Source organism: Pleurodeles waltl, chromosome 1_1, assembly GCF_031143425.1.
Source record: "Pleurodeles waltl isolate 20211129_DDA chromosome 1_1, aPleWal1.hap1.20221129, whole genome shotgun sequence".
NCBI classification, from domain to species: domain Eukaryota; kingdom Metazoa; phylum Chordata; class Amphibia; order Caudata; family Salamandridae; genus Pleurodeles; species Pleurodeles waltl.
Genome location: NC_090436.1, coordinates 451,109,265 through 451,253,443, shown reverse-complemented (window position 1 = coordinate 451,253,443; position 144,179 = coordinate 451,109,265).

Below are 144,179 nucleotides of genomic sequence, written 5' to 3'. Positions count from 1 at the left end.
GTAAAATAGTGGTAAAAATAGATAATACTAATGCTCTATTTTGTGGTAGTGTGGTCGAGCAGTAGGCTTATCCAAGGAGTAGTGTTAAGCATTTGTTGTACATACACATAGACAATAAATGAGGTACACACACTCAGAGACAAATCCAGCCAATAGGTTTTGTTATAGAAAAATATATTTTCTTAGTTTATTTTAAGAACCACAGGTTCAAATTTAACATGTAATATCTTGTTTGAAAGGTATTGCAGGTAAGTACATTAGGAACTTTGAATCATTTCAATTGCATGTATACTTTTCAAGTTATTGACAAATAGCTATTTCAAAAGTGGACACAGTGCAATTTTCACAGTTCCTGGGGGAGGTAAGTTTTTGTTAGTTTTACCAGGTAAGTAAGACACTTACAGGGTTCAGTTCTTGGTCCAAGGTAGCCCACCGTTGGGGGTTCAGAGCAACCCCAAAGTCACCACACCAGCAGCTCAGGGCCGGTCAGGTGCAGAGTTCAAAGTGGTGCCCAAAACGCATAGGCTAGAATGGAGAGAAGGGGGTGCCCCGGTTCCGGTCTGCTTGCAGGTAAGTACCCGCGTCTTCGGAGGGCAGACCAGGGGGGTTTTGTAGGGCACCGGGGGGGACACAAGCCCACACAGAAATTTCACCCTCAGCAGCGCAAGGGCGGCCGGGTGCAGTGTAGAAACAAGCGTCGGGTTCGCAATGTTAGTCAATGAGAGATCAAGGGATCTCTTCAGCGCTGCAGGCAGGCAAGGGGGGGCTTCCTCGGGGAAACCTCCACTTGGGCAAGGGAGAGGGACTCCTGGGGGTCACTTCTGCAGTGAAAGTTCGGTCCTTCAGGTCCTGGGGGCTGCGGGTGCAGGGTCTTTTCCAGGCGTCGGGACTTAGGTTTCAGAGAGTCGCGGTCAGGGGAAGCCTCGGGATTCCCTCTGCAGGCGGCGCTGTGGGGGCTCAGGGGGGACAGGTTTTGGTACTCACAGTCGTAGAGTAGTCCGGGGGTCCTCCCTGAGGTGTTGGTTCTCCACCAGCCGAGTCGGGGTCGCCGGGTGCAGTGTTGCAAGTCTCACGCTTCTTGCGGGGAGTTGCAGGGTTCTTTAAAGCTGCTTCTTGAAACAAAGTTGCAGTCTTTTTGGAGCAGGTCCGCTGTCCTCAGGAGTTTCTTGTCGTCGTCGAAGCAGGGCAGTCCTCAGAGGATTCAGAGGTCGCTGGTCCCTTTGGAAGGCGTCCCTGGAGCAGAGTTCTTTGGAAGGCAGGAGACAGGCCGGTGAGTTTCTGGAGCCAAGGCAGTTGTTGTCTTCTGGTCTTCCTCTGCAGGGGTTTTCAGCTAGGCAGTCCTTCTTCTTGTTGTTTGCAGGAATCTCATTTTCTAGGGTTCAGGGTAGCCCTTAAATACTAAATTTAAGGGCGTGTTTAGGTCTGGGGGGTTAGTAGCCAATGGCTACTAGCCCTGAGGGTGGGTACACCCTCTTTGTGCCTCCTCCCAAGGGGAGGGGGTCACAATCCTAACCCTATTGGGGGAATCCTCCATCTGCAAGATGGAGGATTTCTAAAAGTTAGAGTCACCTCAGCTCAGGACACCTTAGGGGCTGTCCTGACTGGCCAGTGACTCCTCCTTGTTGCTTTCTTTGTTCCCTCCAGCCTTGCCGCCAAAAGTGGGGGCCGTGGCCGGAGGGGGCGGGCAACTCCACTAAGCTGGAGTGCCCTGCTGGGCTGTGACAAAGGGGTGAGCCTTTGAGGCTCACCGCCAGGTGTTACAGCTCCTGCCTGGGGGAGGTGTTAGCATCTCCACCCAGTGCAGGCTTTGTTACTGGCCTCAGAGTGACAAAGGCACTCTCCCCATGGGGCCAGCAACATGTCTCTAGTGTGGCAGGCTGCTGGAACTAGTCAGCCTACACAGACAGTCGGTTAAGTTTCAGGGGGCACCTCTAAGGTGCCCTCTGGGGTGTATTTTGCAATAAAATGTACACTGGCATCAGTGTGCATTTATTGTGCTGAGAAGTTTGATACCAAACTTCCCAATTTTCAGTGTAGCCATTATGGTGCTGTGGAGTTCGTGTTTGACAAACTCCCAGACCATATACTCTTATGGCTACCCTGCACTTACAATGTCTAAGGTTTTGTTTAGACACTGTAGGGGTACCATGCTCATGCACTGGTACCCTCACCTATGGTATAGTGCACCCTGCCTTAGGGCTGTAAGGCCTGCTAGAGGGGTGACTGACCTATACTTGCATAGGCAGTGAGAGGCTGGCATGGCACCCTGAGGGGAGTGCCATGTCGACTTACTCGTTTTGTTCTCACTAGCACACACAAGCTGGTAAGCAGTGTGTCTGTGCTGAGTGAGAGGTCTCCAGGGTGGCATAAGACATGCTGCAGCCCTTAGAGACCTTCCTTGGCATCAGGGCCCTTGGTACTAGAAGTACCAGTTACAAGGGACTTATCTGGATGCCAGGGTCTGCCAATTGTGGATACAAAAGTACAGGTTTGGGAAAGAACACTGGTGCTGGGGCCTGGTTAGCAGGCCTCAGCACACTTTCAATTGTAAACATAGCATCAGCAAAGGCAAAAAGTCAGGGGGCAACCATGCCAAGGAGGCATTTCCTTACACATGGTTTCCGTGGTTTTTGTACCATCACGAAAACCATGCCGGTAGGCACTATTAGTGGCAGGAAATCCCTTCCCTGGCACTAATAGGGGCCTCCCCCGCCATCCACCCCTTCCCCAGAGTCCTCCCCCGCCCTCCCCTACCTGCTCCTGCCCCCGCACATATCCACACCCACACGCCCACCCATATACACACATGCACACACGTATACCCACCTCCACCCACGCTTGCACACATACATACCCACACACCACAACACACACCAACAGACCTTGTCACACACATGCATCCACAACACACAACACTCACAATCACTCATTTACTCATGCATCCAATGCGACTCACACCCGCATGCACGCATCCCAAAACAAACGCACACACCCCCACATACAGACAACACCTCCCACCCCCCTCTTCTGTAAGAGGACCCGACTTACCTGCTTGCAGGGGGTCCTCTGGCTGAAGACGGTCCACAGCACTGCTGTCAGCAGCAGAGTCCGCCAGCAAAACACCACCAGGCCGTATCATTGCTCATGATACGGTTGGCGGTGTTTTGCTGGTGTGGCAGTGCTGCTGTCAGCAGCGCCGCCTTACCACCGTCCGCAGCCATGACCGGCAGCGGTGTTCCACCAGATTTCTGATACGCATTGCCGGCTGGTAGCCACGGCGGAGGTATGTTGGCAGCCATCGCCATGGCTGCAGGCGGTCAATACCGCCAATGTTGTATTGAGGGACATAGTCCCGACACTTTCTCTTCCCACCTCTCTACTTCCCTTTCTTTATCTCACATAACATCGTCTCTCATTTGCTCACCAATTTTTCCCCATCTTTGATACTCTGCTATCTCATCCTCACTTTCTTCAAGCTCACCACCAATGTCGGACAGGGCTCTCGAGCAGTCTGGCACTGTCATTGCGAAAGGAGAAGTGTGTGAACTGTTTGGTTGGTACTGTCACAGCTCATGCAACCACACAAGAACGACCCCAAACACTGGCCCTTCCAAGCTGACCCATCTGGCAGTGCCAGGATGCAAGAATGCCCGGAAGCCTGGTCCAATACTGCTCACCATAAACACACTATGTTTCCTTGTACATTAATACATTCTAGTTTCACCTTTTTTTCATACCCTTCTGTCAAAATTATGTCTTCTTCATATGCCTCTCTTTCTCTCCCATTGTTTCTTACAAACATTTCACTTTTTCACTCTCTTCCTTACACAGTCACACAATCAAGGATAGCTCTGTTGTTTTATGCTTCCAATCACCATGCTGAATTATCATTTTAGAAAAGTATGCTAGTGAAAACAAAGCTGTTTTCATCAAATAGGCAGTATCTATTTAGAGGTTCAGCTGATGAGGTCAGAAGCGAAAATTCTATGCAGGATTGTTGACTTAAATCAATTCTGTGATTACTTTAAAATGAAACATGGATATTTAGTTGTAAAAATGTAAGCAAAATGACGGTTTGTGGTCAATTACAAATCACAATCATCTGTGTTGCTTCTTTGGTTTTCAACATTTTTGAAGTAACCATAAACTATTAAATCATCTTTTTGGGGCAATCCAGACACAGCTTAAGTAACTGTACTCTAGACAGGCACACAGGTGCCAACCTCTTCAAAACCATTTTGAATGTGCTTTTACCATTCGATGAGCAATCCCAATCTCAGTGTTGCACATGTCCAAAATGTCGAGGGCAGCCACTTCCCTTCTTGTTTTGTCTACAGTCTGTAAACAAGAATTGACTAATACAATAGGTCTGTGTTTAATGTGCTATTGCATGCAGTGTCAGTGCATCTGAGTGAGATACACACCAAGAAGCCAGCAGAAGCAAATACGGCTATGGTTGTGAGGTAGTCCCTCGTGCAGATCCATGTAAGCACTAGAGTCGAGGAAGAAGGATACATTCAACACTATTAAGTGACAAATAAATAATCTGCAGAGCTGAGGCAATATGTAATTGACAATAGGCCTCATTACGAGTTTGCTGTCGGACCAGCAGACCGCCATAGTGGCGGTCACACATACCGCTGTATTATGAGTAGCATAGGCATAACTGCCAAATGTCAGCACAAAAACAGACCCGCCAGGACTCTGGAGGGGGGAAATAGGCTGTCCGACCAATGGCACCGCCAGCCCATCAACCAACCACCGACCGTATTACAAGTAAAAAGTCCCAATGGCATTCCTCCCATGGCTGTCTACCAAAGGTCATCCAAAGCGCTGTGATTGGCTGTTACCACAGTAATACACTACACCACATTGGATGCATTTTAAAACAACACAGCTGACACACATTCACACGCTTGACACATCTGCCAAGCACACTATAAAACAAACCTATTTGCACACCACAATCCTTTCCATCTACAACACCACACCCCAGAAAAATCCCCGTTTCACAGATGACGATTTAAGAGTCATGATGGATGAAATCATTAGAGTAAAGCCACAATTATTCAGAGCCTAAGTCCAGCAAACTACTATTTCAAGGAAGATGGAAATGTGGCAAAGGATAGTCGACAGAGTGAATTATATAGGCACCTCTCTGTGCACAAGGGACGACATCAGGAAGAAGTGGAATGACCTCAGGTGGAAGGTCCTTTCCATTGCATCCAGGCACCAGCTTGCGGTCCTGAAGACTGGCGATTGTCCCCCACCTCCTCCCCTATAGCTCACATCATGAGAGGAAAAGGTCTTGGCCATCCTGCATCCTGAAGGCTTGACAGGAATAGCTGGGGGGTATAGTCAGGTAAGTCACAACATAAAAGACATGTCACCTAAATGTATCTTCATGCATGCACACTGATCTCCGTTAGCCACCTTCACTGTCCCAACACTCACCAGCCCAGTCATTACCTGTCCAAAGACCACCGTCTGCCATCTCACATGAGAACTAGACTCACCTGGGGGAACCACATCTCTGTATACTATGTGTAGCACAGGGAATGACAGCTCCACAATTTCCAGCAGGCACTGTTCTGCTATTACAAACCCTAGAACGGTGTACCACACTCAAAATTACATTGTTCTGCAAATCCCTAGTGAACGGTTCTCACCTGAGAGGAGGGTAACTGTACAGTGTGTGGGAGAAGGAAAGACACTTACAGGAATGCCAGGTCCAGGGGGCAATAGTTTTATTACCCCCCTCAGGCAACACAGTGTACCCAGGAACAAAACACTCTTCTCCCTCTACTCACCCATGGAAATGTTCTCACTTGAAAGGGGGACAACTGTACAGTGTGTGGGAGTAGGACAGGCACTGACAGGAATGCCAAGGCCAGGGTAAAATGGTAGTGTTTACCTCCAGCCAACACAGTGTACCCAGATACAAAACACCCTTCTCCCTCTCCTCGCACATGGAATTTTACTCACTTGAGAGGAGAACAGCTCTACAGTGTGTGGGAGTAGGACAGGCACTGACAGAAATGCCAAGGCCAGGGGCCAATAGTACTGTTACCCCTCCCCTCCTGCCAACACAGTGTACCCAGATACAAAACACCCTTCTCCCTCTACTCTCCCATGGAACTGTACTCACCTGAGAGGCCAACTGTACAGTGAATGTGATACAGATAGTGAAATAGCTAGCTTACATAGGAGAATCCCTTTCTCTCACTCCAAGCAACAGTCCGCTGTATACCTGCCAAAATAACATTTCTTCAGGATTCACACATGAAGTGCACAAACCTGGGGGAATTACATTGAACAACTGCATGTAGTACAGGGAGGGAGTCACATGACTGCTAATGCCAGGAGGCTCTGTCTATCCAATCCAATGACCCAGCCCACTCTGCACATGTTCAAATATCCTTGTTGGTATACTTGCATTGGAAGTCTACTCATCTCAGAGGATTAACAATGTAAACTGAGTTGTGTTTTGAGTAAAGTCACTGTAAATCCCAGGTGGGCTAGTTCGTGCAATCTCAAACACCATGCCAGTGTCCATATAACATTGTGCCACTGTCCATGAACAGACAGATTTAAGACCCCACGATGTGTCATCTGAATGGCATTGGCAGCAGTCAAATCCACAATGCACTGACCACAGGATGACAACTGTTGCATGTCATCCAAGGTTCTGCCACTGCCTGCATAACAGACAACTAGGTCTCAAGATGACCCCAACAACATATTGCCCAGCCATTGTTTGACCTACAATGCTGGCAAGATATGAGTCCATGACCATCACTCCAACAGCCACAAAATCCAGTCTGAGGCTAGTTCACTGAAATGGAATTGGCATGCAACTCCAATGCCAGGGCAATACTAATTATAATATGTGTACCTGTCACATAAGGAAAATCAGCAAATCCAATGTGAACATGGTTCTAGCCCAATGGCACAGTCAACTATTTGAGGTAGATGTCACAAAAAGCATTGTATCTCTCCCATCAACAGGTCGAGCAGCGACAGCAAATACCAAATCCACTGAAGAGACTGCCACTACCCCCATGGATGAAGCCTTCAGTGCTAATACAGGTTTATTTATTTTATTAGTTCATAAAAACAATACAATGCTCCATCTTCATAAAATCGCACAAAACATTATTAACACAGTGAATAATGGGAGACATGATCAGTGCAATGAACAAGTTAACCCCTCTTAGCTCCAATTACAAATATAAAACCTGATTAAAAGCATATTAAAACCATAACTATGAGGTTAACCATACTACCTCCTTCAGACCTATATGTCTCCCATTAAGCTGTTTTCAGGTATAGGAAAGATAGTTAAGCTCATAGCAATATGTGTTTAACTCCCCCAGCATTGTACATGTCTGCTAAAATTTGTAGGAGGGGCACCTGGCTTTAGTTAAAAAAAATTACGGTCCAATACTTGGCTTTCATAGCTTACGGTTAAGGTGCAATTCAGACCAAGAAGAACGTAGCCTTTCTTCTAACCTATTTCTAGTGATTAGTTAGGTGTTGAATGTTTACCTCTTAACTATGGAATGTGCTCTAAATAGTTCATCACTTACCGAAATCCCTACGTTTTTTGAGGGGCAATTAGGGAAATGAAAGTTTCCAGACATTGGACGAGCCTAATGTTCAATATTGCTTTTCTTGGATTGCGTGCCTCAAATAGGGCTTGTCTACAGGTCCTGATCCCTAATTCATTGAATTCTTTCTTCAGCATTTGTCTTCTTTGAATAGCCAAAGCTGGGCAAATACAGACCACGTGCCCTAGGGTTTCCACTGCAAAATGACATAGGCGGCATTCCTGGTTATCTCTTTGTGACACCTTCTTCCATTTTGTCACGTGGTCTAGCATTGGCATATCGCCCATCCATGGCCTTCGAAAGCGTTGCTTAATTTTCAATGAGTAGGGAGCATTCAATAATGGTGATTCTTTGAGTGCTTTATATGAGTTAAGAGCCAACCAACCGTGGGACTTTTTAGCCAGTTCCTCCCTTTCTTCTAGCCAGCTGTATAGTTTACTTGATTAGTTCACTGCTTTCTTAAATGCTGGACTAGAGAGCGACTGATTCCATACATCAACTAGGTGCAAGTGTTTTAGGCTTCTTTCCAAATTTTTTATAGTTACTATTGCCCCTTTGAAAATTAATTTCCTGCCATACTAAATTAGCGAGCGTCCGTTTTGGGGAGTGACGCATTTCGTGACATGATTTGATGAAAGCCACAGGTCGAGCCAATGACTGCTTTACAAGCATAAGTTCCAGTTTCCAGTCTAACCTGGGCCGCCAATGCCAATCCAGGTAACCAGAAAAAACGCTTGTAAGCCTTTACCAAGAGTTTATCCAGAAGAGCTTTCTCCATCCCCCTCATTATTTCTGTTCCAAATGCGAGTGTTGGAAGTAGTTTTGCTCTCATTACAGCTGCCAATGGATACAAAGTGTGTCCATTAATGGTATTTGCAAGGGTTCCAAAGGCATAAATAAGAGCTTGTGCCTTGTTTTTTAACATTTCTCTTTGGCACACATAATTGCCTCTTGCATCTATCATGATTCCAAAGTACCTGTATGAGGCTACTTCCTCTATAACCTTTCCATTCAGATGCCATTTACGTTGGTAAGAGGGTGTGCGGTTGAGGGCAATCATTTTCGTTTTACTTTGGTTTATTTATAATTCATTTATTCTTGCATACCCTTCTAGGTTGTACAGCAGGTTTTTGCATACCAATTCTGGTGTTTCTAAGCAGAATCAAGTCATCTGCATATATAATTGATGACCGCCAAACATGGAAGAATGGGAAGACTAGTTATTTAGGGGCATATTTATACTCCGTTTGCGCCGGAATTGCGTAGTTTTTTTTTACGCAATTCCGACGCAAAACTAACTCCATATTTATACTTTGGCGTTAGACGCGTCTAGCGCCAAAGTCCATGGAGTTTGCGTCATTTTTTAGCGTGGACACCTACTTTGCGTTAATGAGATGCAAGGTAGGCGTTCACGTCTAAAAAATTTACTCCGAGGCATGTGTGCCGTATTTACACTCCCGGGCAAAATTCATGCCCGGGAGTGGGCGGGTCAAAAAAAATGACGTACGGCCGCTTTTGCGCCGTTTTTTAGCGCCTGGAAAAGCCAGGCGTTAAGGGACCAGTGGGCTCTGAAGGAGCCCAGAGGTGCCCTCCCATGCCCCCAGGGACACCCCCTGTCACCCTTGCCCACCCCAGGAGGACACCCAAGGCTGGAGGGACCCATCCCAGGGACATTAAGGTAAGTTCAGGTAAGTCATTTTTTTTTTTTTTTTTTTTGTGGCATAGGGGGGCCTGATTTGTGCCCCCCTACATGCCACTATGCCCAATGACCATGCCCAGGGGACAGAAGTCCCCTGGGCATGGCCATTGGGCAAGGGGGCATGACTCCTGTCTTTGCTAAGACAGGAGTCATTTCTATGGGGGTTGGGAGTTGAAAAAAATGGCGCAAATCGGGTTGAGGCGAAAAATTTGCCTCAACCTGACTTGCCCCATTTTTTGACGCCCAAGCCCCATATCCCCCTACGCCGGCGCTGCCTGGTGTACGTCGTTTTTTTCCACGCACACCAGGCAGCGCCGGCGGCTAACGCCGGCTAACGTCATTGATTAAATACGGCGCCCGCATGGCGCTTCAGAATGGCGTTAGTTGGCGCTAATTTTTTTGACGCAAAACTGCGTTAGCGCAGTTTTGCGTCAAAAAGTATAAATATGGCCCTTAGCATTGTAGAGAGGTCTGTTATATAGAGATTAAAAAAGAATTGGTGCCAAAACACAGCCTTGTTTTAAACCAACTGTTGTTCTAACTGCCCTTGATAGTTACAGACCATCCCCAAGTTTAACCTTCACCCATGTATCAGAATAAAGCAGTCTATAATCATTTAAAATGGTTAATGGCAGCCCCCATTGCTTTAGTTTTGCCCGCAGTTTGCAGCGGGGTACACAGTCAAATGCAGCTTTAAAGTCAACAAAACAAAAGTATGTGGGTGTCCCTGTTGCCTTTGCTCTGTTAATGATCAGTCCCAGTGCCATAAGGTTCGTTAAAGTACCCTGGTTCTTAAGAAATCCATTTTGATTTATGGAAAGAGTGCTGATATTTGTGACCCATGGCTCTAAGTGCTGCAACAAACATACAGAAAAGTACATAAGGTCTTCATCTAAGTGGGCAATTAATCTATAGTCACTTGGAGAGGCGGCCTTCTCTCCCTTGTATACGGGATGGATTATTGAACCCTTCCAACTTACCGGAGCAATTCTGGTTAAAAGAACATGGTTGAACATTGCAGCCAGGAAATCTGCCCATCTTTTTGTTGCTTGTTTGAACAGTGCTTGTGGTAGACTGTTGGGCCCAGGTATGCAGTCAGTTTTTGACCACCCGATGATCTTTATTATCTCTGACACTGTGATCACCAGGGTATTCAAGATGTTCGGTTCTTGAGTGTCCGTCTCCCACTGAGCTTGCATGGCTCTTCTGGTGGGTATCACCCTGAAATGTGACTTTAGTTGGCTAACCCAGGCTTCCTCTGTTATGTTAGCATTATGTGCTGCTTTTCGACCCTTTTCAATGGAGTGAATCAGTTTCCAGAAACGTTTTGAGTCTGATGATTTTGACGTGTGATGCAGCTTCGCCCATAGCGTTCCTGCTGAAGTTTTTTAAAGGACCATATTTCCTTTTTTAGGAGCTTCCTTTACTCTCAAAGGGCACTCAATAATGTTCAGTTTTCAGGAAATTTGTGCCATTGCCTCAGCAGTCTACCTACCTCTGCTTTGCTTCTATAAACTGGCTGTGGGATATGTATGCGATTGCGATGTATCAGTTGAGCTCCCTTTGTAGCCTTTTCCAAGAGACCTGGGCTTGTAAGATCCTTAACGAAGTCCTCCCAAACCATTGTCAGATTTGTGCGGTCCATAACCATGGATTCTAGTCTGGACAGAGCCTCTTCTGCTTGACTTTTGATGAAGTTAGATCACTATTTCAGTCGCTTGAGATTTTCAGTGCTGATCTCCCCTTTAAGGCATACTGCTTTCTCTGGCTTATGCACTTTGGATCGTATCCTAATTACCTGCGGTTTATGATCAATCTCCACACGGTCCAGAATTCTAAAATCGATCACAAACTTGTACAGTGAGGGATTAACCAGTGTGTAATCTAGATATGATAACTTTTTTCCGGAGGCTCTTATCCGTGCTGGCGGGGTATTGGCTGGGTTACAACCATTTAGCGTGAGTAGGCCAACAGATTCACAGATCTTTATTAATTTCTCTCCAATCTTTTCTTTCTTTATACTCACTGGAATGGGTTGTCTTGGCACCGCTGCTACTGTTGGTATAGGTTCCTGGCTTGGGTCATGGAATAAGTTGAGGTTGAAGTCACCCAAAATTAACCAATATGCCGGAAGTATTATCCTTTTTATGTCAACCAGGTGCTTTATCAAGTTATTAACTTCAGCTGATTTATTTTTTGATTGATGTATATTTTGATTAAAATCAGTGGTTCACGTTCGTCTAGTCAAATCAGTTGGAGTGGTAGATCTTCCTCATTAAGTTCTGATGTCTTGGCGAGGATACTTGTACTGACATAGATCACTTAGCCCCCCTTTGCCCTTCCAGATCTGCTGGTTTTCACTGTTGGTCTGATAAATTCTGTGTATCCAATTAGGGGTATGGACACTTGGGCCCAGGATTCCTGCATCATTATGATATCACAAGAAACAAAAAATTTGATTATTGGTGGATCTTCCACTTTTGCCTGCAGATCTCCTATATTCCATGAATAAATGCTCAATACCTCTTGTGAGAACTGTTGAGTTGCTATTCATCTTTTACTGTCTGTACCTGAGGATAGTACCGAAGGTAACCAACTCCAGTTGGGCAGGGGGTCCTGTTGTGTTACTTGTTTCCTACGCGCCTCCTCTTTCCATATTTGAACTCTTGAAGGGGACTGAGCTATGGACCTTTCAATTGCCTTTCCTTCGATGCCTTCACTTAAATTAGATGTGCCTTGTACCCTACGCAAAACTGATCATGCCCCTTTGGCCTTGTTTGACACGTGGTTTTCTAATAATGGATACGGATATCTTTCCCCTTGGTATGTGACCACTTCAGTGCCCCAGGCTCTCAGGTGCTCCCTCCTTTTATAGGATTTGCTTGGGAAGATCAGGGGCTGAAAAGAAATCCAGCATTGGATCTGTGTGCTGATTACCTCTTGCTTGGATTAATTTTATAGCAGCAATATCTTCTGAGGACAAGTGTTTGAGATCTGGGAGGTCTTTTATAAGTCTTAAGATGGTAGAACGACTCAGCACATCTAAAGGGGATCTTGAGACAAGTTCTGGGATCCAAAGCAACTGATGATCCTGCTCCTGACTGCTAGTGATTTGTTGATTTGCCAAGTTTAACTGCTGCATGGGGTAGTGTTCACTTCTCGTAATTCGTTCATTAATTAGGGTTGGCGTGCTTGCCCCTTCTATAATACAGTTCTTATAAACTACGTTCTGCTGAGGCCCAATGGGACTTACACTTTTATCCAAGGGACCATTGGTTAGTGTGGGTAGTCGATGTTCTAGCTGAGTCCATGGAGTCATGGGAGTGTCTTCTGAGTTGAGAGCATTCTTTGCTGCTGCATTTGAGTTGGAACAGGAGTACTGTCTAGTTTTTGCCTTCCTCTTGTGGCCTTGCCTTCCTTTCTTGGTTTTACAGGGGTGGTCACATTGGCCTTTATAATGTTTGGATGGAAAGACCAAGCCGACTTCCTGCCCTTTCTCACACGTTTTCTCTCTCTCTTTGTCAATTTCAGGGCTGTAGGATTCTCATGATTTCCGGGATTATCTTCAACTAATGAGTATGCTGCCGCTTCTGAAGCCTCAGTGATTGATTTGACAGTGGCATAGTTTTCTGCAGGATCCCTTCTGTCTGCTGAAACCAAAGGTGGGGCTATTTGGGAGATATGAGGACTGCCCTCTGCTTTCTTTGTGAGGAGAACGGATGTCAGCATATTAGATATCAAATTGACATATGTGCATTATTCTTTCTGGGCGGTACAGACTTCGTTTAGTATTCCTTCCAGAGTTATCGGCAATTGGGATAATCTGTCTACTACCTCTTTGCATGAGCAGATGGTAAAATCATTAAGTTGTTTGGCTTGAGCCCTTGTTTTCAGAGCATTTAGTTTTTCCAGTTTTCCATCTATTCCGGAGACAAATACCCCCAATGTATTTAACAGGTCTACCTGGATATCCACTTATTTGGAGTGAAATTGGAGCACCGTTACTTTTGCCTGCATTGAGTTCAGAATTGCGGCCCACTGGTTACCACCAGTGATTGTATATTATCCCTGTGATCAACCCTTTGGTCTCCCACTGTGGCTTTCGCGTTGGATCTTTCTGTCTGTGGTACATTCCCTAGCTCTGCACTCCTGTTTGAGTCGACTGGTCTTGTCTTCAAAAGATCCTTCTCTCTGTTTTCAGATCTGTTAATTGGGTAGAGTTTAGGGCTGGAGCTCTTTGGGCAGTCTGATGGATTCTCTTGTTCCAGGATTTCAGCAGTTGCTACCATCTCTGAGTTGGGAATAGATAGGTTGCCCAGGCTAGACTTGATTTAAGGATTTTCGAGATTTGGACAATTATTTTTCTCAATCTTTGGTTGTTTAGAGGTTTCGTGGGATCCTAATGTAGGGTTCAGTTCCACGGGTACACAGCTGAAACGCTTCCGTTCAGTAGCTGTTTTTCCATGATCAATATTGTTGGTGATAGGGGAAATGGTGACGGCAGCTCTTCTCGGGTCTCATTCTTCTTTCCAGGCCCCTTTGGTTAAAGGACCTGAGCGAGTGATGAACTACCCCCCGAAGCTTGTTGATTTGAGGCCAATGAGTCCCTCCTATTCTCGCCATTGCTTGAGACAGAGTAATAGTTGGTTATCTTGTGGTAGTTTGATTGGACTGCATACTTTGGTTCCTCCTCCTGGGGAGTATCGTTTATCAACTGATCTGTCTCTCTTGTATTCGTCTTTCCCAAACTATTATTTTGCACGGCTGGGCTCCTGCTAGTTGTATTGATTGTACTCCGAGCCCAATGGGGGCTGGGGCGCTCTGAAACACTACTCACCCTCCTTTTTGTGGCCACCTTCTCAGGGGCCAGTTCTCTTTTCCTTTTTCTCTTGGTTAGATTGGAAATATTACTTCATGCTTTACCTGAACTCATTCTCCTTTTTCTTAATTCAACTGGATGAGCAAAACAGGCAACAATGGACAATGGAGACAAAAGACAATGGGCAGTATAATCCACTTTAAGGCCTTCAGCTGTGCACTTGTGCTGTACTTCTATTTGTGCTTTTGTTCCATTCAAGTTTATATTCCAACTTATTAATAATTATTTATTATCTTTGTTGATTATATTTAATTATATTTGTGGTGAGCATGTCCTTGTATCCCAAGGGGTTAAGGTGAGAGCGGGATCAGGAATGCAAGCGGGGCTCACTAGCCGTCCCACAAGTTGCAACCGGGCATAGCCCGACCACTTCTGCGGGGGGGGGGTGCTGCAGCTCGCACTTAGTGATAGCTGACTACACCTGTTGTGCTCGCTTTACCGGACTGTGCTTCAGTGAACCCAGATACCTGGTGCCAGTGCTGATGCGGTGCTGGTTCAGGCGCTGATGCTGGTGCCGGTGAATGCAGGTAATCATAACCAGTGGCTGCCCTGACAGCCGACTGCTATCCATGTTTTTTTCCCAGCCCTTCGCACGTCCGCAACTCCGTACCTAATGTGCCTTCTGTGCCTCCAGACCTCCAGGCCTCCTGCCCACAATAGCCTCCCGAATGACAAGCCTTCATATGGCTGCACCTCTCCTGCGAACCTCTCCCACAGACTGCGGCCACCCCCTCCACACAGACCTCCAAGACAAACACTGCGTGGGTTAGGAGGGAGGAAGGGCAACCAGGAGGGGGTGCCCCTGGCCAGGACACTATCACCCAGGTCTTTGGAGCCTACCAACATTCCCAAGGCGTGATGGGCCAGGTACTACCCGAACGCAGGGAAAACAAGGAGATGCAGAGGGACTTCCATCGGGAAATGTGTGAACAGTGGGAGGACCACAATACCAACATGGCCTCCCTAAAAGGGGTGCTAAGGGACATAAACACTACCCTCAGCTGGGATCGACAACAACACTCCACCCCTCCCTTTGACTCATCTACACCAGGCCCTTCATCGGTGTCTGTTACTGGAAGGGAGTAAATGCCATGTGAAGCACCTGTCTCAGATACCCCTGCCTCTGTAGTTACAGAACCCCACGCAACTTGGGACGTCCACTCAAGACTCCAGGAGCTGCGGATAGAAAGACGCCAACCACTGCCAGCAAGTGACCACTTCCTGATGTCACTCCTTTGTGTGTAACAGATTCACTCTGTTGACTGTTCCCTAACCACTTTCCATTTTCCATGGTAGTAGGACACTGGACTTTGGACTTCAAGTGTAGTGGCCTCTACTCCATTGACTGCATACACTATGACTGATCCCTTCACCTTACTTCTTGTTTTACAGTGCCACTATTATTTTATGTATATGTAAATAAACACACCTATCACTAAAACACTGCCTACAACCTCTTCTTTTAGCTTTCTGAAACGTCGAATGTTAATTACATGTGAAGCGCATGAGTAAGACCTAAGAAGGTAATGGAAGGAGGGAGATGTCTCAGGAAGTGTCATGCTGAGGATGACTAGCAATACAATGTCACAAGTGTCTGATCATACAAAATGTTTAATTGCAGAGTACTGCACATAGACTGTTAAAATGTCTGAACAGTCATAGGTCTGAGCCATATTGAGTCAGGCAAGATATCCCAAATGTACCGTCCCCCAGACCACACAGGAAAGGGCTTTGCCAGATCTTGTCCCGTAGATTAGGCTAACAGAGTAGTGGATGGTCTCACCAGCTTGAGCCTTATCACATACCAAAACAAGGTCTGCCAACTTAACATACGCCATGGCACAGACAGAGGGCATTAGAACATTCCCTGACCCTGGGTCCTTCCCTAGGTCCTTCCGATTATAATGAGCAAGCATCTGGTGGAATGTCACACACCTGTGTCAGTGTTGTGACACAGACACATTGGCCTGCAATGAGGAAATACATCAACAGCCACAAAAAGATCTCACAGGATCAATGTCAACACATTGGAAGGTACAATGCATGGATTGCACAGGATCACATGTTGCAAGGTTACATGATCACACACATAAGGCCACTGGACAAATGTACTGTGTATTACAGATCCCTACTCACCCACTTACCAGGCTGCTTGGGCAGAGGACTCACACATCTGTGACCATCATTACCTGGATCAATCCATGTCCACTTCACATGTCAACCAGCAACAGCTACCTGCCAATGACACAACTCTGAAATGCCCACATGAGGATGCATGGTGGGGGACGTGGCCAAGGACCCGGAGATGGCGCACACCTGAATTTCTCGCTCCGGAGGGGCCGGCGAGAGAGAGTTCGAAAGCGCGCCTTCTCCGGGCTGATCGGGGTCCAGGTTGTGGGGCGAAGCCGGCGGAAGGGGTCGAGCGTGAGTGGGCCCCCGCGGCGACCCCAGAGAGTGCCGGAGTCAGCCAGTAGGAGAGATTGGTGACCGGAGGCCTGAGCACGCGGCCGAAGCCGCGGCCTTGCGTGGGGCCGCGATCCGAAGCGGCGTGAGGGCAGACGGCTCGGAGCGACGGGGGACTTCCTGGGAGCCCGGATGAGGTCGCGCCCAGTCGGGGTGCGGCGAAGCGGCGCTCCTGGAGGCGGGCGGCCCCTGGAGAATACGGGGGCCGGCCCGCGATCGGAGCTGTGGCCCGCGCTGGGCTGCGGGCCTTAGAAGAGCGGGGGATGCCGGGGGAGTCTTCCTGCTGTGGCGGAGATGCCGATTGGGGCCCGGTGGCCCAACTGAAGACGCGCTCTGTTGGGTGGTGAAGTGGCGTTGCTCTAGGACTCGGGCGAGGCCCCAGAAAGGATCAGGGACGGAGCAAGGCCATGAGAGAGAGAGTGATGGAGCAAAGCGACGCCGAGGTGACAGGGTGACCCGGGGGCAAGCCGCAAGGCCGCTTAACTTGAGGTGGGGCTCTGGGCCCTGACACACACCTAAGAAGCGGAGTGAACAGGGGACAACGGGCCCTGGCGTGAACCCCGGTAGACACTGGCGAGATTGCAGCGGGACAGGTGGTCCGCTTGAGTTGGGTGCCGGAGAGGGGAGGCCCCGGACTGCGCCGACCCGAGACCCCTGGGTGCTGACTTGGAGTCCGGGGCAGGAGGATCCAGCTGACAGGATCAAGCCAGCGACGCAAAAGGATCAATTGGTGGAGCTGGTGAGTGGTGGATCGCGCCCGGGGGGTGAGCGGTGGGTGGAATGCCCAGTAGATGGAATTGCGGACTCCCCCGGGCGCCCTGGAGCGCCGGAGACCCCTAAACGAGCAGGACTGAGCATAGAAGTGTCTTTGGTGCAACTTGGGAAGCAAGTGGGAGGCAAATCGGAGCCTCGTAGAAGAGTGACAGTTGTGAGCCTACGACGGACTAAAGGGCCCGGAGCTTGAGAGGCTAGCGGCTAAACAGAGAGTGTCAGCGCGGAGCCCCTGGCGCCACGGCCCAAAAACAGTGGGTCCTGATGGAGTGCTGGGATCCCGCGGAGGACCAACCGGGAACGGGGGTGAGGCCTATGGTGAATGGAGAGTGACGCCTCGGTGAGGAACTATAGAAACTGCTGGGGCAAGGCCCGCCGCTGGTCTGATGTCCCCCAAGTGCTGCCACAAGAACAGAACCATGGACACTGCGGCTCTGGCTGAGAGCGGGGAACCGGACCCGCAGGGCCACACGCAGGTCAAAGTCCAGGATACTTTAGATAAAATACTCAGGGCGATTGAGGACACAAAAACAACGTTGCAGCTTGAGATCAGCCAGGTCGCGGTTGAGGTGAGCCTACTGAGAGCGGACCACCATAAACTGGTAGACAGAGTCAAAGAGACAGAAACCGCATTGGCGGACATTGCACCAAAACAGAAAGATCTGGCGGCTGAAGTGACCTCCCTGGTCGACAGAGTGACGCGCCTCGAAAAGAGAGCTGAAGATGCGGAGGGAAGGAACAGAAGGAACAATGTACGAGTGGTGGGCCTCCCGGAGGGGGCCGAGGGGGCGAACATTGTTGAATTTCTGGAGAAGTGGTTCAGTACGACAGTGGCGCCCGGACGCCTGACTCCTTTCTACACGCTGGAGCGGGTGCAACGGGTACCGGCGAGACCCCTTGCTCCGGGTAGGCCCCCCGGGCCGTGATAGCTAAACTCTTACACTACAGAGACAGGGACACCCTCCTGCAAAGGGCCAGGGAATCGGGCCCATTTAAAGTCGCAAACGGGGAGGTGACACTATTCCCGGACTTCACCCTGGAGGTACAAAATAAGCGAACTTCGTTTCTGACAGTCAAAAGAGCCCTAGGGGAAGAAGGAATCCAGTACTCACTACTCTACCCAGCCAGATTTAGAGTGATGCTTGAAGGGAAGACAACGTTCCTCCAATCCCCTGAGGAGGCGTGGGAATGGCTGGAGTCACATAGCTCCCAGGCGGGAGGTTCCACAGGAGAGGGCCCGACTGGGGGTAGGGCTCGCCGGGCTCTGAAGGGAAGGAGGTCCAGAGACCGTAGATGACTGGCGCCTACACAAACACAGAAAGAGAAAGGCAGGAAGGAAGCACTGGAAGCAGTGGCACGCATGGGTGGAGAGGCATCCCCCCAGGAAGGTTCTGGGGATGAAACGGACGACACGCTGGTGTCCTCTGCGGAAGACCTGGAACATTCAGCCCGAGCCCCAAAGGTGACCCCACAAACGGCTGACGAACTTGGCTAGCCTGGGCCTGCGGAAGGCACCGGAGACAGGGCATGTCATGTGAAATAGCGGCCCCTCCGGACTTGGCCACCCCCCGGACCAGAACCTCGCCTATCTAACAAAATGGCGAGTACTGCTGATAAGAAGTTGAACAAGTTGCACTGTTGCGCAGTTTTCTGGGAAGCCAACAAGTTAAGAGGTGCCCTGGGAATCGGGAGTTGGGATACACAGTTACAAGTTAATATGGCAAAGTGGGTGGCGGAATTAGATTGTGGCAAAGGCATGAAAATGTGGAAAAACAACTCTGAGGCTTGGGAGTACCAGGGACAATGTCACCAGACTGATATTATGAAATGGCGGATTACAATATCTTGACCTGGAACGTTAGGGGGATGGGCACACCAGCTAAAAGGCACAAAATACTCTCCTATTTAAAGAGAAGGGGTGTACAGGTGGCATTACTGCAGGAAACTCACTTGGCGCCTGGGGAGGGAGAGAAGCTAAGACGCAGGTGGAGGGGGCAGGTGTTTGCATCGGAATACTCAGCCTACGCAAGAGGTGCATTAGTATGGATCAGAGCGGGGGTCCCCTTCACAATGACCTCTTCCAACATAGACCGAGAGGGAAGATTTGTGATATTAGAAGGGAGGCTACATGGTATACCGATAGTCTTAAGCTGCATTTATGCCCCCAACCAAGACCAGGTACCCTTCATGTCGAGCCTGTCGAGACACCTCACACGCCAATGCGCCGGAGAACTGTTAGTGGGGGGGATTTTAATGCAGTGCTAGACACAAATATGGACAGGTCCACCCCGCCTCTACAGGGGGCAGCGACAATTAAAACAGCCAAAAGGTTGAGCGAGTGGTTGGACACGTGGGGGTTGTCGGACGTCTGGCGAGTGCATCACCCAACTGCTAGAGATTACTCTTACTACTCGGGTCTCCACCGAGTGCACACCAGAATTGACAGGGTAGTCTGCACTGCAGGCCTGATAAATAATATGACACGCTCAGAATATTTAGCCCGCACCTTGTCTGACCACAATCCTTTGCTAATAACGATGAGGGTGTCGGAGGATAGACCCCCCATACCTTCATGGAGACTGTCTCCCTCAGCACTTGAGGACCAGGCGTACAGAGAGGCCCTACACGGTCACCTGGCAGAATATATTGAGACGAACAATGGGTCCACCCCCTCCAGGGCCTTGGAGTGGGAGGCACTCAAAGTGGTGACAAGGGGCTCTGTTTGGGGCAGTCGGTGGGGGTGAGGCGCACACTTGAAAAGGAACTGAACGCCCTGGAGAGGGATATGCATGAGGGGGAGTTGGGACAGGGGAAGACAGCTCAGGAGAATGAAGAATATAACCGTGCCCACAAGGAGCACTCCCGTATTGAAGAGCAGCTCCGGTGCCACGATAGGCAAAAATACTTAGCATCCCTGCAGGCGGAAGAGGGCAGATCGGGGAGACTGCTGGTATGGCTGGTCTGCCCAGGGGGACAGGGTGAGCCTATCACATGTGTGATAGATGGGGAGGGATCTTGCAGGCTCAGGCCAGGCCCCATAAATGACGCATTCAGGGAATACTATACGCAGTTGTACGGGAAACCCAACGAACTGCAGACGGAGTCCTTTGATAGGTACTTGCAGCAAATTCCACTACCAACACTGAGTGCAGAGGAGAGAGACAGCCTGGGGGGACCAGTATCGGTGGAGGAAGTAAACGAAGCAATAGCGCAGTTAGCACCTGGAAAGACCCCAGGAACAGACGGTCTCCCCATGGATTTTTATAAAAAATACAAGTCGCTGCTGGCTCCCCAACTGACAGGGATGTACGCGGAGGCACTGCAATATGGAGAGCTGCCGCGCACACTGCGGGAGGCTTTGGTGGTGCCGCTCCCCAAGACAAAAGACAGGGAAGCTTCGGTGACGGACTTTAGGCCCTTATCAATGCTAAACAGCGACTTCAAAATTCTTAGCAAGATCATGGCTGCTCGGCTGCTCCCCCTTATGACCAAGTTAGTGCACGCTGACCAGAACGGCTTTGTCCCCGGCCTTAGTACCTCCCAGAACCTGAGACGGGTCTTTACGATTTTGCACATGCCCAGGGGCCTGAGGCCGTCAGCGGGGGTCTTACTCACGGTGGACTTCGAGAAGGCCTTCGACTCTATCAGGTGGGACTATTTAAGGACTGTGATGCTCAAAATGGGGCTGGGGGAGGAGTGGGTGAAATGGGTGGACTTGTTGTACTCATCCCCACTAGCAAGAGTTAAGACCGGAAGGACGATTTCCAGTGCTTACCCAGTATACAGGGGAACTAGGCAGGGTTGCCCCTTATCCCCACTACTGTTTGCCCTGGCAATTGAGCCCCTGGCGTCGCAGCTGCGGTGTGAAGGCATGGTCAAGGGAATCGTTTGGGGTCCGACTGAGCATATTGTTTCTCTGTATGCAGATGATATACTTCTCTACCTGAGGGACGGGACAAGAGGACTCACGTGGGCACTGGGGATATTGGAAGACTTCGGGGGCCTATCTGGACTCCGACTTTATCGGAGGAAAACATATGTGTTCCCCGTGATGTTAGACAGCGCGCGCCCGATGCGTGCCCAGCTGATGTAAACTGGGCCCCGCGGACCTTCAGATAACTGGGCATACAAATATTTCACGAATTGAGCGACCTTAGGGACGGTAATCTTGGTAGGACACTCAGGTCCCTGCGCTCCTCGGTGGGGTTCTGGAGATCATTGAAACTAACAATCATGGCCAGAGTGGCGCTCTCAAAAATGATCATGCTTCCACGCCTCCTCTACTACTTTGCTAACTTACCACTACAGGTCCCCTCTGCGTGGTTCCGAGAGTTGAACGCCCTGCTCAGAGAGCTGATATGGGATGAGGGTCGCAGGAGAACGGCGCTCTCGACCATCTGCAGACCGACACATCTGGGGGGTCTGGGTGCCCCTGACTTCGAGGCTTATTACCTGGCATCCCAGTTACAATGGGTGGCCGGCTGGCTAGCGGGTAGGGGACGGCTGGACCTGGCTACCGCACACGGTGAAATAGACACAGCTCGGATAGCAGCAAATATGGCGGGCAGGAAGATTGCCCCCATAAGAGACAACATAGGGGGTCATTCTGACCCTGGCGGACATGGACCGCCAGGGCCAACGACCGCGGAAGCACCGCCAACAGGCTGGCGGTGCTTCCGGGGGCATTCTGACCACGGCGGTAAAGCCGCGGTCAGAAAAGGGAAGCTGGCGGTTTCCCGCCGGCTACCCGCTGCCCCAGGGAATCCTCCACGGCGGCGCTGCAAGCAGCGCCGCCATGGGGATTCCGACCCCCTTCCCGCCAGCCGGGTTCTGGCGGTTTGCACCGCCAGAACCTGGCTGGCGGGAACGGGTGTCGCCACTGGCATGGGCACTGCCGGGGCCCCCTAACAGGGCCCCACATAGATTTTCAGTGTCTGCGTGGCAGACACTGAAAATCGCGACGGGTGCAACTGCACCCGTCGCACCCCTTCCACTCCGCCGGCTCCATTCGGAGCCGGCATCCTTGTGGAAGGGGGTGTCCCACTGGGCGGGCGGGCGGCCTTCTGGAGGTCGCCCGCCAGCCCAGCGGGAAACTCAGAATGACCGCGGCGGTCATTTGACCGCGGTACGGTCTTCTGGCGGTTCCCGCCAGGCGGGCGGCTTCCGCCACCCACGGAGGTCAGAATGACCCCCATAATGTGCAATGTGGTGATGAAATGCTGGAAACAGTGCGAGAGGAGGACTGGGGTGGGGCCACCGTACTCTCCCGCTCTGCCACTGGCGGCCGTCGCTCTGGACCCGGGAGCGGGGGAGCGAGGGGGGCTGGGATTGGGACCATGGACGGGAGCAGGGATAGTGACTGTGGGGGGGCTATTCACGGAGGGGGTACTAAGGATCTTCGCTGATGTAGCGGGGGGGAGTACCGCAAGGACAATTTTTACTCTTCAGGAGGCTGGTGCACACCCTGAAGGATCATTGGGTCACGATCAACGCGGAACCCACTATTCACGGGGTGTTGCACCTCTTGTTGACAGCAGGAGAGGAACCTCACTTGATTGCAAAAATATACCGGGCTCAAATAGAGGCAGCTGTGGACCCCCTGCAATCCCTAAGAGAAAAATGGGTGAAGACAATTGGGCGGGATCTGTCCGAGTCAGAGTGGACCAGGGCACTAGCTTATCCTAGGATGATCTCACGCAACACGAGGCTGAGATATATCCAATACAACTACCTACACAGAACATACCTTACTCCTCAACGGCTGCACCGCATATATGGGGGGGTGCCCAGGACATGCCCCAGATGTGGGGACGGAGAGCCCGACTTTGATCATATGATGTGGGGATGCACAACACTCCAGAGGGGTTGGAACGCGATGATGGCAACCCTCACGGAGCTGTTCGGGACGGAGCTCCGGCCAACCCCCGCCATGTGTCTATTGGGCCTTAGAGCCGGCGTCAAATGGAGCAGGGTTGGGGGTCGTTTTCTTGACCTGTCCCTAGCCCTCTATAAAAGACTGATTACGAAGGGATGGAAGTCTCCCGCGCCCCCCTCTCTGACAGAGTGGAGAGGCGATGTCACAAGATGGTCCAGAGCTGAGCTGCAGGTCCTTAAGGCCGAGGAGGCCAGGGGAGTTCGCCAGACCCCCATCGCTTCGGAGTGGGAAAACCTAGTGACAAACTGGGATGACCTAACGAAGAGACCGATAGCACCTGAGGGGGTGGGATGAACTATCTGAAAAGGCCAACAGATATGCTGGTAGGGAAAGGTTCCTGAAACCATGATGGGAGGAACACCAGACGCCCCGCCAGCCTAGACGTGGGGAGGGAGAGTGCGGGGGGACAGGACACAATAACTTTTAAAAAAAATAGAGGAGGGAGGGGAACGGAATATAGGCCACTCATATATAACATGAAACGCCCTGACAGCCCTCCCTTTTGGAAATTAAGCAGATCCACCCACATAAGCCAATAAGTTTATTTACAGTTTGTAGAGGAGTTAAGTCTGTTATTAGGTCACAAATATAAAAAGTAACAAGGGGCACTGAAAGAACTGACACCATAAAAACGGATTGATTAAGAGCTGGAAACAATGATGTATAAATATTATATTATTACTGAAATGAACAGGTAATTGTGAAACACATTGCAAGCAAAGCAGAACAAAGATGCGGCTCAACTAGTAGAAATGTATAATAAGGACAAAATGTTACTGTAAATGGACCTACATATGTAAAACAGCAAACAGTTAATAAAAATATATTTGAAAAAAAATGAGGATGCATGGTGAAGACACCTGGAAGAAGGAATAAAACACAAGGAGTTCAGCCAGGTAAAGGCATACATATGACCCAATCATTTCAAAATGACAATGTAATGATACGGAGCCAAACAAAGCAGATCATCAAAGTAGTCACATGAGAAAGTCTGACTTAGTTAGAAAACCTTGCCTGTATGATTTAGCATGAGATACCCTACTCAACAATTCCTGACCCCTACAGTTACCCATATAGTAGCAGTTATCACGTACTTACACTCAAGTGAAGTAGTGATTAATAAGATCTGCCTGAATGTCTCCACCTTCATCCTCATCACTTTCATCCTCACTTGGAATTTCTAGAGGCTCACCCGGTGGCACTGCTAGCTCCCCCTCATCTGGAATATATGGGATATTTCACCTCAGGGCAATGTTGTGGAACATGCAGCAGGCCACAATGATCTTACACACTTTTCGAGGTGAATAGAGGAGGGCTCCACCATCCTTGTCCATACAACAAAATCTGGCTTTCAGGAGCCAAAAAGCAAGCTCCACAACATGCCATGTCCTTCCATGACCCTTGTTGAAGCTGACTTCCCCTTGCATAGTTGGGTTCAGCAACCATGGATGGTTTGGGTATGCAGTGTCACCTGTAAGGGAAGGAGACATATGTGCAACCATGAGTCCCAAGCATCGTCTCTCTAGCAGCAGACATAGCTTACAAACAAACAAGACATATGTGACCTGCCAAACCGCCAGGCCCTCTCTGGGTACAGTTGTGTAATCAGCTATGGAATAGTGCTGTTTGGCATGATGAAGGCATCCTGGACTGAATCTGTATAACAGGCACAGACCTGGGAAATGTAGAGGACCGCCAAAGAAACAACTTGGACATTGATGGAATGGAAGTTCTTCCTGTTCCAATAGACTTGTTCATTGCCATGTAGTGGAACCAAGGCTTCATGTGTACCATCAATGGCTCTCACCACATGTGGGATGTGTGCCAAACCATAGAAGTCAGCCTTCACATGGGTAAAATCCTCACATTGAGGAAAACGGATGTAGCTGTCCAGGTGTTTCAACATTGCTGAGAGTACATTCTTTAAGACCAGACTGAACATAGGCTGGGACATCCCAGCAGAGTGGACAGTATTCCATGGCCAGGAAATGTAACACTGCCAGGACTTGAGTGATGGGTGATATGCCGGGTGATATGCTATTTGGATGACAAATGGCAGGCATCAGATGTAGCTCCAGCTGACAACAAAGATCCACGATTGTCTGCCTATCTAGGTGGTATATCTGTGTGATGTGTCTGTCCTCTATTGCCTGAAGATCTGCCAGTGGACGGTGCACAGGAGGTTGTCTGATCCTTCCCCTCCCAGGGTAACTATGTAGGACAAAAGGAGAGTATAGCCAACATTCAGTGTACCCCTTGCAAGTTACATCACACATATCATAGACAAACAGTCACGTGGCATGTGAGTAGCAGAGGACATGCTACACAGTGCACATTACCACTTCCAATTACACAGTAGTAACACGTTTCCCCCTTGCATTTCCATGAATGTGTATACATCATCTGGACAGCAAGAATATGTGCATGTGACTTGCCACTAGGACTGTGAGTTAATGCCTCAAAACCAACATTGCCTAGGGGTAGGGGTTGGGGGCCTAAGCTCTTAATCATTTTGTCACATCTGCTTGGTATCATACCAAAATTATGTCTAATTCGATTGACCTACATGACAGGACAATGCCAGCACTCATATATCGGCTGAACAACATTTTCAGATTTGTGACTCATCTAAAACAGCTACAAATGGCATTGTATGCCTCTAAAATGGAGGCTGCCTGACCTACTCTACTGGACACTAGGAACCACCTGCGACCGTCGGCAGAAGTCATCATGACAGTAGACGGATGCTACCGCATTGGCCACAGCCATAGGTTACAGTTGTTGGAAGTGGCAGTAATAGGCCAATGGCTGGGTCCACGTGTGGCGACCGTCGCGTACGTGGCAGACGTGACCACCATGTTCTGCTAAATCCCTCACTTGACTCCTGAGACTGCTACCAGCAACACCTTCACTACCTGAGCCTCTGTGTACTGCCTCTGGGAGCAATCATGCCTTGTCCAACAGGTGATAGGGCCCCTGTTGTCTTCCCTCAGCCCAAGACACAGAAATGCTCTCACTCACCCAACCAACAGACCCCCACCCCACACAAGCATACCTCCCACAAGCATGCACCCAAGTCATCCACTAATACATGTCAGATAACCACTCCATCAACCTCCAAATCCCGACTCCTTCTGATGACCGCCCCGTGTGTCTAAAAAACCTTTCCTTTGTGTGCTAGACCTTAACCCTGTACCACATCCAGAAGGTTCCCATCTCTTCCCAAGACCATCCCTTCCACCTCCAAGGCCTCCACTGCCCCCGTGCCAAGATCCAGAATCCTTCCCCCACCAAGAAGAAGCCCACCCCTCCCAAAAAGGAGCCCCCCCAAGCCCAAACCCAACCCACCAAAACTCGATTCACCCCACCCCCAGATAATCCTTGAGGTACCTGTCTGTCCTCTTGATGCCCCTTACTGAGGAGGTTACGTGACAGTTAGGAGTCAAGCTTGGCAACAACATTGTGCCATTATTTTGACACCATATGGACTGGCCTTTGGCCTTGGACTTACAGCCCTTTGTTGAATAAACCCAACCAGTTGTTGGTTTGTTGGGTACATCTTTGTACTGCAATTCCTTTCCTAGCTTTCTGTTGTTCCTGAGTGGCTTTGGTTGTGTGCCTGTAGTTGTGTGCGTTTGTGCCTGCTTGCTGCTCCATGTGGTATTGTTTGCAGTATGTGAAATTATGTGCAGTGCCATTGTCCCGCAAGACAAGGATATCTATTGTGTGATGGGTATGGGTGTGTAGATGCAATGTTGGTGTCATGGCATTGTGTAGTGTTTGTTTTGGTAAGTATTTATTTTTGTGTTGTGCAATGTGGGCATGTATGGTGTTGGACTAGTTCCCCTGAAATGGCTTTTGCATACATGTGATGTGTTTCTAATTGTGATATGTTACTGCAGACATGGAGTGTGTCAAGTTGTGTTAGGTTGCTTTGCATTTGAGTGTGCATGTGTCAATTTAGGTGCATGTCCCTTGTTCGTGCCGAGGTATGTCCCATGGTGTAAGATTTGTATGTGCTTTGTAGACTTGCCTTTCCCCATTGGTAGCTGTGCATGACATTTGGTTTTGGTATTGTTTGTACCTGGGATCCATGTAGGGCCATTTCCTGTGCGCATGTTGTTTGAGGGCCCTGTTCAATGTGATGTGTCCCAGTGTAGCCTCCTCCCATGTATGCTCCTGACGCTCCCATCCCAACTAAGCAGGTATTGGTGTTTGAGTGCTCTTTGTCTCTTTTGTCTATTGTTCTCTCTGTGTTTTGTGCATACCATTGTGCTTCCATTGTGCTGTCTGTGTCCATTACAGGGTTGTTTCATGGTGGTTTTGTATGTGTTCCATACCGCATCGATTGATATGTGTGTTGTATCTGTGGACAGTTCCTGGCCAGTATTGGGTGTGAGTGTATGACTTGTATTTATAAATATACAGTAGTTCAGTTCTTGTTGCTGTGTGTGAGAAAGTTGTGTGGCCTTTAGTGTCCCTGTGCCTGATCTGTGTGGCCGTATGTATTTGAGCAGTGTTGCAGTGCAATGTGTGTGTGCTGACCAAAGTGTGCATATTGTGAGTGTGTGGCTGTTGATGTATGTTTGTGGGTGTGTGTTGTGTGACACGTGTAGCTGCTGCTTGTGAGGTCTCCCCTATGATATGTTTCCCAGTGCTACATGCTGTTTTCATTGATTAATTATACAAGTAGGTATGGGTACTTATGGTTGTTCTCTTCCACAGTGGCGTTGATTTCATTGTCTTTATATAAACAGGCTTGCCATTTTCGAAGGGCTCCATGGCGGTTGCGGAATTGTGAGGCTTCCTGCAAGTGGGTGCTTCCCTTAATACTGTCTGTTTCTGCCAGCTTGTACATGGTGGTTGGACCTCCATGGTCACATTGGCGGGGTAAAACCTCGTAATGGGTCAGGCGAAAACACAGGCTCCGCCGGCCTGTTTGTGCTTCCAGGTGGCCCTGGCGGTTTGTACTGCCTGGCGGTGCTTATGGACCGCTGGCAGTCTTCTGTTTCTTTGACCCCCCCAAACTTATAATACTGCAGTCTGCTCTGCAAGACTGCTGGTGGTCGGACCGCCAAAATGGCAGACCGCCAAACTCGTAACCAGCCCCAAAGTTTGAAGAAAATGGATGAGAGAGGCTGTTAAAGAAAGTCAATACCTGAAAGGCACACACCCAAAGCCCACTCTAGGTATATTGCTACCAGTAGGTCTGTCTCTATGCTGTTAAAACCAAACCTAAAACGTTTTTATGCTTGAACATACGAATAGCAACAATGCATCCATTCAGCAGTTTTAATTGAAATATTTTTCAAAGATTTTACATTGCTTGTGCCACAACACTCTGTCCGACAAGTAAGTAATTAGTTCATTAAGCTATATCCCAACGTTATACGTGTCAAACCAGTACATCAGATTTTTGCTCCATCTGTAATGTGGAGCTCAATGGAGGGTTTTAAAAAACTATAAACGCCTTTTCCTCTCCACCCACAAATTTGAAACCACAGGGAAATGGTGAAATATGCATTATTTAGTTTGGTCTTACTGCTGCTTTTGTTGAAACATGCTTTTGGTATTACTCTTTCTTCAAACAATGGGATGATGGATACACATTTTCCCTTGGCTTTAGATAGAAACCACAATATTGTCAGTAAAAATATTATTCTACAATGGGAGGAATAATGGAGGCAATCCAAAAATGAGAGATTGATGTTCACCATCTCAACGTGAATTAATAATGATATTAGAGAGAAAAATACCATTAGCAACAGAAACTCTTCTGGAGAGAATAAACTGAATACCATATTAAACTAAATGTACTGTATCTATGAAGATTCGTAAATAGGTTGTGGCATCGTGTTTTATTTATAACGTTCAAGTTAGTGAAAGAAAATGTTGAAAAGTGTATTTCAAATCAAATCCAGAAGAACAGTTTCAGTGCAGTGGGTTGGACGATAAAATCATATTTAGCTGAGCTAGAAATTCTATAGATAAATTTTAGAATACGATTTGCATTATTAAGCTTTATTGTTATTTTCCTATGACATCGAATATCTGTTGTGCTCAAACAATATTTGAGCAACACACTGCCAAGGTTACTCGATCTTTTGTTTATCATTATACACTACTTCTTGTACTTGCAGCCCGACACTTTCAGTATTACATTGTTTTTGTACTACCATTGCTTGTACAGCTGGAGTTGTCACAGACCCGAGGCCCCTTCAAGAAAATGAAAAGTATAGAAAAGACACATATGCATAAGAGTCTTTATAATACGCATATTAATACATATAATTGAGAAAGAACATTGTTTTTTAAATTACCAATAAATTGTGGAAGTTTGTTCAGGTATTTTTAGTTCATAGCAATCAATGTAACATGCATTCTGGAACGTCATTGATCAGTGGTTCTAAACCCGTGGTCCAGGGACTCCTTGGAGTCTTCAGGGTGCCCACCACTGTTTTACAAAATTAAATAATGTTAAAATGAATACATTAAAATGAATAAAGTATATACAAATAAAGAAGAGAAATTGAAAGTGTCAACTTTAGCAAATTTGACTGAGAATTAAATATTAAAATATTTGGGCATTTGTTTTGTGTATACATGTTTATGTATTTTTTATTATTGTTTTGAGGTTCAAATCATAAATATTGCTTAGGTTTGGGGGGGGGTGGCCCTGGATTTCAGTAATGATTCAGTGGGAGTCCATAGCAGTCAAAATGTTAAGTACGCTGCTTTAGATTATATTTTGTCCTTTGTGTAACTCTAAAAATACTGCACTATGCATGGGCACGGTATTAAAATATATCCTTTAAGAAATGTTAAGAAATGTGCACTTCCAAAATATCGAAAGAAATGATTTGCCACCTTAGGAATGTTAATGTTCAGGTAAGCTTCTTGAAGAACGTCGGGTGTCAATGGAGGGAGAGGTCTTTCAGGCAGGTGACATTTAGCCCTTGGAATGCTCTGACTCATGTTGTGCAGGCATTGGTAGGCCACCTCTCTTTCAGGAAGCTACTGAAAATGCACTTGTTCCAATCCACGGTTTGGATTAAGAGTTTAAGTGAGATGTTCTTGAGTTGTGGCAGCGTCAAAACACCTGCGGGCATTCCAACGCTTTATCAAATGTACTTTTCTTTCTTTCTTCTTAACGTAAACTGTACACGTGCGTACAATCGGGAGCTCCTCAGAGCAAATGCCATGTATTTGTACAATTGCTCTCAAAGTTATTACCTTTTCTTCATATTTACCAGCACCGAGAGTCCTCGGAATCATGGGATATCTCGCTGAAAAAAACTACAGACTAGCAGAAAACCCTGACCCCTTCAGTAACATTGATGCACACATCAATTTTTCATTGAAATAAAAATTGTTAAAAAAGACACCCTCAGAGACAGTGCCCTCCCTACCTTTCTGAGAGAGTTGGCAATAATGTTGATCCTACAAAAACTCCGACAAAACCTCATTTCCTTCCAAAGGTTCCACCGAACCTTGGATCCATGTAGCACTGCCCAAAATCTAAGAAATATTTCGATAATTACTAAGGCCACCCTAAATTTTATTTTTATTTTTGCCCAACGGTTTGTCCTTGACCTCACGTCCACCTCCAACGTCTAACAAGCCAGAGTAGAATTCCCTATTCAAAGCTGTTATTCCTACATCACTAATTCACTAACACGTTTAATAATCTGTGTTTCTTCTTCTCATCTAAAATCCTGATACACATAATTAGTATTTGCATGCAGAATCCCACTTCGGCCTCCATAAAATCCGCCGCCATAGGGAAAATTGTCTTCAGGAATAGTTTGTGGCTGGGAGTGGAAAGAGGCAGGATAAATACATGTATTGAGTCAATTTTGTTCCACAAATAACGCTTTTTGTGAAACGGCACTAACTGAATGTATCCTAAAATCCACACTGCAGGTAATTTTACCTCTCTAGTGAGATATTCCTAACGAGAAGGTCTTTACTTTGAAATAGTGTACCGCAAACCTTTAAGAGCTAACACTTTTTGACCATTGTTCAGATGCGAACCCAAAGCCTGGGGTTTCAAAAGGCGTTTCTTTTTTAATGAATCTATAGTTTTATGTCCCAGCCCACAGCATAATATAACATAACACCAAAGTGCATATGGGCGTTTGCGAGAAGTACATCTAAAATAAGCACCAAAAATAAAATCAGAATTCAAAGCATAATTTGCTTAGAACTGGACGAAGCTCCCAACTTACTACAGCCACTATGGCAGCTCCTGGCCTATCCAGCCAAACTTACCAGAACCCAAGTATCCTAGAGGGCTCCCTGCAGTGTGGCCTTAACACTGGCACCCACGCTGCAGACTGTGCTTATGCAGCAGCGCAGGAGTCAATGCAACAAACTCCATTCTGGCCTACGGTAGAGTGCGCGCTCTGCCTTGGAGCAGCCAGATCGTCTACACGCTCTGCGATTAGGACTAATTCTGGCATGAACCATGATGGTTGTTTTACAAAAGTTAGTCAACATCCTGAATAGTGATGCATGGACCTAGAAATCAAGCACGTATCTATCCATATGTCAAGGAGCTAGCTCTTACTTACCTTCAGATGAAGACCTTATGTAATATATTCCTGATACTAGTTCCTGATACTAAGACAGAACTGATACCAGGATTATTATGGTATGGTTGTATGTTAGAAATGGTTGCTCTTGGCCCTTGGTCCTTATTTGATAGGGCAAAAATGTATCAGAAAGAAGTTGCCCTTAGAAGAACTGTGCTTTTCTTGACCCCAGCCCATGACATATATGGAGCAGAAAATAACAAGAGAGTCCTGGCAAAACATCAAGTCCTTGTGAAACATGGCGACCTTTGTAACATACGTAAAATGAATACCAATAGATTGTTTCTACTTTCAGTGTCGTCTGGCATGGGATTTTAGACACGATTTTAGGTCTTAGATGAGAGCCTTCCTTTAATAACTCTGTGTGCATATTACTATATGTCCTCACAGGAATAGTAAAGAGAGTTGAAACAGCTTAATGTGGTGCTCCAGCAAAACCTTTTTTAGTTATAGAAAACGGCCAGAGTCAGAGAGAGGTTAAGTGTTACCCATCTCTTCCATGTACATGCATACAAAGGAGCAGCATCAATGATGAGAAGCCCTGGTTGAAAGTTGAACAAAGTGTGCCTCCCCTTTTTGTGCATCCTTATGGGGTCTTCTTAACAAGCAATCGTTATTTTATCTCCCAAGCAATACAAACAAGTCCTAAGTTATAGAAATCTCCACAAGAAGAAATTACTCACACCTTGCACCCAGTTATACCTTGAATATTTATTTTGTAGTTACATATGCAAGAGAGTGACTATAAGCTTTCCTCCTGGTGCTCCTCCCTCTATTGTTTAGTTATATGGATCTTACAATAGCCCAAGCATGCCAAAACCAGGGTTCATTGAAGTTCTCCGCAATCATCAGTTTGGGGAAGTCATAGAATTTGCCTGAGTACAGAGAACTGCAATTTGACTCAATTTACCAGAACATTAATTTAAAGCTCAAGAATGGGTTCAGTGTGAAGAATATGCCCTGGTTCCTTAGTTTATGCAATGTTTTAAGAGGTGTTCCAAAGGCTAGATGGGCTAGATGTAAGTTAATGTATTAAGATCTGCCATCCCTACACCAGAACCTCCCAATAATGCCTCATTTCTTCAACCTTTCTTCAGTTGCATAGGGGCAAGGTGGCACATTTGGTTCCATGTTTCTGTCTGGAGGGGACTGGTCTGGCAGTTAATGGTGGGTGGTTCCTATTGGAGCAGGACTAAGGATCTGATTTAGAAAATGGAGGGCAGGTGGCTATGCCGTCCACCATATTACAAGTGCGATTCGATATAATACACTTGTAATACAGCAGATGGGATATCTGTCGCATTTGTGTGGAGTAACCCATCCGCAGAACTCTAAATCAGTCCATATGTCTGATTTACATACGGTTGGTCTCTGTATAAAGTGGAATATTCAGCAAAAAATGATGAACTGGAACACAGTCTCAGTAGTTATCAGTACCTGAGTTTTATTGAGACTCTCCACCCACCTCTTTTTCATATTGTTGCCATGGCCAACCAACCACTCATAGGACTTGGTCAATGCCACAAACAAACTGGGCATATTCAGTAGACTGCTTTGCGGACAAATGCTTGAGATGCAAAACATTAATTTAAAGCCTCCTGTATTCAACCTGAACATCCATCTGATTGGAGGTCATCCCATTCCTAGTGTCCAACATCAGTCCCCTATGTAGTAGGGCTCCTTGCCTGCCATGTGCACATCCAAAAGTAATTTTTGGTGCAGGTGGGGCTTGATGCACAGCATGTTCTTTAATTACTTTCTTTTGCCCTGCAAAGGCCTGACTCAAAGCCCATCCTAAGTATAGAATATGGTTGGGATGGGAATGTCTCCCCCTTAATATACAATCTTGTTCCTCTGCCCAAGATGCTCAGTTGTGTTTACCTGGTACACTGACTTTTGATTTTGGCCCTGGTGTCACGGTAGTCTAGTTTGGGCTCAGAGGCCTATGCCTGCCTCTTGACATGAGTAAGGTTTTGGACCGGCCCTGTGACGTGGTGTGGCACCCCTAGTGTTCCCTCGACGCAGACTACTGTCCAAGTTATGGGTAGAGCGCTGGTGGTAGAGTACCATGTTTTGTGTATCTATAATAGTTTTGTCTGCGTTACTTAGAGTGCAGGCCTACATGCTTGTGTAAAGGTTAACTATTATGTGCTTTCCCAAATCCTAGCACTAACATCCCAAATGTATATTTTGCATAGTTGTATGTGTGGCCTGCATGGTACGTGCTCGGTGCGCTTGAGTGAGCCAGAGTAATGAAGGCCTTTGGAACCATTTGGATAGCCCAGGCATGACCTTTGCACAACATGGGGAGGATGTTAGTTTTGCATGCTGTGGGTGTATATCACTGATATTCCTGAAGTTGGAGGGAGGACGCCTTGTCACTGTAGTGAGGGAAGACAAGGCTATTATAGAAATTTAAATAAACCTTTTGCCTGTAAAGTAGCTGCTGATTAGTTTTCCTGAACACTGTCATTTGGAGATGTAGGGGAGATGGGTGGAAAGGCAGGCTGTGCTTTGCAAAGTGAAGCAGACCCTTCCAGTAAGGGCTTCTGTCTTTCCCTGATCACACTCTTAGTTTGGCTTAAGACAGCCAATTGCAGAAGCCTCACACTTCTTTGGACACTGTTGTGTGTTCCAGACTGGAAACTAACCTAGAGTGAGAGGTATCACTCTACACAAAGGCCAGTTCTCAACATGTATACAGTGGATACACATTTCCTATCTGATGTTGCTGTATGAAGGTAGAAGCCCAATACCCCACTTGTTGTTCCAGTCCCAAGTCCTCTAGGGGTAAGAAGGGAGTACTCAAAGGACTGCTGTGCAACCAGAGTTGCCGTCTGCCTAACAGCCAGCTTCCTAGTGATGGGGAGGCATCACCTAAGTCTGACCTCTTGCTGAAAGACCTGTAGCCCTGTCCTGAAGTGCCTGGAAGCTGCCTGCCTGCTGCGAGAGGAAAGAAGACTGCCAACCCTGCAGGAGAAGCACCTGTCCAGGGAGAGTGAGGTGCAGCATGTCCCAGGTTTCTATGGGACATCCAGACAAAGAATACTGAGGAAAGCAATCTGTACACCCTGATGTCTGTGGGCCTGAGTCTCTCAATGGCAGTTCCAGGCAAGAACCTTTACGACTCAGACTATGATCACAGTGGTCCGGTCAGAACTGTGATCATGAGCTGAAATCTGACCTGCACATAGTCATATTGTCAAAAGATCAGCCTGTGCATGGCTGCAATACCACGTAAATAGTGGCCTGTGCATGTCTGTGTTAACCATCAGAAGAGAGGCCTGAGCATGGCTGCTTTGCAAGCAGAATTTTGGTATCTGGCCACATTGAGCCCAGAGATTTGGCACAAGGGTCACCAAATTGAATCTGGAAAACTAGCCTGTATGGTGCTCAGCTGCTTGAATTGTGCAAAAGTCTTCATCTGTGGCTATCATTACTGTCTGCTCGATAACCACAGAAGATCACCAGGGACCACACTGAAGTGGGGCCGACAGGCTTGCATCTGCCAGGCAGGAACCCTAGCAGCTAATGCAGAGATAGCTGGCAGGGTTGCCAGTATCATGACACCTCCCAGAAGCAGGAGAAGGGCAAGATGTTGTGAAGTAAGCCAGACGGCTGCTCCAAATACTTATACACTACAGATGGTCAAAAGCTGTAAAAACGGAACATGAGAAACTGATCTCAAGCACGTTAGAAGAGAGATCTGCGACTGAGCAATAATCACGCTAATACGATATCTATAAGGGGCAAGGAACAGCCCACAGCAGAAGGAAGGATTGGGGGAAGATAGTGGATAGAGGTGCAGATCTGCCTAACTTCTGGTATTCTGATCATTATAAGTCATTTTATTTCTTGAAAGTTACGCACTGGGCTTTGCGTTCATTTATTGGACTGAAGCGTGATTGTTGAGCTTTGATTTTGAGCTACCCCACACTACCTTTCAGAGAAGCCTGCAACTGCCAGCCATCACTATCAATGAGAGTGAAGTACTGAAGGGGTTACAGTGGGCTCAGTTTGCATCGCCATTGTAGGATGGATCCTGTAACATAAAAGTCAAACAACTTCAAGCCCCACGGTTGAAGCCCAGAAGCAGCTGCTTACCCGTGGGCCCCCAAAAGGGGTCTGACTGTTAGGTATTGGAAACAATTGGCCAGCTTTCATTCAGCGAAAGCGGTCTGTAGTTGAGGCCTACAAAGGAAGGGCTTCAAACGTGTATGATACTTTTTAAAATATCTTTCCATGCAAAACAACAGAGTAAGGGTTTAAGAAAGGGCAATGCCTTGTGAATGCAGGGATCACTCATAAATTATTTGCATTTTGCCCGCGGGTGGTATGGAAATATCAGTTCTAATAGGAAGTCTTGTGTAGCCCAGTGCAAATATGTATGGATGAGACTGTTTCTATATGGTAATCATCAGGTTCCAGATACTTTGTTGGAACTTTGTGCGTAAATGGCAGTCATGTGGTCATTGGTCTGCATGAAAAGAATGGAGCAGACAACAAACCTTCGAAGCACATCACAGGGGACATTCACGTCTGAGAGAAAACAGAAGCCAGTTTCACCTGGTGTGAGCAATTTACTCTGGCCTTTAATGACTCCGGCTAATAAGGATGACTGTGGCTGGCAGAGGAAGTGATTTTGTCCATAATGCCGAAGGCCACAGACATGTTGAGAAGTTTCAGGACACGGTAATGGTTGTGGCTCTAATAATGATCAACTCCTCCCTTATTTCCATCGTAGACATATTCCTGACTAAGGGTCACTTAAAGGCACTATGTTGAATATGAGTGGAGAACTGCAAGGTCATCATTCCTTCAATAACTTTTCCATGCAATCGATGCTAGAGATTGGCCTAATGTTTAACAAGCTAACTGAAAAAGGTATCTGGATCTATGCTGATGTTTTATTTAAAGGGTTCTGAGTGCACTCCTGAGAGTTTGAGGTATCACCTTTTTCTGCTTTATGTTCACATGATTTTTCTTTAGAATACTCATTATATTTCCATGCCAACTTGGATAATTGTTTAATACACTCAATCGGGATGTAGATCTTTTGTAGCTTGTGTCCTATATACCCCTGCCCAATGTGCTGTATAGGGATGTTAGAGTGTCATAATATTAAGAGGCCTGCTTCCATGTCTGCCATTATGTGAGGCTCCTCACCTGGCAGCACAGTTTACATTTTTAAATATAATTTTATGACGTCACACAATTACAAATCAATTTCAAATACCCTTGAGTTAGTCCCCCTCCATGCTTTCTTGTCCAGTGTTTCGGATTCTTCGAGAGATGCTTCTTTTAAGTGAGTATCGACTGGTTGATTTTTGGGTAGTGTTAGTTGTTTTTGGTGTTTCAGCAGAGCTAGGTAGTAAGGACTTTGAAGGACTCCTTACTTAGAGAGCTAGTCATCACTTCCACTTAATGACACATATTACTACATTATAAAATTATAATTAATGTTTAATGTTTTCAACTATTAGCCATAACATGATAAATAACAGTGCATACCACTACATAGTACACATAAATACAAGTATAATTCCAATCAGCTGTTTAATAAAAGATTTAAAAACTGAAACATCCAATCCTAGGGACAAAAATTAATTCCACATCATTTCTCAGGATAAGCCAGGCAGTCCATATATTAGAAGCGGTTGAGAAAACAATAAAAATATAATCACTCCTGTAGCATAATGAGAAAGCATCCGAAGTATGTCTTAATTAACTGAATATTACTTTATTTCGGTCACAGTCAACCTTAAAAAGTTCAACATCATCCTAAAGTACAACAACTGGATAGATACAATAGATTTACACACAGACTTAGAAAAATATATAATATTTATCTGAATAAAATAAGATAAAATCGACAAAAAATGCCAATATGCAGAAGTTGAGATATCACTTTTTAAAGATTAAAAAATGTCTCAATCCTTAAGGTTCAGTGGTTGTATCCTTGTAACACACAGTACCTCAGAAGAGTCAAAAATAACAACGCACGGGGCCGCAGAGGAGAAGAAGTGTTGAAAAATAAGACGCTGCATCAGATTTTCCGGCACAGCACGATGATGCATCATTTCTTGCCATGCTGAAAGGTGATTTGTCGATTTCAGGACACACAACCTTGGTTCCTCACTGCGATGCAGGGATATTTTGACGCCCAGGAAAGATGCATTGAAAATCCTTAGCACGCTGGTAAGAAGGAGCAGGTGCTGCGTCGATTCGGTAGGCAATGTGGCACATTTTCAGCCAGGAGGCAGGCGCTACGTCAATTTCTGCCGGCATTGCATCGATTTTACAATGCACAGGGAGTTTCTTCTCTGCAGTGAAGGCTTTGTGGCCCTCAGATTTCAGAACAGCAGGCAAGCTCAATCCAAGCCCTTGGAGAGCACTTGTGGGGAAGGCAGAGTCTGTCCAGCAGTGTCAGAGGCCAGCAGACAGCAGGGCAACAAGCAGGGCAGCAGTCCTTCTTAGCAAAGCTGTCCAGATGAGTCCTTTAGGCAGCTAGGCAATCCCTCTCACAGAATCCAGGTGTAGATCGGGTAGTGTCTGATTCGGTGGGGTCAGAGACCCAGTATAGATACCCAAAATGCCTTTGAAGTGGGGGAAACTTCAAAGAGTGGATTTGAAGTGCAAAAGTTCCCCTTTCATCTTAGTCCAGTCTGCCAGGATGCCTGTGGGGGGTGGGTTATCAGTCCTTTGTGTGAGGGCAGGCCACTGGCCTTTGAAGTCTAAGAGAGAGCCCCTCCACCCTACGTGCCCAGGGAGACCCATTCAGTATGCCGATGAATGCAGATGTGACTAAGTGTCCTGTGTTTATGGCTGTCTGGATGGAATGCACAAGGGGAGCTGTCAACCTGCACAGACCAGATGTGGATTAGAGACAGCCTGTAATGCACAGATGGCTGTAAGTGCAGAGAAATGCCCAGTTTCTAAAAGTGGCATTTCTAAAATAGTAATGTTAAATCCAACTTCACCAGTAAGCAGGATTTTCTATCACCATTCTGGCCATACTAAAAATGACAGGGCTTCTCCTTCCAGATCAGAATCTACCACTTAAAAGTATATGAGGCCAGTACTAATGCTAGTCTATGAGAGGAGCAGGCTTCACAGTAGTGGAAAATGAATTTGGGAGTTTTTCACTACCAGGACATGTAAAACACTTATGTACATGTCCTGCCTTTTACTTGCATAGCATCCTACTCTATGGGTTACCTAGGGCCTACCTGAGGGGTGACTTACATGAAGAAAAAGGTGTGTTTAAGGCTTAGCAAGTAGTTTTAAATGCCAAGTCAAAGTGGCAGTTAAAATGCCCACACAGGCGTTGCAATGGCAGGCCTAAGACATGGTTAAGGGGCCACATATGTGGGTGGCACAATCAGTGCTGCAGGTTCACTAGTAGCATTTAATGTACAAGCCTCAGGCACATGTAGTGCACTTTACTAGGGAGTTACAGGTAAATTAAATATGCCAATTGGGTAGAGACCAATGTTACCATGTTTAGGGGAGAGAGCACATGCACTTTAGCAGTGGTAAAGTGTGCAGAGTCCTAAAATCAGCAAAAACAGTGTCTAATAAATGGAAGGAGTCAGGCAAAAAGTTGGAGGATGACCACCCTAAGGCTGTCAGGTCTAACAAAAGGGATTTGTGGAGTCAGGTCACCCTGCTAATTCCATCTGACCTGGGTGTACATTCCTGTATGTAGTTTAAAGAAGAGATGGAGAAGATTATGAGAGATCCCCATTTAAGCCAGTACTTCCCAAAGGGTGTGTCTCAGCACCAGGTCAAAGGCAGCCCTCATCTCCATAAATGCTACATACATATGGTCCTAGCTGATGGTTACATACTTCCAGCAGATGGTCATGGAGCAGAATATTTGATCAATTGTTCTTGTGTTCTTACGGAAACTTGCCTGAAGGTGCAACACTACCTGATTTTCTTCCTTTCACTCCAGCATATAAACTAGGACTTGCCTACCAAAGATTTTATGAGTGGTGTCAATTAGGCTAATTAGCCTATAGTTTGGAAGTGTGTTTTTAGGTACTTTTTGTGAATGGGCACATTAATAGAAACCTGCCATGATTCTGGAATTTGCTCCCCTTTAGCTACTGCAGTGCTAAACATATTCAGACATTGGATACACATAACTGACTCAGAGTGGAATGGGTCCACTGGTATACTGTCAGTGTCAGGGCCAGAGGCTCTTTCTCTTGTGCTATGTGAAAGTGCCACTTTGGTTTTCTCCAATGTGAATACAGCTGGATAGGTGCTAGGAGTACAGGAGGCAGTTATAGTACAAGGGGTCATAATACCCTTCTATAGACAAGACTTCAAATTAATGTTCTTCTGTATACAGAGGACAAATTGGTGTTAGCCTTCGCAATATATAGTGCTTCAAAATGGTAAATCCAAAGGTCAGATGGAACAAATACAGTAGGAGCAGTGGATCCGCAATTCTTGCCAGTTGCAATGATTTTCAAGAAGACTCTGTGATCTTGTTACTCTAGAGTCTCTAACTATTGAGTCCACTGCTCATTCTCCCACTGAGCCTTGGCATTAATCAAAATTTGCTTGAAGCCTTCCTGGCACATGTCTATCCAGTTGTAACCCCTCATTAATAGCCTTAATCAGTCTTCCTTTTGCATCCCTGAACTCTTTGGTGAACCAGGGACAACTGGTGGCACTTGCGTGTGGCTTCAGCAAGTGCTACCTAAAAAAATGTTTAAGTGCATCAAATATTTGAGTGCTTTTGTGGCTGAACTCTGAAGGGACCAAATTAGCATTGTAAGGACCAAAGTGGTCCACAAATAATTTATAAATTTTGACCTTGGTAATAATGTCATTATCAATATTTTTCCATTTGATATTCCTGCAGTTATTTTGTTATGGCTAGTGTAGTTAGAAAGATGTTAACATGAGACTCTGGTGGCTTGCAAAATAGGTTCAGACAGAAGTCTGTTGCAAGAGCATTGTGGTGGCTGTCCAATCGTGTGATGACTCTCATGTCTATCACATAGTCCCACAATCTTAAGTCAAGCAATATTTAGTCTAAATGGTTTGTATAGGACCCTGTATTGATTGTGGAAAACAAATGATGGTCAGACTTGGTATGTCTATTTGCAGCTGTCAGGCCATGGTCTAGGCAGAGATGAAAGGCTTGACTGGCCACTTTAGGCCATTTTATAGCTGGTTTTCTAATAAGTTCAGGGATACACCACTACTCGTCCTCCCCAATCATTAAAGTAGGAAAGAGCTTAAGCGTTTCAAACTTATGCCCTCATTACAACCCTGGCGGTCGGTGTTAAAGTGGCAGTAATTCCACCAACAGGCCGGTGGTAAAAAAAATGGGATCACGACCACAGCGGAAACCACCAACACAGACAGCCACTTTAACATTCCAACTGCCACGGTGGTAGCAACAAACACTGCGACGGTCACGCCAACAGACAGGCGGAAGTCAATGTACCACCCACAGAATTACAACCCACCCATCCGCCAGCTTTTCCGGGGCGGTACCAACGTCATCAAAAGCACGATGGAAACACAACACAGAAGGGAAACCACTCACCTCTCGACACTCAACAAAGAACCAGGCCCCCATGGAGCCCGAGCTACAGCTGCTGCCCATGCTAGTCTACCTCCTCATCTACCGGGAATACGAAAGGCAGCGGCGATGACCATGGTGAGTACTGCACCTAATACACAGGGGAAGGGGAAGGAAAAAGAGAGTGACACACACACACGCAACACGCAACACCCCCACCCCCACCCTCACTCACAACACCATACACACAAACACATGCAGCAACATTACATTTACACCCCGTAACCCGCTGGAAGATGGCAAGGACAAAAGGAATAGAGTCAAATCAGTGATATATTAGACATAGGCAGATAAACGTAATGAATAGCAAAACAGTATTTACAAAAATATATAATATGTACAGAAGGCCGTACATTGTCCATTAAAAATGTCCGTGGGCCACTGGGCCGAAAATCATGGGCCAAGCCCACACTTGACTCCTGCCTCAATACGGAGAGAACACTGCAGGGGCATCAGGTCAAAAACACACAGGCACCTCAGGGGGTCGGGGAAGGGAGGGGAACCTCAGCCGGAAGATGAAACCACGCCACTGCTCCTCGAGGGGGCTCCATGCCCACTGCTTGGTCCTGGGGAGTGCAAGGCCACAGTCTCTAAAGTGAGTGGTTTGCCCACTGCTTGGTCCTGGGGAGTGCAAAGCCACATTCTCTCAAGTGGGTGGTTTGCCCACTGCTTGGTCCTGAGGAGTGCAAAGCCACGGTCTCTTAAGTGGGTGGTTTGCCCACTGATTGGTCCTGGGAGTGTAAAGCCACAGTCTCTCTAGTGGATGGCTTCTCCACTGGTTCTGGAGGGGGCCTTGTGCCCAGTGTGCTTAATCCTGCCAAGAATGGGGTGAGTGGATGCATATCTCCATTGGTTTTGGAGTGGGGCTTGTACCCAGTGTGCTTCATCCTGCCAAGGAGGGGGTGAGTGGATGCATATCTCCACTGGTTCTGGAGGGGGCCTTGTTCCCAGTGTGCTTCATCCTGCCAAGAAGGGGGTGAGTGGATGCATATCTCCTCTGGTTCTAGAGGGGGCCTTGTGCCCAGTGTGCTTCATCCTGCCAAGGATGGGGTGAGTGGATACATATCTCCACTGGTTCTGTAGGGGCCCTTGTGCCCAGTGATGCAGCACTTGGGGTGTGGCAGTTCACTTTCCCTCACCTGGGTGTCTGAGGCACAAGATTTGCAGGAACCAGGTCGCATGATAGTCCATGGAGGCAGGGCTAGACTCCATCCTGCGGCGGCTAAGGCTGAAAACTGGTGGTAGTACCGGTGATGGCGGGGGTGCTGCCAGTGGTGGTGGGAGGCTCCAGCCCATCTCCTGCAGCCATGGACGACTGCCCACTGGGGCTGCTGCTGCTGGTAGTGGTCCTACTGTCAGCGGTTCAGGTGGCTGTGCTTGCAGTGGTGCTTGCGGCGGGCTGCTGGCCGTGCTGGCTGTGGTGCAGGTGCTGGTGCTGCCAGTGATGGAGGGAGGTTCCAGCCCTTTTCCTGCAGCCTCGGACGGCTGCCCACTGGGGATGCTGCTGCTGACAGTAGTGGTGCTAGCGGCGGTGCAGGTGACGGTGCTTGCGGCAGTGTCTGCGGCGGTGCTTGCGGCGGGGCTGCTGGAGGTGCTGGCTGTGGTGCAGCTGGCGGGCCTGGCGGTTGTGCTGGTGGGCACCAGGCCTTCACCTGCAGCCTCCGACGGCTGAAGTGCCTTGCCTGGTGTTTTCTGCCCCTTCCTCACCTTGGCAGGTGCCGTTGTTTCCTTGGCTCTGGCAGCTGGAGTTTGGGAGGAGGCCTTGCTGGGTAGTTCGTGCTCCTTGGCCTTGCTGTATGCTGTCTCCTTCTTCACCTTTGCAGGTGGCGGAATGGTTTTGTCCTTTGCAGGGGTTGGTGCCACACTGGCTGAGATGACGGTTGTCCCCGTTGAGCCTCTGTGAGTTGCAGGTACCACAGCGGACTCCAACTTGGTGGCTGAGGTGCTGGCCTGGGTTCTGGACACCCTGGCCCGAGGGGAAGGACGGGAGAAGGGGTAGGGAAGAGGTCAATGTTTGCCGGGAAAATCTTTTTAGACACACTGGGGCGGGAAGAGGGAGAGGGTTGGGGAGTGGAGGAAGATGGAGTGGTTGTAGGAGGTGTCTGTCTGCTGAGTTTGGGTGAAGGTGCATGGGCTGGATGCTGTTGTGAGATGGATGGCTGTTGGGTGGGTAGGTGCTTATGTTTGTGTACTTTGGGAGGAGGGGTCACAGACAGACTGGGAGAGGACACAGGGGACGTGATCATGGATGTGGGGGTGGTGACTGCAAGTGAGGGGTGAGTAGTGATGGGCGTGCTGGTGATGGAGGTAGTGGATGAGGATGTAGTGCATGCAGGTGTGAGTGGAGACGCTACTGGGAGGGAGGTGGACGACGAGTAGAAGGGGGACGCAGTGGTGGCAGTAGATGTTGGTGTGTCTGCATAGGGAAGGTGTTTGTGTGAGTGCCTGTGGGATGATGTGTGGTGCTTGTGTTTGCCTGAGACACTTCTGGGTGTTGATTTGGGTGAATGCTGGTCTGAAGGTGTGCTTGGGATAGGCTGGGGTTGAGGGTATTGGGACAGGGTAGAGGAAGTTGGAGGGGGGAGGCTAGAGACAGGTACAAGGGCTGCCATCAGCTTTGAGGCCAGAGCCTGACATGCTCTCTGTTGGGCCGCCACGCCAGAGGGAATGCCCTCCAGGTATGTGTTTGTTTGTTGCAAATGCCTCTTGACACCCTGGATGGCATTCAGAGTGGTTGACTGCCCAACAGTGAGATAACTCAGGAGGTCAATAACCTCCTCACTGAGGGCAGCAGAGCTGACTGGGGCAGGGCCTGAGGTGCCTGGGGTGAAGGAGATGCCCACCCTCCTGGGTGAGCGGGCATGGGAAACACGCTGAAGGGCTGCTGGGAGGGCGGTGCTGGTTGGGGGGGTGGCAGCTGTACCTGTTGTTGGGGTGGGCACAGAGGTGTCCCCCACCGCCAGGGAGCTTCCATCGGAGGAGGAGTCGCTGTCTGTGGTCTCCCCTTCTGTCCCCGTCGTGGTGCGCCCCTCGCCCTCCATCCCACTGGTACCCTTACTCTCGGTGGATTCAGCCTCCAGGCCCATGTGGGATGCAGCTCCCTCCATCGCCGGTGCCTCTGCTCCTCCGCCAGATGATGATAATGCACACAAAGACAGGGTGACAAAACAAAAAGGGGGGGAGAGACATAGATATACACTTGGTCAATGCCAGCAACACCACTTCCATTGGCGTACACAACACACAGGGAGCAGCCCTATGCACTAGGCCCATGCACTACCAGTTACTAAGATAGTCACCAGCCCATGGGGTACATTGCCTAACGCCATTAGCTGCACACCTGAAACCCACAGGTCCCTGCCCAGTAGTAGATGCCCACTAACACTATTGGGGTAGGAGTGCTTCAGAGCCTGCCCAACCAAGGACCTACCCTGCCATCTTCGCCCTGGCCTAGGGGCACCCATAGCCCACATCCCCCACCCAGGCACCTCTTAACACGCGCAAAGTCAGGATTCAGAATTTGTACTAATCCCCTTGTGGCTGCTGTGATGCCTTCAAGCTCCGATCCAACTTTAGATAGGCCACCGCCAGGATGTGGAACATCAGGGGGGTCACGGTGCGATGGGCACCCCTTCCTCGTTGGGAGGCCAGCCCCAGCTGGGCCTCCTCCATCTTCTTTGCCCAGCGGCGCAGGGCCTCCCACCTTTCGCAGCAGTGGGTGCTCCGCCTGTCAAAGACCCCCAGATCTCCTCCTTGGCGATGGCACGCCAAATACGCTTTTTCTGGTGGGCGCTGACCTGCATGGAAAGACAGCAGAAAAGTGAATTTGTCAACCGTCCGGACCATCACACTCATGGCCCACCATATCCCTCCCATCTCCTGACGTACATACATTGACCACCTTACATGCAGCACTCTGGCCAGGTTGCCTCTGACCCCCCATATGTGGCTTACACACACAGCAATCCATACATCCATGGCCCACACATCATGCTCACAGTGTACTCACCTGTTTGTCTGGAGGACCATAGAGTAACGTGTACTCGGGTAGGACCCCATCCACCACTCCGCAATGAAGGCAGGGGCCCTTTCCCCAGACACATGAGACATTGTCGCTTCCAGACACAGGTCACAGCAGCACTTGCAGTGTAGGTCCTCTCATTACCTCATTTCCACTTGTCCCTCCTCACAGGTCAGGCAGCCGCCATTTCAGTGGGGGCACAGGGCATGGCACCTAACTGTGTCACAGCAGACATTGACACAGCAACTGATTGTCGGATTCACATCTTGTTTCTGTAAAGTAAACAAATCATCATTAGTCCAATAGATGTGTGAATATGACCCTCTGCTCACCATTTTCTTCCATGGGCTTCAACCGCTGATGCTGAATATGAGATAGCGGCATCCTCCGGTGTACATACCCCTGGTGGACCTTGCGACAATGGAGGACAGACACATTATGATAACCTACAGACTTGATCGTGCCACAGTCCTAGAACTGTGTGCCCAATTGGAGCCAGACCTGATGTCAGCTATCCGCCAGCCCACAGGTATCCCCTCTCTAGTACAGGTCCTGTCAGTGCTCCATTTTCTGGCAGGTGGTTCCTTCCAAAGAACAGTGGCCAAGGCATCAGCGATGGTGTTGACCAGAGTTTTGTCAGCCCTGCTTAAACATATGCGCAGCTACATCATGTTCCGCCAGGTGGAGGATTTGGCCACAGTGAAAGCTTACTTTTATGCCCTGGGACATGTCCTCAATATCATTGGTGCCATTGATGGCATACATGTGGAATTTGTCCCCCCCCAGAGAAATTAACAAGTTTTCAGGAATAGAAAAAGCTATCACTCTATGAATGTGCAGATGGTGTGTTTGGCGGACCAGTACATCTCCCATGTGAATGCCAAATATCCTGGCTCTGTGCATGATGCCTTTATCTTGAGGAATAGCAGCATCCCATATGTGATGGGCCAACTCCAGAGGCACCGGGTGTGGCTAATAGGTGAGTCCAAGGTCCCCACACAGTATGAGTAGGTGTCTGGGTATGGGGTTGTCCCTGAGGGTGAATGTGTGTCTGACAGTTGTCCCTCGCTATTTGCAGGTGACTCTGGTTACCTCAACCTCTCATGGCTACTGATCCCAGTGAGGAATGCCAGGACAAGGGCAGAGGAACGTTACAATGAGGCACATGGGCATACAAGGAGGATTATTGAAAGGACCTTCGGCCTCCTGAAGGCCAGGTTCCGGTGCCTCCATCTGCCAGGTGGCTTCCTGTACTACTCACCCAAGAAGGTGTGCCAGATGATCGTTGCATATTGCATGTTGCACAACCTGGACTTGAGACGCCAGGTGCCTTTTCTGCAGAGGATGTGCCTGGAGATGGTCTTGTGGCAGCGGTGGAGCCTGTGGACAGTGAGGAAGAGGAGGCAGAGGAAGAAGATGTTGACAACAGAAGCAATATAATTCAGCAGTACTTCCAGTGACACACAGGTAAGAGACTGTAAGTTCACTTAACTTTTCAGTTTTCTGTTGGACATTGTACATGGCAGCCTGTTTCCCTATGTCAATGGCCACTGACTGTATCCTTTGCCATCTCTATTTTCAGATCTCTGTGCCCTACTCTGGCTCCTGCTATGTGTACTGCTGCCCATCAAAGGTCATTCCAAAGCATATTTCACTGTACATTTGACTTGCAATGCTTTGATAATGTTGAACTAATATATTTTTGAATCATTTGACAGACTCCAGTTTAGTATTTGTTCCATAGGTGTTTATTTAAGTGGTCATAAGTAGAGGCGGATGTGCAATGGGCTGGGCTGATGGTGGAGGAAAGTCCATGTTAGAGTCCAGTCTCTCTGTATCGCAGGTACATTGTCCAATGGGGCATAGGAAGGTGAGTAATGGCAGTTCAAGGTGGACAGGGTGACAGAGTGGGACAGAAGGGTGACAATCAGGAGAGTCTTATTTCCTGGCGGGGGTTTTGGCAATATTCTCTGGCTTCTGCCTGGATTGCAGGGACCGTTTGCGGGGTGGTTCTCCTTCTGCAGGGAGTGGGGTGCTGGTGGTCTGTTGTTCCTGTGGCGGGGCTTCCTGTCCACTAGCGGAGGTGGAAGGCTGTTCATCAGTTTGGCTAGTGTCAAGACCCTTTGTTGTGCCACTGCCTCCCTCATGGTCTTGCCCATGTCAGACAGCACCCCTGCAATGGTGACCAGGATGGTGTAGATGTTTTTTAGGTCATCCCTGATCCCCAGGTACTCTCCCTCCTGCAGCCGCTGGGTCTCCTGAAACTTGGCCAGTATCTTGCCCATCGTCTCCTGGGAATGGTGGTATGCTCCCAGGATGTTGGAGAGTGCCTCGTGGACAGTGGATTCCCTGGGCCTGTCCTTCCCCTGTCACACAGCAGTCCTCCCAGCTTCCCTGTTGTCCTGTGCCTCTGTCCCCTGAACCGTGTGCCCACTGCCACTGACCTCAGGTCCCTGATCGTCCTGTGTTTGGGGGGTTGCCTGGGGTCCCTGTAGTGTTGGACACACTGCTGATTGACGTGTCCTGGGGACAGTGGCATGGGCCCGCTGGGTGGGTGCTGCGCTGGTGTTCCTGAGGGGGGAGGGTCTGTGGTGGGTTGGGACTGTGGCAGGGGAACCGACTGTCCAGAGGTCCCAGATGGGCCAGGTTGATCATCCTGATCCAGGCGTGCAGAGCTGCTGTTGTCACTGTGGACCTCTTCAGGGGGGGGACTGGGGACTGGATGTAGCTGGCACCTCCTTTCCGGTGACGTTGAGTATAGGTCCTGTGGGGATGCAAATGCAGTATTAGTGTATCTGCGTGTGCCATATTGTGCATGGGTGTGTTTCCCTGTGTGATTGTGATTTCCCTGTCAGCTTGGCCTTGTGTGAGTGGTGATTTTGTGGGCTGGGTGAGTCTCTGTACTGGGCATGCTGTGGTGATGGGTGTCCATGCAGGTCTGTGTTGAGGGTCCATGCATTGGTGTTACATGCAGGACTTGGTATTGGGATGGGTGGGTTGTGATGGCGGGGTATGTGTGAGGTGGTGGAGTAATGGGGGTGAGGGTAGGGGTAGGTGTTTGTGATGGCATGCAGGTAGGGTGGGGGGAATAAAGTAGTAAAGATTTGACTTATCAGAGTCCAGTTCTCCTGCTACTCCAGCGAGGCCCTCAGGATGCATTATTGCCAAGACTTGCTCCTCCCATGTTGTTAGTTGTGGGGGAGGAGTTGGTGGTGTTTTGTAAATGTGTGTGTATTTTGAGCACGGCGGTGTATACTGCCAATGGTTTACCGCGGTTGAAAGACCGCCGTGGTGATCTGTGGGTTGTGATACTGTGGGCGCATTCCTGTTGGCATAACGTGTGGGTTCTGCTAGCGCCAGTTTATCACTGACCTTTGGTGTGGCGGATTTGTGCGGGTGTTTGTATAGTGGCGTTTTTCTCAGTGTGGGTCATAATACCCGCAGCGGAATACCACTGCGGTCACGGTATGTTGGCGGCTGTCCGCATGGCGGTCGGTGGCATTTACCGCCAGGGTTGTAATGAGGGCCTTAGTGTTAAAGTCACCCGCCATAATCACAGGCCAAGAGTGCTGGATCGTGTCCTCTAGAAAGGCTTGTAGAATGTGGATAGTAGGTGATTCTGCATTGTCCTGGACTGAGCATACATAGATGTTTACCAGCACTGAGGAATGAAAGGTGAATTCCTAAATTATCCTTAGACCCTATGTCTAAAGCATTAGCCCTAAAGTTATTTGAGTTTTTGACCCAGATTAGTAGGCCACCAGAGGCTCTGCTTCATCTAGCTGGTGTAGCATTAGCAAACAATGTGGGGTAACCTGATCTATAAATAGGCTCTAGGTAATAGGTGGTGCTGACCCACCCCACAGTTCTCCTCTAAAGCAAGTGATGTTATAAATGATGTTATAAAGCAGTTACAATGGGCCAACAGGGACAGATCCTGTAGGAGTCAGTCAACATCTGACAATAGGGTACCTCCCCTCTGTTCTCTAGCCATTTTACGAGGAAATTGGTGTCCATTGTGGGTCATGTGGGAAGTAGTTGGTGGGGCTTTTAATTTGATGCTTATTTTCATAGCATCAGACAATGGTGCTCTTATTTCCAGGGGTAACAGTTCTTCATTGATTCTATTGCTTGCAAACATTATGCTAATATAGTCAGGACTGTCACATTTGTAAGTATTATTCCTGGCTGCTATAATCTCTTCCCTAATTACTGACCTACAATTACACACTTTACACAGCTAGTGAATAATCTGTTTACTAGTGTACTCCTATTTTCAATTGCCTTCGGACTCAACTTGGGAACATTATTGTTGGAAAATGGATTATTCGAAGGGGCAGGTAAGTACCTACACTCAGCAATAGGCCACTAACCCCCACTATGTCCAGTTCGGTCTCAATAAAATATCCCCAGCTCAACCCTTGGTAGCTTGGCAAAAAGCAACAAGGCTTAACTTAGGAGACAAAGGCCCTCTGGTTCGCGGTGGCGGTTGGACCACTGCCAGTGCGGCTGTCAGAGCGCTATATTACAACTGCAGCAGTAGTGCCACGGTCGGACAGTCAGTACCACCAGGATTAGTCATCCCGGTGGTCTGGCGGTCCTAATCCGCCAGGGCAACGGGATTACAACTTCATTCTTCGCAAGCGAATTAATGGCGGTAGGACTGCCATGAAAAGGCTGGTGGAGAACGAGTGCAGGTGGCACCAGGTGGGGCCCTGCACTGCCCATGCACTTGGCAAGGGCACTTGGCATGGGCAGTGCAGGGCCCACCTGGCCAGCACCATTGCAATGTTCACTGTTTTGCAGACAGTGAACATTGCGAGGGTGCTGGTGCACCCTGTTCACTACAGCATTGCCGCTGGCTCTATTACGAACCGGAAACAATGCTGTAGGCTGTTTCCCGCTAGGCCAGTGGGTGGAAACCTCAATTTCCACCCGCTGAACCCACAGGAAACTCATGATGGGCCAAGCAGGGAGGCAGCCACAATGGCAGCAACCTCCTCATTGGAATTTTTCCATCCATCAAAATCGTAATGAGACCCAAAGTGTGTAAAGCATTAAAATATCACAAAACAATAATTAAATAAAACACAGGAAGCAGTTTAAAAATCCAAAACTAATTTTTAAAAATAGGAAATATTTTTATCTTTAGTTTGACACCAAAATGAATAAAATCGATAAGGGGAACTGGAGATATGAATTTTTAAAGAATTCATGTTTTTTAGCGCATAAAAACAAAAAGTGCCACTCAGGAAATCTGGTTGCACCTTGACTGGGGCACAGTCAAAGTTTAAGGCCGCCCGCCATGGAGACCTGATTGGCTTCAGCAAGCGGGAGGCCTCGGTCAAAAGTTTACCTTCAGAGTTAGGCCCTCATTATAACTTTGGTGGTAAAAACCGCTTACCGCCACGGCGACAGCCACCAAAAGACCATTGCCGCGACTACCAGCCATCCGCCATATTATGACCACAGCTGGATTTCCGCAACAAGAATGCGGAAATCCGGCTATGGCCTTACCGGCGGATGGCAGTAACGTAGCGCTGCTACCACCAGCAGCGCCACACCAGCACAACGCAGCCAGCTGTATTAGGACAATCAATACGGCCTGGCAGTGTTTTGCTGGTGGGTGCTGTTGGCGGTAGCAGCGCCCCGTCCTGTCTCCTGCAGGAGGACCCCCTGGATCCAGGTAAGTTGGGTCTCCAACAGGGGAGTTGGGTAGGGGGTGTAGTGTGTGTGTGTGTGGGGTTGTGTGAGAGTATCTGTGTGCGTGAATGCGGGTGTGTGTTGAGTGTTGAATGCGTGTGTGCATGTATGGACGTGTGAGTGCGTGTATGTTATGAAATGTGAATGCATGTCTGTGTGTATGTTTGGATTTGTGTGCGGATGTGTGTGTGATTGGATGTATGCATGTGTGTATGTATGTGTGAATGAGTGTGTGAAGGGGGTGTAGATGTAGAGGGGGTAGGGTGTAATTAGAGCGGTGTGGGAGTGGGGGGGTAACTGGAGAGGTGGGGGGAGACCCATAACAGTGACAGGGAAGGAATTCCCTGTCACTGATATGGCCTACTGCCATGGTTTTTGTGGCATTCTGAATGCCACGAAAACCATGGCGGTAGGCGGGGTCTTAATCCTGCAGGCGGAACAATGGCAGCTGCTGGGCTGGGGATGGACATCTCCAGCCCGGCGGCTGTTACCGCTGTGGCGGTCGGAGTGGTACACTGGCAGGTTGGCTTCAGCCAACTCAACAATGTCATAATGTGGCAGTAAGTACCGCCAGCCTCTTGGCGGTACTTACCACCTCATTATCGCCGACCCCCGGGGTCGTAATGACCCACTTAGTCTTTTTCTTGAAGATGTTTCTCACCAGGATGGAGTCACTAATCCAACCCGACCTCCGTGGAGCCCTCTTCGGATACACATCTCAGAAGACCTTGTTGAAGAATTCTACCTCGGACTTAGACGATTTTTCAGGACTAAAATCTTCATCTTTGGCAAAGTTGAATTTGGATCCAATGTCCCTGGAGCCCTCCACAGATAAGCTGAGAGGGAAGCCCCGGTCAACTTTTTACATTCGGACTTTGTCACTTTTTTGGAGCTTTTTCTCAATGACGTCAGAGGAGCCTCCACAGCAAGGCGATTTCAAGTCAACATCATCCAATTGCCTTTCCAAGAGCCCCCTGGTGAAATCTTGGAAGTCTGGGGCTCCAGTGCTTTTCAATAGGACAAACCTGCAAGTCAGACCAAGTCGCCAAGACCAAGACTCACAACATCGGGACGGTCCCTTTATGGAGCTTTTTTTCAAAAGTTCTCTAATCTTCTCAAAACTTCTGGATCTTCTTCCAGAAGGTCTTTAAAAGTCCTTTAGGAGTCCACAATTCACCCCAAGGTTCCAGAAGCTCTGAGTTGCTCCTTGATGTTTAGGACTCTTACTCTCAGAATGCACTTGGCTCAAATCCAGAAATGACCTCTGGATAGTGGTCAGCTGGTCAGTTTCTTCAGATTTTGATGAACATGACTCTGGTTAGTTATTTGTCACCTGTAGTAATCAAGGAGTCCCTTTTTGAATCAGTTGAAGCCAGACAAAGTCCTTTTTGTGGTGAAGCCCAAGTATGCAGCTGCTGGTGCAGTCCTTCAGAGTGCATATCAGGGGTCCAACATAGCAGTCCTTCTTCTTCTTATCTTGTTCCTTGTAGGGATCTGAGGTGTGGATGCAGCTCTCCCATATTTATCCTTTCTCCTAGGGTGGAAAGCAGGGGGGAACTGTTGACACACAGGCAGGCAACCACCCTCTTGGGTGCCCCCTTACTGGGAAGTGTGGCAAAATTAATCCCATGGGGAAGCATTCTTTAAAGGTCCAAAATGGCAGAATCAGAATTTTGGAGGTTAGGTCTGGCTGAGTCCACCCACTGGTGTGGCTAAAATTCCTTAACACACCCCTTCCCTCCTTCCCTCCTTTGAAGACCAGTTTGGCTGCTCTCCCGCCATCCTTTTTCACCATGTGCTGAGGTAGACCTCCTACCCCAAACACTTCCATTGTCTTCAGCCCAGGCCACTTCACCCCTCACCAAAGCAGCCTATCCAGGCTGCCAGAGGCTAGCCAACCAGAGAAGGGCACTACAGAGCTGAAGTTGGCAACTATCAGGCAGAGTTCTTTCCCTGAAGTAGTTATATTTATATTAAATTCAACAATGGCAAGTTGTTAGATTTATTATAACAATAAGTTTGATGCCAAACTTGACATATTTAGCTCCTTTTGGGACTTTATTAATTTAAAATAAAGTCTTTCCATTTTACCCTATGGAGCCCATTCACTACAGTGAGGTGAGGGAAAAACGAATTTGGCTGTTTTTCTTCACCAGGTTTAACTCTTTTTATAAGGTCCCTGCTTGTTGTTACATAGCACCCAGCCCTAGGGGCTCGTGGGGCACACCTTAGGGGTAAAATTAAGGTACTTTAAGACTTTGGAGGAACTTTTAATTCCAAAGTCGAATTTGCATGTAACTTTAAATTTAAAAGCAGACAGCAAAACAGGCCTGTCTTTAAAATTACACTGGGCATATCAGCAGTGCACCTATGCACTACCTATGCTGGTGTCCCTAAACCTGCCCTTCCATATACTAGAGACTTATAGACAGGTTGATACTGCCAAATATATTTAGCCTAATTTGCATATCCACTTTACACAAAGCACTGGCCCTGGGACTGGCTTGCAATACCCATGACGCAGCCAAAAGTCAGTAACCACCAGTATCTGTCCAAAACGTTTGGGGGAGACCAGAGCAAAAAGGAGAACTTTCCAACACTCTTAGTCAGGAAAATGTAATCAACCAGGTGTGCTCTATTGCTTCTCTGGCACTGGGTGTGAGGCTACCTGCATTCCGTGCCTCCCCATGATACTTGAGAGCAAGGAAACCTTCCCTCCCATCCTGTGGAAAAAGCTAGAAGAAGGCTTGTGGGCCCCAAATGCACAGTCCCTTGGTACTTCTGGGTGTAATTCACACCCCACCATAGGTCTCTCAAGGGATGCTCCACTATTCCCTGACTCATGCTAAGAATCTTAAGGGTATTGGGATTAGGAAGCTGGGACAAAGGGAGCACAACCCCTGTGGTATTGTCCAGGTCCTATGGGAGGCTAAGGACATATGGTGCATTTTCTGTTGTGTTGGAATTGGAATTTTTTAGATGTATCAAGAGCCCTCCTACTATTTAGAGCTCCCACTACAGCAGACAAATGTTCTACCTTCTGTGATAATGTTTGTGTGAGGAGGATAACAGTTATCTTAAGCTTGTCCATCTCCTCCCTTAACGCTGTTAGCTGGGAGTCATTTGGGACAAATCTCATTAACTCGCTTCATTGCTCCCTCAAGGCTGTTAATTGAGGTGCATTTGTATCACCCACTAGGGGCCGCCCTGGGCCGCTTGGAGCTAGATCACTAGGGGGATAAGTATTTGATTGTGGGTGCAAGAATGAGAACCTGTTTCTGCATTCCACATTTGAAATACATTTGGTGGTTTGTGTACCCCTGGCCTGGTGCCCGAAGCTGCCTAATCCAGCAGGGTAATTGGTCTTACCCCGATATTCTTGCTATAGGAAAGCAACCCGGTGCCTGCGACTTACTTGTGCTGTGGGACAACTTAACTAGATAACATTTTATGTCTAGGTGCTTTTATTTCACTGTTTTAGTTGACCCCTCAGCGTCCTTCTTGAACAAGAGACCCTCAACCTCCTTAATCACCACCTCAATATCTTTGACAGTTTTCTTGTGGTTTGTTTTGTTAGTTTTTTTACTTTCCTAGCCACTCCATAGTTGTCTCTGGCCTTCTGTTTCCCCGTTTGGGCGAACAAAAACAGTATTCTTTAAACAACACCCCCACATAAGCCCACAGGTCATTAAGCTGAGGGTTTATTGCTGCAACAGTAGTAAAGATTAGGCTACAGTTAGCTTGTGCAAAAGGGAAAACGATGCTACTTTAGTAGAAAATTTGCACAGACTGTGATAGCAAGGCAAATTAATCTGCACAAAGTAAGGAGTTCCCGTTGCTTATGCGACCAGTAAATTACAGGACAGTACCTTCTCCCACAGGGACAACAGGTGTGGTCCTGCCCAGCTGCTTCCTGTCTCTGATGGGCTAAGACGGGCACAGCCTTGGCCTGGTCTTTGCCTGGGAGCACACCCGTTCTTTGCCCAGTAGCATGCCTGGTGCACCCCTTGCTGCAGGATTTGGAGAGCGCTTTTAAGCACTAGTGCAGCGCTATAGGCAAAGTTGGTCCTTTCTCCTGGTGCAGTCAAGGGTGAAGCTGGGGAATGTAGTATAGCCCCAGCAGAGCACAACAAGGCAGAACTGGTGTCCCACACTGCAGGATTTGGAGAGCACTTTTAAGTGCTAGTGCGGCGTTATTGGCAAGGTTGGCCCCTTCTCTTGACCCACTTGGGGCCGCGCTGGGCCGCTTGGAGCTAGGTCACTAGGGGGACAAGTATTCGATTGTGGGTGCAAGAATGAGAACCTGTTTCTGCATTCCACATTTGAAATACATTTGGTGGTTTGTGTACCCCCGGCCTGGTGCCCGAAGCTGCCTAATCCAGCAGGGTAATTGGTCTTACCCCGATATTCTTGCTATAGGAAAGCAACCCGGTGCCTGCGACTTACTTGTGCTGTGGGACAACTTAACTAGATAACATTTTATGTCTAGGTGCTTTGATTTCACTGTTTTAGTTGATCCCTCAGCGTCCTTCTTGAACAAGAGACCCTCAACCTCCTTAATCACCACCTCAATATCTTCTACAGTTTTCTTGTGGTTTGTTTGGTTAGTTTTTTTACTTTCCTAGCCACTCCATAGTTGTCTCTGGCCTTCTGTTTCCCCGTTTGGGCAAACAAAAACAGTATTCTTTAAACAACACCCCCACATGAGCCCACAGGTCAGTAAGCTGAGGGTTTATTGCTGCAGCAGTAGTAAAGATTAGGCTACAGTTAGCTTGTGCAAAAGGGAAAAAATGCAACTTTAGTAGAAAATTTTGCACAGACTGTGATAGCAAGGCAAATTAATCTGCACCAGGTAAGGAGTTCCCCTTGCTAATGCGACCAGTAAATTACAGGACAGTACCTTCTCCCACAGGGACAACAGGTGTGGTCCTGCCCAGCTGCTTCCTGTCTCTGATGAGCTAAGACGGGCACAGCCTTGGCCTGGTCTTTGCCTGGGAGCACACCCGTTCTTTGCCCAGTAGCATGCCCGGTGCGTCCCTTGCTACAGGATTTGGAGAGCGCTTTTAAGCACTAGTGCAGTGCTATAGGCAAAGTTGGTCCTTTCTCCTGGTGCAGTCAAGGGTGAAGCTGGGGAATGTAGTATAGCCCCAGCAGAGCACAACAAGGCAGAACTGGTGTCCCACACTGCAGGATTTGGAGAGCACTTTTAAGTGCTAGTGCGGCATTATTGGCAAGGTTGGCCCCTTCTCTTGGAGCAGTCAAAGGTGAAGCTGAGGGACATAGTCCCACCCCAGCAGGGTACAGCAAGGCAGAACTGGGTCCTGTGCTGCAGGATTTGGAGAGCACATTTAGGCTCTATAGTAGTATTCTCTGCAAGGTTGGCCCTTCCTTCTGGAGCAGGCAAGGGTGAAACTGGGGCACATAGTCCCACCCCAGCAGGGCACAACAAGGCAGAACTGGCATCACCAGTCAATTTATCAGTAGGGTTGCATAGACAAAAATCTGCTTCAGAAAACAGACACCAAAACTACATAAATCAAATCAGTCGAAACGGAGACAAGCAATTTCAAAGATTTCAGAATAGGAGAAGTATAGTAGCTAAAAGCATAAAGCATTGCTCATGATTATCTGGTAGAGCAAGACTGAGTGAAAGCCTGATTCAAAATTCCAATCAAAAGAAGAGGCACCCAAGTTCTTCCATGTGGTACATTAAGTTTGTGTTTTATTGTTCATAAATCCATTTCTCACTCCTCAAGCTTTTGACAGTCTGATACAGTTTGCTGTAGCTTATTGCTACTTGAGGTGCAGTGTAGACTGACGTCTGAATTTGAAGCAGATTTAAAACACAGAAGAACTTGGACACCTCTTCTTCTGTTTGGACTTTTGAATCAACTGAGTTTCACGTTTGTGTTATTATAGCTCCTTTTGAACTAAGTAATTTGAATAACTCATGTCACTATTTTTGCCGGTATACTTATTGCTACTTGTATGTAGTGAATGCCTCTGTTATAATCGTTTGGTATGAGCAACATGCTTGCTCACTTTTAGGGCTTGGGGTGTTTTCCCTTAAGAGTGCACCACTTCAGAGATAATCAGATATACATACTTTTAGCCGACTAAGTCTTTGAGCGCCACTTTTCCTTCACTATACACCCTCTTGCTTTGACCTTCTTTTCACAGTGGAGGAGCCCATGAGGAGCAGGGAGAGCGTTGCGGATGCTCATCACTGTAGCATGAGGAGCAGGCCAGGAGTTGCTGATGGTCATTGCTGTAGCACTAAGATCTTGTCTGGCATCACGTGCAGTCGCTGCTGGAGGTTTACGTTGGCGGTCACCAAGGGATGTCGATGCTGTAGCAGGAAGTGCAGATCTCATGTTGCCCATTGTCGCTGGCAGTTGCTGTAATATTAAGAGTCAGGTATACTGGAGCTTTGCTTTGGCGGTCGGTGGGGGTGGTCAAAAGGCCAAAAACTTCAGGATCTCTTCTTTTCTGTGAGAAAGAGCTCTAATAATGCCACACCGATGATCTACAGCCTGAGAATCACCTCTTGGAGATCAGAAACTCAGTCTAGCAGACGCCAGCAGGGCTTAGGGAAGTCCAGCTGCAAGTCCAGGTAGGTCCAGTTGCAGTAAGTCAGTTGGGCAGTTGCAGAGAGGCCTCTGGAGCTTGTCATGTGCCTGTAGCCCAGAACAGTAGGTCAGCCAGCTGACCCTTGGAGTCACTTCAGCCTGGTATGAAGTGTGCAGGTCCAGCCTTCCTTTTCAGCAAGCAGAGCAGACTTCAAGTAGCAGAGCAGCAGTGTGTCCTGTAGTATCCAGAGGGTTAGGGATGTACTGAACAGTGGATATTAGAGTACCCTTTTTACATCTGGTGCCCAATTTGAAGTGGAAAAAGCTTCTGGAGTTTCCCTCTACAGAGGTATCTGGAATTTCAATAGGATATTGTGAAGTTTTTGTGTGTGAGCAGCAGCAGAGTTTTTGACGAACAAGTGTGACAGGTGACAGCTCCACCCCTCATCATGTCAGGATGGCCCATCCTGCCTACACCCAGATCCTATTGTGTTGTTGTCTGGAAGGAATACACAACTGCCAACTGCCAATTACACCTAACCATGTGACCCAGGAACAGGCTGCAGGCACCAATTGGTTAAAACAAGAAAATGTCAACTTTCTAAAAGAGGCATTTTCAGACTTGTGACTTAAAATCTGAGTTTGCCATTAAAGAGAGTTTTGAACCACATGTCCTCAGATACCAGAGATAACATTCCTACCAGCTCCCAAACAAAAGTTATCACTAATTAAATGTAATAAGGTAACCACTTGTTATCCTATGGGAGAAGAAGGTCTTGCAGTAGTGAAACACTAATGGGTTTTAACTACCAGGACATGGAAAATGTAAATGTGCATGTCCAACATTTTAGATACAATGCACCCTGCACTATGGGCCAACCCTAAGGTTGACATATTAAAATGGAAGCAAGCTAAAAAAAGCACATATAGATTGCAATGGCAGATCTGGGACATTTTTCAAACTCTACCTAAATTGATGACACAATAAGTGCTGTAGGCCCACTAGTAGCAATCAATTTACAGGCACTAGGTAAAAGTAGTACCACTTAACTAGGGACTTTCAGATAAATTAAATGTGCCAATTTAGTATAGGGTAATTTTACCCTGTCTGAAGGCGGGAGCATAAACATTGTAGCGCTGATTAGTACACACAGTCCTAAAGACCACAAAAAACAGGTTCAGAAAACAGGAGGAGTGAAGGCAAAATGTTTGGAGGAACCCTGCAAAGAGGGCCAGGTCTAACAGTGGGGTAACTGAGCCCAGGTTTAACAAAGTGTGAAGAAAGTAGTTTTCTGTTACTTCAAATTTCGTAACATAAAACTAACCCCAGACCTCAGCTCCATAATGTGTCTGTTGTTGGAGTGCCTTTTCAGTTTTTGAAGGACAAGGTCGTCAGTGGATCATCAGTGGATACTGTTATAACTAAGTTGGGGTTTTCCCAGAAGAGCATTTGCATAATCTTTTGTTGTTTGGTCAGAAGCTTGGAAGAAATGTTTTTGTGTGAGAGAGCTTTTCTAGTGTCTCCAAAGTTCCTTAGATAGACCTTTATCTTTTTGTATTTGCCTAAAGTGGATGTTCTGGTGATTGCAGTGTGAAATGAACAAACAAATTAAGAAGATCAGTTTATAGGTAACAGGGAGTTGTCCCTTAAATAATAAATTTTTTAGAACTTAAAAATTAAGACATCAAGTACTGAATCCTTCTTATGAATGGATGTTTTCCAAATGTTTTCATGGTCATTGCTTTGTATAAACAAGGCCAATTAAGCTACTACTTTGTCGCTTGTGTCAAGTGGAGGATGAAGTCTCCCAGGAAAATGCATTTAACATGTGAACTTGTTCTTTCTGTCATACTTACAGTCAGGATTTCAATTAAGATAAAGTAGCTAACAAGAGAACGGTAAAAGATGTGGATAGTGTGGGCTTGGAGTCCTGTGTTTGTACTTAAAAAAACAGTGGAAAGAGGATTAATGATCATTATTCCCGCTTTTGCAAATTAAAGGAAGACATGTATGACTGCAATTGCTCCACCTAGTTCCCCCTTCTGATCCAGTTATATTATTGTGAAACCCAGGAGCATGAGGAGGTCAATATTGCCTGGGAGGTGATAGTTAGCCAGGTTTTCACTAGGGAAATTAATCAAGGCTTTCTGATAGAATCAGATCTGCAGCTTCAGATCTGTGTTTGGCTGCTGATCTACAGTTGTGTAGCAAACATTTGAGAGTAAAGTGATCAGTCTTAGTGATCGAAACGTGGATGAGATTGCTTGGGTTACCTCTTATTCTGGTTATTCATGCTTGATGCTATTTTTTACTTTTGATGATAGGAATGTATTGGTACTGTACTTCTGCTCAAGTTGTAAAATGAAATTAATCCTCTGATTACGCCCTCTGATTCTGTTCGTGGACAGTCTCTGTGCCTAGGATTTTACAGTTATGAGGTGTTATAATGGATATGTGTGGATATGTTGTTCAGCCTCGTAGCAACATGCATGATGTCACAGTGACATGCATGGAATGTTGGCAAGGGGTGGAGACGGTTGAGGGATGTGAAGGAGGGCAGTGGATGGAAGTGGTTCTTACTTCATGCTGGCAAAGTATTAAATAAACTAGCTTTTCTACATGTGGAACGATGACTCGTCATTACAAATTTGGCGACGAGCTGCCCTCCAACCAAGCGTGGAGTGAACCTGGACCCAGAGAGAGGAGTGGTGAAGTGGGGAAGCCGGACCGCATCGTTTCTGAGGAAGTGCATCATCGTCAGAGTATCTGCTGACAGTGCTCTGTGGAATCGTCGTAGGCAGTCCAGGAGCATCAGTGAACTCACTGAGCTTTTTGGTGGGGCAGAGATATCTTCTGTGTCATGTGACTCAGCCCGTAGAGGAGTCGTTCTTTCATCACGTGACACAGCCCATCATCATCGAATCATCGGCGGCCATTTTAGGTGATCCCGGTTTTGTTCAATTCATGTGACACGCCCATCGGAGCCTCGGCTGCCATTTTGAAAGTATCACGCACCTAAAGGTGTAGTTAAATATCGCGTGTCAACGTTTAAATAAAGGAGCACATTTAAGCTTCTGTGTTACCTGATCCTAACAGTGATACGCACACCTATGGACCTAAAGTAGGAGTAGTTAAATATAAGGAATCAATTTTTAACGTGATCAAGGAGCGTTCAAGACATTTAAACAGATGTGTGTTACATGATCCGAACGGTGATATGCACACCTACTTGTAAATAAAATAGGAAATTGAAGGGAGCTCATAAAACAAGCAAGCAAGTAGTTAGGAGCAGAGAGGTGGAATTTAGCATATGGACTAAGTTCTGCAGGTCTTGCTTATTCACCATTTATAAGTAAAGTGTGACTTTGAATTCAAGTTTTTTGTTTTTTTTTGGTAACATGGAAGGCGCGAGTTGCAGTGCCCAATGCAAAGGTTTGCCTCCAATGTTTTTAGAACAGGCTGGAACACCAAAGATTGATTGGGAGGAATGGATTTTGAACTTTGAGAATTATTTGGCCATCAAGGAAAAGGGCATTGTTGATAAATGCCTTAGGGAATGAAGGTACACATATTTTTAACTATTTACCAGTGGCAAGCTGTGCAGATGGCGATGGAATAGAGAATCCGCATATGGAAGCTAAAAAGAGGTTGGACACATATTTTGGCAAATAAGTCAATATAGTCATGCAGAGACATAAGTTCTATATACAACCACCGAAAGAGGAGGAGTCAATTGATCAGTTTGTGATGTGTTTGAGAGGACTTGCATTAAAATGTTACTTTTGAGTATATGACCGACCAGATGATTAGAGATCAGCTGATTGTTCAATGTAGGAACAAACGGATGCAAGAAAGGCTGTGGGCAGCTAGAAATCCGGCCTTACAGGAGGCTATTGGTATAGCTAAAGTTGTCGAGGAGGCGGACCTATGTATAAAGGAGATGCAGAAATTGGAACAGAGACAGTTGTCTCACAATGAAGAAGTCAACACTGTTTCTGAGAAAGATTCCCATGCTAAGTCACCAAAAGAGGGGAGTAACAAAGAGAAGTACAGCAGCTACAAAGGCAAAGAGAGAAATATCAAGTCAAATTTCAAAGGCTGTTACAGGCATAGTAGTTTATCCCATTTGGCTGATTTTAGGGGGTGTTTTGCTTGTGATAAAGACTGTAGAAAATGTGGTAAGAGGGGCCATTTAACAAGAGTGTATAAATACTCACCACATAATAAAGTTGTGTTTGTTTGTTGAGGATGTGGAGTCAGTGCCAGGCAGGGTACTCTGCATTGAGGGTAGACTGTTCCGAAATTGTCAGATTAAAGGCTATTTTTAAAGTCAATGGAAAAGAAATCGAGTTGATGGTAGATCTTAGCTCAATGTATTCTATTGTACCAACCCGGTTATTCAACAAGGTATGGCCTGAAGTAAAGTTACAAGTCAGCGATGTGAAACTGAAGGGCTATGGAGGAGCAGACATCAACATAGTGGGTTTCATGTATGCATCATTTGAATTCAGAGGGAGGACCTCAGAAGGTAAAGTGTATGTGTTTAATGATGGCCCAGCCGTTTTAAGGTGGGTGCAGCAATAAGATTTATGGGTTACATTTTACCCCAGATCTGTTGAACAAGTTTTCGTGGTACAGGAGGATGAGGGTCTGGATAGCATATTACAAAAATTTGGGTGAGTATTTGAAAACCGTATTAGTACGTTGAAAGGTTATGTGCATGAGATTAAAATGAAGAGTGGGAAGATAACTGTGAGGCATAGTGTGTGGAGGGTGCCAATAGCTGTAAGGAGTGAAGTGAGAGAGATGCTAAGGGAAATGCAAGAGGAGGGTACAATTGAGCCAGTGGAGGCCTCTGAGTGGTTATAATGAAGAAGAGTGATGGGCATTTAAGATTTTGTGTGGACCTCAGGTCTTTGAACCAGGCCATAAAATTGGACAGTTTTCTGTTTCCTAATATTTCAGAGGTGGTGTTGCAGTTGAACAGGGCGAAATACTTTTCCAGATTAGATCTCAAGTCCGCGAACCACCAAATTAAGCTCCATGAAAGTTCAAAGAATTTAACTGCCTTTATTACCACGGATGGTGTGTTTCAATTTACAAGGCTACTGTTTTGGTTGGCATCAGCTTCAAGTGCTTTCCAACGGCTGATGAATGTGTTGTTGGATGGAGTTCTGTGTGTAAGGTTTTTCCAGGATGACGTATTGATTTATGGAGCTACAAAGTAAGAGCACAATAGTACTTTGGTGAGAGTGCTGGACATTTTTAGAGAGGCAGGTTTAACTTTGAGTAAACTGAAATGTCAATTTTTTGTGGAGGAAATAGAGTATTTCAGGTATACCATTTCAGGGTAAGGAGTTAGTCCCAAGGAGAATTTGGTTAAGTCAATAAGGAAAGCTTCCACACCTGTGGGGAAAGATCAACTAAGGTGCTTTATGGGGTTAGAAGAATATTATTCAAAGTTTATGAATGATTTTGCTGAAAAGACTGAGCCATTGAGGGAGTTGCTGAGAAAGGGCAGAGAATTTTGGTGGGGAAATGAACAGGAGCAAGCCTTTAGGGGCAATAAGGAGGATATCGTGAATGTAAAGATTCTGACACCTTTTGAACCAAAGTGCAGAGCAGTAATTACAGTGGATGCAAGTGCACATGGGCTAGGAGCAGTATTATCTCAGTACAAAAATAAAGTAGAGAAGCCAGTCGCATTTGCATCAAGGTCCTTAAGTCAAACTGAATGTAACTATGCAGTAATTGAAAAGGAGGCTTTGGCTGAGGCGTGGGGTGTGAAATATTTTCGCTCTTATGTTTGGGGTATATGTTTTACGTTACCCACTGATCACAAGCCACTTGCGACCAGGGGAGTCAAACAAGGTATCGGCGAGGTTAGAGAGATTAGCAGCTCGTCTTCAAGAATATCGTTGTGAGATAGAATACGTGGCAGACTGGAAAAATGAACAAGTTGACTGCATGTCTAAGTTACCTTTAGAAACTACAGGAATCAAAAGGTTGATAATGAGGTAGTTTGTGTTGTGGCGGAAGACGCATTGGAAGGGGATTTTAAAGCTATTACATGAGAAGAATGGGAGAGAGCTGTCAGTAAGGATGAAATATTTCAGGAAGTGAGGAGGATCATTTGCGAAGGGTGGAAGCGTGAGAGTGAATTAAAGGTGAAATTGTAAGAAGAATTGACAATTGGGGAGGATGGACACGCGATCATGCGTGATGACAGGTTAATACTGCCTGATGGAGTGAAAACAAAATTAGTGATGTTGGCACATGAAGGCCATTTAGGGCAGGCGCTTACTAAAAAATGATTAAAGGAGAAGTTTTGGTGGCCTGGTACGGATCAACAAGTGGGTGGAAGAGTGCAACATGTGTAAGGAGAGTGAAAAGAGATTGAAAGCAACTAATAAGGGCATGGAGTGTATCAGTGAAGAAGGAGGCACATGTAAGAAGCTGTGGCTGGACACTATCGGGCCTATGGCTTATGTGGACGAGAATTAGCGTTTCGCTGTGGTGATGGTTGATGTGCACTCAAGGTGGGTCATGGTGGAGTTTGTGCGGCATGTGACTACGGAAAGAATAATCAGAACACTCACAAAAGTGTTTAGAAGTCAAGGTCTTCTGGTGACGGACAATGGAAGACAACTCACTTCGGTGGAGATGAGCAATTTCTTCAGAGGAAATGGCATCAAACATGTGTGTACGTCATTGTACAACCCCCAGGGAAATGGAATGGTGGAACAAGTGAATCGTATGGTGAAAAGGGCAATACAAATGGCGGTGCAGAACTGTAAGGGGCGAGGAAAACGATGAAAGAAATGGTGAGGGAGTACAACACAACAGAAAATGGTGTGACAGGGGACATTCCTTTTGTGAGGATGAGGAGTAGAAAACCCAAGACGAAAATGTCACCATATTGGATGGAGGAGCAAGGTAAAACAAGAGAAGTAAGGAGTGAAAGTGGCAGGATAATCAAGGGAGATTGAGTGAAAATAAAATTTGGTAGAAGAGGCAGTAGTTCTAATTAGTTTTCATACCCTATGGAGGTGAGCGAGGTTCATGATTGGCATGTAGTTTTGAAGAATGGGCAAAAAGAGGAGAGTGGCTTTGTATTGCAAACGTGGAAGTGACGGTGCAGGGTCAATGCAAGTGGAAGGAAAAGGAGTAGTTTAGGTGTTCAGGTTTCATGATGATGGGCGACAAAGATGTACCGGGTTGTATGAGTAATACAAGGGAGGCAAATAAAGGGTTGGAGGTGATAACAGGAAGGGACGAGGTTATTGGTAAGAGGACTAGAGAGCACAGAACATGTAGGTTGCCTTTTAAGTTTCAAGATTATGTAATAAAGTGAAGCATGTCTTTTGAACCAAGATACAATACTGTTGTAAACATGAAAATGTGATAAGTATTCTTTAGTTTCGTTTGAATTGTATTTGGGCTAGAAAGGGGATATGTTATAAAGGATATGTGTGGACATGTTGTTCAGCCTTGTGGCAACATGCATGATGTCACAGTGGCATGCATGGAATGTTGGCACGGGGCTGGAGGCGGTTTAGGGATGTGAAGGAGTGGATGGAAGTGGTTCTTACTTCATGCTGGCAACATATTAAATAAAATACCTTATCTACATGTGGAATGATGACTCATCATTACATGAGGCTTGGCCCATAGTTGGTTCCTAGAAGGAAAGGAAGATGAACAGCCATGTATGAGGTTCTGGACACTTTTTTCAATGACCTTCAAAGGGTTGTTGATGAGCCTAATTAATGCAGTGAGATATTTTACTTCTGTAAGAACGTCTATATTTTCACGTAGCAAGGATCATGACCTTTGGCAGCATGGGGTTGTGGCCATTGCAGAGTCTTTATGGACTCCTTACAGCCGCAGTGAAAGTAATCAACAAGTAGCGATTTCTTAAAATTCGCAAACACAATTTGCAAGTTGCGAATACCGAATCGCAAAAAAATAGCGAATCAGTATTTGAAAATCGCAAATTGCAGAAACGGCAAACCGGAACAGCCTGATGACATCATAAACAGGAAGTAAGTCAGCCCATGCTGTTTCCAGGAGCCACGCCCACAGGAGCAGGCATAGAGACACAGCCCAGCAAAAGGGAGGCAGCACTGTCAGCCAGCCAGGACCAAACAGCAACATGGCCAATGATGGGATTGTGAAGGAGACAGGAAGCACAAGCTCAAATTAATTGAGCAGGAATTGGAGGTGCTCACTGAGGAGGTGGTCAGGAACCACAACAAACTTTTCGGGAAGAACTCACTCCAGGTACCTGAAAGTGAGAAGAGGAAACTGTGGTCAGACATCCAGACTAAAATATGCGCAGTGGGTGTTGTGCAGCGCTCTGTTGAGGAGACACGCTAGCGATGGTACGACTTGCGTTCCCGTGCCAAAGAGAGGGTAGCCAGCAGGCTGAAGGAGGCAAGGAGCACCGGAGGGCGACCACCCACCCAGACACCGTCCACACCAATGGAAGACATGGTGGGGTCCACACTGCTTCCTGAAGCTGTCAGTGGTGTCACTGACATTAACACCTCAGGGACACCCAGCACCAGCAAAGGTAAGGGCGATAATGATGTGTATCCCCATATGTGTATGTACAAATGCCCCTACAAATTAGCTATTAGCTTAATGCAGCGTGATAAGTAGTCCATGCCACTTCTTACATACACCACAACTATGCCTTATGGGAGTGGTAGTCCACACCCCTAAAGTGCAAATACCACATTAATAGTAAGTTAGCGTTCAGCTACATAGAGAAACAACACAAACGACCCATAGTGATACGATGTTAGTGTACACTTATTACTATTATGCAACATTTTGTGAAATATTCAAAAATGACATGCTGCACATTGTCATTGTAAATGTCCAGGGCCCTGTCGCAGCAGAAGGTGGAAATGTGGGGAATAGCGAAACACAGCCACAGTCTGACTCAAACACCAGTGAGTCCTTCATTATTGCACCAACTAGACGCAGGGCAAGAGTGTTACCTCTCCCAGATTATAACCTGGACTTTTATGAAATGCCGGAAGAAGTACCCACACCCCCCCCAGAGGCTAGATTCACAGAAAGACAGCAGTCCCTGCCCCAGCATCAGTCTACTCCCCTCAGGAGGTGTCACAGTGCAGGCAGTCAGTGCACTGATGAAGGAGAGGGCCCATCACTCTTTGGTGGCCTTGAAGCTTTTATGCTGAAAGTGCAGCACCTGCAATGCAAACAATGAGGTCAATGAACAGGCAGTTGGTGTCTCACAATGACAACATGGGAGTACTGCACAAGCAGTTGGATGCACTCAATGAAAACATGGGATCAATGCACAAGCAGTTGGAGTGTCTGAATGAAAAAATTTGCAAGCTGCATAAGGGACAGCAAACAGCAGCAGAAAACACAAAGGAGATGACAGGCGCCCATTAGGGAACTCTGCACTGAGATTCAGCAGGAGCATGTCAGCCACCGTAGGCGCCATCACCAATTTATGGGCAGGTTGGATGGCTTCTGCAGATCGGTAAATCGGCTTGCTAACTCAACTGCCTTGATATCACAACGTGCTGTGGGCATACAGGTGGAGATGGCACATTGCAGTCGAGACGTTGTACAGGGATTGATGCAAATCACCAATGTTCTGGATGCAATGCAGACAGCACGGAATGCTACAAACAGCAAACTGTGTGGTGGGGATAGTGAGGAGCTCTCTAGCCTCAGCAGTCTCACAGCCCCTGTGATGGATCCTAGGCATTGCAGTACCAGACACAGTACTGTCTTGGAACCCGCTACAAGAGGTGCCAGCGAGGCCACTGAGCACTCAAGTGGAGTGCGTGGACATAGGAAGAAATGTTGAGGGGTCTCGATTATCATGTGGCAATACAGTTATACTATGATGCTAATAGTGTGACAATGTTACTCGCACCTGTTTGTCTATAGTGCATAGCTATGTCCTATTCACACATATGTTACCTGAAGTCAAGGTAATAAAGACGCTACCTACAGCAATACATATAATGGACATAGTATTGTCATTAATTACATCAGAAATGGTTGCGTGTGATGTAAGCAAGTCCTTGTCTGCCCTCTGCTGCACTGCTCCTGTCTACTGGGTGAAGGGGTAGTAAGGGATCACCATCCTCATCTGAGTCCGGCTCCGTGGGTTCCACAGGTATGCCCCTTGTTGTTGCACTGTTGTGCAACATAGCACATGTAGCCACGATTTTGCATGTTGTTTCAGGGCTATATTGTAGTGCACCACCACTCTTGTGGATGCGCCTGAAGTGGCTCTTCAGCAGTCCGAAGGTCCTCTCCACAACACTGCAGGTTGTCCTGTGAGCAGCATTGTACCTCCTCTTGGCTGTCATTGCAGGACTCAGGTAGGGCATCAGTATAAAGGACTACAATGCGTAGGCACTGTCTCCTGGAATGAAATGAGAGTGAAATGAGTACTTGTTATATCTTATGTCACGTTTACATCAATGCAACATTGTCAACTATTACATTACCCAGTAGATATCCTTCGCCAAACTCCCCAGCTAGTACTCTTGTGTAAATTCCACTGTGGTGAAAGATGTAGGAGTCATGTGTGCTACCTGGATATCTGGCCACGGGATCGGTTATGATTTTGGAGGCATTGCTAATTACTTGTATGTTCATGAAATGTTAATTTTTACGGTTCCAATAAACATACTGTGTGGATGATGGTGGACAGATAGCTACATGTGTCCCATCAATGGCACCTATGACGTGGAAATTGGCCAATCTGGTAGAAATCGATTTTTGTCTGTTGTAATTCCTGTGGGGTGTTAGGGAATCGTATGTGCTGTTGAATTTTGCTCAGCATGGCATTGAGAAATGCATTGAAAAACCATGCGAGGGCACTCTGTAAAACCCCTCCTGCTGCTGCTATAGCCCCTTGATAGCTCCCTGTGGCTAATAGGTGGAGGGAGCATAATACCTGCACATGGGTGGGTATACTATTGGTCCTGTGTGTGGTGCGCTGACAGTGGAGAAAGCAGGGTGTGATGGCATTGTGGATCTTGCTGGCTGGGCACTGTGGTAAAAACTCTATTAAGGAACGATAGATCATAGTGTTCTCATACCATTGAAGGTGCTTCTGGTGATATTGTTGACCTGCTTTAGACTCAGAGTTTGGAGCCCATATCCACACCCACATTCTATACTTTCATTTAAGTGGCTCGGAAGATGTAGTCACCTAAGATCATGCTTTGATAGTGCCACAGGTTTCTCATTGTTCACAGCTGAGTGTTTTTATTTTGGAGGGAATGTGTAGTCTCCTCGACTGGACCCAATCCTTCCTCTCCGGCAGACTCGCCCCCTTCCACACCAACCACCTGCAGAGTGCCCCAGGGATCCTCCCTCAGCACCACGTTGTTTGTCTGCATAGCCCCGCTAGCCACCCTCATCAGAAGCTACGCAATCAACAGCAGCTCCTATGCAGACGACACCCACCTCATCCTCTCCCTCTCCAATGAACCCAACAAAGCCAGACACAACTTCCACGAAAGCATGGAAGCAGTCGCCAACTTGATGAGAAACAGCTGCCTTCAACTCAACGCAAACAAGACAGAAGTACTCATCATGGGCCCTCAACCCAACGCATGGAATGACTCCTGGTGACCACCCACCCTCAGAAACCCACCTACCCCTACAGTCAAGCCCACAACCTCAGAATTATCCTAGACTCCAACCTCAGCATGAACCATCAAATCAACTCAGTCACCTTCACCTGCTTCCGCACCCTGTGCCTCCTACGCAAGTCGTTCAAGTGGATCCCCCTCGAACATAGAAAGACCGTTACACACGCCCTCATCACCAGCAGACTGGACTATGGCAATGCATTCTATGCTGGAATCAACAAGAAACTCGCCTGCAAACTACAAAACATCCAGAACGCCGCTGCCAGACTGCTCCTCAACCTACCTCAACACTGCCACATCTCGCAACACCTGCATACACTGCACTGGCTTCCCATAGAGAAAAGAATCACCTTCAAGATCCTCACTCACGCACACAAAGCCCTCTACAACACCAAACCAGCCTACCTGAACCAGTGACTCAACCTCCACATACCCCACAGGACCATACGCTCAGCCCAGCTCTCTCTCGCAGAAGTACCCCCCATCAGGAAAATCAGAACAGGAGGAGGCTCCTTTCCTACCTCGCAGCCACCGCCTGGATGCCCTCCCTCTCCACATCAGACAAACCACCTCCCTTCTCAGCTTCACGAAGGAACTGAAGACATGGCTTTTTTAAGAACCACCTCACTGGTAAATGTTACCTGCCCCCCCTCCTCAGCGCCTTGAGACCCTAATGAGTGAATAGTTGCGCTAAACAAGCACTGATTGATTGTGTTAAGTGATTTTGTAGCATCTACTTATCTACTACATGTGGCCATTGGGAAAGTTCAAGTATGTCTAAATCTGAAGGATTTCCTAATTTCCGAATAATCTGGATATTATTAGTGTAGATCTAATAGGTGGGCTTGAAATAATTGATATGTTCTAGGAATGGGGTGATATACATTGAAAAGAAAAGAGGAGCAGTGGATGAGCCTTCAGAGATGCCTCCCTGTTGAAGAAAATGTTGCTGAGAAGAAAAGAGGCATGGCTATGATTTGTGCTCTGCCCGTGAAGCAGCATTTAATCCTGTTTCAGACTGTGCCCTAAATTGCTGTGCCATTTGATCTTTCAAGTAGTAGTTGATGGTGTAATGTGCCAAAGGCTTCTCGGAGGTAAAGAGTGTGGTGACTTCCCTGGAGTCTACAATATTTTGTTTCATAACAGATTGCAATTTGCACAGATTCTGTCCTTCGTCTAGGTTGGAAATCTGTCTACCTGTCAGAGAGGAAATTATTTTATTCTAGGGCATCCACATCTGTGTTAATACTGTTTTTCAGTTAGCCTACTCTAAAATATTTGATACAGATCTTTAGTTTTCTGGGTCCACATAGTTTAGGGTTTGTGTCTACATGTTTGTTTTTTCTTAGGAAATTTTACTTCACTGGTGAATTATGTGGTTGAAATGGATAGCTGGTATGGCCACTGAGGGTGCTAGAAATATGTTATTTATATATTTAAGTGTACGGACTGGTGGGTGATCAGTGATGATGATAGTTAAGTCTGACTACGAACATTTTTAGCTATCTAGTAAACATGAAGTCATAAATTCATGAAAACAGTACACTGCTTGTGCTGTTCATCAAGGCCATTGCATTTCATAGATGATTAAATTGTTCCGTTTGCGTTCCCATTTGGTTTTAGAGACTGGTCATCAAGTAGTCCTTCTGGTAGACTGCAGATACAACATGACATGCAAAGCATATTTGTAATTGCATGTGTATAGTGCTTCGCACCTTGTTAGGCACCAAAGCGTATTGTCATATGAATAGCATGCTGCACTTGAAGAAATGCTTGGTGGACAGATGTTGTAATTGCAGTGTAGCCTATGTAGAAAGCAGTTTGTTGTTGAGCATGAGGGATTAGATTGGTTCTCAAATCCTGTCTTGGGTTGAGGTGATTAAAATGTGGTGGCAGTAAAGGAGTAAAACATAAAGTGTGTGTAGTTTACATTAGTTGGCTGCTATAAGTTATTCTTCAACTCACTTGTGAGTATTTTTGTGACTCTGGAACCATAAACGTATATGCTGTGGTTGTTGCAGCAGCAAGCTGAAACCTTTCGATATTATTTTATTTCTTGGGGAAGGGGTGAGCGAAAGAGAAGAAAGAGGAGAGAGAGCCTCCAAGGTGATTTACATTCAAGACCATCTCAGATGCAAGCTCTTGTTGCTCTATTGAATTCCAGGTGCACTTTGTCTAATCTTGAGGATGGTAGGGAACATGATTGGGACCAGCCACCAGGCATGGACTATTTTAAAGTTTGAGAGAGGAATAAAACCAGGTCAGTATATTACTGAACTCACTGTGGTAGGGTCTTGTGATGGACAGCATCATAAATTGCTGTCCAAAGGTAGTGGTGCTGACACCATTCTTGTCCACAGTTTATTTCAAAGAGATATCAAACAAGATTTCATAATTCTTGGATGGAAGTCAGAATTTGATCCAAATGTAGATTTGTGCCCTTTGAAGATCTTGGAGATGATGGCCCTTTCAATCAGCTTCCCAGGGAAATGCCATCGTTGATCAGTCTGTAGTTGGTTGGGCAGGATGGAACTTGGTCGTGTTTGATGAATTGTCTAATTAGGGAGGTTTTAAGTTCAGATTGGAAGGATCCTGTATCTATGGAGCTGTTCAGTGTGTTCCTGCCTCTACCCAGCACATGTGGTTAGGATGATGCTTTTGAAGCCTGGCGGCAGGGTGGGATCTGCTGAGGTCTAGTGTGCCGTTAACATACTTAACTTACTGACACAATTACATTTTAATCACTGATTTTACTGTGCTATTTGGATGCCTTAGTTTGTCATAAAGTCACAGTTCTGTCCACTAACTACTGTTGCATGTTTAAAAAAAAAAGCAAAAGCAATGCAGCAGAAACCTAGCCCAATTCTGTTTATTGCGCTAAAATGCCTTTTCATTGCTAAACGTTAAGGTAGTGTTGATTATACCCAATACATTTCTCTTGATCCCCAGACAGTACAAGTATTCAAAACGTATCTTTTAGAGGGGAAAACGGAGACAGGTGTCCTATGATGCTCTCTGCCAATTTACCTAGTGAATGATCAACGTTCAGAATAGACAAACCTGCCAGAAAGAAACAGGTTAGACCTTCGGGTTCCCCTCACCTTGTCCCCAACTCAGCACACAGGCAAGATATCTGAACTAGTGTCTTTAGAGCCATTTACTAGATGCCAAACTAGTACAGAATATGTGCCAAACAATGGCACAAATACCCACCTTTTTGTGGCACTAGTGACAATAAGAATGTCCAATAATGAAAGAAGGTGGCATGATATTATTGTATTTCTTCTTCCTATAAAACGTTTTCCACTAATCATTGGCTGTTAAAAATTGTGCATTGAGAGAGGTGGAACAAAGCAATCACATACCTGTTTCCAAGAGCAAGCCTACCTCAGCTGGAACAGCTCACCATCTGAAACAGAGCATGGAGTTCTATATAAAGCTTTTTTGCATGAGGACCGTGAGAAATATTCTTTGTGAGCATGTTGGGAGAAAAATATTGTGAGAATTCGTACAACAATATACACCTGTACATAGACTAAGCAATTGTATGCCTAAAACCTGTATACCACAACAGTTGCATACACACACACAGACACACACATATATCGTGATCATTTTAGATGTTGCCGTGATGTTATCAACAACATCATAGAACATTAGCAGTGCATGGCAAGATTGTGAGCTATAATTACGTTGAGGCACGAGTTATAGTTACTTAACATACCTATAACTTGTGAATTTCAGTTGCTTTGTTAATTTAAAATGGTATGGTTTAACTGACATTTTCCCCTCACTATAACGTTTAACCTTAGCTTTTTAAAGGGAATTTCGAATGTTTTTTTTTACATAAAGTAAAATGTCCATTGCAGTTTGCGGCATGGGGATGGGTGCTCCCAATCACCCATGAGCGCCTACCCCCCTCCGCGTATGTCATATGAAGTAAGGCAGGCCTATGGCTGAGTCAAAGGTTCAAAATACTGAAATATAAAAAGTGGCAGGCCTATTGACTTTATCAAGGGGTCAGCATATCAATATATAAATATATATATAGAGCAGACCTGTTGGCTTTGTTAAAAAGTCACCAATAACTATAATCAAATATATATTTCATAAATTCACACACTCAATGTTTAATAATAGCAACTGTCACAAAATATTTTATATATGTCTTTGAATCTTTTTTTAACATTTTTCAGGCAACCAAGTGCAGCCATAGAAACAAACACAAGAGGGTCCTGCACTCCATCTGAAGACTATACACCTCCATAAGTTCCCCTGGGGTCATGGATTCAATCAACCAATAGACTTACTGTGTTGTTCTTTAATGTTGCTGGGGGCTGCTGTGCTCCTGGCAGCAATCCACAACATAAGAAAATGTTTTTTAATGCCCATGCCCCTTCTAAGGGCACCACCAGGCAGAAGAAATAGGATTTAAAAAGGCTCTTACAAGGCATTATGGGGTGCTCCTTACATGAAGCAGTGCCTTCATGAGGCTCGAGGAGGAGGGTTGTATGCCTAACTCCCCCAAAAACAACAGAACACCAACCCCCAGGCTCTGGCCTACCCTAGACAGAGCCCTTTTTGTTAATTAATGGGACTGCAGACCCTCTGTGAAATGGCGGTCCCTCAAATAAATGACATTTTGGGGCACAGGGGAGGCCCCCCACCAGGTGGGAGGAAGGAAACCCTGTATGCCTTTTAAAACATTTTCTAGGACAGGGGACTGAGCCCCAAGTTCTAAAAAGGCTGTTGCCACATCTTTGCTCATGTGGTGGCAGCCAATCAGATCTTACCTTTAGATCTGTCAGTTCCACGGATCCTCTATAGCATGAAATGTACAAACATTTTGAACTCAGAATGGATTTACAGCACATCACAAAAAGTACTCTTTCTGAACAAGATATAGCTTTCTGCCAAATTTGGAGTAATTCCATTTGACCGTTTTGGATGTAGCTGTGTCTAGTTTTCCTATGGAGAACTGCATGGGAAAATACATTTAGGGAGCCCCCTTTTTCTATAAAAATAACTTGTGATTTTTTTTTGTTTTTTATAATTTAAAACATTATGGCCCTCATTTTGACATTGGTGGTAAATCCCACTTACCGCCATGCTGACTGCCTCCAACATACAGCCGTCGCCGCGAATATCCGTTCACCATATTATGACACCCACACACCAGTCCGTCACTATTCAGCCACATACACAAGTCCGCCACACCAAAGGTCAGAGATAAACTGGTGGTATCCGAACCCACACCGTTACGCGAACAGAACAACGCCCACAACATTATGACCCACAAATCACCACAGCGGACATTTAATGGCAGTAAACCATTGGCGGTACATACCACTGCGTTCAAAATACACACAAACATACAAAATAACATTACATTGGTCAATTTAAATAACACACACCTGACCCCCATACACACACCACACACACACACACCACTATAAAACACACACACACATTACCCATAACCCCTTACGAATACAAACAATTGGCACGAGACAGACATCACGACCACAGACAAGACCAGAGACACACACCACCATCACCTATACACCACCCACACACCTCACAACACACACCCCGACACATCACCCTACACACCCTCACCCACAATACTTACACAACACCCATGGCACCACAAAGACACTCCAGATTCTCTGAGGAGAAGCTAAGGGTCACTGTGGAGGAAATCATCCGGGTAGAGTCATAGCTATTTGGAGCACAGGTGCAGCACACCTCCATAGCTAGGAAGATGGAGCTATGGGGCAGAATAGTGGACAGGGTCAACGCAGTGGGCAGCACCCAAGAAATAGGGATGACATCAGGAAGAGATGGAATGACCTACGGGGGAAGGTGCAGATATCCATTGCTCGGAAGCTGGAGCTATGGCGGAGGATCGTAGGCAGGTTCAATGCCGTGGCAAGCACCCCAGAACAAGGGATGAAATTAGGAAGAGATGGAACAACCTACTGGGGAAGGTACATTCCATTGCAGCAAGACACCAGCTCGCAGTACAGAGGACTGGCGCTGGACCCCCACCTCCTCCCCCACAACTAACAACATGGGAGGAGCAAGTCTTGGCAATCATGCATTCTGAGGGCCTGGCAGGAGTAGGAGGAGGACTGGAGTCTGGTAAGTCAACTCTTTACTACTTTCACCCCCCTATCTGCATGCCATCACATGCCCCCACCCTTACCCTCACTCCCATCACTCCATCACCTCCCACACACCCTACCATCACAACCCACTCATCCCAATGCCAAGCCCTGCATGCACCACCAATGCATGGATACCACTCACAGACCTGCATGGACACCTATTACTAAAGCAAGCACACTAGAGAGAATCAGCTAGCCCACCATGTAACAACTCACACAAGGAAAGCTGCCAGGGCAATAACAACCATAGAGGGCAACCCACCCATGCACAATATGTCACACACAGAAACAATAACACTGTATTTACATCCTCACAGGTATCCTAGCCAATGTCACCGGAGAAGAGGTGCCAGCAACATCCAGTCCCCCCACAGAAGAGGACCACGGTGATGACAGCGACTCTGCTCTCCTGGATCTGGATGTCCAACCTGGCCCATCAGGGCCCTCCGGACAGTCGGTTACCCAAGCACAGTCACACACCAACACAGAGCCTCCCCCTCAGGAAACACCACCACAGCACCCACCCAGCGTGCCCATACCTCTGTCCCCAGGACACGTCAATCAGTAGTGTGTCCACCACTACAGGGACCCAAGGGCACACCACAAGCCCAAGACAATCAGGGACCTGGTGTCAGTGGCAGTGGGCACACGGTTCAGGGGGAAGATGAACAGGACAACAGGGAAGCTGGGAGGACTGCTGTGCGCCGGGGGAGACCAGGCCCAGGGAACCGACTCTCCAGGAGGCACTCACTGAGATCCTGGGAGCATACCAACATTCCCAGGATATGCTGGGCCAGATCCTGGACAACGTACAGGAGAACAGGCGGCTGCGGGAGGGACAGTACCAGGGGATCAGGGAGGAATTGAAGGCCATTAACACCACCCTGGTCTCCATTGCAGGGGTGTTGGCAGACATGGCCAACATTATGAGGGAGACAGTCTCACACCAGCGGGCCCCTGACACTAGCCAGACTACTGAACAGCCTTCCACCTCCACTGCCACCAGTGGACAGGAGGCCCCACCACAGGACCAACAGGCCACCAGCCTCCCTCCCCCTGCAAAAGGAGAACCACCCCGTAAACGTTCCCTGCGATCCAGACAGAAGCCAGAGACTATTGCCAAGACCCCGCCAGGGAATGAGACTCTCCTGATTGTCACCCTTGTGTCCCACTCTGTCACCCTGTCCATCTTGAACTGCCATTGCTCCCTTTTCTATGCCCCCTTGGACAATGCACCTGTGCTACAAATAGACTGGAACTATACCCTGGACTTTCCTCCATCATCACCCCAGCCCATTGCACTTCTCCCTTCTCTTCATAGCGCTGCAATAAACACATTCTGAAAAAATATAAGAATGGAGTATGTCAAATGATTTAAGTATGTATTTGTTTAACAAGGTTTAAACATTGCAATTCAACTGTACAGTAATGTGTACATAGGAAAGACCTGTAGCTGGTTGCAGTGAACACACCAGGAGCGATAGTGGGGCACCAACATCTGCAAGAAGAGTTGCCAAAGGATACAGTGAGTGGCCATAGAAGTGGGAAATCGCAGCCTGCCAGTGACAATGTGAAACAAAAAACTGACAATGAAATGTGAAGTTACACTGTCTTACCTGTGTGGCATTGGAAGTATTGTCGTATCACTGCAGTTCTGTTGTCCTCATCCTCTGCCTCCTCATTTTCATTGTCCACAGGGTCCACTGCTGCCACACGGCCATCTCCAGCCTCCTCCTCCTGCAGAAAAGGCACATGGCATCTCAAGGCAAGGTCATGCAACATGCAGCATGCCACAATTATCTGGCAGACCTTCTTGGGTGAGTAGCACAGGGATCCACCAGTCAGATGGAAGCACAAAAACCTGGCCTTCAGGAGACCAAATGTATGTTCAATGATCCATCTTGTTTGCCATGTGCCTCATTGTAATGTTCCTCAGCCCTTCTCCTAGGATTCAGCACAGGGGTCAGTAGCCATGATAGGTTGGGGTAACCTGAGTCACCTGCAAATAGCGTTGGACAACTGTTAGCCACACACTATCTCTTATGGCCCACACCATTCCCATACACCAACATCCACTGCGTGGGAACCAGGGCTCACCTATTAGCCACACCCTGTGCCTCTGTAGTTGGCCCATCACATTTGGGATGCTGCTATTCCTCAGGATAAAGGCATCATGCACCGACCCAGGATACTTAGCATTGACATGGGAGATGTACTGGTCCACCAAACACAGCATCTGCACACTTGTCGAGTGAAAACTTTTTCGATTTCTGAAGACCTGTTCATTTTGCCGGGGGGGGGACAAATGTAATATGAGTTCCATCAATCGCCCCAATTATATTGGGGATATGTCCCATTGCATAGAAGTCAGCCTTCACCGGGGGCAAATCCTCCACCTGGGGGAAAGCAATGTAGCTGCACAGGTATTTAATCAGGGCAGCCAACACTCCGACCAGCACCATTGAGAACGTTGGCTGTGACATTCCTGCTGCCATGCGCACTGTCACATGGAAAGAACCAGTTGCCAAGGAATGGAGCACAGATAGGACTTGCACAAGAGTGGGGATCCCAGTGGGGTGATGGATAGCAGATGTCAGGTCAGGGTTCAATTGGGCACACAGCTCCGTGATTGTGGCCCTGTCAAGTCTGTAGGTGAGGATTGTTGCCAAGTCCACCAGGGGTCTGTACAAAGGGGAATGTCTCCATCTCCTATTCATCCTCAGCGGTTTCAATCTATGGGACAAAAACAGTGAGGACCCTGTCATAAACTGTACATTGTGGCCACTACAGTTCAATGCATGAGGTGGATTTTAAATGTATTAGTGGCATATGCCTGGTATGTACAATTGTGATCTGTGATGCAGTTATGATCCATGCACTGCCCCCGCCTGAAATGGCATCTGCCTGTCCTGTGTGGAGGGACAGATGGAAGTGAGGTAATTCCCCTGACATTGTGCGCCATTGCGGGAGGTGGTCGGGATCCACCGTGCAACACCTCATTGGATAATCTTGGGCCCTATGTGGAACAATGGCCAATGGTGATGTACGCCAGCGGTGACGGTATGCACTGCTGCATCACTGCCATTTTCTATCTGTTCACTCACTTGCTACCTGACCTTCAACAGGAGAGGACCTACATTGCATGTGCTGCTGTGACCTGTGTCTGGAACCTACCAGGGCCTGTGTTACTGGGGAAAGGGCCCCTGTCTTCACCTCGGCAGAGTTGGAGAGACTAGTGGATGGGGTCCTACCCCAGTACCGACTGCTGTATGGGCCTCAAGACCAACAAGTGAGTACACTGTGAGCACGATGCATGGGGCATGAATGCATCGAGTGCTGTGTGTGAAGGCCTCATGTAGGGGGGGTTAGTGGATGGGCCCTGGGCAGCGTGCAACATGTATGCTGGGCCATGTCTGTGCGAAAGGGGATGGGAAGGGCTATGGTGGGCCATGAATGTAACAGCCAGGATGGTCTAACTAATACCTTTCCGTGTGTATATTTCCTCTGCATGTCAGTGCCCATCAAAAGAAGGGTATATGGCGTGCCATCGCCAAGGACGTGTGGACTCTGGGGGTCTACGGCAGATGGAGCACCCACTGTCGGAAACGGTGGGAGTACCTGAGATGCTGGGCACGGAAGATGGTGGAGGCCCAGCTGAGGATGGCCTCCCAACGAGGAAGGGGTGCCCGTCGAACACTGAACCCCAGATGGTGTGCATACTGGTGTTGCCTATCCGGAGCTGAATGGGTGCTTGAGGGCATCACTGCAGCCACAAGGGGGTGAGTACAGTGCCCAACATTACAACTTACGCATGGTGGGGTGATATCGGGGTGGTGGATGTGTGTCTGTGGGTGCCCCTAGGTCAGGCCTGACATTGCAGAATAGGTCCCATGTTGGGCCGGGGTCAGATGTAAAATTCCTCCAACCTAGCTAGTAGGCATCCACTACTGGGCAGGGCTGTGTGGGTCCAAAGTATGCTGCAGTTGGCGGTATGTCTCCCTCCCCATGCCCCGCTGACTAGCATTGTTACTGTTAGTGCATTGCATAGTGCTGTTTCCTGTGTGGGTGCTGTGTATGCCAACTGTGGTGTTGGTGCAGCCATTGACCTAATATATCCTTTGTCTCTTCACCCCCTTTTTGTTTTGTCCTCCTGTCCTTATGTGCATTAGCAAAATCTGGCGGAGGAGCAGAGGCACCAGCCACGGAGGTAGCTGCATCCCACAGGAGGCAGAGTCCACCGATGGTGAGGGCACCAGTGGGACAGAGGGTGAGGGGAGCACCATGGCGGAGACTGGAGGGAACAGTTCGGACACGGGCACCTCCTCCGATGGAAGCTTCCTGGTGGTGGCCATCCGATGCTGCAGGGGATGGGCAGGAGCCTCCCCCTACCACCACCAGCAGCAGCACCAATGGGCAACCGTCTGAGGCTGCAGGGGATGGGCTGGAGCTTTCCCCCACCACCACCACTAGCAGCAGCAGCACCAGTGGGCAGCCATCTGAGGCTGCAGGGGATGGGCATGAGCTTCCCCAACCACCAGCAGCAGAGCACCGCCACCACAAGTGGGCAGCCATCTGAGGCTGCAGGAGATGGGCAGGAGCTTCCACCACCAGCAGCATTACCACCACCACCAGTGGGCAGCCGTCCAAGGCTCCAGGGGATGGGCTGGAGCCTTGCCTCACCACCACCACCAGCAGCAGCACCAGTGGGTAGCTCTCCGAGGCTGCAGGGGATGGGCAGGTACTTCTCCCCACCACCACCACCAGCTGCAGCAGCACCAGTGGACAACCATCCGAGGCTGAGGGGATGGGCTGTAGCTTCCCCTACCACCAGTGGCAGCATCAGAAGCACCACCACTGAGCAGCAGTCACCGCCGGGGGACAGTCCTGCGTCCATGGGCTGTTGTGCAGCCTGCCCCCTGCAAATCCTGTGGGTATGACATCCACCTGAGAGACTGTGACCTTGCACTCCTCAAGACCTGCATCTCGGGGCTCGACGCCCCCTCCAGAACCAGTGGGTATGGCACCCACTCATCCCAACCTCTCCAGGATGAAGATCACAGGGCACAATGCCCCCTCCAGAACCAGTGGGTATGACACCCACTCACCCCATCCTCTCCAGGATGTAGATCACAGGGCACAATGCCCCCTCCAGAACCAGTGGAAAAGACAATCACTTGAAAGACTGTGGCCTTGCACTCCCAAGGACAAGTCAGTGGGCAAATCACCCATTTGAGAGACTGTGGCCTTGCATTCCCCAGGACAAGTCAGTGGGCATATCACCCACTTGAGAGACTGTGGCCTTGCACTTCCCAGGTCCAAGGACAAGGCATGTTGCCCCCTTCAGAGCATGTGGGCAAGTCACGCACTTGAGAGACTGTGGCCTTGCACTCCCCAGGACAGCGCACAGGGCATGTTGCCCCCTCCAGGGCCAGTGGTGTTGTTCCATCTGCCGGCTGAGGTGCCCCCCCATGTTCCCTGTTCCCCAGAGGTGCCTGCCTATTTTCAAACTGATGCCCCTGCAGTGTTCTCTCCCTGTTGTTGGGCCTTGGACTTTGTAATGTGGCCCTGTGGCACACGCACACTGAGGACTGGGCAGTGTCCATTGTTTGTACATATGTATATACTTTTAGATTGGATGATTGTATGTACGTATTTCTACTTTATTTATATTATTACACTCACTTTCATCTATTACTGTTCTCCTTGCATTATTCCTGAGGGGTACAGGGTCAATATGTTATGTTACTGCATCTGCTGGTGTGTATGGTGTTGGGGATGGGGGTGTTGTGTGTTGCGTGTGTGTGTCACTCTCTTTTTCCTCCCCCCTCCCCTGTGTGCTAGGCGGCTGTACTCACCGTGATCGTCTTCACCGTCGTTGGTGTTCATGGTGGAGCAGAACATAGAAAATCATGGAGAAGATCTGCAGTTCTGGCTCCATGGCAGCGTGGTTCTTCCTTGAGTCTCCAATGGTGAGTCGTTTCTCTTCTGTTCAGTGTTTCTGCCAAGCTTTTGATGTCATTGGTACCGCCCCGGAAAAGGAGGCGGATTGGCCTGTCATAATACAGTGGGTGGATCATTGGCTTACGCCTGGCTGTTGGCGGATACCGCCGTGGTGCCTGTTGATTTCGCCCTGGTGGTCGGTGTGGTGAAGTGAGCTCTTTCCGCAATGGTCATAATTTGGCGTTATTTACTGCCAGGCTGTTGGCGGTATTAACGCTGCTTTGTCACCGACCGCCAGGTTTGTAATGAGGGTCTATGTTCGCACTGAAATTTCATTGAATTGCGAGGGTTTTTTTTGTAACATGGAGTAACATTTTATACCATACATAAAGCCAAGTCCATGCTGTGTATGGCCTAAGGGGGGATTGGACGCAGCATCCAACCTCCCCAAGCAGCCAATTCCATGCCAGGCAGAGAGTCACACAGCCCCTCTCCCCAAGCTACTGTTGTAGACCCTGAGGAACTTTGTATTTATAAAGGGAAGGTGGTGCATTCCGCCTTCCTCCCAGACACTACTGGCCTTGAGGTCACTTCATTTCAAGCCTTGACCGGCTCGTCAACAAAAATGAAGAATGTAGTGTATGACTGAGACTACGTGTGAAAATGAACAGAAAAGACGGCGATTTCATTTAAAAGAGGGACATGGGATCGACATTGGTTATGTAGGCAAGGACGTGCACAGATAAAAAAAATTATTGATGTCAAACCTTGCGATGTAATGGGACTGAAAATAAAACTGGACGTTTAATTAGCCAACTAATGCAAAACTAAATTATCTCAGCAAGGGCCCTGGGTGGACAGCAAAGATAAAGAGAAAAGTCAATACAGCTACCAGAAAAGCAAAGATGCTGTTAATAATCTAGTGATTTATAAAACGAACAGTGGGTCCCAGGTGTAGAAGTAGAGGAAGCAAACCAGCAAATATAATGAACACAGGATGGAGGAAAAGCTAACCTCACCCCTGAGTGGGGTAAAGAGAACACACACAACGGAAACAGGAAGCAACAAAACCCGGACTGCTACTCAGTGCTCCTAAATGAAACCATAATTAAAAGAAATGTTGCGACCTATTGTTAAAGGAAAATGTTATTAAGTATTTATAAGACCTCATTGGAGAATGAATAATAAAGCACTAATAGTATACAATTATAATTCATTTTGCAATCTGTGTGTTAGTACTTGCCTTGTTATTTCATCACTATGCCAGTAAAGGTGGCAACATCTTTGTAGTAGTGTATATAAAGAAATATCCATGGTGAAGCTGGAGTCTTACATATGGTTTGCACACAGTATAGACAGACAGTAAATGTATATGTTGGCCATAGTTAAGACATTGCACTCAGCATTGTCCCAAATGGGTAATTCCGTGGCAGGTTCCAAACTGGAATGGTTTCAGGTCATTCCTGACTGTGCAGTACAATGGGTTGCAGATTCAGTGTGGGAGCAGAGCATGTGGAAAACAGGAAGGAGGCAGCTAATCTTTCATCCAGATGCTCGCTCCAGGACTTCTGGACTCGACTGCTTGCTTGACAAGAGCTTAGGGACTTCTTCAGGTTTGTATGGATGATAGCTTTCCCCTGAATAGATAATGCGAAATATCTGTAATCTCTCCCCAGTACTCTTTCATACTTAGTAACTGTGAAGTGACTAAAGCAATTGCAGATGTGCAAGCAGTACTTCCACATCCATAATACTGATCTGCAGAATTCAGAAACCAAATTTGAAATTGCACTTTATGTTATATCCACCTATAAATACACAAACATCAGCTTTGCGCGTTCCCCAACATGGGTGAGGCATGGTCTAGGTAACTGCAGCACATCCATAAGTTACAAAGGGGTGCAGGCCAAGTAGGAGCTCCCAGAAGTGCAAATCATTAGCATCAACTCTAAAGGAAAGATTTTAAATATAGATCTCTATATGCTTGCCAGTCTGTGTGGAGCTGCTTTCACATGCACCACAATGTTTATTTTTAACTTAAAGATATGATTAGACAAAATGTAAGAAAGTGAAAGCACCTGACGGAATGCTCCATAAATGTGCTGTGAAGACTAATGGTCATCTTGTAGAACGCTGGCAGAAAACTTGCGTGGTCGGAGCAGCCACGCACATTCATGTATTCTTGTCAAAGCCAGGGCAGGTGTAGCTTCCTGTGCGTCCTTGCATTCCTATTTCAACCATTGCCTGCCTTGGGACTGACTCCAGAGGGTCGGGAAAAGGAGAGATTACTTGTTTTCTTGATCCACCTTTCACACGCTCAGATCAGGAACAGAGCTTCTAAAAGATCTTAAACTGTTGCAATCCACTCTGGTGCAGAGCGGGAAATGGTTTTGGCGGGAAATGAGGGGGTGAAAGCAGTGCTCTCTGGTGTTCTAAATTCTAAGGAGTAGCTAAAACTTAGCACATAGGATAACATCACAAGAGTTGATGTCATGCAAACTTTGTAATAATGGAAATGACGTTTGAAAACAATTACAAATAAATGTAAAATCAATAAAATAGCACCGATTACTCAATAAAATTGAGCATTATCGGTAACTGCAGTGAACAGATAATATATATCGATGTATTCAGATTAAATGTGGGCAATACTTCATTTTCCGAGGAGTGAAAATAGAGCTCTGATAACTTCAGAGTGGCTTTATAAATAGAAGAGTGTGTAGTTTGTCTTCCTCTGTAGTGGAAGGGCAACGTCCACTCTTCTCAGCTCTCAGGTTCAGCCTTGGGTATAAATACCACAGTAGCAGCCCTGCAAGTAGCAGCATTGTACCCCCGCATACTGCATTTAAGTTAGAACGGTTCTGTTCCACATGTCTTGCCACCAGCTCTGCCACAGAGTAGCTGTAGAACTGAAAAGTTTGCTTTTAGTGCGTTTCAGAGACCTTGGTCACTCGGTATGGCAAGGGAGCCTACTCGATCGTGGGTGACCTGATGCGGCCATCCATCAGACTTCTGAATAGTAACACCAACTGGTGTTTAGGTAATGCAAGGCAGGAGATACAATTTGCCTTCATGTGTAAAAGTAATAGTCCTAGCCTTGAAAAATGTCTCCTTATCTCTGCACTCTCCTTCTTTTTGTCAGGAAGCAGGGGTGGAGGTGCTACATGAAGGAGGCGAGTCAGGCCCGTGTGTACTGAGTGTCATGGAGAAAGGAGCGATCAACAATCCTTGCAGGGTGCTGGGGTGGTGTGGAATGATTAGACGCACGCATGGAGGTCTTGCTGTACAGCAGCGTACTAGATATAAACTACAGTTGATTCCCAGCAGGCTAATCTCTTGCACATGAAACTTGGTGGCTATCTTGGATCACTGGATATAACTTGTCCCGTGGTGCTGATGAGTGGGTCGTAGAGAAGTATCACAAATCTATATTGTTAAATGAAACTTTGAACTTGAACTATGCTAAAATGGTAAAATTATGAACTGAATTATAATAAAAATGACCTTCGAACTTTATTTTCAAACTATTGAAACTGGGACTTTTTCATTGAAATCAATCAATCAATCAATCATTTTTTGTAAAGCGTAACAACTCACCTGTGAGGGTCTCAAGGCGTTGAAAGAGTTAAAGAGCATTAAAGAGTTATAATGAACACATATAGGGCTAGTCACAAAGATAAGTTATACTTATAAGTAATTTACATGTGTAAATCTACGCTGACACTGTGAGTAATTTTAATACTTTTGGCTATTCACAAAATCTGAGTAGAAAGTTGCTTAAAAATGTAGAGTTGCATGTCTCCACCCCCTGAAAAAGTATAACGTACAACTAAAAAAAAACAGAAGTAAGTCTGGTACCACACAGGGCCAAACCCCTGGTACTGCAACACCCTCTCACAGAAAATATTCTTAAATTAAAATACATTATATAAATAATTTCAAACATAACGCATTGCATATTAAATATATATACAATATTGAAACATTTTAATTCATTGGAAAATATTGTAATAACTTTTTGCATTTTTAAATTAATGTAACAATACATTTTGTTAAATTATAGTCAAATTATGTTTAATTAATTCTATTCATCACTTTAAATAATTATTAATGCATAATTAAAAGTATTAATTTAACTCTAGGTGGGATTTTTTTAATTTAAATTTGAGAAAATAATTTAAATGTAATTCAATATATTTTAAATAATTTCCTTTTTAATAGTTCTGAAGCACTTTATTTTTTAGTTATACAGTTAAAATAGATATCTAAAATTCCTTTACAAAAATATTTAGCATAAAAATATTTTAACAAACTTGAATAAACTATTTTTACTTTTCTCTATTCTTTACCATGCAGAGATCACGGCCACTGGGAGTTAACTGACAGGCTACTGCTAGTGTTGGAAGTGCATGTTTCAGTCTGCATGTCAGAAAGATTTACTGAAATGGATAAGGAAGATATTTGAAAACTCTGAGAAAATGTGTCCTCATTTTAGGGTTCATGAGCACTAACCATAATTTCGATGACAAAAATAATCCTTTCATTTTGTTCATCTATAAAGGAAATGCCTTAAGTTTTACAGCTCCAGGTCTGCCATGCTTTTGTCACAAATACAGAATGTTATTACTCTAGTTTTTCATAAGTAGGAAACTGCCTTTGATTACTAAGGAGTTAACTGACAAACTGTTGTTTGTGTTGGAAGCACATGTTTCAATCTGAATATCTAAATGCTTTATTGAAATGGATGAGGAAGATATTTGCGATCTCATAGAAAATGTGTCTTCATTTTAGCTTACCAGAGCACTCATCAAATTGTATATAACAAAAGAAGCACTTCCTTTCGTTCAATTCTGAAGGAAATGTTTATGTTTTACAGCTTTGATTCCATCAAGATGGCTTCTGGTAAGCTTCACTTTTGTCATAAACATAGAATGCTAACACTCTAGTTGTTCATTGAAATACTGTGTAAAGTTGCAGTAGAACATTGAGGAGTTAAATCACAGACTGTGCTAGTGTTGAAAGTACATTTCAGTCTGCATGTATGAATGTTGTACTGACATTAATGAGAAAGATGTTTGGGAACTCATAGAAAATATGTCCTCATTTTAGCTCTCTAGAGCACTTACCATAATTCCTATAAGAAAACAAAGCCACTCATTTTGTTAATTTCTAAAGGAAGTGCTTTCAGGTTTACAGCTTCTACAAGTAGATTCTACAATTACACAATTTTTAAACATTGGTCTCGATGATTATATAATAAATGCCTGTGTTGGAAATCACCCTTTCTGCAAGGTTATCCCCAAACTTTTTTGCCTCCTATGGTAGGCCCTAGGTAGCCCTATGGGCAGGGTGCTGTGTATGTAAAAGGTAGGATGTACTTTTATGTTTTACTTGTCCTAGTAGTGACAAACAGCCTATTTTGTTTTTCACTACTGTGAGGGCTGCTCCTCTCATAGGTTAGCATTGGGAATCCCCTTATATATATTTGTAAGTGGTAATTTATGATCTGAAAGGAGTAGTGTTGCCATGTTAGGTATGTTGAAATGGTAGTGAGAAATCCTGCATACTGGTGTAATTGGATTTTACATTACTATTTTAAAAAATGCCACTTTTAGAAAGTGGTCATTTCTCTGCTCTGTGTACTTTGCAGCTTTACTCCAATCCACGTCTAGGGCAGAGTGACACCTACACTTTGTGCATACTTTCCAGACAGCTACAACACAGGCGGGGCTGGGTATGACAGGAGAGGCATCAGTATCCATCTGCATACTGATAGTCTTCCTGGGCTGGGACGGAGAGGTTGTTCACACCTTACATCTCAATAGCTTGTGTCTTGCCCTCACACAAAGGGCTAATTTATACCCTACTGATGTCTGGCACCAGGGCTGAGTTCAAATGGGTTGTGTTACACTTGAAAGAGGTATTATGAAGTCACCCTTAAAACGATAAAATTTTTGAGGTTAACTACAGAGGCTCTGACCCCATGTCTTCAGAATACTTTGGAACAGGGACTGAACCTCTGTCAGGATGGCTGAACTGCACAAAGGACTCATATTTGCTGTTGCTCTGCTGCCTGCAACTTGCTGGGTGGCATAAAGGACTCACAGGATTGCTTTTCTGCTTGGTGACCTGCTGCCAGCAGAACACCCCTGCTTTGGTTGCACTGTTCCCTGTGGGGCTGGGAGAGATCCCCATAAGAATTATCGGTCTTATTGTGCTGGTCTGCCTGCCCACTGTGGTCTACTTGTTTCCCCCCAAGTTTCCTCCCAGGAGCCCAGTGCATGGCGAGCACTAGTTACTGCTCCTGGCATATGTATTCATAAGCACTTGGGAAGCACTTAATTGTCCACTGGCTGACAGCTAGCGTTTGGTGACTTCTTTATACCATCCCATCCTTCTCAAAGGGTTAGCGCGTAGTTGAGCGCTTCATTCTTCTTACTTTCTGCGTCCTACCAACAGTGAGCACTTCACTCTGTTCCCACCCCCCTGTTATGCCTGGCATGTGATGAGCTGTGGCTCTGACTTTGTAAATTGTGCAACAGAGTGCCTCCAATTGTATATAGGAGTTGCAGCCAGTGTTTTCCTCTGCCCCCGCCCCCTTGAGGGAAGTATGACGAGCGATCTGCACAGGGGTCAGGGCAGTGCCAAAGTATCCTGCTTGTAGCAGCAACCATTGTCCTAGAGAAACCCCCTGGCCAGGCTCCCTAAACAAAGGAGATGAGACAAATCAACGTTGAGGGATCTGCTGCCCAAGGGAGAAGGCACTGCACCAGGAGCCCATGTCGGACCTTCTCTCAAAGCAACAACAAGTGCCCAGGGGAGGGTACACCGTCCTGCGCTCCTCTTAGGGCAGCCCCATGACAAGGGAGACTGCAATGCCCTTCCCTGTAGGATCAGCACCTGTGCCACAGAGCATGAATGCCGGGAGTGGGAGAAGTCTCCTACACGCTCCTCAGCGAGTGTGATGAGACCGCTGTGAAGCACACACACAGACTGTGGTGAGTGGAATTCAGACTACGGGGAGCCAGGCGTGGTCTCCATGCTAGGCACCATAATATGTGCCCCCCTTTAGCATATATTTTGGAACACACTTCAGAGGTCTCATTTCTTGTGGCCGAATAGTGGGATGAAGCCTCAACGGAGGCCCACGACTATCACTCAGGAACAACCAGGTTTACTGTGTCACAGTGTGTAGAAGCGAAGGTCTTCTTGCAGCCCACACCTAGTGCCTGAATACACCCATTTTCACTGAGAGTACAAAAATCGACCTTATGTGGTCTAGAAGGCACACAGTGGTCCTGACTCCCAGCAAATGTCTATGGTGATTGGTGTGCTGTTGCAATGGAGATGCCTCATGTATGTCAATGTGGTGATCTATGTACCTTATATTTCCATAACCAGATGCATTACCTGGCCTAAGTAGTTACTGACCTGGTGGTGTGCATTTTCAGGACCCAGAATCCTATTACAGTAATTACTCCATATGCTCAGTCCCTAGGGTTCATGTAGTTTGGTCATATGATCTAGCCACTAAGCTTGCACAGTACTGCCTAATGTTTTTGGTTCTTGCATTGTCAGAATGATGAATACTATGTCAGTCATTGCACGTTATACACCATACTTATGATTTATGTTGTTTATGGTCTTGAGTCTTGTGATATCTCTATAATATAGAAAGATATTTTTATAGAATCTTGAGTGGAGTCTCTTTTGTGGTGTATTTATTGTATCACTGGTGTGAGAGGATTGTGTAAACCCTTTACACATTGCCTCTGGGGATAAGCCTGAATGCTCTGCGCCAAGCTACCATGGGGTGAGCACAGGTTATCTTTGGCATGTAACTTACTTACTTGAGTCACATGGTGGGTTCTGCCTGGCTTAGGTGCATACCATAGCCAAATAGAAACTCCATTTCTTACAGCCTTCTTATGAGATCTATGGGCAAAACAAGTGGAAAAAGAATGTCTTTGAGGTGTTGTGTAATTGCTGGCTCAATAAGTTATCCCTGTCTCAAAAGAGGTTGCTGTGTTTAATGAGTATATTTAATTAACATGAGATCCAAAATGCAGAAACCACAGATGGGGAATACCCATTTAAGGGACAAGCTTGACACTCCTACAGAAAATAGGAGCTTCCTTTTTATTCTGAATAGGCTAACCAATATTACAACAGATGGCTCTGTCTCTTTGAAATAATTGTTTATTTTAGTGTGTCATCAAAAACTGCTCAAGAGTCAAGATTATTTGAGAATGCCCCCCCCCGTTGGGTTTTACTCAGAATATCAGACTTTTTCTCACATGGCTGAGGAAGACAGTGCAAACTTGTAAAAAATGTGCTCTCGTTTTACCTTCTGGAGCACCTTCAATTACCTCTACAAGAAAATTATGAGAGAAAACAGTTTTCTCTCAACCATGATTTATCAAATCCCAGGAGATGATCAGCATTTTTCACAGTGTAAAATCATCTTAGAAGACACCACAATTCCTGAAATTAGTATGGAACCATAAGCAAATAATTTATATTGTGATTAACACCCTTAAAAAGTGCTCCTTTTTGTCACCCTCTTAAACAGCATTTAATTTGTAATGGTAATAGCATTGTAATAGTATTTATATAGCGCGTACTATCCCTGTAATTCCTGCCACAATAGTTTGCTCATGTTATGGCTAGCCAATCAAGCATATCTGGACACAAAAGGGGACATTACGACCCTAGTGGTCTTAAGAGTGCCAGTACAGTGGTGGTGGTCGGACCACCAACAATGTGGCTGTCCGACCGCCACATAACGACTGTGGCGGTAGCGCCATGGTCAGACCGCCAGCACCGCCAGATTACGAGTTTTCATCGGTCTGATGGTGTTGGCGGTCCTAATATGCCCGGGCAGCACTGCAAGCAGCGCTGCCCTGGGGAATCATGAGTCCCTTTTCTGCCAGCAATTACATGGCGATAGCACCACCACATAAAGGCTGACAGAGACAGGGTACCCCCGGGGGGCCCCTGCACTGCCCATGCACTTAGCGATGTTTACTGTCTGCTCTATTATGAGCCAGAGACAATACTGTAGGTAATTTCCCGCTGGGCCAGCGGGCAGAAACACCGTTTCCACCCGCTGACCCAGTGGGAAACTCTTAAAGGGGCCTATGGGAAGGCGGCCGCACTGGCGGCAATCTGCCCATTCCGCTGAAGTCATGATGACCCCCAAAGAGTCAAAAATCACTATCTTTTTAACCCATTCATGACCACCTGCTCTTCTCTTCAAATGCACATCTCTCAAAAATGGCTTAATGGATTTTACACCAAAAAATGACCTGCACGCTTTCTGAGTGAAGTGCTAACTTTCGGCACATTGCGGTGAAATTCCATTCAACCATTTTTTCTGTATCACTTTAGGAAATCAATGTTTTCTGATCTCCCCTTTTTTCTTGGCCTCCACTTGACGGATTGAAGTGAAACATTCTAGGAAAGAGCTGAGGTGGATGAACTTTTTTTGAAAGTTTTATGAAGATTTGCCAAATAGCGCTAAAGTTATGAGAAAAACAAAAAAAGCTCTTCTTATGGAAACTCAGACCTAACTATAACAAGCAGTTGTGACTGCCACTGTGTGATTAGTATGTGTGAGTGTGTGTTTGTGTCTGAGTTTTCATAATTTAATAAATAGGGTATTAGAGGATTTAGTAAGAACATATCACAACCAGATTAAGATACAAAATAATATTAATGATATCGATTAACTTTCCAGTTTACACAACTTAAGTAGAGACTATATTCATCTTCACCAGAAACAGCACAGTAACAACACTTATGTAGTTATACATATGCAACTATTTGATGCTTGTATGATCAATTTTCTGGCATTTCCAGCTTCTGGTTGACTACAGTGAGTTGAATACACAAAGACAGAGATCCAGTATATCTATCCACAATCGTACATGCGTTTCATTTTCTGAAAGACAGAACGTTTAAATTACTTCTTTTTTTTGTAAGAGCTCATTCCACTGCACAGACCTCGTTGACCAGCCAAGGCATAAGGTAGAAGTGGTGGAGTCCTGTAGCTCTGTTTTCTCATTTATCCTCTTCCCCTCATCTACCATCATGTTTTGAATCTATGATCAGTGGTAAGCGTGGCAAAAGATTAAACTAAGCATCCCCCTCTTCCTTGGAATAATGTTAGTGCCCTGCAGGTAGTTTTCCTCTTTGGTCTAGGTTTTCTTTTTAGCCTGTGCTGGCTGTGTTTGATTGCCATATATTTCACTGAAATAATGATACCAATTCATTTCAGACCTTATCTTAAGTACCAGCCAATAGTGGCCTTTAAAATATATGTTCTGAAATTTTTTCGTGTCTACCACACATAAAGAAGCTAATAATTGGGAAGGAAGTATTCCAATGCTTTCGAAACATTTTTGCAACATCTAGTGCCCACTTGTTATCATCTTTGTCCCTGAAGTATTTCCTAATTCCCTACAATCAGACTGCTGTTGGATTCCTGGAATTCTTGAATTCCTCTGCTGGCTCTTGCTTGTGCCCACCTTGTTTTACTTTCTACTTCTTTCTCTTCAGAAAAGCCACTATCATCTAGTGGAAAGGTACTCCAAAGTGATGATTCTAATCCCTGTTTCTTTTCAGTTCATACATAATCTCTTGCCGTTATTGCCAAATTTCACACATTTTGACGCCCAGGGATGATGTGTTGAAAATCCTTGATGCGCTGGAAGAGGGAGCAAGCGCTGCGTCAATCTGGTTGGCAATGCAGTGAATTTTCAGCCAAGAGGCAGGTGCTGTGTCGATTCTGCAGCAGTTGCGTCGATCTTCCGTGTCTGAGACTTCAGAAGAGGAGGCAAGCTCAATCCAAACCCATGGAGAGCATTTGTAGGGAAAGCAGAATCCTTCAATCAAAGTCAGAGGCCAGCAAGCACTGCTCCTTCTCAGCAAAGCAGTCCAGATGAGTCTTTTGGGCAGCCAGGCAGTTCCTGTGACAGAGGTCAGGTGTAGATCCAGTAGTGTCTGATTTGGTGGGGTCAGAGACCCAGTTTATATACCCAAAAATGCCTTTGAAGTGGGGGAAACTTCAAAGATTAGTTTTGAAGTGCAACATTTTCCCTTTCAGCCTAGTCCTGCCTCCCAGGCAGGCCACTGGCCTTTGAAATGTAAGCGGGATACCCTCTGTCCTTCCTGCCCAGGGGAACCCATTCAGCATGCGGATGAATGCAGATGACTGAGTGTCCTGTGTTTATGGTTGTTTGGGTGGAATGCACAAGGGGAGCTGTCAACCAGCACAGACCAGACATGGATTGGAGACAGGCTATAAGGCACAGATGGCAATAGGCACAGAGAAATGCCTACATTCTGAAAGCAGAAGTTTTGCCACATCAGCCAAGTCCTATGTTCTACATGAGTTGAGAGATTATAAAAACTGGGGGAGGCTGATGTCACTGTGGTGAGGGGTTTTCATGTATGCTTTGAACCATCTGCATTCCAAAGGGAAATAACAGATGAAGAAGATCAATTCTGGGGCATCCCAAAATCTCAGGCCCTTCCCTGAAGTTCCTCCCAAAGGTAGCCTTGCAACTCCTGAATCTCTGTTCATGCTGCCACCTCCTAGCTTGTAATGGTAGAACTAAATCAGATGAAGACAGGCACCCCACTTTCAAAAGGAATTCTTGTCAGAGTTGCATTGATTATTTCCTTTTGGATTTACATTCATGGGAAAACCTAGTAGACAGGGAAGTCAATATGAGGTCTGAGAGCGACCACTTACCATTGCTACTCACCCTTCAAGGCATCATAAATCAGGTGAATAGAACTCCCACATTGCTTTGTGGAGATATGTTACTGAGTAACAACTGAAGGAAGGTTAGGTGGGATAGTGTATTGAAGAATGAGAATACATATGCTCCACTGTACCAGGAGATGGTCTCTGTTCTACCCTTAATAGCTGATTCAGTCAGCCTCTGATAAGATATTGGAAGCACATACTGATGGGTTTGAGCAAATGAAATTAAGGTTTTTCCTAAATCTCCACCTAAAAAGAATTCCATCCCCCTAGCAAACCCCACATGGTACACCAAGGACTGCAAGTTAGCAAAGAGAAATCTCCTTAGTACGCTTAAGAGAGGGCAGCCTAGAGAGATAATCTCACATGGAGCAAAAGACAACCAGAATGAGGGCTGAATCTCACATTCTTCCACAGGATTTGGTGAAACACTTTAAATCTCTATACAGCTCTCCCCTATCCTCCAGTCCTCCTACGATTACAGATTTTTTAAGCCCTGTACCGAATCCAATGCACTCTTTGACTTCCCTTAATCAATATTCCCCTAAAGACAAGGGTTTCTTTTATTTATCCAAAATCACCTCAGCAATAACAAAACAGAAGACTGGGAGAGCTCCTGGGTTAGATCTAATTCTAGCTGACCTTTTCAATTATGAACCAATTGTTTGGGTTGCATACCTCTCCATTGTTGTCAATTGCATCATGGCAGGGGCAGAGATCCCTTCATCATGGAAAGTGCATAGATTATATCTATATTTAAGAAAGGTTCCAAATACTGGCCTATTAGCCTCATCAATGCGAGCCCAAAAATTGTTAGTGAGCTAATCTTGGATCAACTGCTTTCCTGTATTGATGATAATACCATCTTGACTTAATTCCAGGTGGCTTTTGCTCCAAAACCAGCAGGTTGATCAGGTCTTTAGACTTCTACTATTGAAATGAAAAGAGGTGGATCTAAAAAGGGGAAATCTGCACGTCACCTTTGTAGACCTGAAGGCAGCTTTTGATATGAGCTCCAGAGATAATTTATGGTGTATCCTTAAAGACTAGAGCCTCCTGACACTCTCCTTGATATTTTTATTAGGCTTCACTGTGATAATTACAATGAAATTCACTGGGGAACCAATGGGGAACTCACTGATCCCGTCAGGGTTCACAAAGGTGTAAGACAAGGCTGTGTACTTGCCCCTGCATTGATTTTGGTATATATTAATGGATGCCCCTGCATTGATTTTGGTGTATATTAATGGATGCATTAAATATTTAATGGCTTGTGCCAACGATTTGCCTGTTCTTATGGGGGTTAAAGTACCCGCATTACTGTTTGTTGATGACACTCTGAAGGCTTCCAAGATTCTTAGAGGTCTTGAATCCATCTTGGAAAATTTTAACTTATTCTGTACTAATCATGGCCTTGTAATTAATGCAATTAGAACCAAGTTTATGGCCATTCATCCACACAAAGGTTTCAGTGGGGCCATAAGGTTAGAAGGGGTGGCCTAAGAGAGAGTGCTTGACTTTGATTACCTAATTATTCGTTTTTCTAGCACTAATTCCTGGGCAAACCAGGTCACAAAAAGCACTGTACTGAATCATAGGGCAGCAGCTATCTTAAAAATCATAAACAACACCTCCCTTTATCCTATCTCTCCTCTTCTCGAAGTCTGGAGGGCTCAAGCAGTATCAGCTGCTACTTATGGGGCAGAATTGTGGGGATATGATAACATAAACTCTATGGGAACAGCGGAAGATAAATTCTTGAGAGCGGAACTTAGAATACCACAAAGTTCTCCTTTAGTATGTAAACAAGATCTTGGTATTCGACCCGTTATCTTGTTAACCTGCCTAAAAACAGTTTTGTATTGGTTGCGATTATGGAGCTCCCCAGAGCTGGCACACTACAGGATGGAAGTAAGGGAAGTTTTGGATAGGCCACAGAGTGGGGAAAAGTTACAGTGGTTGATCTATGTTAAACAACTTTTTTATTCTATGGGTACGCAAGAGTGTTGGACAGACCCAAATTCCATCACACTATTGACAAAAAATAGGGTGAAGCTTGCATACTGAGGGGCATATTTATACTCTGTTTGCGCCGAATGTGCGTCAAACATTTTGACACACATTCAGCGCAAACCGTGCACCATATTTAAACTTTGACGCCCACGGACGTCAAAATTCCTCAGTGTGCGTCATTTTTTGGATGCGGGAAACTGCCTTGCATTAATGACATGCAAGGTAGGCGTTCCAGCCCAAAAAATGACTTTAAGGTCTGTGCGCCTTATTTATACTCCTGCGTCATTTTGACGCTCAGGAGGGGGCAAGCCTCAAAAAACAGCGCACAGCCTGTGTTTTTTAACGCCTGGGTCAGGGCAGGCGTTAAGGGGCCTGTGGGTTCACTTCCATGGTCTCTGACCATGGAAGGAGTCCAGAGGTGCCCTACCCTGCCCCCAGGGACACCCCCTGCCACCCTCGCCCACCCCTGGAGGACACCCATGGATGGGGGGACCTATCCCAGGTAAGCACAGGTAAGTATATTTTTTACTTTTTTTAAAGTGGCATAGGGGGGCCTAATTTGGGCCCCCCTACATGCCACTGTGCCCAATGACCATGCCCAGGGGACAAAAGTCCCCTGGGCATGGCCATTGGGCAAGGGGGCATGACTCCTGTCTTTACTAAGACAGGAGTCATTTCAATGGGGGTTGTGCGTCAAAAAATAGCGCAAAAAAAATGACTTTTGCCTCAAACCTGACTTGCACCATTTTTGACGCACAACCCCCATTTTCCCCTACGGTGGGGCTGCCTGGTTTGAGTCTTTTTTTTTTACTCAGACCAGTCCGCAGCGCCGGCTAACGTCATTCATTAAATAAGGCGCCTGCATGGCGCATAGGAATGGCATTAGCCGGCGGTAAAACTTTTGACGCAAACCAGCGCTGGGGCTGGTTTGCATCAAAAAGTATAAATATGGGCCTGAGAGTGCAAGGAAGCTAAACTACTTAAGCAAGCTGATTTGGGGCAGTTGTCAGAAAGCTTCATGGAGTTCAAGCTATTACCTGCCTTTAAACCTATTTAAATTACATTGAACCCCCTTTTACAAGGTCACTAAATATAAGCTTTAGGTTGTGTTTCCTTCCCCTTGCCACACTTATAGAAAAATAGGAAAGTGCCAGTAGTGGTAGTAAAGTGTATCCAGCCTGTAGCAAGGGTGAAGAAACTGCTGCCCAATTATGGCTTTTTTCCCCAAACTACAGCAAACAGCATAGGCACTGGATTGTGCCATTATGTTGCCACTTAGGAGTCCGCCAGTTCAGGATAGATAGATAATATGCAGATCTGACACGCCATCTGCCACTGTGTTTCCCATTGCTAAGTATTTTGAGTGGAGTTGGCCAGTCCAGCACAACATTTTATCTAGTTTAGCTACAATCGTGATTGCCCCATTATAGCCACACACACCGGCATGTGGGGTGCTTCTCAAGATGTTAGTTATTTTATTTTTAACTTCTTTTCAACATGTATTTTTAAGCTTATTGCTGTTTTTAATTTGGTATTTATGATCGAATGAGTTGTAATCCATTCTTTATTGGTCAACTGATTTTGTTTTTAAAACATAGCATTGATGGAATGTTTTTGTATTGCATTACTTTACTGCTAATTTAATGGTCTATGACTGAAATACATTATTTTAAGTAAGTAAGAGTAATCAGACATACTGTCAGAATTACAGATCCACTACTTAGTCAAGACAAGCATCCACTTGCATGGCATAAACACTTAGGGCCAGATGTAGGAAGCCTTTTGCGCGTCGCAAACTGCAAAATACGCAGTTTGCGACGCGCAAGAGGCCAAACGCGATGCACAACCGCAAATTGCGAGTCGGTACCGACTCGCAATTTGAGGCTGCCACTCGCAAATAGGGGTGTTCCCTTCCTATTTGCGACCGCATCGCCATGCTGAGTTGCTTTGTGACCGCGAATGCGGTCGCAAACCAACTCGCAGTTACCATCCACTTGAAGTGGATGGTAACTCATTCGCAAAAGGGAAGGGGGAAGGGGAAGAATGACATCTGCTGGAATTGAGGTCTACCTGGCTACATTTGGGGTTCATACTGTTCTGGCCAAACATAATTTGAGGTGGTGGATAGGAGGGGTTGAAGAAACCTCCTCTCCTCTGCTGCCTTCGTTTTCCCCTCCAAATTTGACACCTGAAAAGTGCAGCGGCCCGTGGAGAAGTGCCACACACAACATCGGTTACATACCGCATCGGCCCCAGCGTGGCTGAGGTGTGCCGAGATCACGCATCGTCCACTTTGGTGCATCACGATCGGGCAACGGAGCTTAGGCCAGCATATACCGGCTGGACTCCAGGGTTTAAGTACTCATGCCCTCCGGCATTATACAATCACAAGCAGAGGAGAATGGAGCCAAATAGGTGTGTCAGAGAGTAGGGACGCTCGATGAAGTAAGTGTTTATGCCATGCAAGTGAATGCTTGTCTTCAATGAATAGTAGATCGGGAATTCTGACAGCATGTTTGATTACTCCCTGTAGGGTTTGACAACAGGGCCAGCACTCCTACCCACCTCTGTGGGGTCAATTGTATCCCACAAATCGGGTGAGTGATGTTGTACTGCACTAAATGCAGGAGATGTGTCATACAGGTATATGTGTGTGTATATGAGTTAAATTTAAAACCCCAATGTGGGGGCCATGAATGTTGGCCTGCGTATGGTGTGGACACCCGAGTTAAAGCCATGGAAGTGGTGCAACTTATGTGTGATCTGACTTCTGACACTGGCATAAGGTGAGATTAGAGGTACACCATACTAGCGTGACTATTATAAAACTGGTCTTACATCATAATAAAAGATGTATGTTTAGTAGTAAAAAGACACAAATGGGCGCCTGGATATGCTCACGCTAACCATTTTTTTTGCACACACGATGGGGAGGTGTGCATGCCATATCTGGAGAAGCCACAGAATGGCACGGAATCTTACATGATATACTTTGTGTTTACAGATACGACTTGAAGAGGCAAGTATTATGCTGCCTATGCATGCTTTGCATGCCACATGAAAATACGTTAAACAGTCATAAGGGGAGTACTAGGCAAATACAAACCCATGCTGATGAATGTCCAGGACCTATAAAAGACATTAGTGTAGGGCTGAACGTGTTGGTGCAATTGGAGAATTCAGGGTCAATGACCATTGCATCCTAAAACCCTGATCAAAATATAGTTTTTAATCATTCCCACCCATGCTTATAATAAAGGGACACCTCTGGACTGGATGAGGAATATTTATTTTAAGGTTACGCCTCTAGTTTAATTTTCTTACAAAAGCTCCCTTGAATATGGTTAAGCCCACCATGACCTTTAGGAGTCAGGGTGAACCAGATGATGAAGCATGCTACTATTAGAGTGGGTGAGGATTAATAATAAGAACAATTATTTCTTACTTTTACCACATCTATAGGTGTGGAGTACAGGTGTAGCATGCAACCTTTCCCCTTCGTTCTAAAACTACTTATCCTGAGGTGTACTTTAGTGTTAGCAATAGTTTAGTATAGGGAGGACATATCCCTCTACCCTTGTCAAAAGGGTCTCCCCACCCTCCAGATTAAGAAGGCTGACTTAACCCTCCAGACCTTTGGTTGAGCCAGCATGCATCTTCCAATGAATACTGGCACCATAATGACAGTTGTATATGTGTGCAATATGTGTTGTGTACCAGTGTGTCCCTAGCAGTATCTATCCCACTCATGTCCATGACATATGCATGTCACAGTGATAAGAAAAATACTGTGACATGTATATGTTTCCAGGGGTCCCCACCTCCCGTGCAGTCCCCACCCAATTTACACTGGCAATGCAGCGTCCCTACCGTGTAGTGCATCAACGGAGGGAGTTGTGTTTTCTCCGTGAGTCTGTGGCAGCTACAAGGGCAGGTCTTATCCAGTTGTGTCCAGTCGAAGATATATATATATATATATATATATATATATATTTTTTTTTTATGCAGTGCTCACATTACCTAGAAATCAAAGAGGAGCTGAGCAAAACGTCAGATCTTTGGGTACCAGATTTTATCTCATTCTTGGAAGGTAAAGAACAGATGGGTCTTTAGGACAGTCAGGTATCGGACTTGGGGACCCGGTGAAAGCTCCTGCTGTCCCTAAATCTCTGGACTGGTGAACAGAATACAAGAAGTCACCAGACAAAGACATCAGGGGAGAAACCAAGAACAGGTGAGAATCCTGGATTCGTACACAACTTTTAAAAGGGGCGGCACCCTCCGTTGTCATGTTATGGATCAGGAGGAGCCGTTTGTGTAAATAAAACAAATGGCAGCATATTGTGGTGTCTGAAAGCTCCCTTATCTTGGGAGAGTTTGCCAGTAGGTAGTTATAGTTAGGACCCACTTTTCCCATAGACTAAGTATTTTATTGTTTTGCTAATAACTTTGGTGCTGTTTGACGAATCTTCACAAAATTTTTAAAAATAGTGTACGAGTTACTTCTGCTGCGTCTGGAAAGTTTTGGGGCGATTCATCAAGTGGGGGTTGAGAAAAAGGGGTCCCAAAACTCTTTTTCCCCATGCAATGTCATTAGGGATTTTGAAGTTTTTAGACACAAATACAGCCCAAATCGCTGAACGGAATTACAGCACATTTTGCAGAAAGGTAGATCTTGGTCTATAAACAGCCCTTTTTGTTTTGTGGTGTAAATCTGTTTCGAAGTCATTAAAAGAAAAAAGATAGATATCTAGGGATGCAGATCCTGTGTAGATCCACAGGTACCTGCAGATCCGGGCAAAAAGCATGGCCCTGATTGGCTGGCCACAACCTGAATGGAAAGTTATGGCCATCATTTTATTTCTTGGCTGAGCCCCCTGAGGAGAAAACATAAATAAAAACACACAAAAGGGGTCAGGATAGAGGTATCCTGATCCCATAGGACACATGGAGGGGTCTCTAAGGGACCTACCACGGCGCACAGCACAACCCCAAGTGTAAATCTGCTATGGATCTGTGGACCCAAACCCCAATGGAAAAAAAACCTCACACGCCATACCCTGCCTCCGCATACGGCCTTTGGTTGTGCGTGGTGGTGGCTGTATAAACATAGGTAATTAGATATTGCTTTATGTGAAAAAAAAAACATGGAAATTTTTCTGACAAAAACAAAAACAGCAAAAAACAAATGTTACAGGGATGTTATAGTTAGGTTAACAACTTACTCACATGAAACCATAGAAATTCAGCAGCTATAGTTATAGTTATACTCATCTGAAGAAACTATAACTCGTACTGTTAAGTAACTTATGACTACGAGTCATAGTTTCTTAACAAAAGCATAACTATAACTATAACTGTTGAATTTCTACAGTTTTGTGTGGGTAAACATCTAAACGTCAAGCTAATTATAACATTCCTTTATCCTTTGGTTTTTGTAGGTGACATATATATATCGCCAGTAGGTCATTATAGGGTTCACGAATACTAACAAGTTTGTGCAGGTAAACGCAGAGCTCTGATTTTCTGCCAACGCTTCAACCAGGAAGTGTTGTCAGCCATCTTGGGGCTCGGCTTCAGCTGAGAATTACAAAAAAAGATTAAAAAAAGAAAAGGGGCAGGGTAGAGATACCCTTACCCCTTAGCTCTGGTGCTGGGGTCTCACAGGGACTCCTTCCAGGGCAAAAAAGCATTTTTTGTGGCCATTTTGAAATAAAGGAGGGGGCACACTGCCCACCCTCCTAGGGCAGTTTGTGGACCTCCTTGGGGCTTTATACAAATTAAAAGCACCCCTCCACAACACCGGGGACCATCACCTCCCTAGGGCAGATTGTGCAATGAAGTGTGGGAAGTCACCTCGCCCCGCAACCCTGGGGACCACCACCTACCCAGAGCAGATTGTGCAAAGACATGCGGAAGCTGCCCCGCCCCCCCACAGACCCAAGGACCACCACCACCCCAGGGCAGATTGTGCAAAGAAATGCAGGGGGCGCCAGCCTGCCTGTAGTGCCAGGGACCACTACCTCCCCGAGGCTGACTGTGCAATAAAGAGCGGGGAGCCACCCGGCCTCCCGGAGCCCTGGAAACCACCACCTCCCTGGAGCAGAATTTCCAAAGAAATGCAGGAGGGCCTCCTGGCCTCCCTGCAGCCCTGCAGCCCTGGGGACTACTACCTTCCTGGAGCGGTATACAATGTTGGAGGGGGGCCGCATGGTCCCCTCGGGGAGCCAATAATGGCTCTGGGGACCGCCACCCCCCCGGGCTGACTCCTGGTATGTCCTGGAATGCCCACCCCTGGGACATAGCTGTTTGCTCTGACTTGGAGGGAGCTGTCTAAGCAAACGCTTCACTTTCTGCCAGGGAGAGCTGCCAAACAGCTCTCACTTGCAGAAAGTGAAGTTTACATCTGTTCCCTGCAAGCAAATAGATGACAAACCTTGCTCCCACAAGCAGGGAGCTGCTATATAAAGCAGCTCCCTGCTTGAGGGAGCTATGCTGGCTCCTGCAGGACACGAGAGCCAGCTAGGACTGCAGGGGCCTTGAGGCTCCCCCTGCGGTCCTGTCACTCTCTCTCTCTTCTATCCCATAAAGGGATGGAGGAGCGAGAGAGAGATTGTCATTGCAATGGTCTCTCCATGCAGTGACTTCAAGGAGTCAGACTAGCAAGATGTTTGGTACGAATGTTATAGTTACATTTGGATGCAGAGCAGAACAGAGTCACTTCTGGCCTAATTTTCAAGGTCTAGCGCACTTAGTAGGCTGAAGGTTCAAATCCTTGTACTGTTTGGCAGTGTGTCTGTTTATTTCCTGTTAAGCTTTCCTAGTGATGGAACATTGAAGTCATTTTATTCAAAATCTGTGGGTTGAATGTCATAGCTGAGTCTGGAGACTGCTCAGTAAGGAGTCATCTCTGGCCTAGTGGTTAATGTCTCAGATGTGCTTACTGAAAGTTAAGGGTTCTAGTGTAGTTGAGTCTGAGGTCATTTCCTACTTTAGTTTCTTTTCAACTATATTTAAGTGATCTCACTCTTTTTGATTGACAAAAACATTTGTCTTTTCAATTTGCCCAGAAATATCTCATTCTGAGTATATCATTCATCAAAGCCTAAATCTCTGTCTCTCTCTCTCTCTCTCGCTCTCTCAATCTCTCACTTTCTCTCTCTCTCTCTCTCTCGCTCAGGGTTGGATAGTTAGCACCACAGTGCACAGCTAATGTGGATATAGAGGGTTGGTCTTAGAAATTCAACAGTTATAGTTATAGTTATTTCAAGTAACTATAACTCGTGCCCTAAGATGACTATAACTCATGCCCTCGCCATGCACTGCTAATTACCTCAGACATTACAGCACTCATGACATCTTTTATAACATCATTGATAATATGCCTGTAACATTTTGTTATAAAATTATTAATCAAAAAACTGTGCATGGTGGGTGCGCCAGTTATAGTTACATTAGGGCTTGAGGTCCCTGTAATCTTTGTTTTTTTAAGTGAATCTCTATTTTTTTCTAAATTCTATAATTCTATTTCCTAACTATAACGTCCCTGTAACTTTGTTTTTTCAGTGAATATATGTATATATATATATATCATATATATATATATATATATATATATATATGTTACATTTTCACTGAGAGGTGTATGCTCACCCGTACAAGATGCACTTGGGAGACTGTGTGTGTAGGGAATTGATCACATTATCAGGTTGTGTGAAGTTCAAACAAAAATAATAACAGTATAAGAACATTCAGTAACTTTTAAAGTGAAATATTAGGCAGGCTTCTCGTTGACATAAGGAGAGACTTCTCTTCCAACTTATGGCCGTTTTAGAAACAGCGCGATATTTTGGAGACCGATGTGATAAAATGATTAGTTTAATTGAAAGTTAGGGGATGAACGCAGCTAGGACAGGATTAAACAGAACTCATTCATGCACAAAGCACCATATCATTAAATAAACGACAATGTAAGAAAAATAATGCTTGCAAAATTAAGTGTATTTTAAGAACCAAACTCGTTTTTTCAGAGAATTCTGCACGCTTTTCAAAGGCTCTGTACTATGATGTTAAAGACAGTACTTGGAAAATTCGAAGTTTATTCAAGGAATGTAAGAAATGAAAATGTCTAATTTTCGAAATCTAGTGGTGTGACGAATAATTGAAAAAAAATCAAACAAGAACAAAGCATCCTTTTTCAGACTGTTCTGCACGTAATGCAACATTTTATGCATTGATTTTAAATTAAGTCCATACAATTCCACGTTTTTCACTTCAATGAATGCAATGTCGTTTGCACGAGAATAAGTACTGGTTAAGAACCTCAGCAGAGTCCAAAGAGTTTAGAACTGGGCTAGCAGCTTCAATTTAGGACTACGGCGTACTGGTTACATCAACTTGATACTGATTGAACTGCACCAGTAACCAATCAAAGACTTAATTCAAGTCACTGCATCTCTCATACTCAGTACTATATGTAAATGCACCATAATGACTCCCCGAGGTCCATCACCTTAGAAGTGGTAAATGGTAAAATTATCAACAGGGGAGTAACGGAGGCCCCCTCATCCAATGTTGGGAACCCTCTACTTACCTTGCGGGGTAGAGGGTGGGAATGCTCAGTTTTTGGTACTTCTCTGGTATGGCCCAAACCTAGAAAACTGTGTGAAATTCAGAAAGCTGCAATGATCACTGGGACCTCCTCACCATGTAAGACACTATCTCCATCATGAACTCTATACACTCGGGAGTACCCACGGACCCTTGCTCCCATCACGCCTTCAACCTCGGAAGCAAGACAATTGGCAACAAGCCCAGGAAGGTCCTGAATACCTCCATCACTGTGGCCTCCTTCCCGAAGGTCTGGAAGCACGTGGAAATGAGGTCCCTCCTGAAAAAGATATCCACTGACCAAGCCGAATTGAAGAACTACCAGCCCATCTCCCTGCTCCTCTATCCAGCAAAAGTCCTCAAGAAAGCGATCAACCAGCAACTCATTCAACATCTAAAAGACCCCTCCCAATCTGGATTTCAAGCTAACCACAGCACTGAGACAGACCTGATTGCAGCCATCGAGACATCAGAGCTGTTGGGAACCAGCATCCCTCATCCTCCTGGACCTGTCCATCATGTTTGATACCGTCTCCCACCACATCCTGATCAACAGACTCATCACATCAGGATTCAAGGACATGCCATCAAATGGATCACCGCATACCACACCAGCAGAACCCAAATGATCAGTCTCCCACCGCTCACTTCAGAGCCCAAGAAGTTCATCTGTGAAGTGCAACTAGGATCGTCCTTTAGCCCTATCCTCTTCAACACCTAGATACACCCCTGGCCATCACTGTCAGATCACATGGACTCAACATCATCTCCAACGCTGACAACACACAGCTCATCCCCACCACAAAAACTAACTGCCACAGATGCATGATGAACGTAGTGGATTGGATGAAGGACAATTGTTTCAAACTCAACACTGAAAAAATGAAAGTCCTTATCTTTGGGAACAACACCTCACCATGGACTCACACATGGTGGCCCGCAGAGCTGGGCACAGCCCCGTCCCAACAAATCACACCCGCAACCTCTGCATCACCCTGGATAGCAAGTTACCAGAAACAAGTTGATACAGTCATCCACCTGCTTCCACACCCTTCGCATGCTCCGCAAGATCTTCAGGTGGCTCTCAGAAGACACCAAAAGGACCGTCATGCAGGCCCTCATCACCAGAACAGTGGACTACTGAAATATGCTCTACATAGGAATCACAGCATGCCTCCTGTTAATACAGAACTCAGTGGAAGGACTTTTACTCAACCTTCCCAGAAGCACCCACATCACACCCCATTTTAAAAGACTACACTGGCTCCCGATTCAGAAGAGGTGCTAGTTCAAGATGCTGACCCACACCTACAAGACCAGGTACAACAAAGGACCAGCATACATCCACAAACACCTGACCTTTTACCAACTGACCAGATGCCTACAATCAGCTTCCCTCTCCTTTGCAGATATCCCACAGATCCATCGAGTCAACAGCGGGGGACTCTCCTTTGCACACCGGGCAGCCAGGGCCTGGAACAACCCCCCCCCACCGTACCTCAGGACCGCACTGTCACTCCAACAATTCAGAAGCGAACTAAAGGCCTGGATGTTCAAATGTTCATTCCTCCTGCAGCAGCATACAGCTCCAGCACCTCGAGACCCTCAAAGGTTATTTGCAGCGCTCTATAAATGTTTAATTTTAATGAATTGATTGGTCTGATGGGTATTGCTCCAAATGTGCTGCTCAGCCAGCAATCCACACTTTAGAATTACCTAACAGATATGAATCCACTCAGAAATTGGTATAGATAGATTCTTCATCCTTAATTAGTGATGTTTGCTCTGTTGAGAATTTATTGTTAAAGTGCGGACACCTTAATTCTGAGAGTGCATGTGCTGCCCCTGATCATGGAGTAATAGGATGTCTGTGTTCAGCAAAAGTGCAGACAGATGGAAACGTAATGCCAGTGTTTCATATGATGAATCTAGAAACTCTCTTGTATTTCAAAGCTTTACCATATACTGAGCTTGCAGATCCTTGCACACTCGTAACCTAACCAGCCTTTATTTTCAATCTACGACAAGGAGACTGAAAACATATACTTTAGCCAAATATGAAAAATTTAGTCAAAATAATAAATTAACAAGTTCTCGAATAGTTGATCATATTTCATAGCTTGCTTCCACTTTTCAAGGAAAGCATAGAAATACAGCTTCTTCAGGAAGCACATAATTACGGAGAAGCTTAAGCAGCTGCTATACCACCAAGCAGACTCATCAAATTACACGCTCACTGCTGATATAGTGTGATTTACAGGTCACAATGTTTGGTGTCTAGCAATGATATATCAGTATTTCACATTTACAAGAATGGTAAAATTAAGAATCACTAAATTGGGTAAAAGTAACACCTGTTATTTACAGAAAAAACGTGTGTGCATTAAACATGGGACACCAGAGTGTTGTGCTTAAAAAAAGGTGGAGGATGCTGTAGGAACTTGCCTTTACTGCCAAGCAGCCAATCCCCATGAGTTCTCATTACCCATCATAGAAGAAACTATTACAGTTTATGCCTGAGACTGTGCCTGTTTTGGCACCCTTCCTGAAGGGCACCATTTGCTGGTAATCATAGATGATGATTCCAAATATCTAGAGCTTGAAATCATCAACTCTTCATCTGAGTGCCAGAGAGCCAGCATGCTATATGGTCACACTACAATGCGAGACTCATGCCCTTGAAGACAAATATCCACCACAACCCAAACAGAAAGCACTACAAATGGCAGTTTTAAGGTACATAACTATTTTATTGAGCCCTTCAGCCATGTGTTGAAGCCAGCTTTCGCCAAAGCTTACAGTATTGGGACACCAACTGAAAAGATCTCAGAAAATTCAGCTGGTTTTGGATGTGAGAAATGGCCACCCGGTACCGCTGACAGTGGGGTTTAGCAGTGTGCAAACCTCATCTGCAGGCACAACTGCAGAGCAAAATGACACTTAGAATGCTGCTTCTGGGAGCCTACAGACCTACTTGTGGAGCTGTGAAAGTTGGGAGCAGGGACAACTCATGGAGACTGCTTCCAGGGTGCTGTGGGCAGAAGTGGAGGCCACAGCAATGGTAGGTTTCTGCAGGGCCTTCCCGCAGACACGATTGGAGTCACGTAGGGCAGCCATTGCAGCCCCCACTCTACAACATGATCCTTGAGGCTCCAGTGGTAACTGTACCCCGTAATGGCTGAGGTTTTAGAGTCACAGTGCATTTTTCTGTCACTGGGGTGGGCACTGATGTGTCCTTGCTCACCGCTGTTCAGGTCCTGAACCCACCTGGTGTCACCGAGAGGCAGTGAACCACTCATGGGTATTCCGGGAATACACGTCACCCCCTTCTTCATCAATGGACAAGGTTTTGGCTTGGGGTGATTGGTGTGTCCCCCACCCTGACTTTGAGACAGCTATGAGATACATTGTTTCACTGTGAGGATTGACTGTGTTGGCCTAGGAGGCTGTGGTCGGCTTTGGGTCGATGCTTGGCTTGGGACTGTTTGTGCGCCCTCCCCATCTTGGCATGTGGATGGCCCAGGGGTAAAATGGGACACTGCTTGGGACTGCAGAACTTTGAACACCCTGAACACAACCAGGGGCTAGCCCCTGTGGGGCCCGCTGTATGTGGACACCATATGGAACATTAGGTCCCATGAAAGACTGACGTGTCCACTGTCCTTCTTTTCATTTACTGCATTATTGAATGCAGTTTTGGTATGGATAGTTTCACTACTGACCTTCTATGATTTTAGGCTGCTCACAAATACCTACACCAAGGAACCTACGTGTTTCATGCAACTTGCAGGGTGGTGACCCACCATCCCTGGGGTCAGCACAAACTCCTCTACATAAAATGTGTAAACTTGTGGTAAGCAGCAAAAACTGTCATTTGAGCTGCGGAGAAGAACGAGGAAGATGATTGTGACAATGGCTCCACAGGCTCACAGGGTTCGGTGAAAGAGTCAATCGACCAAGAAGAGGATATTAAAACCACCCTTAAAGCCATGCAAGAAAGCCTGATGTCAATAGACCACAAGATGGACACTCTCAATATATGCATGGACACCATCTCAGGAAAACATGAGAAACATGACCGCGGACTGGTGGAAGCAGAACAAGGAGATACGCTGTTGAACATGGAAAAAGTGGCACATGCTATGCTGCAAAAATGAGGATTTAGAGGTGAGATGTAATTGAAAAAATATTTGCATCCCGCCACACCTGAATCTACAAACACCAGGAGGATGGAGGAATATGTGGAAAGGCTTGAGGGGTACCAACTGGCTCTTAAGGTGATTCCCAAGGGTCACACCCTTTGCACTCATTCCTTCCATACTCCCTTTTCAGCTGGGCACTTTTCCTTAATCATTTAATATGGCATATGTTTCTAAGTTAGAGGCGGACAATGTCCTTGTGGGATTGGGCCACCAGTGCAAGAGGGATAAGGTTGGTTGAAGTTTCTTGACAGATCACATTTCACCAAAGCACACTGCTTGTCGATCCAACTTCAGGGGGCCAGGGAATGCATTTACATCACATTTCACTATACTCCACTGCCTGACAAATGCTTGATGCACAGGTGGATCTAGTGATGTCATGTCTGTAGTGGAACACTAGGAGTGTTGGCAACCCCCATAAACTGCACCTGATCTTGTAATGCCTTGTAATGCCTGATAGGCATCACCTAAACATTGTTCTGTTGCAGGAAACTCGCTGCTCTCTGACATCCGAACGCACTATCACAGGTGGGTGTGCTTCCCACTGCATAACCTCATTATATCCATCCTATGCTTGAGGGGTGGCCATTTTGATAAAAAAAGGAACACAATTCACTGTAATTGAGTATCAACGGGGTGAGCACAGCAGACTTGGTATGATCCACATCACTGTAGGAATTTATTATGGTGATGCGGATCAAGCCAAGTCTGCTGTGCTCACCCCGTTGATACTCAATTACATTGAATTGTGTTCCTTTTTTCAACATTGATGACCCTGGAGTTATGGAGCCTCAATCCATAATATGGGGAGAAAATTTATTTGCACTCTCCAAGAACAACTGAACATGTTGCAAACTACAGCTGACACTAGATCAGTGGATGCTAGCCATTGAAAAGGCATAATGAAAGCACATAAATTGCTAACTAGAAGGTGGCATGCACACCCTCATGGTCGGGAGGGCATGTTCTACTCTGTAGTGCATAACATGTGGTTGAGGCTGGACTACTGGTTGGTTACACAGTACATTGGGGCCTGGTTTACAGAAGCAAAACACCTGCCTCGTGCACTCTCTGATCACGCAACTGTTATCCTTCGCATGGCAAATTCAGGATTGACTGAAACTGTATTGGATGGGGTTTTTACTGATGAGTTGAAGGCTGAGATACAAACATACTTTCAACTTAACCTTACAGTGTAGAGTATATGGGCACAGTATGGAAGGCTCCCAAAGCGATGGACAGGGTAACTAAATATATGAACAAAATCGTATTTGGAAATCCATGTTGACCCATTTGACTCATTTGGAATGCAAACTCAGGGAGCTACAAATAACACTAGCGAGGGCCGGGGTGGACGGTGTTAGCGTGTCTGACCTTAATAAGTAAACTTATAAGGGGGCGTGTATAGGTCGATGAACCTTTGGACTCGCAATTAAGATGATCTTACCATAGATCCAGTACATAATCAATAATCAATACACGATAATCAATAATCATTAGTAATCAATAAATCAAAAATCAATGTAGTCGGTAATTGTCATGCACCATAACCTTCCAGTCGTGAATAACCACACCTTTAGTAAAAGTTTAGAATGTTTATTTCCCTGTATTAACAATGCTAGGGTCATGTAGATTAATCTCAAAATCAAATAAAACACTTACAGAAACAACACTGGCTGTCTAAAGCGGCAGAAGAAACATAATCTAATCAAAGCTTGAACTACAACACATTCTATGGTTATGGCGCAAATGAATAACAAAGTCAATGTGATAACATACATGAAGTTCAGCAGAGAAATTCACCAAGCATTAGTCCCTGTTATCATAAGTCATTAGTGAGAATCCTTAACTAACATCAGATTATCATCAGCATGTTGGGCTTCATGCAAAACAGTTTAGTAACACAAATTTGGAAAAACATCTAACAACACAGTTGGTGCCAAGAAAGAAAAAAAAAAAAAAAATAGGCATAATAATCACAATTTGGATATATCTATCCTCAGGGTGGAACAGCAAAGCAGAATCAGTCTTCGTCCTCAGGACATCAGTCGATCAGCAATGCATCAGGTTTCAGCATCAGAATTTAAAAAGGGCAAAGTCTTTAAGCATTAAAGTTAAGCACGTCTCTTGTCAAAACGCATAAGAAAATAGTAACCTCTCGGTCAGGAACAATGGACAGTAATGACTGTCTTCTCTCTGTGCAGTGTCGTTAAGTCAAAGTTACCTAAACTACCCCCCAAATCCCTATTGGTCAGAAAATCGTATGTTCGCACTCCGTCCAATAAAACTAAAATCCCAAATCTATGAATTCTAATATTACCCCGTTCACATATGGTTGATTGGTTTGTCTTGCGATGAACTCATCATCCAGCTTGTCATGTAACAATATTGTTGCAGCTTCTACTCTAGTCACTATCTTCATTGTTCTTGTCCTGGGAAAGTCAGTCTCACACACATTACACATAAAATGTTGTATTAGCAAGAACATCATCTCCTAGCAGTCGGTTCACACGAGAAGCTTCCATTATGAGCACATTAAACAGTACAGTAGAAATTCACAATTTAACTTTCTCTGGAACATTCACTTTATCAAACGCTAAGAAATACAGCTTTTACATGAGGTGTGGCAAGTAGGCCAAGACACTCCCTAAGTTAAGGCCTAAAATTAATAAAGCTAAAGCTTAATTCATAACCCTTAATATTACATATTACTGCATTAGTCTAACATATATTCGACATTTCATAATATTTAATAATCGATTAGTAAATTTCGTTGAAATTGGTGGCCATTCTTCGTAATCACATTTTCAAATGTGTTCATTATTTTTCTATGTTAGTATATTTTCTCCATAAACCTATTATTCAAAATACATAAACACTCATTAATAATTTTTATTAAAACACCTGTGCTTGCAATCCCTCCTCTGATGACTAAGGGGGTCATTCTGACCCTGGCGGCCGGTGACCGCCAGGGTCACCGACCACGGGAGCACCGCCAACAGGCTGGCGGTGCTCCCAAGGGCATTCTGACCGCAGCGGTTCAGCCGCGGTCAGAAAGGGTAAACCGGCAGTCTCCCGCCGGTTTACCGCTGCCCCATTGAATCCTCCATGGCGGCGGAGCGCGCTCCGCCGCCATGGGGATTCAGACACCCCCTACCGCCATCCTGTTCCCGCCATGAACAGGATGGCGGTAGGGGGTGCCGCGGGGCCCCTGGGGGCCCCTGCAGTGCCCATGCCAATGGCATGGGCCCCCGTAAGAGGGCCCCACAAAGTATTTCAGTGTCTGCTTTGCAGACACTGAAATACGCGACGGGTGCAACTGCACCCGTCGCACCCCTGCAACTACGCCGGCTCAATTCTGAGCCGGCGTCCTCGTTGCAGGGGCATTTCCGCTGGGCCGGCGGGCGCTCTTTTGGAGAGCGCCCGCCGGCCCAGCGGAAATGTTTGAATGGCCGCCGCGGTCTTTTGACCGCGGTGCGGTCATTTGTCGGCGGTACCTTGGCGGACGGCCTCCGCCGTCTGCCAAGGTCTGAATGACCCCCTAAATGTGTCATCACACTAACTATTACCCACAAAGTTTTGTATCAGCTACAATTCTGTCAATTCAATCCCTTCATAATTTTGTTTCCCCTTTGAATTTTCTCTGTACAATTTTTCCCTTTTCTTTTCTTCCCCCCCTGATTATTCTTTGACCTTTTCATTTTAATTCTTTTGCCTAATTTACACAATCCCCATATCCCCAATAGACAAACCACAACAATTACTATCCCTTATAAGATTTTCAATAGAATCCCATTCCAAATGTTGCTGAGCCAATTTCCCACCGAAGCAAACTCCCTGCCAACCTTTTCCCAAACACCTGGTTCTTTCAATTCTTTCAAATCAGCACTTTCATTAGTCAGATTAGTAAGTAAGTCTCTTATCTCTTTACTATTATCAGGTATATACGAACAACAATGCCTAGAATTAATCATTCTACAGACTCCACCATCCTTCGCTGAAAGAATGTCTAAAGCAAGGTGATTTTGAAGAGTCAGAGCTCTGTCAGCAGCTAATTCAGTATGTATCAGGAGCATAGCCCCTGAAAAAATTGTCAGCATGCTATCCACAATAGTAGACAACTTTTGAATCTTTATCGAATTCAGAATGACTCCCACTGAAGGAATCACTGCTCCAAATATGTCTCCAACTATAGCAGAAGAGGAATCCCTCCTCTGTCTCTTATGATGCAATTCAGTCACTTTTGGAAACGTTTTCAGATCCTCCATTTGATAAATCTTTGGGAAAACTATCCATAAATAGTATGTCCCATACCATCCTCTTGGAAGACGGTAATAAGCATTAAGTCCACAGATGTAGTAAATCCATGGAATTGCAGGGTCCTGTCCATTCAACATATCCGTCCGTTTACTCTGAAACAAAAACACATGCCTACATTCACTCGTTCCCACAAATGAAGTTTCAGTGTGGGATTTAGGCCTATATATACAAAGTTTCCCTACGTGTTGTGCATCTAAAGCTAATTTTCCTTGCGTTTTAATTGCGCTATGAGCATAATCCTTCTTGTAAGTCCTTTTCTCTATGCCTTTTTCTAGTTTCTCTTTTAATGCTTTTCTCCTGTCATCTGTGTGATCTAAGAAGCTTTCCTCTAAAGGTGAAAGCTAATTATTTCTATGCACACAAGCAGTGCCAAACAACAATGTAGGTTCAAAGAACCCTCTAACTATTACTATGTCATTATCCTTAGCTACTCTTCTCCAATACCTAATTATAGGAACAAACGAAAACACAACATCAAAGTTTAAGTAAAAGTATTGAATGTACTCTTGGTTATAAAATCGTGTTAATAACAGACTACAACCTATCCCGTAGGTTAAAGGCAGACTATGATAGGTGACTCCTTCCTCGACTGATGAAGGAATTTGTGTACACACAAAGCAATTCTTTGCATCCATTGTCTCAACATACTCACTCAGCAAGCGATAGAAAACATTAGAAGAACGTTCTCCCTGCGCATTAGTATTCTCATGCAAATATTTCTCATCAAACCTAAACTTCTCTAAGGCCGTTAGTGCAGTAGTTGTCTCAAAAGCAGAAGTGTGGTTGGCTCCTTTCGCATCAAGAACACATATACCCACAATCAATACCATAAAAATATCCCACACGTAATTGCCAAACTAATGCTCATATATTTTCAGCACCTAGCATCTCTAACCTGCTTATCAAAGTCAGCCATGATTTGTACAGAATCAAAAAACAGAAGTAACTTTAGAAAAACTTGCAGCCAAAATCAAAAATAGACAATTCTTCTTTCAGCAGTTCAGTTTCACTTCCAGGATCCCTTGACAAAATCGGTTAGAAGCTTTGTCAAAATTAGGTTTCACTAATTCACATCAGGTTAACAATGTCTCTTCCGGTTACTTTCAGCAGTCTCTTTCTCAAAAAATGTCTCTCAGATTGTTTCAACAGTTCGGTTCATTAGCTTCCTTCAGGTGCCAAAATACTGACCCGGAATTTCTCTATCAAAACAAAAAGACATAGGCCCTCATTACAACCCTAGTGGTCGGTGTTAAAGCGGCGGTAAAACCGCCAACAGGCCAGCGGTAAAAAAAATGGAATCACGACCGTGGCGGAAACCGGCAACATAGACAGCCACTTTAACACTCCGACCGCCACGGCGGTACAAACAAACACCATGGCGGTAACCGCCAACAGACAGGCGGAAGACAATGTACCACCCACATTATTACAACAGTCCAATCCGCCACCTTTTCCGGGGCGGATTCACCACGAACAAAAACACAACGGAAATAGGACTTGGAAGGGAAAACGCTCACCTCTACACACCCCACGAGGAACTAGGACGCCATGAAACCCGAACTCCAGATTCTCCCAGCCTTTGTCTTCCTGCTTCTCTACCAGGAACATCAAAGACGGCGGCAAAGACCACTGTGAGTACTGCACCTACGACACAGTGGAGGGGGAGGGAAAAAAGAGTGACACACACACGCAACACCCCCACCCCCACCCTCACCCACTACAACACACACGCAAGTACATTTTGATACATTACATTTACAACCCCCCGGAAGAATGCAAGGGAAAAAGGAAATGAGTTGAACGTTTGTAATCTATTAAAATACAGTAATCAAAAAAAAATATATATATATATACACTATAAACAAATATATACACCAAGAATACAAGTCCAAGGTATTCCACCATTAATGTCCGTGGACCACTGGGCCCAAAATGCATGGACGAGGCCCACACAAGATACAAAACGGAAAGTACACTGCTGGGGCATCAGATAGAAATACAACAGGCACCTCAGGGGGGGGGGGGGGGTACCTTAGCCAGATGAGTGCAAAACGCCAGATCCACGAGGGGGCTCCATGCCCACTGCTTTATCCTAGGGAGTGCAAAGCCACAGTCTCACAAGTCTTTCCAGTGGGTGGTTTGCCCACTGCTTTATCCTGGGGAGTGCAAAGCCACAGTCTCACAAGTCTCTCAAGTGGGTGGTTTGCCCACTGCTTTATCCTGGGGAGTGCAAAGCCACAGTCTCACAAGTCTCTCAAGTAGGTGGTTTGCCCACTGCTTTATCCTGGGGAGTGCAAAGCCACACTCCCACAAGTCTTTACAGTGGGTGGTTTGCCCACTGCTTCATCCTGGGGAGTGCAAAGCCACAGTCTCACAAGTCTTTCCAGTGGGTGGGTTGCCCACTGCTTTATCCTGGGGAGTGCAAAGCCACAGTCTCTGAAGTGGGTGGTTTGCCAACTGCTTTATCCTGGGGAGTGCAAAGCCACAGTCTCATAAGTCTCTCAAGTGGGTGGTTTGCCCACTGCTTTATCCTGGGGAGTGCACAGCCACAGTCTCTCAAGTGGATAACAGTCTCCACTGGTTCTGGAGGGGGCTGTGTGCCCAGAGTGCTTCATCCTGCCAAGGACTGAGGTAGTGGATGCCTTTCTCCACTGGTTCTGAAGGGGGCTTTGTGCCCAGAGTGCTACATCCTGCCAAGGACTGAGGTAGTGGATGCCTTTCTCCACTGGTTCTGGAGGGGGCTTTGTGCCCAGAGTGCTTCATCCTGCTCGTGGCGGCATCAGTAGCGTCAGAGCTTTTGGCGCTCATTGGCCTGCGGTGCTTGTGGTGGCGGTGTCCTTGGCAGCGGTGCTTGTGGTCGCGGTGTCCGGTGCAGCGGTGCTTGTGGCGGCGGTGTCCTTGGCAGCGGTGCTTGTGGCGGTCTTGTCCGCCGTGCAGGTTTTCGGCGACTTACCTGTTTTTCTGTGCCCCTTCCCCACCTTGGATGGTGGCGCAGCTGTCTTCCCACTCCCAACTGTACTGCTGGGAGAGGCTTTGGTGGTAGATGTTTTCCCTCTCTCCCGCCAGGCAGTGGCCAACTTTTTATGCTTTTGAGGTGAGGGACTGTCCGTGGTCTGGCTCCTTGGCACACTGGCTGCCCTGCTGCTTGGTGCACTCCAGAAGCCGGTTACTGCTGGCACCACTGTTCCCGCAGATGTTGTGGCTGAGGTGCTGGGTTGGGACCTGGAAAGGCGGGCGCTAAGGGACTGAAGGGGTGGGGGAGGTGAGGGGAAGAGATCAAGGTTGGACATGAAAAGTTTTTTGGACACACTGGGATGGGTAGATGGAGGGTGTTTGGGAGTGGAGGAAGAGGTAGTGGTTGTAGGAGGTGTACGTTTGCTGACTTTGGGTGAAGGTGCATGGGCTGGAGGCTGTCATGAGGTGGATAGCTGTTGGGTGGGTGTGTGGCTGCGTTTGTGTACCTTGGGAGGTGGCCTCACAGACACACTGGGAGAGGACACAGGGTATGTGTGAATGGTAGTGGGGGTGGTGAGTGCAAGTGAACGGGGTGTGGTAATGGGTGTGCTGGTGATGGACGTAGTGGCTGAAGATGTAGTGCATGCAGGTGTGAGTGGAGATGAGACAGGGAGGGAGGAGGGAGACGAGGAGGAGGGGGACACAGTGGAGGCAGTGGATGTTGGTATGTGTGCATGGGTATGATGCTTGTGTGAGTGCCTGTGGGATGTGTGGTGCTTATGTTTGCCTGAGCTTCCCTCGTGTGTTGAGGTGTGTGCATGCTGGTCAGATGGTGTGCTTGGGATAGGCTGAGGTATAGGTGTTTGGGACCTGGGTGGAGGAAGTTGGAGGGGGGAGGCTGGACACAGGGACAATGGCTGCCATCAGTGCTGAGGCCAGAGTCTGAAAAGCTTGCTGTTGGGCTGCCTGACCAGAATGAATGCCCTCCAGGTATGCATTGGTCTGTTGCAACTCCTTCTCTACACCCTGGATGGCATTCAAAATGGTAGACTGCTCAACAGTGAGGTACCTGAGGAGGTCAATGGCCTCCTCACTGAGGGCAGCAGGGCTGACAGGGGCAGGGGCTGAGGTGCCTGGGGTGAAGGAGATGCCCACCCTCGCTGAGGGGCTGCTGGGAGGGCGGTGCTGTTAGGGGGGTGGCGGCTGTACCTGTAGATGCGGTGGGCACAGAGGGGCCCACCACCGCAAGGGAGCTCCCATCAGAGGAGGAGTCTGTGTCGCTGGTTTCAGCTCCTGTCCCCGCTGTGGAGCTCCCCTCGCCCTCCGTCCCACTGGTGACTTCTAACTCCATTGTGTTGCCCTCCAAGGCCATGTGGGATGCAGCTCCCTCCTGCTCCGGTGCCACTGCTCCTCCACCTGATGACTCTAATGCACACAAGAACAGGGAGACCACAAAAAGGGGGGGAGACAGAACAAAGACATGTTGAGTGCACGCAAGACCGCTACTGTTGCCGGACACTACAGACACAGAAGCCCCCTGCACTACGCCGTGCACTTTGAGTTCCCTAATTAATCACAGGGACATGGGGTACAAGGCCTATGCCAGATTGCTGCACACATGGAAGTCCCAGGAGCCTGACTAGGTGTTGTTGGCTCTGAACACAGGTGGGGTGGAGTGCCACATGGCCTGCCTTACGAAGGGACCTTGCCAACTAAACTCGCCCTGGCCTAGGGGAACCCACAGCCCACCTCCCCCACCCAGACACCTACAATGCACGCTGAATCAGCAGAATGAGAGTGTACTCACCCCCTTGTGGCTGCTGTGATGCCCTCAAGCGCCCATCCAACTCCGGATACGCCACCGCCAGGATGTGGAACATCAGGGGGGTCATGGTGCGACGGACACCCCTCCCACGTTGGGAGGCCATCCCCAGCTGGGCTTCCGCCGTCTTCTTGCTCCAGCGGCAAATGTCCTCCCATCTTTTCCGGCAATGGGTGCTCCATCTGTGGTGGACCCCCAGGGTCCGGGCTTCCTTGGCGATGGCATGCCAAATATCCTTCTTCTGGTGGGCGCTGACCTACAGGAATAGTACAGGGGAAAAGGAGAAGATATAACCGTCCGCACCGTCACAGTCATTGGCCCCCATCCCTACCCTTGCCATGATGCACATGCACTCACCTTCGTTTCATGCAGGCCTCATTCTCCCCCCGCCCATCTTTCATCCACACCACTCCACACAGGCATTGCCCATTCGGCATGCTCACAGTGTACTTACCTGTTTGTCTGGAGGACCGTAGAGTAGCGTGTACTGGGGGAGGACCCCATCCACTAGTTTCTCCAGCACCTCCGTGCTGAAGGCAGGGGCCCTTTCCCCAACACATGAGCCATTGTCTCTTCCAGACTGAGGTCACAGCAGCACTTGCAGTGTAGGTTCTCTCCTGTCAAAGATCAGGTATCAAGTGATTGAACAGACAGAAAATGGCGGTCACGTCCGCGGCGGTGCGTACCGTCACCGCCGGCATACATCGTCATTGGCTCCTGGGACCCACAGGGTCCAATGTTAACCAATGCAGGATTGCGCTGCTGTCTTCGACCCCCTACCACGACGGTGTACAACGCCAGCGCAGTTACCTCATATCCCCTTGTCCCACATTACAGGTCAGGCAGCCGCCATTTCAGGGGGCCACATGGCATTAATTTTAACTGGGTCACACATATCTAGGCCTTGCATACACACTAATACAGGCACATAGCAGTTAAAAAAAATTGTGGAATCAAGTTGTGTTTACGTACCTCAGTGTTGGTTGACTCTCTGCTCGCTGTTCTCCTACATAGAGCACGTCCGCTGGGGCAGGTGAGGAGATGGCAGCATCCTCCGGTGTACAGACCGCTGGTGGACCTGTCGACATGGAGGAGCAACATGTAATTGTCACCTACAGACTTGATCGTACCACAATCCTGGAACTGTGTGCCCAGTTGGAGCCAGACCTGATGTCAGCTATCCGCCATCCCACAGGAATCCCCCCTCTAGTGCAGGTGCTGTCAGTACTCCATTCCCTGGCAAGTGGGTCTTGTCAAACTACAGTGGCCATAGCATCAGGGATGTTCTCCAACGTGTTGTCCAGAGTGTTGTCTGCCCTGCTGAAACACATGCGCAGCTACATCGTGTTCCCACAGGTGGAGGATTTGCCTACAGTGAAAGGTGACTCCTATGCCCTGGGACATATCCCCAACATCCCCAACATCATTGGGGCCATTGATTGGACACATGTGGCCTTGGTCCCCCCCCAAAGGAGTGAACAGGTGTACAGAAACCGGAAGAGTTACCATTCGATGAATGTGCAGATGGTGTGTTTGGCTGACCAGTACATCTCCCATGTGAACGCCAAGTTTCCAGGCTCAGTGCATGACGCTTACATTCTGAGGAATAGCAGCATCCCTTATGTGATGGGGCAACTCCAGAGGCACCCTGTGTGGCTATTAGGTGAGGACATGGACCCTATACAGTGTGACTAGGTGTCTGGGTCTGGGAATGTCCCTAAGAGTTAGTGTGTGTCTAACAGTTGTCCCTCGACACTTGCAGGTGACTCTGGTTACCCCAGCCGGTCATGGCTACTGACCCCAGTGAGGAATCCCAGGACAAGGGCAGAGGAACGATACAATGAGGGGCATGGGCGAACTAGGAGGATTATAGAAAGAACCTTCGGCCTCCTGAAGGCCAGGTTCGGGTGCCTCCATATGACAGGTGGTTCCCTATTCTACTCACCAAAGAAGGTGTGCCAGATAATCGTGGCTTGCTGTATGCTTCACAACTTGGCTTTGCAACGACAAGTGCCTTTTCTGCAGGAGGATGGTCCAGATGGAGGTGTTGTGGCAGCTGTGGAGCCTGTGGACAGTGAAGACGAGGAAGCAGAAGAAGAGGACATAGACAACAGAAACACAGTGATTCATCAATACTTCCTGTGAGACACAGGTAAGATGACATCACTTCCCACTACATCTGATACCCTTGTTCTACCTCTCATCTGTCTGTCACTTTCACCAAGTGTATGGACCCTGAGTTGTCACTTTCCCTTTCAATTTCACAGATGTGGGTCCCACTATGTGACATCTGCTTTGTTTCCACATGGACTAGAGCTGTGTGACATAGGTATGTTGACAATACATTGGATTTAGCATTTTTCCACAGTTATTGCAAATATACATTTTTGAAAACACAGACTGACTCCAGATTGTTTTGTGATTTAAGGGTGTTTATTTAAGTGCTAAATATTGGAGGGGGTTGTAAAATGGTCAGGGGTGATGGTGGAGGAATGTCCATGACACAGTCCAGTCTATTAGTCTCACAGGTGCATTTTCCAAAGGGGCATAGGAAGTGGAGCTGGGGCAGTTTAAGGATGGACAGGGTCACAAAGTGGGACAAAAGGATGACAATCAGGGTGGTCTCATTTCTTAGCGGGGGTCTTGGCATTGTTCTCTGTCTTTGTCCTGGATCTCAGGGACCGTTTGCGGGGTGGTTCTCCATCTGCAGGGGGTGGGGTGCTGGTGTCGTGGTCCTGTGGCGGTGCCTCCTGTCCACTAGCGCCAGCGGAGGTGGTGGGCAGTTCATCATCCAGGCTAGTGTCAGGGGCCCCTTGTTGTGCCACAGTGTCCCTCCTGGTGTTGACGAGTTCCTTCAACACCCCTACAATGGTGCCCAGGGTTGTATTGATGGATTTGAGTTCCTCCCTGAACCCGAAATACTGTTCCACCTGCAGCCTCTGGGTGTCCTGAAACTTGGCCAGTATCAATCAATCAATCAGGGGGGGGGTATGTGCAGTGGCCATGCATTGGTGATGGGTGTCCATGCTTTGGTGTTGCATGCAGGGCTTGGTGTTGGGATGTGTGGTTTGTGATAGTGGGACATCTGTGAGGAGTTGGAGTGATGGGGGTGAGGGCAAGGGTGGGGGTATGTGATAGCATGCAGGTAGGTTGGGGGATGAAGTAGTGAAAGATTTGCCTTACCAGAGTCCATTCCTCCTGCTACACCTGTGAGGCCCTGAGGATGCAGTATAGCCAAGACCTGCTACTCCCATGTTGTTAGTTCTGGGGGAGGAGGTGGGTTTCCGCCGCCAGTCCTGTGTACTGCAATCTGGTGTCTTGAGACCACGGAACGCACCTTCCCCCGTAGGTCGTTCCACCTCTTCCTGATGTCATCCCGTGTTCTTGGGTGCTGTCCCACTGCGTTGACCCTGTCCACGATTCTGCGCCATAGCTCCATCTTCCTAGCTATGGTGGTGTGCTGCACCTGTGATCCGAATAGCTGTGGCTCTACCTGGATGGGCGACTGGCTGACCAACTGACAATGACGGGTAGTCTTCATTAAGTAAGTGACCATCCAGCACTTAATTTTTTCATATTAGTATAGGAGAAGTAGTAGCAACGGTCCTGAAGAAGCATCATGGAATCACTATGACCACTCAGACGCAAAACATGTTGACCAGATTTTTTTAGGATACCTCTTTCTTTCATGTGGAGTGCAGTGGAACATTATTCCCATCAGCACTCCCCCTTTCTCTTTTAATCTCGGTCTGAACCTATCTCTGACTTATTAAATGTTATGCTAATGGTTCAGAGCCAATTTTAACTTTTTCCTTCTCTCCTACATATTCCAACAGTCAGTATTCATCCTAGGTCGAACTAAACTTGGGAGACGATCTCCGGTTAAGTACCACCACCGTAATAGGGGTGGCCCGTCAGGCATTGCAGCACCAGTCTGGCGAGGAGATTGCCCAGTGATGAAGCTTGACATCCTATTGGGTGTGTGAGGGCTCTCCTTAACTACTGACTATCTCTAGCCCTGTGTTTATTGACTCCCTTTTCTTGGAACAGTGTACTTAGTTTATTGTACTCAACCTAATTGCTCTGTCCGTGAGGATTTCATGTGGCGACAATCCTGTCTTCCTATCAGGTGTGTTTCTAATTGACATCAACACTAAAGGCAATGCGTCAGGCCATTTCAAATTCGTGAACGCACACATCTTTGCAACTCTTGACTTCAATGTACCATTCATCTGTTCAACTAGTCCTGATGCTTCAGGGCGGTAACTACAATGCAACTACTGCTCAATGTTTAATGCTGCACACAGTAATTTAATTACGTAATTGTTGAAGTGACTTCCCCTATCTGATTCTAAAGAGATTGGAAACTGGAAACGCGGTATCAGTTCCCTAAGCAGTAGTTTCGCTACTCTGAGACTATAATTTATTTGTGTAGGGTACGCTTCAATCCAATGACTGAAGATGCAAACAATCACCAACACATATCTCAAACCTCCACACACAGGCATCTCAATAAAATCCATTTGCATTCTGCTGAATGGACCTCCCGCTTGGGTTAAACCAATCATGTTTGAACAAACAAATCATTGCATCCCTCCCAATATGTGCTTGACCATGATAGTACCTCGTCATCCGAGACAACAGGCTATTGGGCAAAACCAACTGACCCTCCTCAGAAACCCACAATTCATCTTGTCTGTGCACACATTTCATTTTGCTCCATGAAAGTTTTTCCTCCCTGTCAACATTATTCTGCGACACTTTTAATTCTTCCAAAGTGTCAATTATTTTCAATGCATAGCTTGTACAAGTTTTGTCTTTTTCAGGTAACAGTTCACACTTGTCCTTGAACGATATACAGTTCAATGTGCAAAACCTTGCGACTTGATCCGCATATCCATTTCCCAAAGATACATAGTCCTGCGACTTCAGATGTGCACTGCATTTCACCACGGCAATCTTTTCAGGCATTTGAATAGCATGTAACAATTCTTTAATACTCTCACCATTTCTCACTGGTGAATCAGAAGAGGTCAGGAAACCTCTCTGCGACCACAGCTGACCAAAATCATGGACTATTTCGAATCCATACTGACTATCCGTATAGATTGTAACTTTCAGCTGAGCCGAAACATGGCATGCTCTAGTAAAGGCTACCAGTTCCTCTACTTGGGGAAAATACACTCCTCGAAGCCAAGAAGCTTCCAAAGTACATGTAATTGTGCACACAGCATTTCCTGCTCTGAATGTCCCTGTATTGTCTCTCAGACAAAAACCATCAACAAAGATAATTTGGTAATTTTCTTCCAATCATGTATCTCTAATGTCATGTCTCGGTTTTGTGTACAAGTCAGTTACTTCAAGACAATTATGCTCAACATCTTCCTCTTTTTCATTTTTAGCATTTTCACTTGGAAGTAAGGTTGCTGGGTTCAGCACTGTACATCTTTTCAATGACACATTTGGTTGACCCTAGAATACTCTTTTCATATCTAGTCAACCTTGCGCCAGTCAAATATTGGGTTTTCGTCCTTGTCAGTAGAATCTCAGTAGAGTGAGGGACCATTACAGTCAGGGGATGTCCCATCACAATGCCTTCACACTGTGTAAGGCTCTGACCAACTGCGGCAACTGTGCGCGAACAACCCTGTAAGGCTGCTGCAACTGGGTCCAAAGTAGCTGAAAAATATGCTACTGAGCAGTTTACACCTCCATGGACCTGTGTCAAGACAGACAAAGAACATGTATCACGCTCATGACAAAACAATGTAAAAGGTTTAGTGTAATCAGGCATACATAACGCTGGAGCCCTGCACAAACTCTCTCTCAATTCAGTGAAAGCTTTCATTTCATCCTGGTCTAACACTATAGGATCAGTGACTTCCTTATGAGTCAGCTTCTGCAATGGTCTTGAAATGACTGAAAAATTTGGAATCCATTGGCGGCAATAGCCTACCATTCCCAAAAACATCCTGACATCTCTCTGTGTAGTCGGGGGATTTATCTGCAATATAGTTGTAATCCTTTCTCTGGATATCTTTCTTGAACCCTTCTCAATCTGGTGACCCAAATATTTAACTTCTTTCTGACAGTACTGCAATTTCAGTGGAGACACTTTGTGACCATTCTTTCCCAAATGGTTCAACAAGGCAATCGTATCATACTTGCCCTGTCCCTTGTTTTGGACGCAGTCAGTAAGCCATCAAAGTACTGCACCAAGGTCGACTGGAAAGGTAATTCCAACGACTCCAAATTCTTTTTCAAGATCTGATTGAATATGGAAGGTGACTCTGAAAACCCTTGAGGAATCCTGCACCAGCAATAAACTTGATCCAGGAATTTGAAACAAAAGAGAAATTGACTATCCTCATAAAGAGACACAGAAAAGAATGCTTGTGACAAATTGATAACAGTGAACCACTTGGCATCACATGGAATCTGAAACATTATCACAGCTGGATTTGGCACCACAGGACATTTGACCACAATCTAATTAATTTTTCTCAAATCCTGAACAATTCGAAACTTCCCACAGGGCTTTTTCAAACCCATTATTGGTGAGTTACATGGACTGCTCAATACTTCTTTCAGAACCCTGTAACAGGGTAATCTGCCCTGCCGACACGCACGATGGATCGGGGCCGATTGGATCATGCCCCAGGTGGATGGAAAAGGGAATCGCATGCTCACGTAAGCACGCTCAAAAAGGAAATCCAGGCAAAGAAACCGCCGACAGGGAAGAGAATAGAGGCGCGTCACTTTATCTGGAAGTGCTGTAATGGACTAAGGTCTGGCAATGATCTTGATCCATCAAAAGTCTGTCCCAGACTACCAGAGCATGTTCATTATTTCCTCCCCTCATTAGGTTCTGGGACATTGTTCCCTGATCACCTACAGTTAGCTTCTTCTGTGCAAATAATGGTACCGCTGGACTAACAGTAATAGGTAGCGATACGGCATCTGGAGCTGCTCTGGCTCCTACCCTCTGTGGGAGAGTAACTCCCATATTCTGATTCATCATGAGAGTCATATCGGACTGTGTCTCTGTCACTGTAGTAAATCTTGGCATTACCTGTGGCTGTACTTGGGGCAACGAAATCGGAGTCGGCTCAGTCTGAACCAGTATCGGTCTCGAGAAGACCTGCTCCGTGGGCACCATTAAGTTTGAAGTCATTTCCATAATGGGCACATCAGGATAAATTCTCTGAACCTGTGGTGGTTGCATCTGAGTCGGCACTACAGGAGTGGTAGGCACATTAAGACTACTTTGCACCGCATTATGTGTCAGGTTAGCATTAACCTCCACCGTACTTGCTGTCCCATTAACCTGTGTCGGGGCTGTTGGATCCACAATGGTACTTGGACCAATCTCATGTACCGTATATGGTGGTGGTCGATCTCTCAATAACTGTGTAATAAGCTCCTCATAGTCTGAATCCTCCTCCACTGTTGAAGCCTTTCTAGCCTCCTTACCCTCGGATGGACTTTTACTAGTTTTCCTAGTAGCTTTCTTTCCTTCCTTCTCATTTTTCTGCGTAATTGCCGGAAACAACTTAATTCCCTGCAAAGTCTCCATTCTCCATGCTTTCTGAACATAATCCCATCTAACCTCTGCTAGAGTCTTTTCTGTCTTTCTCATCCTCCTCTCAAATTTCAGTTGCTGTTGCTGTCTAGCTACTAGCTCCCAAATGGCTAATGCCTCAAATTGTGCTGGTCTCGGAAGGGGCTTCGATTCATATAGCACCACCCATAAATGCTCCAAATCTCTCAAATTGAACATCCCATTAGTATGGAAACGCTAAGTTCCCATGTTTCTCTATTAATTTGCACCATTGCTTTAGCCAAAGACATGGCGCGACACCCTTCTCTTTCATTACAATGCAAGCTGGTGTACCTTCTGGCAATGTAGCCTCGTCCACACTCGTTGTAATATACGTATCTCCCCTTAGGGCACTTTTTAACGCTTTGAAAGACTTCATCTTTTCAACCTTTTTGCTAATTCAAAATCAAATCAGGAAGTGACTTTTAATCCCAAGATTCCTTTCACCCACTTTCTCAACCAATTGTCTCTCACGGACGGCTGCCAAGCCATGCGCGACCCTTCTCACTAACCTACCTATCCCAGCGCGGCTCCAATGACATCACACTCACACGTACTGTGGCTGATAAAGGCCCTCATTATGAACACGGTGGTAGAAACCGCCGTGTTCATGCTGGCGGTCAAACTACTCACCGCCAGCATCCCCGGAGCTGGCCGCATAAAGAACATTCCTGTAGGCCGGGACATTGACGGCGGCTCCACATGGAGCCACTGCCAATGTCTCTGTGCGGCGGGTGCAGCTGCACCCGTCGCGCAGATCACTGCCCAAAAATCAGGCAGTGACCTGCGCGATGGGGCTCTGCACTGGGGCCCCTGCACTGCCCATGCCAAGTGCATGGGCAGTGCAGGGGCCCCCAGGGGTGCCCGGGTGCACCTCTTCCGGCAGCCTTTCCCTGGCGGGGAAACCCAGCAGGGAAAGGCTGGTGGTTGAGGAATCATTATCCGAGGGGCAGCACCGCTGCCCTGTTGGATAATGATTCCGACCGCCGCCAGGCTGCCTGACCGAGGCAGTTTGGAGGTGAGTGAGGGCTGCCGATGGCGGCCCTCATGGGGTTCTTTATGTGGCGGTGTGTACACCGCCATGTACATAATGACCACCAAAGTCTTGCGGCTTGTCTTCCTTCACTCCAAATCATACAAAACGAATGCAAATACTGCGAGCACTAATCAAAACCAAAAACAAATCTGCTTGTTTACTACAGGAAAGGTAACACAATTGCTTCAGAAACCTTATGGATTTTTCACTGATGGCTCTTCCCGCACTTACAGCTACTCCTTATTTCTCGGCCTCCCAGATTCGCAAGTAAAATTTGACCCGCAAATTTTACTCTCAACTGATCAATGGGTCTGTCCTTGTGCACATAAGACTCGCCAAATTTCAGTCGAAGTTTTCTTTCACTCACTTTAACTCGCACACTGACTTGTTGACCCAATCAACCTACTAAACCAGACAAATTACAACATAAACCAAGTGTCTCGTACACTTTTCAATATACTCCGGAGTCGTAGAACTCGGAGGGTCCGTACATCAACAACCATGTGGACAATTTGTTTTGGAGTACGCAAACTCCCTAAAGCCCTCGCAAACCTCACAAATCACCTGCGATTTGCATAAGCTGTGCAAGTGCAACCTATTTCACTCACACTATCACTGGAACACCAGGAACATCCTCAAACAACCATTAGCAGGATCCAGGATCTGGGAAATACATTTCTGGACTTAAGGGAACATCATTTTCTCTGCAATTATCATCATTGAAAAACAAAATCCAAATCTCAATAATAATGAATTCTGCCACCACCTCTAAGGCCTTTAATCCTGCTATTATCTCTGTTAACACCTGTCACTCTGTACCCATCATATATGGCAAACTCTTAAGGAGACAATACATTAGTCTCTTTTACCATCTCTGTTCGTCTATTTTTCTATACCAGACGTTTATGGTAAGCTCTTAAGGAGATGAACCATCAGTCTGCTACCATCTCTGTTAGTGCGTCTGACCTTAATAAGTAAACTTCCAAGGGGACGTGCATAGGTCGAGGAACCTTTTGACTTGCAAATAAGATGTTTTTACCATAGATCCAGTACATAATCAGTAATCAATACACGATAATCAATAATCATTAGTAATCAATAAATCAATAACCAATGGGGTCAGTAATTGTCATGCACCATGACCTTTCAGTCATGAATAACCACACCTTTAGTAAAAGTTTAGAATGTTTATTTCCCTGTATTAACAATGCTAAGGTCATGTAGATTAATCTCAAAATCAAATGAAACACATATAGAAACAACACTGGCTGTCCAAACTGGCAGAAGAAACGTAATCTAATCAAAGCTTGAACTACAACACATTCTAAGGCTATGGTGCAAATCAATAGCAAAGTCAGCTGTGTCGATGTGATAACATACATGAAGTTCAGCAGAGAAATTCACCAAGCATTAGTCCCTTGTTATCATAAGTCATTAGTGAGAATCCTCAACTAACATCAGATTAGTATCAGCATGTTGGGCTTCATGCAAAACAATTTCAGTAACACAAATTTGGAAAAAAACATCTAGCTATCACTCTATAAAAACAATGCAGTTGGTACCTAGAAAGAAAAAAAACAAATATGCATAATAATCACAATTTGGATATATCTATCCTCAGGGTGGAACAGCAAAGCAGAATCAGTCTTCATCCTCAGGACATCAGTCGATCAGCAAGGCATCACGCTTCAGCACCAGAATTTAAAAAGGGCAAAGTCTTTAAGCATTAAAGTTAAGCATGTCTCTTGTCAAGATGCTTAAGAAAATAGTAACCTCTCAGTCAGGAAAAAATGGGCAGTAATGACTGTCTTCTGTGTGTGCACTGTCGTGAAGTCAAAGTTACCTAAACTACCCCCCAAATCCCTATTGGTCAGTTAATCATATGTTCGCACTCCGTCCAATAAAACTAAAATCCCAAATCTATGAATTTTAATATTACCCTGTTCACATATCGTTGATTGGTTTGTCTTGCGATGTCCTCATCATCCTTAAGGCCTACAATTAATAAAGCTAAAGCTTAATTCATACCCCTCAATATGACATATTACTGCATTAGTCTAACATATATTTGACATTTCATAATATTTAATCATTGATTAGTACATTTCGTTGACATTGGTTGTCATTCTTCGTAATCACATTTTCAAATGTGTGCATTATTTTTCTACGTTATTATATTTTCTACATAAACTTATTATTCAAAATACATAAACACTCAATAATTTTTATTAAAACACCTGCGCTAGCAAGGGTGTTTGGAAGTATGGGTGCTGGCAGGGTGTCAATACATAAAGGGATTAGGTTCACACCTCTGTTTTTCTAATAGTGCAGTCTTGGGTTTGGACACTACTACCGTCAGCCTTCCATCTCGCATACAAGTACATGATGAAAACGCGCAAACAATGAGCCACATCATTGTGATGTAATGAAGCACTGAGTGCCCTCAGTTCGACACTGTCCATCAAACTAATTATTCACTGTTTCAAAAGCTCATCATCACAATAAACACTACATCCCCAGCAAATCTGTCATACATAAAACCAATCGAGGCAAAGTAAAGCTGTTTAGATTTGCACATGGATCCAGTTGGTACTGCCCCTCCCTAAAAAGACAATACATTACCTGCTTCTAGTTCAAGTGAGCATCTAGGGGATAGCGATTAGAATTTCTAATTTTCCCACCGTGCTCTGTCCACACATAATCCCCTTGAGCTAGAGCCCTGTGCTAAGGCATAGCACACCCATGGTTACCTTCAACCATTCATCCTGCAACCTGTCATAGAACACTCTCAGTAGATACTCTTATCATGCCTGAAGTAAGCCTGACACAGAGATGGAAGAACCAAGTACTTTGGCACTGGGTTTAAACCAGAGCCAACCAGACAAATTTCCTACCAATAAACAGTAAGAATTATTTGAAGGAGAGGTACCAATGACTCAGTTCTCACCAATTAAACTAAATAACTTAGGATATTTTTATCCGCACATATTATTGCTAGTTGAAGTAGTAGTTGTAGTTTTGGTATACTAACAATGTTAATAATAATAATAATAATGACAACAACAAAAAGGGCGTTGTCTTTGAAGCCATTTCTGCAGAGTAAATACCCCATCCTCAACAGATTTGAAATATATGGAACCCATTGAGCCTGGTCTCCAAAATACTGTTGGTGCTACCAGTTCACTCATCTGACTGACCATGGGCACCATTCTCCACCAACTATCAGTTTTAACTCAACTCCAGTTAACCCAGGAGCCTACCAGAGACAAAAGAGTATTGCTTAGAGTCTGCATTTTATATTTTGCTATACACTGTACACAGACACCCCTAACAACTGGATCTCAACCTCAAATGACGAGACTGGCTCAAGCCATAGACACTGGCCTTTAAGGCTAATGTGGCATCCCCACTCAGCATTTCAATTTGTGATTTTACTGGTATATCCTAAAGGCAACACAGTTACTTCTAATTGCTCAGCCCCTTGTGGCTGTCACACACCATGGGCAAAAACACTTCATGAGAAAGATGGGAAAACACTCCCATGGCCCTCTAATTATGATCCTTAGTGCCACTGGTAACATCCCTCTGAACCGGAGCATTTGCAGAGAATCCTTACAGTTGCATTTTCCATGCCATTAAGGCAACCCATTTTCATGATTCTTTGAATGAAACATCAGCCACTACTGCTTCAGATGTTGCACCAATATGAGGCGAGTGAGTAGCACAGTCCTTATGGCCCAATTTGCGTTCCTTCCAAGCTGCCTTTGTAATAGCTGAATGGTGACTGTAAAGGGAAACATCCTCACGAATCTCCAGCCTTCCTCAATATAGTGCTCTGGCCATCAACAAGGTAATTAAGGACAGACCTCATTGGGCACACAATTTCCTTTGCAACAATCAGCTATGCAACCTAGACTGATTAATCAGTCTAGAAAATTGGGGGTTGAAAGCCTTACTTGACATAGCAGAAGTCCCTCTGAATAGATCTGCTAGCATTCCCATTTCACCTAGGTGCTTCTACCTTAACTAATACTTAGGGCAACAAAGAAACTCAGGGCACATGCACATGGTATTAGCAGCACGTTAAAGGTGGATTTGCACATACTATGCCACAAATGTGGGCTTTCAGATAATGGGCGACAACTTCATTATGTTAAGATGGCTACCCCTGTGGACTCTTTATAGTGACCCCCCCCCAGCCAGGAAAAGAAATCTATTAAAATTCTAGTTTTGCCCTGACTAAGCAAGAGATACATATTAAAAGTCCAGAGGGTTCCTTCTGCATTACCTGCTGATGACAATTTCCACTGACAAACTCAACTGAGTTGCCCAGTTGAAGCTGACCTTGGAACTGAGTTATGGGGCTGCCCCTTGACTCCAACACAAGGTTGCTTCTATCAGAGGACCAAGGCAGATGCAACAGAATCTGTGAGAGAAGAGTAAGGTTGGCATGGATGTGACTCTCGTGGATCTACCATGGACATACTGTAGCTGATATTCCAGGCCACAACACGTCCTGTGGGCCTTTACCAGTGTTCTTTGGCCAGTCCACAGTGCAAACTGATGAGAGGGCACCTGCATTTTGCTCCAGAGCAGAGTCTCCATGGTTGACACTTCCCACACCCCCCTCATACTAATGGTACTATAATACCCTTTGTCAAAAATTGGTCACGTGCATAAAGTAATCTCAAGTGGTGGCACCCTGAGGAGAGTATGATACACAGTTGTTATGTATCTCTGTGAGATTGTCTAACTTATTGATCCCCTTTTCAGATCTGGCCCTTACTCTTTCAAGATCATCAGCCATAATGTTAGAGACCACCCTGAATTCTAATTGCTAGCCAATGCCACAGCACCAATGATAGTCTTAAAACTAGCCTCCTCTTTTTCTCTTATAAAACCACTAATGGATCAGATCTGTTTGCTGTAGTGGTGTAAATTACTTGCAACATCAAAATCCTCAATTGCCACAAACTCTTAGGCCCTGATTACCAGTTTGGCGATCTCACTGTCATTCCACTGCCATGGCGGTCCCAAGTACTCCCTGGACTTTGGGGGTTTTGCCTGCTATATTTAGATGTCAATGCTGGCCCAGCTACAGTGGTTCTAATGGATGCAGTCAGCAATTCAAGAAATATTTTTCATATGTGTTGATGCAGGTGTGTACATTTTGACAAAATAAGGGTAAAATGTACTCATGCGCATGACATATGTGAAAAAATACAGTGTACAAGTACTTTTACATTCCTAGAGTCCAGACCATATTTGCCCAGTCCAATCAATGAGAGAATAGTGTGAAACATACTTACCTGGATTTGGGCCCGACTGGGTTATTTTCTTCAGGGTTAAGTTGCTGCTTTGAAGGGAGGACTTGGACGAAGGGGTCCACGTAGGAGACTGAAAGGGAAAACAAGGAAAACAAGGAAACGGGTGGTATTGCACCCCATTTCCTTCCATTCCGCCATCCCAAAGAAGGAAGTCTGGCTGCTACAGTCAGCTTGACGGAAAGGCACTTCACAATCCGGTGGCAGGAACTTTGTCCGTACCACACTCTGACAGCTGCTTTTCCCCATGCCGCCATTGAGGTGGTCGGCGAATGGGTGGCGGAATAGGCAGGACTTAGGCAGTCTCTCGCTCAGCAACCCGCCAACATCATATTACAGCGGGTGGGGAATCCAATGCTGTTTCAACTGCAGTGCTGTTTCTCCCAAACTTGTAATCAGGCCCTTAGACTCTTCTTTCTAAGCCAGCTTTTAAAACGGAAGAAACCCTAAAACAGTTTTATCAATATAGCTAAACTCTTCTATGATCCATTAAAAGACTACCCTGACTGCCACATTGCTCAGTCACCCACACCTCAATAAAGCCCATCATATTCTTTCCCCTCTCAGCTTCCAGTACGGCCTGCACTGAATATCCTATTTCATATGCTCACCTAGCATGGCCTTACTGCACTCTATGTAAATAGTCTGACTCCTCTACTACACGCCCTCTTGTAGACAACCCTTTCTTTCCTACACCCCAAGACATTATCGCCTACCATCTTCACTTATTGCCCCAGAGATCTAGATCTGAGGACTCAACCTATAGTGTCTGATTGCTTTCCAGTTCCATTCATTTCCTTTGATCCCTCATGATCCCTCATAGGTTAACAGTGAGGTTCCAGGGGCACACCTCAGCCTTCATCTTTGTGTGTCTGACACATTTGAAATGGTAGACATTGCCACTACCCACCCATCACCTACCACCAAATTTTCTATCATTCCACTAATTCCCACCTTGTTCATCAGAGTGGGCAACACCCTTAAACCTGCCAGCAGTCAGTCACAAGAAAGAACAAGAACATAATTGAATCACTCTATACCTTATTAGCTACTATTAGAGACTCAAAACACAGCGAAATTTAACCTAAGTCAAAACAATGAGCAGGCTCTATCACACCTGAAGTTGGACCACTAGCTCTATCACACCTTAAGTTAGACCATTAACGCAGTCCCACTAAAAAGGAATAAGAGGTATGATAACCTCATTTGCAAAGGTCAAAATTAACATAATTTAATGCATTTACCTGCCCATTAACCTCAATACAATTTTTGTCTAAGCTTGGACCTCTTTTAAATGAAGTGAGAGAGCTATCTGCTGACAGAATACTCACAGGACAGGATGGTCTTATGCAAAACACACTGGATCTCCATGTCACTTCCTATAAGACACTTCTAACTTGCAATAAAATTCTTGTAGTAACAGAGAACTCTGACCTAGGTGCACTGTTAGAAATGTGGTTTCTAGCTGTCAGAGGATGCACCCTGTACAAGCAGGAACCACCACTCTAGTCAGGGTAAGTTAGATACACACTTAAAGATGAGCTGTGATCATCCTCTGGTAGCTTGACACAGAACAGTCAAGCTTAACTAAAGAGGAAATGTGTAAAGTAATTGTGCAGCACACATACAATAATACAATGAAAGCACCACCAAAAGACTCCACACAAGTTTAGGAAATTAGAAAATATGTATCTGAGTAAAACAAGACAAAAACAACAAAATTCCAATCAGTAGAAGTCAAGATATGAATATTTAAAGACAAAAATACAAATAAAAATAGTGCTTAGAATTCAATAGCGCTCAAACGTTACTTGAGGTCACGCTAGACCAGGTAAATCCAACGTTCCGGCCAACCACGATGGAGGGCAGACTGGTTACAGGACTTATGCAGAGTCCATTGAAAGAGTACCTTTGATGGAGCAAGCTTTGGTGTCGAAGACTCAATGCGTCTGTCCTGATCCACGCAGTCAGGTAGATGCGTTGGCCCAAGCCTCACAGAGATGCCCTCAGATCGGCGCTGCATCATCATAGAACCTTCCATTTGGGATCTGCATCGTCAATGAATCAGCACTGAAGCTTTGAAGCGCACTGTGTCAGTTACGAGCCATGCAATAGCATTGGTGTGCCGGTTCTTACAGAGAAATGGCTACACAACCCAATTCGGAAGCCCAGAACTGGATTGGTACCTCATGCAAAGGTAGGGCTCACAGATGGCAGCAGAAACAGAGTTGTAGGAAGCCTTTGATGGCCATGAGACTTTAGAAACAGGAGGCAAGCCAGCAAGCCCTTGGAGTCACTCTGGGTTCAAATAAGGTGGGTCCAGTCCTTGTTCTCAGCAGGGCAGAGATTAGCAGGCGGAAGGGGCAGCTCAGCAAAGCAATGAAACAGTTCCTTCAGAACAGTTAGCCAAGCAGAGTGGCAATACAGTACAGCAGTCCTTACTCCTTGCTGAAGTCTTCACAGGTCCAGTATTGATCTGTCTTGGTGTGGTCAGAGCCCCATTGCTTATACCCAAATGTGCCTTTGAAGTGGGGGTGACTTCAAGACAGCTCCTTGAAGTACACAGGTCCCTCTTTCATCCCAACCATGGCTCCAGGCTATCAATAGGGAGTATTCAGTCTTTGTGTGGGACAGAGGACACAGCCTATAAAAGTGTGTCAGCTCCCCCTCCCTCCTCCTGCCCATAAACAGCTATCAGAATGCAGATGACTTCTCTGTAAAACCCACCCTTCTTGTGTTTGTGGCAGTCTAGAAAGAATGTCCAAAGTGTAGCTGTCACCTACCCCAGTTGTGTATTGGACAGAGGCTGTAATGCACACAGATCAATACGAGCAGAGAAATGCCCACTTTCTAAAAATGGCATTTCTAAAATAGTAGTGATAAATCCAACTTTACCAGTGAACAGGATTTATAATTACCATTCCAAAGATATGAAACATGATGCAGCTACCACTTTCTGACCAGAAATTACAGCTTAAATGTATATTCAGGAATTCCCAATGCTGGCCTATGAGAGGAGTAGGCCTGACAGTAGTGAAAAATGACTTTGATAGTTTTTCACAACCAGGACATGTAAAACTTAAAAGTACATGTCCCACCTTTTACCTACATAACCCTGTCATATGGGCTACCAAGACCAAGGGCCTAACTTAGGTATGACATATGTAATAAAAGGGGAGATTAAGGCTTGGCAAGGGGATTTAAATGCCAAGTCGAAGTTGCAGTGAAACTGCACACAGAGGCTCTGCAATGGCAGGCCCAAGGCATGTTCAAGTGCCACTGACATGGGTGGCACAACCAGTGCTGAAGGCCCACTAGCAGCATTTAATTTACAGGCCTTGGGTATATGGTATACCACTTTACAAAGAACTTAAAAGTAAATTAAATATTCCAATTGTGTATACAGTACACCAATGTTACCATGTTTTTGGGGAGAAGCACATGCACGTTAGCACTATTTAGCTGTGGTAAAGTGCTCAGGGTCCTAAAGCCAACCAAAAATACAGCATAAGTGTGAGGCAAACAAGCAAAAATATTAGAGGAAGACCACCCTATGGTTGACAGATGTAACAAGCACCATAACACCTATGCCCATGAAGGATACTGACATTCTTCTGGAAGAATACAACTCCAAAGCACTCAGATAACCAGACTGACGTAAACTACACATGTCATACAGTGTTGCATTGTTGTACAATTACATTGTTTGTATGGTTTTGAATGTTGGCAATCACATTTTTTTCCTGTATGTTTTCACACAATCTGGAATAAAATGTACTGGTGGACTCAAATTCTATAAGAACATAGGAGGGAGAGAGAAGCAATAAAAAAAGGGACCACCCTCATCTTCCCTTTAGTATTACCATCCTGTAGGTCTGTCTGATTGCATGCTTCCTGTTTAATGCACTGTGTAGACCAGCATTAGGAACTGGTACATATTATAATCTGTAGAATCTTTACAGATGTAGTTGGTCTCGAAGAAAGACTGCTGACCATGAATGGCACTTGAGATAGGCTGAAACACATTGACCTTATTGAATTATAGATGTTAGAGGTCATTGCACCATTTATACATCACACTGTTTCTATACCAGCTAAAGGACCTTATTAATAAACAAGAAGTAGGATCCTGAAGGTTTTTTTAACTTGCACTTAGGTTTTTGTAAGAGCTCCGCTTACAAAATAAGTTGAGCCCACCCACTCACACTAGGTGCACTGGGTGAGAATCCAATGATGAAGCATGCCACTGGTGGTACTAGTGGGTGAGGATCCTACTAATATATCCATGTAAGGGTGTAAGGGTCGCACTGTGTTACCTGGGTACAGATCCCTTTCCACAGTGGTTATTGAGACCAGCGATTCAGAAACTCTTATAACATTTAGGCTGGCGAGGCTCCTCTCTCTTGTGTAAAAGACTCAGGTCCTGGCAATGGCAGGTTTGTCAGTTGCTGCTTCGACCTCAGGCTTTCCGAATGTGATGTGGTTGTCTGTGCATCACCTTGTTGGTGTAGGAGTTTGAATACTACATATTGTCGATGAGCCTATCCAGCATATGTGCCCACAGTCTTCCATGTTCGGGATCCTCTGCTAGTTGATTCTTTGAGGATTGCCTCGGATGAAGCAGAAGGTTGTGCAGAGGATTGCAGCCATTTCCAGGACTTTCATAGAGATTGCATCTCTGTGGTCTGTGGATGTGGCCTACAGAGACTGGCAAAACTTTAAGGAAGCTTAATTTTGAACTGTTGCACAGGAGCCCTGCATGCATGAGTCTGATTTCAGAATCTGGCTTGTGTGTTTTCTCCGCCCATGAGTTGGCTCTCCATGAGCTCAGATGCTCTGTCTCGTCAGCTGAGCAATGAGTGCTATGCTGAACATGCAATATGTTGACGTAGGTTGCCAGTGGCAATTTTTAAAGGAAACAAATTGGGCAGTTGTGCAATGTGTGCTTCGCTGAGCACACAACGTGTGACGTAGGTCGTCAGTAGCTATTTTTATGAAAACAAAGTGGATTGCCTTACTCAATTGCACATGATGGCGATAGGTTTGCTCCTCTATTGTGTCAGCTTTTGGGAGGAGTTTCTCATTCAAATTACAATGGAGGGTCTATGCAGACAATGTAAAGTTTCCAGTACCAATATTTTACTATTGAAGTATTACAGCATTAACATTTGCAGCATTTAGTTGTTATTTGCTTAAACATAGTTTATTATGGCCTCATCTTCATTACATCAGTTTATACAACCACCACCATTTCTTCAGCACCCTTGTTAACCACAGATCAGATGAAAGCAGTTGTTCAGGTAGTTGGATAACTATTTAGTTGCCATAGATGCAACAAACTATTCTCCAGTGTGGAAATTGGAACTGGTATTAGGTAGTCTGGGTCAGGCTGCTCAGGAAGGTTTTGATAATTTGCCAGTTCTACTTGCCCCACAGGGTCAATTGGGTGATGCTGACTGGAACCAGTACAAAGAGGCCATAGAGAGGTTATGCAAACATTACTCTGATGAGTCAAGTATTATTTTGGAAATACGTTATTTTTTCAAAGAAAAAACAACAGGCAGAAGAAAGTGTGGAAGAGTATGCATCAGCACTGAGACTTTTTGATGCAAATTGCTAGTTTGAAGTTAAGATTGATGCTTATATACGAGAACAATTTTCAATTGCTGGTGAATGAAAATACAGGAAAGGTTACTTCAGAAAATCAACTCTTTTGGAAGTTATCAATTTAGCAAAAGGAATTGAGCATCCTATGGTTTCGTCCATAGCTTTGAATGCTGACTTTCAAATTAATATGTTATCCACATCCAATACAGATACAGAAATTAGTAAAGATTCTGTGTGGTTAGTCCACACGTGTAGCAAGGGATGAAGGAATTCTGTAAGAAAACCTATTCTTCTCTGTTATAGGTGTGGATCAAAAAGTCATCTGGGCAAAAGTCAAGCTTGTCTAGCTATTGGAAAACATTGCATGCTATGTAAACAAAATTGTCATTTTTTGGCTGTATGTAAGAGTAGTAAGAATACTGTGAAAATTAGCAGCATATACGTTTCATAGGATATATGAGCTGAGAAACTCAACGTTATTTTGACAATTAAATATAATTCTGTTACAGGTACTACTTTAGTAAATGGGCCTTTAGTGGAAACAACAGTTGGAGATGTGGCTTTACAGATTATGGCACATCCAGGGTCCTCACAAACAATTGTAAGGGATTTAACCTTTTATGACAATTGGAAGAATTATATCACTCTTAGCCCTATTGATGTCAATCCCAAAGCTTTCTGTGAAAAGGATATTGAAATGTTTGATTATTTTACTTTGAGACTAATGTGTTTGGGAAGACCAACTGCTACTAAAGTATATGTAGCTGCGACAGAGAAAACATTATTGGATGGCAATATTTGGCAAAAATAGGTCTATACCTTGTACCTGGTGCTGAAATTCCAGTAGCTGTTGTTGACAAAGATGTCCACATTCATTTACCCTTAACTTGTGTTGACAAGGATGTTCACACTGCAGAAGACATCTTGTGTGACTTTGATAAGGTATTTAGAGAACAAGTGGGTGTGGGTAAATGATTCGAACATCACACTAAACTCACACCATGTGCCCAGCCGGTAGTTCACAAAGTATGGTTTGTCTCACTTAGTGTTAGGGAGAAAATGAAACAAGGTTTAAAAGCAATGTGTTCTGAAGGTATTAATGTGTCTTTAAATCATCTCAGTGGCTGTCACCAGTTGTGGTAGCTAGTAAAAGATCAGGAGAAATAAGATTGTGTGCTGACCTGCACACATTGAACAAAAATATACTTATTGATTGTCATCCTATTCTGAAGATATCTGAATTATTAACTAATTAAAGTAGTGCAAAATCTTTCTATTTGCGTTCAGCATATCACCAAATTGTGCTTACCCCTGAGTTGCAGGACCTTACAACATTTGTGACACTTTTTAGGATGCACAAATACCATAGACTTCCATTAGGTCTAGCCTCTGCAGCAAGCATTTGAAAAAAAATAATGGATAGGTTACTTGGTGATGTAGAGGGCCTGCAATCGTATCAAGATGATGTATTGATCTTTGTGCAGGACAAGGAAACTCATAATCGGATTATGAGAAAGATGTTGGATGTTTTGTTGCAAGCTGGGATGACTATCAGACGTAGCAAGTGTTAATTTGGTATGTAAGAGTTTGAGTATTTGGGTCACAGTATTTCATCTTCGGGCATAAAACCCAAGTTTTGACTTATAAAAGTCTTGCTGAGGAAGGAAGTGATTGGTCAAGTGAGTTGAAGGAAGATTTTGCAAAGTAAAAAAACGTATTGAAGAAGCATCAGCTTTACATGCTTTCAAAGCAGAAATAAAATGCATAGTCACCGTTGACACCAGTTTAACTGGGTTGAGGCAGTACTCAGTCAGTGGTAGCTGGCAAGGAGCAAATAATAGCATTTGCCTTGAGGCCACATAGACAATCGGAAGGGCACTATAGTGCCATTAAACCGGAAGCAATGGTAGTGCAGAAGTTTAAAATATACATTTCGGGTTGTCAGTTCGAATTGTACACAGATCACAAACCATTAGTGCATATTCTTAATGTATTCTCGTAACGTCTGTCAAGTTGATAAATCTGGTTTCTAAGCTTCAACTTACAAGCAGATTGTTTAAATTGCATGTTCTTGGAAGATATTATGGATGATACTGAGTGTGTGGTGGCTGTCCAGGATGCTACTAGTGAATGTGATAATAAGATTTCAGAGAAAACATTGTTCAATGCATATCAATGTGATGAGAAAGTGCTGAAAGTAATGCAATTCGTTATGGATAGCATTTGCTCAAATTTCAGAATAATTGTCAATGCAATGGTCATGCATGGTGAGTTATTTGTACTGCCAGATAGTTTTGAGAAATGATCTTGTGTTATTGGCACATCAAGGACATTAGGAGGTTTTCTAAGACTTGTAAAACATTGGAACAATTTTCTTGGTGGCTCTTAATGATGCTTATGCTGATATAAAGCACATCATTGTTAAGTGTCCTGAATGTCTTCTTTAAGATAAGCATTGGAAGGCCAGTGTAACTCCTTTGCAACCTGTTTCTTTCCCTGATGGTGTCTGGGACAAAAGGGGATTGGATTTTTCTGGTCTGTGTTCAATACTTTTGAGTAACATGATATTCCTGAAGTTGCTGATTGATTAATATTCAAAATTGTTCTTTTTTTCTTTTGTTGATTCTCCAAGTACTAATGCTGCCATCACATCCTAAAGAATGTTTTAGTTTAAAGGGTCCACCAAAAGAAATAGTTTTGGATAACATCACTCATTTTGTATCTGACTGCATGTGCACAGTTTTAAAACAATATGTTATGAGGCATTGAAATGTTGCCTTGCATTTGCTAACTTCCAATGGTTTGGTGGGAAGGGCAAACAGGATTGTAAAAGAAGGTATTCAAATCACTATAGCTTCAGGTCATGCGGTTTGTAAACTTTTGAAAAACAAAATTTGAGGATACAACGTGACACCTCACAGCACGACAGAAGAATGTCCTTTTAGTTTGCTAAAAGGATGTAAGTTGCATACTACTTTGTTTTCAAATTGATTAAGGAGCAAAAACAAAGGAAGAGAGATGCAACATTCCTGTGGTGGTGATAAAATGCCTTCCACTGTAGCCTTGAAGCAAGCTAGTCTGAACAAATATTTTGATGAAAAGCATAATTCCCATGACAAGGATTTTTGTGTTGGAGATTGAGTGAGGAGCAAAAGTCCAAGGAAAGTTAAGAAAGGAGAATCTACATTTTCATTGCCAGTTCAAGTTTTAAAGGTCAATAATGGTGCCATTTCAATTGAGGGTAAAGGTTGGTGGAATAGAATGAAACTTGTCAAGGTTTCTTATAGTCAAACCAACATTATTAAATGGAGGAAAAAATGCAGACACTGTTTCTAATAGGTCTTCTTGGTTGTAGTCAGTTTGTGCTGAGGACACTCAAATGGATGAAAATGTTGTCCTGCATCTGTTTGTTCTGGAATGTGTGTTGGATGAGCATCTGGGTGTTTTGAGGAAAGTTGGTTCACGTGTGGTCAAGACACAGAGCAGATTTCATGACTATTTTATGAATTAAATTAAATTTGTTTTTATTTTTAAGTTCTTGCTAGGGGAAAGGTGTTGTATAATGACGCTGCTTGTATGCACTTTTTATGTAGGTACTCACATTGTATTTACCTATATGTTTTCACACATTCTGGAATGGAATGTACTGGTGGGCTCAAGTTCTGGCAGAGGCAGGTTTGTCAGTTGCTGCTTGAACCTTAGGTTTGCCAGACATAATTTGCTCGTGGGCACATTTAAGAGGCAATAAATACATTTTGGAACCGTTATAGAAAGTAAGTAAGTAACATGCTCATAAAGCGCTTGTTTGCCAACATGCATCCTGGTGCTAACGTTCCAAGATGGACTATAAGAAGACAGGACCTTATTTGAAAACTTGAGAAACAAAACAGGTTTTTAGCAGTTTTCTGAAATGTAGAAGATTAGATTGACATCTTAGGTTCAGTGGCAGAGAGTTCCAAAGATTGGAAGCACAGAAGGGGAAACACCTGTCTCCCTACCTCTCTTTATTTATCCCGGGGACAGCAACAAGTTTAGCAGAGCTAAATCTAAGTATGCGGCCTGGAGTATGCCAAACAAAAACCTTTTTCAAATATTTCAGGCCCGTTCGATGGAGAGCTCTGTACACCAAACAGAGAGCTTTAAAGTTAATCCTTTCGTGGACTGGTAGCCAGTGAAGGCTCTGGATGGAATGAGAGACAGATTTAAATTTCAGAATTTTCATCAATGTCCTGGCAGCGGCAGTTTTAAAGGATTAGAGTTTTTTCAGCACATGCTTTTGGATGCCCAGATAAAGGGCATTACAGTAGTCTATTTTTTAAATGACTAATGCCACAATGACTGTATTTTGCAAGTTTGGGAAATAAAAGGAAAGATTTTTTTTAAATTCAGAGTAGGAAAAAGCAAGAGGCGGTAATCTGGTTAAATTGCTCTGAGAAACACAATATGTTGTCAAAAATGACTCCCAGATTTCTAGCTTTTTGTACTGGAGAAGGAAGGGGGGGCAGGTTGGATGGTTCCAGATGGAGGTGTAATTTCCAAAAGGTCGTACCTCAATTTTGTCTGAATTTAATTTCAGACAGTTTTTCTGCATCCAATTGCCTATTTGCCCCATGCACCCCTTAACATTTTTGGCTACTTCATCTATCTTAGAAGATAGACACAGCACAGTTTGAGTTTCATCTGTATAGGAAAAAACAGAAAAACCATAGCTGTGGATTAGTTTGGCCAAGGGGGTAAAATAAATGTTAAACGATGTGGGACTAAGTGAGGACTCTTGGGGCACCCCAAATGGAAGACAAAATTATTTAGATACAGAATCGCCTAGAGCCACCTCTTGCTCTCTGCCATGCAGGAAGGAACACAAAAGGGCGAGCGCTTCATTCTTAAAACCAATAGCTTCCAGCCATTTAACAAGAAGTGAATGGTTATCAGTGTTGAAAGCAGTGAATAGATCTAAAAGAATTAACACTGCTTTCCCTCCTCTGTCCCTGTAAGACTTTGACTACCACATGCGTCCTGCAAAAATTGAGATGGGCAGCAAAACGCAGAATAGAGATCACTGATTTAATCACTTCAAACAACGTTGATCTTATGATCATGACCACAACTTGGGTCAATGAATCCTCTCTACCTGTGATTTAACCACTTATACCATACTTAATATTACTTTATCTGCCAGGATAAAATAGACAAAAAAGTGACAGGTAGCAGTAATTCACAAAAACAACATACAATATGGAGAATCTAATGGAAGAGGATCAAGTATCTCCCTTTCTAACGCCTGGCTTTCGAAATAGAAACTAACAACCCTACCCTGATTAAACTTCATTTAATATGCATCTGGTAACAACAACATTGATGAAATTCCTCACCAAATCTTTGATAAACTTGAGTAACTACATTTTCTAGTTGATTTCAACCTTTGATGAAATTTAATTTTAATTCTTATTCTTATTCAACGATAACCTCACTCAATTTACTATAGCCACCACGTCTACAAAACATTTCGTTTTGGACTTTCTCCTAACAAACAAAGGGGCAAACTCAACCAGTATGCCCCTAGACTGGTCTGAACACTTACACATTCCCTTTTTTAACCCCTTCCTAGTTACAACTGCTTGCCAGCCTAACAAACCCAAGCATTGGTTACGAAATCTGAGTAACTTTGACACTCCCATGCCTACTTAGAAGTTGTACTCTTATTACAATCCGTCCGTGCTCCCGACACCCCACAAACACGAGTACAATGGACTGAACAGCTCAGTACAATGAAAATACATAAAGGATCATTTATACGTAAAAACTGTTTAAAAAAGATCAACACGCTGGTTTTCTGAAGTACCAAACACAACTCTCAGTCCATATCAATGAATTTGGTGGCAAAACAAAAACTTGGAGAAACTCATGCAATTTCCCAGTGAGTGAAGCAAGAACAAAAACTTATCACAAAGTCAAATCTAACTACATAAAAATACAATTAAAACAACCCAAATAACTATTCAATGTAGTGAAATATCACAGAGGCAAAAGTAATTGTTGAGGAAAACAACTTTCTAGATTATGTCCAATCAGGCTGCAGATCATGATGCAGCACTGAGGCTGCAGTTTTAAAAATTGCACAATAAATAAGGAAGACACTTGCCTTCTAATTATTCTTAACGTAAAGCTTGCCTCCTAATGAATCTTAACCTATCAGCCTCCTTTGACACACTGAATCATAATACTCCCCAAGAAATCCTGAAATCTAGAATAGTGTTTAATGATACACTTTGCCTCATGTCTGGATAACTGGGGTGAATATATAAAAACATGGCCAACTGCCTCTCTAAACCTGCCTGAATACAAGTGCCCCAAGACTCAATTCTCGCTCCCACCCACATCAGTCAATCTGTGAGATTTGTTCAATTTGTGGCCACTTAAAATTTCTGTTCTATTACCAGACACACTGACATATCATCACATCCTAGCTAGTAACACTAAACTGTGTTTGAAAATTACCTTCCCTGAAAATATTGTTTTTTTTTGGAAATAGGACTCGAAGGCAATGAGGACCAGATGTCCCATCACAACTTAAAGCTTCCCCAATTAACAGCACTCTTACTGCTAGCCCCATCCAGCACACCAACAACAGTTCGCTCACTTATGCTGTTAAACTGTAATCCTTCATTGTCGAATCTGCTAAATCGCTTGGTTTCATCCTGGAAAAATCCTTACCCTTCAAGCAACCATCAGCACAACAGCAAAGACTGCTCAATCATAACCTAAATGTCTCTGTGTGATCAAACCTTTTTAACTAAATCCAGATTTTGAGCTACTTATCCGATCCCCCGGATTGTCAACAACAGAGTATGGCAACTCCATGTTACGTCAGGTTAAGTCAATTTTTTAAAGCACTTATATCACCCTGGAAATGGTATCCTGGCATTTGAAAACTATTTGACTAGTGAGATAATTCTAATTCTGCCTCTAGGAACATTTCCTAGAAAGACTGAGCAATTAAGGAAAATAGTTTACTATTTTTCACCAAACTAGCAGAAGATGTATTGTTCAACTGAAAAAAATACAAGGTCACCACTATAAGCAACCTTGTTAAGTGGGGGAGGATTTTGATGCACTTGTTCAGCACCTGTGCCATTGGACAACAATGTGATCAAAGGAAAATTTGTCAATTGCTCATTTAAAATCAATACCAGAGTAGAAAAGAGCTCCAGGAAGATACTTGTCTCCACCAACCACTTCTTGTCCATTCTCGCCTCCAAGCCATTGTGCCCAGGTTCATGCACACAGAGTAA